The sequence below is a fragment of the Dipodomys spectabilis genome, unplaced genomic scaffold (assembly GCF_019054845.1).
Source record: "Dipodomys spectabilis isolate Male_0828 unplaced genomic scaffold, ASM1905484v1 ptg000069l, whole genome shotgun sequence".
Classification (NCBI taxonomy): domain Eukaryota; kingdom Metazoa; phylum Chordata; class Mammalia; order Rodentia; family Heteromyidae; genus Dipodomys; species Dipodomys spectabilis.
The window spans coordinates 10,215,908-10,355,121 of record NW_024870746.1 but is presented as its reverse complement, the minus strand read 5'-3'; the positions used below and the strand labels follow the sequence as shown (position 1 = coordinate 10,355,121).

General features: G+C 43.9%; 7 protein-coding genes across 15 annotated transcripts; 5 read left to right on the top strand and 2 right to left on the bottom strand.

Annotated features, from left to right (window-relative positions):
- Positions 1–931: 931 nt before the first annotated feature.
- On the bottom strand, positions 932–19,970 carry Anp32e (acidic nuclear phosphoprotein 32 family member E). 2 transcript variants are annotated; one of them, XM_042681800.1, is made up of 7 exons: positions 19,570–19,962; positions 15,044–15,193; positions 14,202–14,324; positions 12,085–12,250; positions 8,678–8,835; positions 4,310–4,364; positions 932–3,133 (listed from the first exon to the last, which is right to left on the bottom strand). In XM_042681800.1, exons 1-7 carry the CDS (start codon positions 19,621–19,623, stop codon positions 3,066–3,068), a joined length of 774 nt encoding a protein of 257 aa, XP_042537734.1. In that variant the 5' UTR covers positions 19,624–19,962; the 3' UTR covers positions 932–3,065. The 2 variants fall into 2 exon arrangements, with proteins under 2 accessions (XP_042537734.1, XP_042537735.1); XM_042681801.1 differs by lacking the exons at positions 932–3,133; positions 4,310–4,364; positions 12,085–12,250 and having other exon boundaries at positions 8,695–8,835; positions 19,570–19,970.
- A 23,948-nt stretch (positions 19,971–43,918) lies between these two features.
- On the top strand, positions 43,919–51,232 carry Ca14 (carbonic anhydrase 14). Its single transcript, XM_042681739.1, has 12 exons — positions 43,919–44,190; positions 44,407–44,522; positions 47,162–47,182; positions 48,066–48,245; positions 48,737–48,879; positions 49,091–49,186; positions 49,367–49,433; positions 49,552–49,709; positions 49,799–49,919; positions 50,138–50,158; positions 50,276–50,360; positions 51,147–51,232. The coding sequence occupies exons 1-12, from the start codon at positions 43,997–43,999 to the stop codon at positions 51,211–51,213; spliced, it is 1,269 nt and encodes a 422-aa protein (XP_042537673.1). The 5' UTR covers positions 43,919–43,996; the 3' UTR covers positions 51,214–51,232.
- Positions 51,178–55,854, bottom strand: Aph1a (aph-1 homolog A, gamma-secretase subunit). 2 transcript variants are annotated; one of them, XM_042681741.1, is made up of 7 exons: positions 55,497–55,849; positions 54,756–54,926; positions 54,543–54,616; positions 54,192–54,314; positions 53,911–54,038; positions 53,158–53,281; positions 51,178–51,265 (listed from the first exon to the last, which is right to left on the bottom strand). In XM_042681741.1, coding segments are annotated over exons 1-7 (735 nt in total). In that variant the 5' UTR covers positions 55,610–55,849; the 3' UTR covers positions 51,178–51,263. The 2 variants fall into 2 exon arrangements, with proteins under 2 accessions (XP_042537675.1, XP_042537674.1); XM_042681740.1 differs by lacking the exon at positions 51,178–51,265 and adding an exon at positions 52,456–52,819 and having other exon boundaries at positions 55,497–55,854.
- A 2,129-nt stretch (positions 55,855–57,983) lies between these two features.
- CUNH1orf54 (chromosome unknown C1orf54 homolog) lies at positions 57,984–67,517 on the top strand. 3 transcript variants are annotated; one of them, XM_042681881.1, is made up of 6 exons: positions 57,984–58,048; positions 59,251–59,334; positions 62,276–62,334; positions 62,900–63,013; positions 66,666–66,764; positions 67,445–67,517. In XM_042681881.1, the coding sequence occupies exons 1-5, from the start codon at positions 58,003–58,005 to the stop codon at positions 66,759–66,761; spliced, it is 399 nt and encodes a 132-aa protein (XP_042537815.1). In that variant the 5' UTR covers positions 57,984–58,002; the 3' UTR covers positions 66,762–66,764; positions 67,445–67,517. The 3 variants fall into 3 exon arrangements, with proteins under 3 accessions (XP_042537815.1, XP_042537814.1, XP_042537813.1); XM_042681880.1 differs by having other exon boundaries at positions 66,663–66,764; positions 67,452–67,517; XM_042681879.1 differs by having other exon boundaries at positions 66,663–66,764.
- Positions 67,518–69,402: 1,885 nt separating this feature from the next.
- Ciart (circadian associated repressor of transcription) lies at positions 69,403–74,606 on the top strand. 2 transcript variants are annotated; one of them, XM_042681875.1, is made up of 6 exons: positions 69,403–69,487; positions 70,027–70,446; positions 70,583–70,658; positions 71,078–71,156; positions 71,275–71,386; positions 73,970–74,606. In XM_042681875.1, the coding sequence occupies exons 2-6, from the start codon at positions 70,084–70,086 to the stop codon at positions 74,483–74,485; spliced, it is 1,146 nt and encodes a 381-aa protein (XP_042537809.1). In that variant the 5' UTR covers positions 69,403–69,487; positions 70,027–70,083; the 3' UTR covers positions 74,486–74,606. The 2 variants fall into 2 exon arrangements, with proteins under 2 accessions (XP_042537809.1, XP_042537808.1); XM_042681874.1 differs by having other exon boundaries at positions 73,958–74,606.
- Positions 74,607–80,019: 5,413 nt separating this feature from the next.
- Mrps21 (mitochondrial ribosomal protein S21) lies at positions 80,020–96,446 on the top strand. 2 transcript variants are annotated; one of them, XM_042681835.1, is made up of 3 exons: positions 80,020–80,115; positions 81,116–81,230; positions 96,158–96,446. In XM_042681835.1, the coding sequence occupies exons 2-3, from the start codon at positions 81,148–81,150 to the stop codon at positions 96,336–96,338; spliced, it is 264 nt and encodes an 87-aa protein (XP_042537769.1). In that variant the 5' UTR covers positions 80,020–80,115; positions 81,116–81,147; the 3' UTR covers positions 96,339–96,446. The 2 variants fall into 2 exon arrangements, with proteins under 2 accessions (XP_042537769.1, XP_042537768.1); XM_042681834.1 differs by having other exon boundaries at positions 80,020–80,119.
- A 7,326-nt stretch (positions 96,447–103,772) lies between these two features.
- On the top strand, positions 103,773–138,255 carry Prpf3 (pre-mRNA processing factor 3). 3 transcript variants are annotated; one of them, XM_042682081.1, is made up of 16 exons: positions 103,773–103,849; positions 107,304–107,504; positions 108,274–108,404; positions 110,677–110,823; positions 113,606–113,689; positions 113,849–114,069; positions 115,960–116,266; positions 116,838–117,004; positions 118,003–118,082; positions 122,754–122,897; positions 125,327–125,426; positions 125,599–125,712; positions 127,002–127,120; positions 127,336–127,419; positions 131,430–131,491; positions 137,896–138,255. In XM_042682081.1, the coding sequence occupies exons 2-16, from the start codon at positions 107,360–107,362 to the stop codon at positions 138,040–138,042; spliced, it is 2,052 nt and encodes a 683-aa protein (XP_042538015.1). In that variant the 5' UTR covers positions 103,773–103,849; positions 107,304–107,359; the 3' UTR covers positions 138,043–138,255. The 3 variants fall into 3 exon arrangements, with proteins under 3 accessions (XP_042538015.1, XP_042538016.1, XP_042538017.1); XM_042682082.1 differs by lacking the exon at positions 103,773–103,849 and adding an exon at positions 105,019–105,063; XM_042682083.1 differs by lacking the exons at positions 103,773–103,849; positions 107,304–107,504 and adding an exon at positions 109,638–109,733 and having other exon boundaries at positions 108,322–108,404.
- The last annotated feature ends 959 nt before the right edge of the window (positions 138,256–139,214 follow it).

Genomic DNA, 139,214 nt, shown 5'->3' with positions numbered 1-139,214 from the left:
AAGAGCTTTACATTTTTTAAGTATAAAATAAAAATCATATTAAGTAGTTACCTGTAAATTGAAAATACTTCAATATATGCCATCATCCAGAAAGCAAAATACTATAATCAAAATATCTTCTCTATGTAACCACATCATGAAAATACTTTTTTGATCAAGGTTAGCACTCTTGCCACTTAAGCCATAGTTCCACTCCAAAAAGCTCAAGAAGAGCAAGCATGAAAATACTTAGCTGGGAGGGCAGGGATGACAAGCGGAAACAAAGGAGGAGGCAACAATGCTTGATAAGAAATATACTCATTATCTTGCTCATGTAATTGTAACCGCTCTATACAGTATTTTCACAAAAAAAATAAAATACTTAGCTTGTGCCTTGAGGTTAAAAGAAATATTCCAGAACTGTCCACAAATTAAACATTTAAAAAATCATGTAAGGGGAAAAAAAAAACTAGAAAACAGAAAACAATGAATTATATGTATTTGTATATCCATTATCAAAAGATTCTTCAACAGATAGGTGCCAGTAGCTACACCTGGCTAATCCTAGCTACTTAGAAAACAGATCTGAAAAACGGGGTTCAAAGCCAGCCTAGGCTCCAGTGTTGGTAGCTGATGACTGGAATCAGGAAGTTGAGATCTGAGAATTGCATTTCACAACCAGCTAGGGCAGCAAAGTGACATTCATCGCCAATTAACCACCAAAAAACCAGAAGTAGCACTGTGGCTAGAAGTGGTAGACTGCTGGCCTTGAGCAAAAGAGCTCAAGAACAGCACTCAGGCCTGAGTTCAAGACCAGGGCAGATATACACACACAAAAAAGTTTTAAGAGTAAAACTAATAAATTTGAATAACTTTTTAATGTTTTTATTTTTAAAAGACCTTCAGAGCTACCAATGGTATTGCAGAAAAAGCAAATGTCATACACTGAAACTAATCATTATAACAAATCTTCAATTTATTTGAAGCAATTCAGTTTCAAAAACTTTTAAGTTACAGCAGTCACAAAAACCAGGGAATAGTCAGAAACAATGAAAGAATGATCAGGAGTACTGCATTTTTTTGAATTTTTTTTAACACTGTCATGGCTTTATTCAAAACACAGTTGCACAAAAGTATTCAAAATTTTAAGGAGAGATTCTTGAAGAACTTAACACATTATATACATACTGCCATACAAAGAGCATTAAAACAGGACCCAAAACTTCTACAAAATATAAACCCACCCTTACTTATTTGCATGAAAATACCACCCACAGAGCTAAGGAAGTCTTAAAAGTTATCTGGAGGCTCTAAATGTAGTCTTCAAACCAAAGAACTCTAATTTTGATTGCACAATAGATGATTGATAAGTCAATATATAGATTTCATTTTAAAATAAGCATTTTATAATTGGCAGAGTGAGAATGTTTTAGGAATGAACACAGGCATTTCAATTGATAAAATTAGGAGAGGAAAAAAATGTTCATCTTTTGGAGATTTCAATCTCTACCGCCAAATTTATCTCAAGTGTTTTATTTCAGTCAGTTGTGCAGCCTTTTTAGTTTGTCACAAACTTCATAAGTATTTTAAAACACTAAATTATATGTCTTAAAACAAAAAGGGAGTGACAGCAATACTATACTCAGTGATTTGTACCTCAGAGAGAACATCAAATTTGTCAAAGCTGTCTTGAACATGGAGCCTCCATGACCAAAGGGAGATAGACTTGTCTACTGTTTTAGTTAGTAGCCATATGAGGAAGAAACAATCACAAATATTTTTTCTATCTTTAATGGACAAACAATTTGAAAATAAATCTCAATTTTCCTACCAATTCAGTTTCAAATATTCTTCCAACTGCCTACTACACTCCAATGGGATACTTGCTTATGCTTTAAAACTATAGATAGGAAATTAAAGGTTCTACTCAAAAAAGCTGTAAATACTTTACAAGGTCAGTTTCCAACTCATTTTGGAAAACCAGTTTAAAAAATCCAGTCTCATCAACAGGCAATCACTCTGACTTTTGAGAAATGCTGATGCTACTTTCTAAAGCCTCCTCTACTTTTCTCTCTTTATTTTGATACAGTATTACATGTTATCAACCAACAAAGATTTAACAGTAAGCTGAGCTTGTTGCATAAAACTGTATTTTATCTAAGAAAATTCTCTAATTCTCCCACTTTTTTTTAAAACCCAGACAAGCCTGAAAAGGTACTTGAGGTATTAGACTAAAGGTTTTCTGGACAGCTGCAAGTTTCCCATCTTTCTTTTGGGATAAGAGAGGGAATGAAGCTAGAAGGGAAGCTAATCATAAAAAAAGACAGGTGTTTCTAAAACATAATAAAACCACTAGCATGTCATGATCTACAGCCTGAAGAAAGGACTCACCTGCAAGTCTCTGGACTTAGCATAAGCAATTTGTCCTTCCAAAACAAAATCTTCTCAGTCGCCATAAAAACTCATGGACTAATTACCCAAATCCATGAACTACACTAACTGCTACATGGACCTTTATTATTCTGATTCTACTTTCCAATTTATTCAAGAGACAAGATGGCCCCCAAATGCTTATATCCAGAATAAAATAAAAATCACTGCCTTCAAACTAAAAATCTGAATCACTGCTTAAAAAAAAGTCAACTTATCAATCAAGAGGCTATTTTCCTTTCATATGAGAGCTGACCATAATTTCAGTTAATTTATAAATAACTTTAAAACCTTATAAATGAAATGCACCAAACTATACCTGTGTAAAATTGATCATGTTTTAATTATGGGCTAAAAATGTCTAAGACAGTAAGCCTGAATTAGAAAAATTAAGATTCCAAATACATTGCTAGAGAATTGCACAATGGAGGGATGAGGGAGTTAATGAAAATTTTTCTCTACATACAACATGATCATTAGCAAACTAGTAAATCTTAATTGGAATGATAAGGCAAAAATAGTAAAACCACACTTCTCCTATAAAAAAGTTACAGATTATCTTCTGGTAGGGAGAGCTATCATACATGAAAAAGAAAGAAGATGTGATCACTCTGTTGCACACCCAGGAGATCTAGGAAATTGAATCTGAGAATGATCTAGTCATCTTCTTCTTCTCCATCATCCTCAGCATCTCGTTTTCTCTTCTCTCCACGAAGGCCTTCTTCTGAAAGAATGGAAGAAATGCAAATATTTAAAACAAATGAATGCTGCTGGGCACTGGTGGCTCACGCGTGTAATCATAGCTACTCAGGAGGCTGAGATCTGAGAATTACAGTTCAAAGCCAGCCCAGGCAGGAAAGTCCATGAGACTCTTATCTCCAATAAACCACCAGAAAACCAGAAGTGGCCCTATGGCACAAGAGGTAGAGCTCTAAGCCTGGAGCTGAAGAGCTGAGGGACAGCGCCCAGGCCCAGAGTTCAAGCCCCAGGAATAAAAAAAGCTTATTAAGTTACAAAGTCTTAGTGGAAAGTTAATAGCAGAAACAAAAAAATAGATTAAGTTTGCATCTGAGATCTTCAGTTTCAATGTAAACAATGTTTAAATGAACATATACAAGCGCACAGGAATCCATAAATAATGAATTTGCTATGCACTCTTGTGGCCAAATCATGAAGTACAGGTCAAGAAACAGCTTGCCAGAGCTAGATTTCTGAAAGGGCTAGGAAAAGAGCTCCAAAGAGCAAATCTAAAGGGTGTTAAATACTCTTGTAGATAAGGTTTCATTCCTTCAAAATAAAAGATCATTAAAAAATAATGAATTGAACATAGCTTACTGAGCTATCTCTTCACTCCTATTTTGTTTCTTTCTTTCTCTGGGGTTGTTTGTGCCTGCACCTAACCCAGACTGGCCTCCAGCTCATAACCACCCTGCCTCAGCTTCCCAAGGGCTGAGATTATAGGCATCAACCTCTACACACAGACTTCATTCCTTTTTTTTTTTTTCAGTGCTTGTCCTGAGCTTGAACTCAGGGTTTGGGCACCATCCCTACTTTAACTCAAGGCTGGTGCTTTATCACATGAGTCAAAGCTCTACTTTCAGCTTTTTGCTGGTTAATTGGAGATATAAGTCTCATGGACTTTTTTGCCCTGGCTCATTTTGAACCTTGATCCTCAGATCTCAACCTCCTAGGATTACAGGCATGAGCCACCAGTGCCCAGGTCGGTGCTGTTCTTAAGATATATGGTATCAGATGTTCAATTTTTTTTTTTAGTGGAATTAACTTAATGCCCTGAGAAATTACTCAAAGAGAAGTAATAGTTTGCATTATAGACTATTCCTTGAAAACCATTAAACATATTTGCATTTTAATTTCAAAATTTGTGGCTATTGTAGCTCACCTTCTTCCTCCTCTTCTTCCCCTTCTTCAACATAGTCATCATCATCTTCTTCATCCTTGAAATTCAAACATTCAGTTTAAAGAATAAATAAACCACGACACTGACTTTTCCATTTAACACATCTCAAAGAGCAAAGAGACCATACATACTCTGTGTCCTGATAACCACAACCTGTGCCTATCTAAGGTGTCTTTTACAAGAAAAAGACTAAGCCAGGTGCAGTGGCTCATACCTGTAATCCTAGTTATTCAGGAGGCTGAGATATGAGGGTTGCAGTACAGAAAGGAAAGTCCCTGAGATTCTTTTGTTGTTGGTGGTGGTGGTGGTGGGGCTTGAACTCTGGGCCTGGGCACTATCCCTCAGCTCTACAGCTTAAGGTAAGCACTCTATAACTTGAGCCATAGTGCCACTTGCAGTTTTCTGAGTGGTTTATTAAAGATGAGTCTCATGGACTTTCCTGCCCGGGCTGGCTTTGAACCGCAATCTCAGCCTCCTGAGTAGCTAGGATTACAGGTGTGAGCCACCGAAGCCTGGCTGTCTCTGAGATTCTTATCTCCAAGTAACCACCAGAAAACTGGAAGTGGCACTCTGGCTCAAGTAGTGGAGTGCTCACCTTGAGCTGAAAAGCTCAGGGACAGCTCAGGCCCAGAGTTTAAGCCTCACAACACAACAACAAAAAGAAAAGAAAAAAGAAACGAAGTAATGCTTTAGACCTCCACTGTTCAAATCAACCTTCTGCAACAATGTTCTCTATGTTTTATGTAACAGAGCGACTGCAGGCCATACATGGTTACTTACTCACAAGTAACCAGAGAAATATCAGGAATTGAGTTTTTTAGGGATTTTTATTTAATTAAATAGCAACAAAAAAGAGAGACTTTCTCACTACCTGGAAAATGACCTATGTAACTTGTGGACAGGGATGGGAGGGGGAAACTGGAGGAAAGTGAAGGAAGGGGTGACATTGTTTTAAAAAAGAAATATACTGTGCTGAGCGAGGTAAGCCAAGAGCAAAGAGACAAACAGCACATGGTGTCCCTGATAAGTGGATGTTAAATCCAACATGTAAGGTGATATGACAAAATTAACAAGACTTAAGAAACAAAGGACTTCCACCTATCTGGTCCAATCAATACTAAATAACCCATGCTGCTGATCACATATATGGTATATATGTGCACACCAGAGGGAAACCAGGAGGATGACACAGAACTAGAGGGAATCAGGGAAAAACATACAACAGCAGGACCCATCAGCTGCACTGGACATTGATCAAAATGAACTAAGCAACTCAATGGCAGCGATGGGAGGGAGGGAACAAGTGGGAAAGAGGGAGCAGCTGATGCTATGCAAAACAAAAGAAATGTACATATCACCCAATGTGGAAGAAATAACTGCATCGCAAAGCTCATAGAACTCATAATGTTATAGATCATGATAGGCAATTTACTCCATGAAAGTTAGAATGTGTTTGTGACTTTAACTAAGCATCACTATCCCACAATACTATGAAATTTGGGAAATTAAGTAATCATTTAATCACAATAAAAAATTGGGGGAAAAAAGGAATAGACTAATTACCTGATCCATAAAATGGTAATCCCTCCACATAATACTTCAATAGTAACAATGAAATTATATTAAAACACACACACATCAGGCACCAGTGGCTCACACCTGTAATCCTAGCTCCTCAGGAGGCTGAGATCTGAGGATCACAGTTCAAAGCCAGCAAGGGCAGGAAAGTCCATGAGATTCTTATCTCCAATAAACCACCAGAAAACTGGAAGTGGTGCTGTGGCTCAAGTGGTAGAGCACTAGCCTTGAGCTGAAGAGCTGAGGGACAGCACCAGGCCCAGAGAGTTCAAGCCCCATGACCAAAACAACAACAAAAAGATGAGACTTGGGTCTCATCTTCCCCATCTCATTATGTAGTTATAAATATTCCCCCCCCCCCCCACACACACACAAAAGAAGCAAATCAGATGAGGAAGGAAGCAGGGAAAACATGAGTATGTGCAGGAAGGAGGCTAGAGGGGGATGAATATGGTCAAAGTAGATTGTTTGCATATAATGAAAATAGAACAATGAAACCTGCAGAATTTTAGGAAAAGGGAAAGTGACAGAAGCCATTACATTGATTGGAATATACTATAAACAAATGTCACAATGAGATTTCCCCCTGTATAGTTAATGTATAATAATAAAAAACTTAAAAACAAAAATAAGAAATTTAAGCTGGACACCGGTGGCTCACGCCTGTAAGCCTAGCTACTCAGGAGGCTGAGATCTGAAGCTCACAATTCAAAGTCAGCCTGGGGAGAAAAAGTCCATGAGATTCTTAGCTCCAATTAACCACCAGAAAACCAAAGTGGCGCTGTGGCTCAAGTGGCAGAACACTAGTCACAAAGCTCAGGGACAGCACCCAGGCCCAGAGTTCAAGCCCCACGCCAGTACCCACCCCCCCCCCCCAGCAAAAAAAGAAATCTGAAACAATGAAGGGCTCATGCACTTCAGATAAAGTATACCCAGCCCATACTCCCTGCTCTGGCCCTCAGTCCACACAGAAAGACCTGCAAGTTCCTTCCACATCTAAATATTTACACAATAGAATATTGTGCTGCATTGAAAAATCATAGCAAAATGAACTTGAGATCCTTCTGCCTTTGCCTCCTAGGTTCTGGGATTACAGACATGAGCTGCCAGTGCCCAGCATGATCGCTTCTTTTATGGTTACTATTTTGATCATGGAAACTGTACAGATAAGCATATAATACACTGATTGCCTCAGAAGCTATATATGTAGGATGGTTTTCTTCTTTTCAAAATGGCCCTGGCCCACTTTCAAGTTTTTCTTTTTCTAGTTTTTATACCCTCTCCTTTGCAGGCAGTTACTATTTCAATTTTATTTTGCTATGAAACCAGAGTCTCCACTTCTTTTGCCCTGATTATTTTTTAAATTTTTTTAAAATTCACTTTTATTAGTTATACAGGGAGCAGGAAGTTCATTGTTACACCTCCACACATGTTCACACTAATTTCAATGCATCTCACTACTCTGGTTGTTTTTTTTTAATAGGGTCTTGCTTTTTGTTTTTTCATCTAGGCCAGTCCTATTTACTCTTCCCTGCATAGTTGGGATAATAGGAATGCACTACTACCACACTCAGTTTTTTCTGTTGAGATGAGGGTCATATAAATGTTTTGTCCAGGCTGGCCTGGATCCTCTGTCCTCCTACTAAGTAGCTAGTAATCTCGTCCTTCTAAGTAGCTAGTATCACAGTCATGAGCCACTAGTGCCTGGCCTAATCAGGTATAAAGGCTAAGAGGAAGGGTGATTGCTAAGAAAAAATATACAAAACTCCACACATAAAGTTTCACGGAAGTGAACATAAAACTAGTATGCTTTGCTTGCTGTGTAATGTTTATGTTTACTTCAACACAAGTCAAAATTAAGTTCATCAGGGAGCATGGGAAAAAATCATTTCAGACACAGTGAACAATGTATATACAACATAAGGCAAGTAATTTGATATTGAAAGAAATGAGGCTAGGGGGACTGGGAAGGTGGCTCAGTGGTAGAGCGCTTGCCTCACATGCATGAGGCCCTGGGTTCAATTCCTCAGCACCACATAAGCAGAAAAAGCTGGAAATGGCACTGTGGCTCAAGTGGTAGAGCACTAGCCTTGAACTGGACAGTGCCCAGGCCCAGAGTTCAGGCCCCACGACCAACAACAACAAAAAAAAAAAAAAGAAAGAAATGAGGCTAGGGAAGGAATCAAAGGCCATATTTAAGGAAGAATGTTGTATGTTTTAGTGACAACAGAGAAATGCTGAAGACCTCAAGAAAGCTAGTGATATGATCACATTTGCATCTGACTACACCTGAAGCACAGTGGAGGGGATTCCTAAGTGAAGACGCTGTATCAAGAGACCATTTAGAGAGCTATTGTAAGAGTATAAAGCAAGAGATAATTAGAGAGAAGAAATTAAGTTTTCTTAAGTATCTACAATGTGCCAAGGGCTAAATACCTCACAAACATTATCTTATTAAGTCCTTAATAACAATCCTTTAAGGTTGGCATAATCTCACTTCTATAAATGCAAAAGTATTTGTAATCTGTTTTCATCATACCATGCCATTGAAGGCAGGATAGATTTGAAAGCAATATACCTGGAAAAAAAATCAATAGGTATATATGATTAACTGGATACAGTATGGTAGGAAAAAAGATAGGCAAAAAAAAAAACCAAAAAACCCATGCATTTCCACAAGTTAACAAACAACTCAGATTTCTACACAATCACTTTTTTAGGACATAGTAGCCCTTCACCTAGGCAATTAATTTTCAGTGGAAGTATGTTCACCTGAATTTCTTCTTTCATTAAGTATGAAAGACCCACTTCCTCTTCTCCTTCTCCCAATTCTGAATCTGCTTCATCTTCATCTTCCTCTTCTTCTTCTTCCTCCTCCTCCTCCTCATATCCTTCAAGTAGACCAGTTTCATCTTCATCTTCATCTTCATCTTTTAAAATATTTTAAATTATTTTTTATTATTTTTTTTGTGCTTATAGTAGGGCTTGAACTCAGAGCCTAGGGACTATCCTTGAGCTTTTTTTTTTTTTTTTTTTTTTTTTTTTTTTGGTCGGCCGTGGGGCTTGAACTCTGGCCCTGGGCGCTGTCCCTCAGCTCTTCAGCTCAAGGCCAGCGCTCTACCACTTGAGCTACAGCGCCACTTCCGGTTTTTTTCTGGTGGTTTATTGGAGATAGGAGTCTCACGGTCTCTCCTGCCCGGGCTGGCTTTGAACCGCGATCCTCAGATCTCAGCCTCCTGAGTAGCTAGGATTACAGGCGTGAGCCACCAGCGCCCGGCTCCTTGAGCTTTTTTGCTCATTAATAGCACTCTATCACTAGAGCAACAGCTCCTCTTCCCTTTGTGGTAGTTAATTAGAAAGTGGTGCTGTGGCTCAAGTGGCAGAGTGATAGCCTTGAGCAAAGAAGTTCAGGGGTAAGCCAGGTGCTAGTGGCTCACGCCTGTAATCCTAGCTACTCAGGAGGCTGAGATCTGAGGCTCAAGGTTCAAAGCCAGCCCGGGCAGGAAAGTCTGTGAAACTCAACTCCAATTAACCACCAGAAAACCAGAAGTGGTGCTGTGGCTCAAGTGGTAGAAGGCTAGCCTTGAGTTGAAGAGCTGAGGGAAGCACCCAGGCCCAGGGTTCAAGCCCCACGACCGATCAAAAGAAGAAGAAGCTCAGAGGTAGTGCCCAGGCCCTGAGTTCCAGTCCCAGGACTAGCAAAAAACAAAAAATGATCCTCAGATCTCAGCCTCCTGAGTAGTAGATAGCATGAGTTACTGGTGCCCAGCAAAAATAGTTTTGAAAGATGAGCAAATCTCTAGGCAAATGTTTCTAGATAGCATATTGGCCTTTTAACCCTTTCCCAATCACTTTATTTTTTTTTATTTATTTGTTTTTTTTGGGTCCGGTCGCGGGGCCTGAACTCTGGGCCTGGGCGCTGTCCCTCAGCTCTTCAGCTCAAGGCTAGCGCTCTACCACTTGAGCCACAGCGCCACTTCCAGCTTTTTGCTTATGTGATGCTGAGGAATCGAACCCAGGGCCTCATGCATGCAAGGCAAGCACTCTACCACTGAGCCACCTTCCCAGCCCCTCCCAATCACTTTAAAGTCATGCCAATGGATGGAAAGTATTGTCAGTAACTTTTGACCATCATTGTGTCAAAAGTTGGTTGTTGATGGCTTTTGTTTTTGTTTTGTTTTACTTTTTGGTGCTAGTACTGGGGCTGGAATTCAGGGTCTGGGAACTGTCCCTTAGCTTTTTCACTCAAGGCTGGCACTCAAAAGACTTGAGCACAATTCCACTTCCTGGCTTTTTGGTGGCTAATTGAAAACAAGAGTCTCATAGACTTTTCTGCCCTGACTAGCTTCAAATTGCAATCCTCAGATCCTAGGCTCCTAAGGATTACAGATATGAGCCACTATACCCTGCTTTACACTTACTAAGATGGTACTCTATTGGTTAAGTCACGGTGCCAGCCCTTTTGCTTTGGTTATTTTTGAGATAGGATCTCACTTTATGCCTGGACTACAATACTATTTATGCTTCCCTGAGCCATTGGGATGACAGCTATGTGTCACTGAGCCCAGCCTGTTTCCTTTAACAGTGAAAAACTTTTTTAAACCAATAATAGAAAGCACTCTCCCATTACTTTTTTTTTTTTTTTTTTTGTTGGTCGTGGGGCTTGAACTCTGGGCCTGGGCGCTGTCCCTCAGCTCTTCAGCTCAAGGCGAGCATGCTACCACTTGAGCTACAGCGCCACTTCCGGTTTTCTGGTGGTTTATTGGAGATAGGAGTCTCACGGTCTCTCCTGCCCGGGCTGGCTTTGAACCGCGATCCTCAGATCTCAGCCTCCTGAGTAGCTAGGATTACAGGCGTGAGCCACCAGCGCCCGGCTCTCCCATTACTTTTAACATCTACTCTGCCATCTGATGTGAGTCTCCTTTTATCTGAAGAAAATATCTGTATTCCCTACCTAATTCAAGGATATTTTCATCACTTCAAAAAGAAGCCCCAGCCAGGCACCCAGTGGCTCATACTTGTAATCCCAGCTACTGCTCTACCATTTTTGAGCTACAGTGCCACCTCCAGTTTTCTGGTGGTTAATTGGGGATAAGAGTCTCATGGACGCCAGGCGCTGGTGGCTCACGCCTGTAATCCTAGCTACTCAGGAGGCTGAGATCTGAGGATCGAGGTTCAAAGCCAGCCCGGGCAAGAGAGACCATGAGACTCCTATCTCCAATAAAACCACCAGAAAACCGGAAGTGGCGCTGTAGCTCAAGTGGTAGAGCGCTCGCCTTGAGCTGAACAGCTGAGGGACAGCGCCCAGGCCCAGAGTTCAAGCCCCACAACCGACAAAAAAAAAAAAAAAAAGAGTCTCATGGACTTTCCTGCCCCAGCTGGCTTTGAACTGTGATCCTCAGAGCTCAGCCTCCTGAGTAGCTAGGAATTACAGGCATGAGCTACCAGTACCTAGCATCTATGAAGTCTTATTTCCAATTAACTAGCAAAAAGCTAGAAGTGAAGTTTTGGCTCACGTGGTAGAGCACAGGATCAGCACCTTGAGTTTAAGCTGTACTGGCATCAAAAAAACAAAAAGCAGGCTGGGAAGGGGCTCAGTGGTAGAATGCTTGCCTTGCATGCATGAGGCCCTGGGTTCGATTCTTCAGCACCACATAAGCAGAAAAAGCTGGAAGTGGCGCTGTGACTCAAGAGGTAGAAAGGTAGCCTTGAGCTGAAATGCTGAGACACAGTGCCCAGGCCCAGAACTCAAATCCCACAAGGACAACAACAACAACAAAAAAAAAAAAACCCTCCAGACTATCCAGGTTACAGTAGCACAGTTCTATAATCCTAGCTACTCAGAAAAGTTTAGATCTGAGGATCAAGGTTCAAAGCCATCCAGGGCACACAATTCTAAGACCCTCTTATCTCCAACTAACCACCAAACACAGGACTGGAGGTGTAGCTCAAGTAATAGAGCACCAACAGAGTGAACAAAGCTGAGCAAGAGCACAAAGCCCTAAGTTTCAGGATTGATACTGAAAAAAAAGGCTGTAGCCATGGATTTTTAATTTTTCTTGTCTTAGTAATATCTTACATGGGCTTTTTCTTACTGAAATCTCTAAGCCCAATCTAATTTTCATGACTAGCTTAGAGTCTATGATTCTGACACACTTAAGAGTACTAAGAATGATTACCCTCATCATCTTCCTCTTCCGAGTCTGGTGCTTCGTTATCCTCCTGATCAAATCCATCTAAGTATGTGATTTGCTGCAACAGCTCAAAAATACTTTCTCTGTAATCTTCCAGGTTTGTGATCTCACAGTTGAACAAGTCAAGACTTTTCAAATTTTTAAGATTTTGCTGGAAAAGTAAAGTTAAAATTTACAGTCAATACTTTAAATAGCACGTTCTTTTTTTTTTTTAATTTGTGGTCTAGAGGACATATATTTAAAACTGAAAGACAGTCCTGTATTTTTAGAATTTTATAAGGTAAATTTATCAAACACAACCAATTCTCTTAGTTAGACCTCTTTGGCATATAAATTCCAAATTTGTTTTGTTCAGTCTTACCTCTATCATCTACCTGTCTTAGTGTCTAATTTCATTGACTGACCCTGTATATAAATATTTGGAGGTGACAGTTCTTATTTTTTGAAATAAAGGTTTTCTTTTAGATGGGGGGGGGGGGGAGAGACTGGAATGAGCTGGGTACCTGGGACTTAAGACTGTAATCCTAACTACTCAGGAGGCTGAGATTTGAGGATTTCAAAGCCAGCCTAGGCAGGGAAGGCTTTCAGACTCTTACCTCTAGTAAACTACTTAGAAAAAAACAGGAAGTAGCACTGTGGCTCAAGTGACAGAGCACAAAGAGGCTCAGGAACAGAGCCCAGGCCCTGAGTTCAAGCCCCAAAGACTGGAGGGAGGAGGGGGTGAGAAGGCTGGAATGAAATCACATACCTATAATCCCAGCACCCTGGAGACAGGGTGAGGCAGGACAATCAAAGAATGCCTTAGCTGAGCACCTGTGACTTAAGCCTATAATCCTAACTACTCAGGAGGCTGAGATCTGAGGAGCAAGGTTCAAAGCCAGCCCAGAGGAAAGTCTGCAATACTCTCATCTCCAGTTAACCACTAAAAAGGTCAGAAGTGGAGCTGTGACTCAAGTGGTAGAACACTAATCTCGAGCACAAAAGGTCAGAAACAGCACCCAAGGGGCTGGGAAGGTGGCTCAGTGGTAGAGCGCTTGCCTTGCATGCATGAGGCCCGGGGTTTGATTCCTCAGCACCACATAAGCAAAAAGAAAAAGCCGGAAGTGGCACTGTGGCTCAAGTAGTAGAGCACTAGCCTTGAGCTGAAGAGCTGAGGGACAGCGCCCAGGCCCAGAGTTCAGGCCCCACGACCGGACCCCCCAAAAAAAAAAAAGAAAGAAAGAAAAGAAATAGCATCCAGGGCCTGAGGTTAAGTCCATGACCCGCTGCCCCGCCCCCCCCCCCCACACACACACAAAAAAAAAAAATCAAAGAGCAAACTCTTGAAACTGATAAAATTATTTTATCTTTGTTAAAATATCTTTTTCTTTTCTTTTCTTTTCTTTTTTTTTGTTGGTCATGAGGTCTGAACTCTGGGCCTGGGCGCTGTCCCTCAGCTCTTCAGCTCAAAGCTAGCACTCTACCACTTGAGCTACAGCACCACTTCTGGCCGTTTCTGTTTATGTGGTGCTGAGGAATCAAACCCAGGGCTTCAATGCATGTGAGGCAAGCACTCTACCACTAAGCCACCTTCCCAGCCCTCTTTTTGTTTTTTGATACCAGTACAGCTTGAACTCAGGACCTACTAGGTGCTTTTTTTTTTAAGACAGATTCTCACTATGCAAGTACAGGATGGCTCAAATTCATGATCCTCCAATTGAACCTTACAAATGCTGGGATTCCAACACTGGCTTGATATTGTATTCTAAGGGAAAAGAAAAGCAGTAACCATCTAGATTAGAAAATAAGAGATTCAGAAATTTCAAGAACTAGCACCAGTGGCTCACGCCTGTAACTCTAGCTATTCAGGAGGCTGAGATCTGAGGATTGAGGTTCAAAGCCAGCCCAGGCAAGAAAGTCTGTGAGACTCTTATCTCCAATAAACCACTAGAAAACTGGAAGTGGCACTGTGGCTCATGAGGTAGAGCACTTGTCTTGAGCTGAAGAGCGCAGGGACTGTGCCCAAGCCCAGAGTTCACTCCCACAACCGACCAAAAAAAACATTTTTTTCAAGAACTGAATAGAAATTAGAAAAACAGAAAACAAATCTCTGAAAAACTTACCAGAGCTTCCACAGTACTGAGGTCTTTGATTTTGTTTCCGCTCAGATTGAGGTAGGTAAGATTTGGACATTTCTCTGCCAGGACTTCCAAACCTCCAGAAATTATATTGTCACCAAGTTCCAACTATGTATTCAACATGGAGGGAGGAAAAAAAAAGAAGAATAAAGAAAAATAATGAAGGCTTAAGATGGCTCCAACATTTTACAAAGACACAAATTTGAAGAAAAACATGTGTATTCTCTCTGTTTCAAAAGACTGCCACTGTAAATCATCAATTTCCAAATTCCCATCTACATATGGCATGCAACACATTAGAACCCCTATACTGATGGACTTCTACGTTACATTTAGATTGCATGATACAGAGAAAAATATTTGGTAGATGTCAAATCCAAATTTTTGCCATATAACAAATGCATTAATAAATTTAAATTCCTAAAAGTATCATATCCCAGAACCAACAAAAGCAAAATAAATAAAAGCAGCATTAGAGCCAGCTGCACACCACTGTAATTCTAGCTACTCAGGAAGCTGAGAGCTAAGGATTGTTGCTGTTCAAAGAAAACTGAAGAAAATCAGTGAGACTCTTATCTTCAATAAACTACCAAAAAGCTGGAGGTGGTGCTGTGGCTCAAGTGATAGAGCATGGGCCTTAAACAAAAAGCTCAGGAACAGCACCCAGTCCCTGAACTCAAGCCTCAGAACCAATACAGATAAACAGATTCAGTATTAGACGAAAACTCCTATTTCAAACAGGCAAAATGGTTGTTTCAGTGGCTAAGAAGTAAATATAAGAGCCTTCACATTGAAATCTTGATACTTTCCGATTCATTTCAACTTACCTTTCGAAGTTTATTCAAGCTAGGGAGCCGGGCCAGTGAACTTAATTTCACATTAGCCATACTCAGAAACTCTAGTTCTTTAAAAGTGTCATTCAGGCCTTCAATTTCCCCATTGACACACAGGCAATTATCAAGGACTAACTCTGTTACCTGTAAAAGGAAAGAAACACTTTAATGATTAATTTGCAATCTGTTTAGTAATAGAACTGGGCTTTGACACTCTGAAACTGTGAATATTAAAATACCAAACTCATCTGGGCACTAGTGACTTGCACTGGTAATCCTAGCTATTCAGGAGGCTGAGATCTAATGATTGAAGTTCAAAACCAGTTCAAAGTCCATGAGACTCTAATTTCCAAATTAATCAGCAGAAAAATGGAAGTGACGCTGTGGCTCAAAGTTGTAGAACACTAGCTTTGAGCAAAAGAGCTCAAGGACAGTGCATAGACCCTGAGTTCAAGCCGCAAGACCAACAATAACAAACCCAAAGTTAGTGTGGTGGCTCACACCTACAATTCCAGCACCCTGAAGATACATTACAAGTTTTAGGCCAGACTGAACTACAAAATAAGTTCTAGACCAGTCTAGGCTATAGGATTAAAGCCTGTCTCAAAGAAACAAGACCCCTAAGCCAGGTTCAGTACAGTATTACACATTTGTAGTTTTAACTATTCAAGGAATGGAAAGAGAAGGATCACTTGAGACCTCAAGTTTGAGGCCAGCCTGAGCAACACAGCAAGACCACATCTCAAAAAACTGAACAAAATCTACTTATATATTCATCCCCCTTCAAAATTGAAACATAATCTAGTCCTCACTATAAGCAAACTGCCTCACATGTTCAACCTAATATGCTTTAAATCGCTGAGACATGAAAAATAAAACTGGCTGGGTATTGGTGGTTCACGCCACCTGTAATCCTAGCTACTCAGGAAGCTGAGATCCTCAGATCTCAGTTTGAAGTCAGCCTGGATAAGAAAGTCTATGAGACTCATCTCCAGTTAATTTCCTTAGGGGAAAGGGGGGGCACTAGTGTCTCATACCTGTAACCTGGGCAACTCTGAAGGCAGAGATCTGAGGATCACAGTTAAAAAATAACTCTGGGTGGGGCTGGGAAGGTGGCTGAGTGGTAGAGTGCTTGCATGAGGCCCTGGGTTTAATTCCTCAGCACCACATAAGCAGAAAAAGCTGGAAGTGGTGCTGTGGCTCAAGTGGTAGAGCACTAGCCTTGAGCTGAAGAGCTGAAGGACAGTGCCCAGGCCCAGAGGTCAGGCCCCACAACTGACCAAAAAATAAAATAATAATAATAATAATAATAATAACCCTGGGTAAGAAAGTTCATGAGACTCTAACTTCCAATAAACAGCAAGCAAGCAAGAAGGGAGGGAGGAAGGAAGGAAGGAAGAAAGGAGGAAGGAAGGAAGGAAGGAAGGAAGGAAGGAAGGAAGGAAGGAAGGAAGGAAGGAAGGAAGGAAGGAAGGAAGGAAAGTAGAGCTGGGCTAGTCTTGAGCAAAAAAACAGGGATAGCACAAAAATAAACAGGGAGGAATCTGGTGACTCAAGCCTGTAATCTTAAGCTACACAGGAGGCTGAGATCTGAGGATCAAGTTTCTTAGCCAGCCAGGCAGGGAAGTCCAGAGACTCTTATCTCCAATTAATCTCAGAAAAAGCCAGAAGTGGCTCTGTGGCTCCAAGGATAGAGCACTAGCCTTGAGCAAAAAGGCCACAAGGACAGTGCCCAGGCATAGAATTCCAGCCCCAGGATGGGCTAAATAAATAAGCGAGACTTTGAAAAAAGTCCCACGTGAATCAAGTTTGTGCACCGGTAACGAAGACATCTATGCAAGTAGAGGACACCAAAGCTACAGAGAAAAGATTTCTGTGGGCAATCCTAAAGTGTAGGGAGGGAGGAACTTTTATCATTATTTTAACTTTAAACCTCCTTATCTCTGGTTATAAATGCCACAACTCAGGAAAACTTTGTTACCATCCCGAAGAAAAGTCAGCAAGCTCCCTCCCAAATCAGCCCAGCTTCTCAGTGTTATCTGAGGCCAAACAATATCACCTAGAACAATACATCCTTGACAAAATGTTATTTCTTCTTGCCACTCTAGTAGCAATTTTGTGGGCTTTTCCCCACTCTTGGAGAAAGAAAGACTAAATTCCCTGTAAGGCCAGAGTGGCAGCAGACATTTAACTGGTGTGAGCTTGAATGGACTTAAGAGGGAGGCAAGAGACTCTGGTTCTTTATCCCAATACAAAAATGTTTACTTAGGTGCTAAAAAGTAGCAACAAGGGCCGCCATCTTCTCTATTTGAGTATGACTTGGATAGAATTGTTTCAGTGAACGGAGATAGATAGCATCATGATCTCCCTTTTAGAGATGCCGAAGCCAAGGTCCAGAAAGCAAGAGTGACTTGCCTTAGGTCACATAATTAGTGTGTGACAAAGCTGTGCCTTGACTCTTAAGTCTTTCTATTCCCAGTATTTTGAGCTCATTGGCAAGGCTATTAGATCTGCTGTCAGAAAACCAGTTCTTCCACTTGAGTAAATCACTTCATTACCCTGAAACTCCGTTTGCTAATTTGGATTCTAGAACAATACAACCCACCTTACAAGTTTGTCCAAAAGAGAAAAGTAAATAAACTCGACAAGTGCTTTGTAAACTGTCTACACAAATATGAGACCGTTATTACACCACATCGGAGGCAGAGGGAGCCTGAGAAACAGGCAAGGTCCTGCAATCCCTAAAACTGGCAAGGAAATGACTACCGTAAAGGAGTCAGGGGGCGGGGAGGGAGGGGAATCCATTTTTCCACCCAAAGACTTTTTTTTTTTTTAATTGAAATGTATGATTCTAAGAAATAGCTTTTAAAGCGTTTGAGGGTGTTTTCTCTCTCTCTCTCTCTCCCCCTACCCCCCAAAGCCCCAAGAAATAAGCAGGAGCCAACAAGTTCTCTCTTGGATAACCCTTGATGTCAAAGGCTATTTCTTCCCTCCCGCTCCCCGCCAATTTCAGAGAAAGATCCCTTTCCCTCACCCCACCCCCCAAAAAGTACAAAAAGATCTGGAGTTCCCATTCCGCACACTGGACGCAAGAGCCTGGCAGACCCTACGGATCCTTTGATCCTTTCCGCAGGTTGGTGCTCGCAGCCAGACTTGTAGATTGGATAGATAGATAGATAGATAGATAGATAGATAGATAGATAGATAGATAGATAGATAGATAGATAGATAGATAGATAGATAGATAGATAGATAGATAGATAGATCCGTCTTCTTGCAATCCTAAGGCTTGTTTCCGGAGTGGCCAACTAGCCAGACTCTAGTTCCCAGCCTCCTGACCACGAGCGCGAGGCCGGGCCGGCCGTGCGCCCCGGTCTGCAGACCTGCCGCCCCTACCCACCGCGATCCCACACCGGGCGGGGACTCCCCATGGGAAAGAGGGTGCCCCCGGCCCGGCCCGAGCCAGCGTTTCCCGCGGCCTCCGCCCCGGCTGGGTGAGGCCGAGGAAGAGCCCGCGAGGCTGACACGGAAACGCCTCCCACTGGACCCCCGAAAAGTTGACTGCGTCCCCGCCTCACGCGGCCCCTCCCAAGCCCGACTCTTTAACTAGGGAGACCGCCGCGAGAGCGCCGTCCTGCAGTTCCGCCGGGCCCACCTGGGGAGCGCAGACCCGCCACGACCCCCATCTCCCGACTCCACGGATCAAATCCCGAGTTGTGGCCGCCACACCACGCCACACGCCGAAAACCGAACATCGTTCCCGGCGGCGGCGGCGGCGGCGGCGGGGGGAAGTGGGGGAGGGAGGGAGCGGATGACGCCTCGTGTCCGCTTCCCCACCTCTCCGGTCACCGCGACCGGTCCCAGAACTCACCCCGCCGTGCGGGGACGCGCCGCTGACCCAGATTCCGCGGGTGGCGGCCGGCGCGCGCCGCTTCCCCGGGACAGTGGGCGCCGCCGCAGCGCGCGGCGCGGGGACTCGGCCGGCGACCCCAGCCCGGGCCCGGGGCGACGCCCGACATCCCCGAGCCTCGGGATCGGGGCGCCCACCCCCACCCCCCGGGAGCCCCGAGTTGGCAGCATCGCGGAAAAGTTGGAGTAACTTCTCAGGTGGCGATGGCCGCAGCAGCAGGGGCCGGTGGGCTGGGGGTCGCGCCCACGCCGGCGGCCCCCGAGCCGGAGCGAGCGCAGCGCAGCGCAGCGGCCGGGCGCCCCCACACCACCCTTTTCCCGCCCCCATCAGGCCGGGACGCACGGCTCCCCGAGAACCCAAGAGGCTAAGCCCCCGGGCACACACACAAAAACGCCCCTAGAAACTTAAGCCCTTCGCCATTTTAAGTAGAGGAGGTCTTAATGATTTAAAACTTAGAATTAAGCATTTCCTCCCACCTCCTCCACCCTAGGTGAGGATTAATTTATTAACCCTCCCCTCAAACGCTTACAGATAAGATACCCCCCAAAAAAAAACCCAACCCCCAGAATATAGGGCTGGTGGGGAAGGGGTGGGGGCTGAGTCATCTCACCTCCTCCGGGGCTCTGTTCCGTAACTCCAGACTAATCCTCTTCTTCATCTCCATGTCCTCCTGCTTTTCTGCTGCTACTCTCCTCCTTCACCCCCTTTTCCACTACCCCCAACCCTAAAAAAATTTATTTTTAAGATCTGGAAATGAATGAAAAGAAAAGCAAAATACAAACGCCCACAACCACCAAATAGGTGTAGAGGAGAAAGAAAAGAATAGCAAATGGAGTCCAAGGAGTTAGGACTCTTAACTCGGCTGCCCCCACCTCCTTGTCCACACACCCGCGCGCGCGCACACACGCACGCACGCACACACACACACCACACACACACACTCCCGCAGTTCCTTCCCCTTCAATGGCTGCTCCGAGACTGAGCCTCCATGACACGGCACTGCCAACCCCCTGGCCAATACTCCACCCACCTCCCGAATGTATTGGTGGATTTTTCGGTGTCACGCTATTCCATTGGGCTAGGTGGATGCCTGTCACTCTTTAGGGTAGACCTGGGCCAGAAACCTTGCATCTATTGGCCACGATCAAGCGCGCAGTTAACTCGGATAGGTTCGGGACAATGTACGTCCCAGGGAAATGATTTTGAATCCCTGTAGCCCCCCTCCTTTTCTTTGTGTGGTTGGCGCGCTTTCCCTAGGTACTTAGAGGGGCTTAGGTGCCTCCGTTGGATTTGTTTTGGGTTTGGTTTGTTTTCTCTTCTGGTTTTAGAGAAAGCAGGCATCCTGGTGTGCCCAACTTGTAAGACTGGTAATTTAGCACTGGGCAGCCAGTAGCTCTTGGATGTTTTAAAGCCGTGTCTGCCTTGCAGTCAAGGTGTAAGCTGCGTGCACATCCCGTTAAAGCCTGACTTTGTTGCTCTTCCTTGCTGGTGACCGGCTTTTCACCCAGATTGCCCCTCCGCGGTGCAGAACCACAGCCAGAATGAAGATGGTATTTTAACTTCCACTCTGAAAGCACTTTTGAAAGCAGTTGAGTGAAGCATTTAAGTTAGGATTTCAAAACCATCCTGGTGGACTTAATAGGGAAGAATTGTTGCTGGTAAGAAAATGGCTGAGACCGGGGGGGGGGGGGGGGGGGGGGGGGAGATGGGACACAATTCATGCCTAATGAAACTCAAGCAATTCTCAGAAACCGCCCAGCAATATCTCTCTGACTTCCCTTTGGTTAGTTTCCATAAATATGTGTGGATAAAATGTGCGCTTAAAATCCATGTGGTGTATATCAAAGAGATGAAACTGGGCACTACTGGCTCACGCCTGTAATCCTAGCTACCCCGAGGCTGAGATCTGAGGGTTGTGGTTCAAAGCAAGTTCCTGAGACTCACTCATCTCCAATTAGCCCCCTAAAAAACAGGAAGTGGAGCTGTGACTCAAAGTAGTGGAGCCTTATTCTTCACCCAAAAAGCTCAAGGACAGCACCCAGGCCCTGAGTTCAAGCCCCCTGACCAGTAAAAAGAAGAAGAAAATGGAAAAGAAAAAGAGTGAGATGAGAGTGGTATGTGTGGGTACCAGTCCTCACTGTCCCTGAGCTTTTTTATGCTCAAGGATGATGCTCTACCACTTGAGCCACAGTGTCACTTCTAGCTTTAGTAATTAATTAGATAAGTGTCTCCTGGACTTCCCTGCCTAGGCTGGCTTCAACTGCAATCCTCAGATCTCAGCCTCCTTAGTAGCTAGGATTACAGACTTGAGCCACCAGTGCCTGGTGAGAATTGTTTTTTAAATCTTATATTCAATGTCTTTTTCTTAGTACTTGCATAAACTCTATCTTCATTCTATTACACCATTCTTAGGATAATTACTCAAAGAAATTCCAGATGATCAGGAAAAGAAGTAAATGATTTAGATTCTAGTGTGGCCAAAACTGAGTGTTTGCCGTTTGTCTAGGTAGAGACTTTTGGCTTTCCAACAAACTTCATCACATCATAACTTCATCAAATCAAAAATGGCTTACATTTAATAATATAAATAATGACTGGCACCTTTAGGGAGTTGGGTGTGTATGTCTGTGTGTTTTCATTGCTAACAATGCTAAAGAAAGCCTGGATGATACAAAAACTGAACCAACATGAACCCAGGAGCAAGTTCAAAGAAAAGTTCAAAAGCTAAGGAACAGCTGGGCACTCAGGAGGCTGAGGCAGTAAGTTCAAGATTCTAATATAAGCTGAGTGCCGGTGGCTCACATGTGTAATTCTAGCTACTCAGGAGGCTGAGATCTGAGGATCACTGTTCAAAGCCAGCCTGGGCAGGAAAAGGCCATGAGACAATTATTTCCAATATACCACTAGAAAACCGGAAGTGGCATTGTGGCTTAAGAGGTAGAGAGCTAGCTGAAGAGCTGAAATATAGTACCCAGGTCCAGAGTTCAAGCCCCACAACTGACAGAAAAAGAAAAAGATTCACGTATACAGAGCAAGTTCAAGGCCAGCTTAGGCTACCTACTAAGGCATTGTCTCAAAAGAATAAAAATGAAGGAAACACATTTTAGTACTAGCCTGGGAATTCGTTCAGAGTTCTGATACTATCTGCCATTGCAAGAAGAAAAAAAAAAATCAAAGAGTTCAGAAAAGGAGATTTAGACCTGAATCACTGGCATGCAAGTAATAGTTGAGGCCAGGAAAAAGAAAAAAAAAACCAGAGGGAATGTGTACAGTGTACAGTAAGACTAATCAGGAAAAGGAGAGTTAAACATAGTTGATAGGAGAAAAAGAAGAAGGAAGAATTATTTACCAAACTACTCAAAAAGACTGAGTTGGTAAGGAGGAGAAGAAGAAACATATAGGACCAGAATCCATGACTCACACCTGTAATCCTAGCTACTCAAGAGTCTGAGACAAAGGAGGCTACAATGCTTGATAAGAAATGTACTCATTATCTTGCCCATGTAATTGTAACTCCTCTGTACAGTATTTTCTTTCTTTTTTTTTTTTTTTGGTCCGGTCGTGGGGCTTGAACTCTGGGCCTGGGCGCTGTCCCTCAGCTCTTCAGCTCAAGGCTAGCGCTCTACCACTTGATCCACAGCGCCACTTCTGGCTTTTTTCTTTTTGCTTATGTGGTGCTGAGGAATCGAACCCAGGGCCTCGAGCATGCAAGGCAAGCGCTCTACCACTGAACCACCTTCCCAGCCCCTGTACAGTATTTTCACAATAAAAAATAAATAAAAATTAAAAAAAAAAGTTTGAGATGAGGATTGTGGTTCAAAGCCAGCCTGGGCAGGAAAGTCCCTGTGAGACTCTAAACTCCAATTAAACACTCAGAAACTGGAAGTGGCACTATGGCTCAAGTAGTTGAACACTGGGCTTGAGCACAAGGAGGTTCAGGAGTAGCACCCATGCCCTGAGTTCAAGCCCCACAACCAACCAAAAAGAAAAAAAGAAAAGAAATATATCATAATAGCATAAACAGGGATCCACCAAAGTATGATTTCCTCTCCTTACTATTATTCCTCCCCACCATTATTTTATCTATCATCTAAATTACTTTATTATCTTAAAATTTATGTTTCTACTTTGAAATACTAGTTATTTTGAAGCAGGTTTTAGATTACCATGAAACCAAATAAAACCCATCTATGAGCTGACTTTGATCACCACTGGTCAGCCTCTAGTCTATATACACTCTGAGAGGGATTCAAAAAAAAGGTTTAAGAGACCTGTGCTGGTGTAATCCTAGCTACTCAGGAGGCTGAGATCTGAGGATCGAGGTTCAAAGTCAGCAATGGCAGGAAAGTCCACATAAGACTCTTATCTCCAATTAACCACTAAAAAAAAAACCCTGAAGTGGAGCTGTGGCTCAAGTGGTAGAGTATTAGCATTGAGCAAAACTGCACAAAATGTATGTATTCCTCTTTTCTTCTTTCTTCCCTGGGGCCTGACCCCAGGCCTCTTGGTCTCCATCTTGGGACAGAACCTCCTATGATTGCCCAGCGGTGGGAATCTGAGCTGAGTAGAGTCTGTACTCTTCTATAAGAATTCTGTATAACTCAATTGTGGAATCATTATTAAACAAACTGGAATACTGCCATCAAGGAAAAAAAAAAAATTTATGTTTCTAGAACAGGGCTTGATAGCTATTTGGAAGGCTGAAATACAATGGATTGAAGCTGGGTGCCAGTAGCTCCTGCCTATAATCCTAGCTATTGAAGAGGCTGAGGTCTGAGGATCTCAGTTCAAAGCCAGCCCGGGCAAGAAAGTCCTTGAGACTCTTATCTCCAATTAACCATCAGAAAACCAGAAGTATTGCTGTGGCTCAAGTGGTAGAGTGCTTGCCTTGAGCTGAAGGGCTCAGAGACATCACAGAGGCCCAGAGTTCAATCCCCATTGTCAAAAAAAAAAAAAAAAAAAACAAAAAGGATGAAGGCTAGAGACTAGCCCAAGCAAAGAGTTTGCTAGACTCCATCTCAGCCAGTAAAAACCTGGGGGGAAAAAGCTTGTCATTTCAGAAGTGTAAATAAGATTGTATGGGGAGGGGGAGGGGAGGAAAACAGGATTCTATCCTAAATTTAACTAAAACAAGAGAAGCTGAGGAAGTGGCTCAAGTGGAAGAACACCTTCCTAACAAGCAACAAGACTCTTGAGTTCAAACCCTAGAGCCTAATCTCTCAAATACATGTATGCATGTTATGTATATATGCATATTTTTACCTCTTTCCAGTTTTAACCAAGAAGCCAGTGTAAAGGAGGGTTAGTTCAGTAGTACCACACTTCTCTAGAATGTATGAGAGCCTAGGTTGAATCCCCAGACCCACTTTTTTAAAAAGTCAAGATAAATTAGTTTCTGAGGAAGGAAAGTCCCCATAGGACTGGTAACTATAAGAAAGATGTCTACAAAGTGAATGGATGAAAAATATTACCAGACTATAAGACGGTTGGTTCCTAGAATTAAAATGAAGGTGGAAGAGTAAAATATGTTCAGGAGAAAAGCCAATTCATGAACTAGAGCATGTTTTAAGATGAAATAATACTAGCCAAGTCTTAAATGGTAGACTAAAGAATGAGGTTAAATGATCAGAAGGTCAATGGAATGGATGAGTGGGGAGGGTGGTTCCGAAGACTCCTTTAATCCACTAACAAGAAGCAGACATCAGCATATTATCAAACTCAACATTTTTCAACATTCAGAAACTGAGCTCATCCTCAGCCTCTGGATATCTTGCTTGTCCCTGGAGATCCTTTTTTCCCCCTTCTCTACCCTGTTCTATAACCCAAAACCCATATGAGCTGTATCAAGTCACATAGCTTCCTGGGTTTGGCCTTGGTAGGAAATCTCAAGTCAAGAGGCGAGTGAGATTGGAATATGTATTTCCCCAGCTTCCTCTCTGCCAGATCATTACAAAATGGCTGAAGGTGTCTAGTGAAAACCACAGATCTTGTTGGTGGTACATTGGGATATACTACCCAGCTTTTCTTACAGAAATGAGGAACTTATTCTCTTAGCTGCCAGGCCTACAGCTGGAAGATGGTCTAGTGGACCACAGCCCTTTTGCGGAATTACTTTGACTTAACTTGAGATAATTCCCTTGCTCAAGGTTATACTTCCTTCTGGGGGAAGCCACATCAATGATGGATCCATACTGATGTACAAAGGCCCACCCTACCATTTTGCCCAAACTTAAACAAACTCTGAATCATCAGTCCAACTCCAGAGCACACTTTGGGTCAGCTGAGGTCTTTGTTGGAACTGTGTTACCATTCTCCCTCTGTGTACTCCTGTTCTTTCTTGTCCTCCCACAGGTATTGGTCCAATATAATTCAGAAATAAATGTCCTGAAAATAACTGCTACCTCAGAGTCTGCTTTCTGAAGAACCCAATATGTGATAGTACCTGTCTCCAAATACCCTCTGAGAAAACTCCAATTAATCTAAAAGGAGGGATCACTTGAAGAAGTCTTGAGCCGGGCACTGGTGGCTCAAACCTGTAATCCTAGCTACTCAGGAGACTGAAATCTGAGGATCACTGTTCAAAGCCAGCCCAGGCAGGAAAGTCTGTGAAATTCTTATCTCCAATAAGCCACCAGAAAACCTGAAGTGGCGCTGTGGCTCAAATGGCAGAGTGCTAGCCTTGAGCTGAAGAGCACAGGAACAGAACCAGACCCAGAGTTCAAGCTCCATGACTGACCAAACAAAAAAAAGAAGTCTTGAGACTCATGATGAGAATGAGAATCAAGCAACCAGTCTCCAGCTTCTTCAGCCCCAATCTTCTCCAGTTCTAACCACAGTTTGATCAAACCAACAGAAGAGATCCTGAGTGAGAACCACCCATATAAGCCCTTTCCAAAATCCTTCCCAAAAACAATGAGAGATAATAAAATGGTCATTACTCCTCAGTGTCTAAACTTGGGCTTGGAGTTTTTGTTTTGTTTTGTTTTTTGTTGTTGTTGTTGTTTTTGTCAGTCCTGGTGCTTGAACTCAGGGCCTGAGCATTGTCCCTCAGCTTCTTTTGTTCAAGGCTAGTACTCTACCACTTGAGCCACAGCACCACTTGGGGCTTTTTCTGTTTATGTGGTACTGAGGCATCGAACCCAGGGTTCCATGCATGCTAGGCAAGCATTCTACCACCAAGCCACATTCCCAGCCTCCTAAACTTAGAGTTCTGATGCAGTAGTGATCATTGAAACAACTCCCTAGATTACAATTTTATTTTTTATTTTATTTTTTAATATTTTGTTTGTTGTGGAGCTTGAACTCAGGGCCTTGGGTTCTGTCCCTAAGCTCTTTTGATTTGTTTGTTTTGTTTTTTTGGTCCATCATGGGGCTTGAACTCTGGGCTTGGGCACTGTCCCTGCGCTCTTCAGCTCAAGGCGAGCACTCTACCACTTGAGCCACAACACCACTTCGGTTTTCTGGTGTTGTACTGGAGATAAGAGTCTCGTGGACTTTTCTGCCCAGGCTGGCTTTGAACAGTGATCCTCAGATCTCAGCCTCCTCAGTAGCTAGGATTACAGGCGTGAGCCTCCGGCGCCCGGCTGACCTAAGCTCTTTTGTTCAAGGCTAGAGCTCTACCATTTTGAGCCACAGCACCACTTCCAGTTTTTGAGTGCCTAATTGGAGATAAGAATCTCACAAGGGGCTGGGAAGGTGGCTCAGTGGTAGAGTGCTTGCCTTGCATGCCTGAGGCCCTGGGTTCGATTCCTCAGCACCCCATAAGCAAAAAGAAAAAAGCCGGAAGTGGCGCTGTGGCTCAAGTGGTAGAGTGCTAGCCTTGAGCTGAAGACCTGAGGGACAGCGCCCAGGCCCAGAGTTCAGGCCTCACATCTGGACCCAAAAAAAAAAAGTCTCCCAAGAGCTGGGCGCAGGTGGCTCTCACCTCCTAGCTACTCAGGAGGCTGAGATCTGAGGATTGAGGTTCAAAGTCAGCCCTGGCAGGAAAGTTCCTGAGATTCTTATCTCCAGTAAACCACCAGAAAACAAAAGTGATGCTGTAGCTCAGGTGGTAGAGCGCTCACCTTGAGCTGAAGAGCGTAGGGATAGTGCCCAAGTCCAGAGTTCAAGCCCCACGACCCACCCAAAAAAAAAAAAAAAAAGGAATCTCACAGGGTCTTTTCTGCCCTGGCTGCCTTCAAAATGCAATACTCAGATATCAGCCTACGAAGTATCTAGGATTACAGGCATGAGCCACTGGTACCCAGCCACATTTTTATTTTCTAAGCAAGTCTTACTGTTGCATTTTTTCTGTACTATCACAGGTGATAGTCATTCTAACCTTTTTAATTGTGTTTATCCTATTCTATCTAACCAAAGTGATTTTCCTCCTCTGGATTCTTAGCTCTTACTAAATAATTCTGTTCATTCAGTCTGGTTCTTTCCAAACAGATTTGGATTTCTTGGACAAAGACCAAGGCAGTAACAGGGCTTCTTCTGGCATCTCTCTTAGAACTTGGCGCCGTGCTGTGCATATACTGGGTACTCCAGGCATGTGTAGTAATTGATTATGTCTCAAATAACTTTCAGTAGGAGTTTAAATTCATACTTTCAACAGGAAATAATTTGTGATGCTTTCTTGGGGAACAGGTGATGAAGTGGGCATTAAGGATAACTTCAGACTGCTCTACCTCTTAACTTTTAACTCCACTCTTTCAAAACTAGTTCATTTTCAGTCCCAAGAGAAAGCTAAACCAGTGCAACTAATTCATTTTCACCAGAGTTCAGAAATTGTTCTCACTCCCCAAAAACAGGATCATAATTGCTCCCCCCCCACACACTCCAGGAAAGATGATCAATACTCAGCAAACACCAAGAATTCTAGTTTCCTGTTGTGCTAATATTTCCAAAGCTTCTAAGCCAGACATCTGTGGCTCACGCCTGTAATCCTAGCTACTCAGGAGGCTGATATCTGAGGATCCCAGTTCACAGCCAGCCTGGGCAGAAAAGTCTTTGAGACTCTTATCTCCATCCTTGAGACTTTTATCTCCAATTAACTACAAGAAAACCAAAAGTGGTGGTGTGGCTCAAGAGGTAGAGTGCTTACCTTGAGCTGAAGAGCTCAGGGACAGCACCCAAGTCCAGAATTCAAGCCTCATGACCAGCATAATAAAATAAAAAATAAAACTTCCAGGCCAACACCTGTCAAGAAAAGATAGGATTTTATATCAGTATGGGTCCTCAGAGGGGATCCTGATATCCCCAGCAGGGGAGTGGCAATGTGGCTAAAAAGATAAAATGTTATCCTAGAGTGAAAGAGCTCAGGGACAGCACCCAGCGCAGAGTTCAAGCCCCATGACAGACAGATAAAAAAAAAAAAAAAAAAGTCTCACAGATATCCCCAGCTGTCCCAGACACCCCGGGCAACGAACAGCCATGCCAGTGAAGTCATTTTAGTTTCTTCAATTCTTTTTTTTTTTTTTTGGGGGGTCCGGTCGTGGGGCCTGAACTCTGGGCCTGGGCGCTGTCCCTCAGCTCTTCAGCTCAAGGCTAGCAATCTACCACTTGAGCCACAGCGCCACTTCTGGCTTTTTTCTTTTTGCTTATGTGGTGCTGAGGAATCGAACCCAGGGCCTCAGGCATGCAAGGCAAGCACTCAACCACTGAGCCACCTTCCCAGCTCCTAGTTTCTTCAATTCTTGTCAAACTTTCTCAGACTGTATTTCAGAATTCTGGAATAATTATAGCATGGTTGATCTTTTAAACTACTCATTTTTCTAAAGGTTTGTTACCAATAGATAAACACTAACAGTAATAGATAACTACAACAAAGGGTAAACCCAAGGCTCTGTCATCTGTAACTAGTGAAGATAATCTGAAATCTGGTTCCTCTGATAAAAGTTCAACCCTTTTCCCAAAGTGAATCCTCTTTAATATATGAATGTACAAAACATTATGTTCCCTAAAATATCATTCTTACTCCCTACAGATGCTCAAAGTGCAACAGATAGATATTTAATGGTACAATCCTTGTTGAGGTGCAAAAACTTTGAGATAAGTGACATTTTGTCCTGTTAAGCCTTAGTTGAAGATATTTGTCAGAATGTTTTTGAAAGGAAACTATAAAACGATTGAACTACTCTATATTTCCTAGTCTCATTATTTAATTTGGGTTCTTTTTCTCTATATAAACTGTCAGAAGGGAAGCTTACATATTGCTCTAGTAAACTTGATAATTGTCATATGAAAACCAAATTCTGCAGAATATCTGCAAAAATGGTTAATACCACCAGAGACCTGTAATCCTCACGAATCAGAGCAGTGAAATATGGAGAATCATGGTCTGTGAAACTTCATCTCCAATTAACCAGCAAAATGCTGGACTAAAGGCATAGCTCAAGCAGCAACCATAAACAAGAAAGCCTAGCTAGGCATGAGGCTATGGGCTCAAGTTTCAGCAAAGGTATAAAAAAAGCGAAACTTTCCTAGTTTGAAATCTCTCTGTGTTAAAAGACTATAAACTTTTTTTTGGGGGGGGGTCTGGTCGTGGGGCCTGAACTCTGGGCCTGGGCGCTGTCCCTCAGCTCTTCAGCTCAAGGCTAGCGCTCTACCTCTTGAGAGCCACAACGCCACTTCCAGCTTTTTTCTTTTTACTTATGTGGTGCTGAGGAATTGAACCCAGGGCCTCAGGCATGCAAGGCAAGCACTCTACCACTGAGCCACCTTCCTAGCCCCAAGACTATAAACCTTTTTGAGCTATTTTTATATTGTTATCATACAGATGATGTACAGAGAGATTACATAAATCAGGTAATGAGTACATTCCTTTTTTGACAATGTTACCCTTGCCTTCACTCTCCCAGTAAGGACCATAAACTATTTTTGTTGTTGTTGTTGTTGGTTGTGGGGCTTGAACTCTGGGCCTGGGGGCTATCCCTGAGCTCTTTTGATCAAGGCTAGTGCTCTACCACTTGAGCCACAGCAACACTTCTGTTTTTTTAGTGGTCAATTGGAGATGAGTCTCACGGACTTTCCGACCCAGGCTGGCTTCAAACTGTGATTCTCAGATCTCAGTATCCTGAGTAGCTAGGATTACAGGCATGAGCCACGGGACCCAGCTAGTACTCTAAACTTTTACCAGTAGCCAAAAACAAACAAAACTAGATGACTGTCTCCTAGAAATAAAACCATATTGAAATGTCAAATACAAATGTTTTCAACGATTTTGTTTGTTTTTTTTTTGTTTTTTTGGTTGTTTTTTTTTTTTTGGGTCCGGTTGTGGGGCCTGAACTCTGGGTCTGAGAACTGTCCCTCAGCTCTTCAGTTCAAGGCTAGCGATCTACCACTTGAGCCACAGTGCCACTTCCGGCTTTTTCTTTTTGCTTATGTGGTGCTGAGGAATCGAACCCAGGGCCTCAGGCATGCAAAGCAAACGCTCTACCACTGAGCCACCTTCCCAGCCCAAAGATTTTGTACTCTAATAATTATTGCATCAGGGGCTGAGAAGGTGGCTCAGTGGTAAAGTGCTTGCCTCACATGAATGACATGAGGCCCTGGGTTCGATTCCTCAGCACCACATAAGCAGAAAATGCTGGAAGTGGCACTGTGGCTCAAGTGGTAGAGTGCTAGCCTTGAACTGAAGAACTGAGCGACAGTGACCAGGATCAAGTTCCGGCCCCATGATCGACCAAAAAACAAAGCTACTTTTGCCAGGAGCTGGTGGCGCACATGTCCTTTTAAAAGAGCCTTCCTTCAATCAATCTTCTGTCTTACCTCAAGCTTCGCCCTTATCTTTATGGGCTCTTAATGCCTCAGAGTCTGGGGATCCCCAGTGTAAATCAGTTTGTCTCTTTAGAAAAAAAAAAATGGGGGCTGGGAAGGCGGCTCAGTGGTAAAGTGCTTGCCTTGCATTCATGAGGCCCTGGGTTCGATTCCCCAGCACCACATAAGCAGATAAAGGCCAGAAGTGGCGCTGTGGCTCAAGTGGTAAAGTGCTCGCCTTGAGCTGAAGAGCTGAGGGACAGCGCCCAGGCCCAGAGTTCAAGCCCCATGACTGACCAAAAAAAAGAGAAAGAAGAAAAAATGGGCCAGGCGCTGATGGCTCACACCTATAATCCTAGATATTCGGGAGGCTGAGATCTGAGGATCATGGTTCAAAGCCATCCCGGGCAGGAAAGTCTATGAGACTCCTTCCTATCTCCAATTAACCACCAGGAGATGGGAAGTGGCGCTGTGGCTCAAAGTGATAGAAGACTAGCCTTGAGCCAAAAGAGCTCAGGGACAGAGCCTAGGCCCTGAGTTCTAGACCCATGACTGATAAATAAGTAATTTTTTTTAAAGATTGTTGTTATTATAAAGGTATGTACAGGGGCTGGGAAGGTGGCTCAGTGGTAGAGTGGTTGCCTCATATGCATGAGGCCCTGGGTTCGATTCCTCAGCACCACACAAACAGAAAAAGCCAGAAGTGGTACTGTGGCTCAAGTAGTAGAGTGCTAGCCTTGAGCTGAAGAGCTGAGGGACAGCGCCCAGGCCCAGAGTTCAAGCCCCATGACCAACAAAAGAAAAAAATTGTTTTAAATGGGCTGGGAAGGTGTGTTAGTGGTAGAGTGCTTGCCTTGCATGCATGAGGCCCTGGGTTCGATTCCTCAGCACCACATAAGCAGAAAAAGCCAGACGTTGCACTGTGGCTCAAGTGGTAGAGCGCTAGCCTTGAGCTGAAGAGCTGAGGGACAGCACCCAGCCCAGAGTTCAAGCCCCATGACCAACAACAAAAAAATTAAATTAAATTATTTTTTTAGAAGGTATGTACAGAGGGGCTACAGGTAAAGAGTACATTTCTTTTTTTTTTTTTTGGGGTCCGGTTGTGGGGCCTGAACTCTGGGCCTGGGCGCTGTCCCTCAGCTCTTCAGCTCAAGGCTAGCACTCTACCACTTGAGCCACAGCGCCACTTTCCGGCTTTTTTCTTTTTTGCTTATATGGTGCTGAGGAATCGAACCCAGGGCCTCAGGCTTGCAAGGCAAGCGCTCTATCACTGAGCTACCTTCCCAGCCCAAGAGTACATTTCTTAAAAAAAAAAAAAAAAAAGAGGGAGGGGGGAACTGGGAAGTTGGCTCAGAGGTAGAGCGCTTAACCTCACATACATGAGGCCCTGGGTTCAATTCCTTAGCACCACATAAGTAGAAAAAAGCCAGAAGTGGCGCTGTGGCTCAAGTGGTAGAGTGCTAGCCTTGAGCTGAAGAGCTGAGGGACAGCCCCTAGGCCCAGAGTTCAGCCCCACAACTGACAAAAGAAAAAAAAAACTAACAAACAAAAAAGTACATTTCCTTTTTTTCTTTCTGTCTTTGGTCACGGGGCTTGAAATCAGAACTTAGGTGCTGTCTCTGAACTCTTTGCTCAAGGCTAGTGCTCTACTACTTAGAGCCACAGCACCATTTCCTGTTTTCTGGTTGTTAATTGGATATAAGAGTCTCACAGGGACTTTTCTTTGGGAGCTAGCTTTGAACCTGGAAGCTCAGAGTAGCTCCTGAGTAGCTAGGATTACAAGTATAGCCCTCAGCACTCAGCAAGAGTACATTTCTTTTTAAATAATGTCACCCACTCTTTCCAGTTTGTCCCTCCCACCCCCACCCACAAGTTGTAGAATTCATTTTCAACACAGTATCCAGTGAGTACCATTGCTGCATTTGTTAACCCCTTGTCTCAGTTTGTCTCTTAACCTCTTACAAGCTATTAGGTTTCATTTTCTTTTCCTATCAGTTAAAACAATTAGTCTATCAGGAGCTCTGATAGGAACTCCAAGAAAAGCATTTGTTTTGAACTCAAAGCCTTGAGCTTATTAGGCAAGCAATGTACCACTTGAGCCAGACCTTGAGCTTAACAACCTTCAAACCAATATCCATTCTTCTTATTCTGTGTTGAAAGATAAGGATATGAGTATGTCTCATATAGAAATTTAGCATACCAGATGGATTTGGTGTACTAAGTTTGGATACACACAAGTGAACTTACTCAGTGAACAACCCCTGAAGACAGAATTTTAGTATGCTCTTTTGCCATGGATTTTTACCCCCAAAGCTGAAGTTGTTTTTCCATTTATTTTTATCTCAGTTAAGCCAAATGCATCCACAAAAACATGAAAAGGAAAAAGAAAAAAATATACCTTACATTAAAACCAAAATGAGATAGCATTATGCACCTATTAAAACTGATAATATTAAGTGCTGAGAAGAATAAGAAGCCATTGGACCTCTCAGACATTTCTGATAGTAATGAAAAAACAGTACAACCACACTGAAAAAGTGTGGCAGTTCCTTAAATAGTCAAATGCACACTTACCATACAACCCAGCCTTAGGTATTCACTCCTACTCCTAGGTATTTCCTTGAGGACAATAAACACATGTCCACTCAAAAACCTGTACTAAAATGTTCTTAGTGGTTGTATTCATGATTTCCTGAAACTAGAAACAGAGGGTTGGGCTTGTGGCTCAGCTGGTAGAGCACTAGCCAATGAGCAAAAGCATTAGGTACCAAGTTTGAGTCCTAGTCTCAGACCAAAAAAAACAACCAAAAAACTAGAATAACTCACACGTTCTTCAACTATTGATAATCAAACAGTGGTGGTAAATCTATATACATGATAGAAAAAAAAAACAGATCCATAAAGTGGAGCAAATTTCTGATACGCAACAACATGAATGACTGCAAAGTGTAAAAAGTCAGATTCAAAGAGCTCTATACTAGATAATTGTATACATAAGACATACCGAGAGGGACAAAATTATAGGGCCAGAAAACAGATCAGTAGTTACCAAAGGGTGAGTGTGGGAAGAAAGGTAGACTACAAAGGGACACGAGGTACTTACGGTGGGGATGGGGTTGATGAAATTGTTCTGTATCTTGATTATGGTGGTGATTACACGTAAGTGCAAAACTCTTAGAACTGTACAATAAAAAATGATGGATTTTACTGTCTGAAATGTTAACTTCATAAACTTGACATTAAAAAAGAAAGTTTGAAAATGTCCATTAAAAAAGGTAAATAAATACTCAACCACTTGCAAGTCTAGGAAACAATTGGACAGGTGTATAAATATATATGAATGAGAATAGTCTAGTTGAAAACTGTCATAGGTAGGAACTGAAAACAAGGGGACTTGGGGATTGGCTCAGTGGTAGAGCACCTGACTAGCAAATTCCAGGCCCTTAGTTCAACCTTACAGCCACCACAAAAATGAATAAGCTGGGTGCTGGTGGCTCATGCCTGCCAGTAATCCTAACTACTTAGGATGTTAAGAATTGAGCATCGTGGTTCAAAGCCAATCCAGGCAGGAAAGTCCATGAGACTCTTATCTCAAAAAAACTACTCAGAAAAAGCTGGAAGTGACACAGTGGCTCAAGTGGTAGAGCACTAGCCTGAACACAAAGAGGCTCACGGACAGCATCCAGGCTCTGAGTTCAAACCCCAGAACTATCAACCAACCAATCAATCAATCAATAATTCTAAAAAGAGAGAATAACAGCCCAGATGCAGATTAGCGATATTTGTTAGACTGGGGCTGGAGCATAGCTCAATGATAAAGGAGAACGTGTTGAGCATGCACGAGGCTCTAGATTTAATCCAGAGCAACAACAAAAGAAATTAGGCTACCTCTAACAATACTTTGTAGCCATTAAATTGATTACATGGATGTAGATTGATTGACACTGAAAGATTTTCACATACTATGCATATAATATGATCCCATTTTATAAAGAATGTGTATATACTTCAAAATATATACATTCATAAGAAGCTTAATAGAAAGATAAAAGTACAGAAGAAAGCCAGGTGCTGGTGTTTCATGACTATAATCTTAGCTACTCAGGAGACTGAGAACTGAAAATCACACTTCAAAGCCAGCCTAGGTAGGAAAGTCCTGGAGTTATTTATCAACAATTAAAAAACAAAAACAGAAGTGGAACTGTGGTTCAGAAGGTAGAATGCTAGCTTTGAGCAAAGAAGCCCAGGGACAACATCCAGGCCCTGAGTTCAAGCCCCAGGAAGGGTGCCCCTGCGCGTGCACATGCACGCGTGCACGCGCACACACACACACACACACACATACACACATGTTTGGAAAATATCAGGAATCTGGCACTAGACTTGTAATCCTAGCTACTGAGGAGGCAGAGAGGAGGAAAATCACAATTGAAGCAACCCTGGGGAAAATGATGTCGAGGTCCGATCTCAACCAATAGCTGGGGCACAGTGGTTCTCGTGCCTGTCAACTCAGTTACAATAAATTGAAGATCATGGTATAGGTATACACGGCACAAAACAAGATTTTAACCTCAAAAATAACCAGAGCAAGCCAGGCGCCGGTGGCTCATGCCTGTAATCCTCGCTACTCAGGAAGTTGAGATCTGAGGATCACAGTTCAAAGCCAGCTCAGGCAAAAAAGTCCATGAGGCTCTTATCTTCAATAAACCACCAGAAAACTAGAAGTGGTGTTGTGGCTTAAGCAGTAGAGTGCTCGCCTTAAGCTGAAGAGCACAGGGACAGCCCCATGACCGCAAAAAAAAAAAAAAGAACAGAGCAACCTGGGCACCAGTGACTTAAACCTGTCATCCTAGCTTCTCAGAAAGCTGAGATCTGAGGTTCATCGTTCAAAGCCAGCCTGGGCAGGAAAATCTGTGAGAGTCTTATGTCCAGTTAACTACCAGAAAGCCAAAAGTAGCACTGTGACTCATAGTGGTAGAGTGCCAGCCTTGTGCAAAAGAGCTAAGAGACAGGGCTGGAAATGTGGCTTAGTGGTAGTGTTTGCCTAGCATGCATGAAGCCCTGGGTTTGATTGCTCAGTATCACATAAACAGAAAAGACAGAAGTGGCACTGTGGCTCAAATGGTAGAGCCCTAGCCTTGAGCACAGAGAGGCTCAAGGACAGGCCCTGAGTTCAAGCTCCAGGATGGACAACCGACCAAAAAAAGAAGAAGAAATCAGAATGATAAATGGTTATCTATAATCCAGAATTTTTATTTGTCAGTTGTGGGGCTTGAACTCTGGGCCTGGTGCTATCCCTCAGCTCTTCAGCTCAAGACTAGCACTCTACCACTTGAGCCATAGTGCCACTTCTCATTTTCTGGTCGTTTATTGGAGATAAGAGTCTCACAGACTTTCCTGCCCAGGCTGGCTTTGAACTGTGATCCTTAGATCTCAGCCTCCTCAGTAGCTGGGATTATAGGCGTGAGCCCAGACACCTGGCTTAATCCAGAAAATGTTGAAAGGTGTTATTTGTTTTTTACTTTTCTATTTTTTTTGAGACAGAGTCTTGATATGTAGCACAAGCCAGGCTCCAAGTCAACAGTCCTCTTGTCTCTGCCCCTTGAGTGCCAGAATTACAGGAATGCACCATCATGGCCAGACATTATAAATATACATTAGTACTTTTCCAGAATTTGCAAGATCCTGGCTTCAAACCCGGTACCAGCACCACTATAAAGAGGGACAAATATATACATATATATATTACATATATGTATATATATAGAGAGAGAGAAAGAGAGAGAGAGAGGAGAGAGAGAGACAGAGAGAGAGAGACAGGGAGAGAGAGAGCTATGTGGTGTAGCATCCTATAACCCTAGCACTTAGGAGGCTGAGAACGGTGATAAGTCAGCCTGAGTTATACAATTTATAACCAACCTGTAATAGTAATTTTTAAATGAAAGTGGAAGATATATAGAATAATAAAACAAGCATGTTGGATAATAGAAAAACAAGAAAATGAAGAATCCATGAGTTCATTAATTACTGCATTTCATTTTTGTAAATTTATCTTATAATAAGTTTAATTTTTTTTTAATTGCTGCTTTGGAACTCGAGGAGAAAAACATGAAATGAAAAAGTGCAGCAGGGAAGCTCACTGGACAAGGATGAAAGTGAACTATACAACTTGTGGGTGGCGATAGGAGGGAAGGACTGGAAGAAAATGAGGGAACAGAAGACACTGTACGAAAGGAAATGTACTCATTACCTGACTCATGTAATTGTATTCCCTTTGTACATCACCTCTATAATAACAATAAAGTAAATTAATTTTTTTGAAATTGCTGCTTTGGAAACACAAACAGTGCATGTTTTCTCTCATATTTGGAAGCTAGATGTAAATTGTACTGGGACATGTTAAATTACACAGGACTCTAGACATTCATACACAGTGAGACCAAAGGAGGATAATCTTAGGAGAGGAACATGAAGGCACAAAGCCTATGGTACATCTGATCGTATAAAATAATATTTATCTAAATGAACTCTGGGAAATGGAAACAAAAGATTTTCTTCCAGGGTGCCGGTGGCTCACGCCTGTAATCCTAGCTACTCAGGAGGCTGAGATCTGAGGATCACGGTTCCAGCCCAGGCAGGAAAATCTGTGACACTCTAATCTCCAATAAACCACTAAGAAAACTGGAAGTGGCACTGTGTGGCTCAAGTGGTAGAGCGCTAGCCTTGAGCTGAAGAGCTGAGGGACAGTGCAAAAAAAGTATTTTCTTCTTTGTTACTGTTTCTGTTCTCTTTTCTTTTTGTCTCTTTTTGTTCTCTTTTCTTTTTTCTCTTTTCTTAATTTATTTGTCTTTGGGAGGGTAAGGGGGCACAGAAATGGAGGGACAAAGAATAAACAATGAACAGATGCAGCCATGGCACTCACTAGATACTATGTTGAAAATGAATTGTACAATTTGTGGGTAGGGATGAGAGGGAAAAACTGAGAGAGGGATACAGGATGACTCATTGTAACAATAGGATGTACACGACACTATGTTGAAAACGAACTTTACAGCTTTTGGGGAGGATGTGGGGGGAGAGGAAAGGGATTGTAGAGGAAAATCAAAGGAGGGGGTAACAATGTTCGATAGGAAATGGACTCATTACCTTGCTCATGTAACTGTAACCTCTCTGTACAGTATCTTTACAATAAAAAATATATATTAAAAAAAGAAAAACGGAGAGAGCAAGGGAAAGGGTGATATTGTCCAAAAAGAAATGTACTCTTTACCTGATTTACATAACTGTAACCCCTCTGTACATCACCTTTATAATAATAATAAAAATTTTAAATTGCGGCTTTGGTGGCTGGAAGTATGGCTCAGTAGTAGAACACTTATGTAGCAAGCACAAGGCACTGAGTTCAAACTCTGCTACTGCCAAAAAATAAAAATAAAGATAATTGCTTGGTTCTTTTATTTGCCCATGACTTAGACACCTTGGGAACATCCTGTAATGACTTGAAATATTTTTGGTTTTGTTTAAGAATCCTAAGATGTTTTGAGCAAGTGGCCAAAAAAGAGCCCAGTGGTTTTTTTGTTGTTTTGTTTTTTTATTTTTTATTTTGTCTGTAGTGGGGCTTGAACTCTGGGCCTGGGCACTGTCCCTGAGCTCTTCAGTTCAAGGTGAGCACTCTACCACTTGAGCCACAGTGCCACTTCCTGTTTTCTGGTGGTTATTTGGAGATAAGAGTCTCACAGTTTTTCTTTTTTTTGTTTTTTTGTTTTTTTGGGTCCAGTCGTGGGGCCTGACTCTGGGCCTGGGCGCTGTCCCTCAGCTCTTTAGCTCAAGGCTAGCGCTCTACCACTAGAGTCACAGCGCTTTTTTTTCCAGCTTTTTTCTTTTTTTTTTTTGCTTATGTGGTGCTGAGGAATCGAACCCAGGGCCTCATGCATGCAAGGCAAGCGCTCTACCACTGAGCCACCTTCCCAGCCCCTCTCACGGTTTTTCTTGCTCAGGCTGGCTTTGAACGGCAATCCTCAGATCTTAGCCTCCTAAGTAGCTAGGATTATAGGCATGAGCCACCAGCAGCCAGTTCCCAGTTGTTACTGTTTTTTAAATAATATTCGTGAGTAACTTTAGTCAAGTCACTTTGCCTTTCAAGACTCAGATCCTTCTAAGAAATAAATAAATAGAGCCAAGTTCTGATGGTGCATATTTGTAACCCTAGCTACTCAGGAAGCTGAGACCTCAGGGTCAAAACCAGCCCTGTCAGGAAAGTCTGTGAGTCCCTTATCTCCAATAAACAACAGATAAAGCTGGAAATGGTGCTGTGGCTCAAGTGGTAGAATGCTAGCCTCGAGCACAAATTGGCTCAGGGACAGTGCATAGCACCTGAGTTCAAGCCCCAGGACTGAGATAGATAGATAGGGCTGACGTGTAGCTCAGAGATGGAGTACTTCCTTAGTATGTTCAACCCAGGGTTCCATCCCAGCACACAGGAAAGAAAAGAGAGGGGGTGGGGAGACATGGGAAAAGAAAAGAAAAGGAAGAAGGTTGAGACAGAAAGAAGATGAGAGAAAGAAGTTGTTTTAAGAAGGTGTAATAGGGCTGGGAGTTCGGCTTAGTGGTAGAGTGCTTGGCTAGCATGCATGAAGCCCTGGGTTCTATTCTCCAGTACCACGTACACAGAAAAAGCTGAAAGTGGCACTGTGTCTCAAGTGGCAGAGTGCTAGCATTGAGCAAAAAGAAGCTCTCAGACAGTGCCCAGGCCCAGAGGTCAAGCCCTAGGACTGGCAAAAAAAAAAAAAAAAAAAGAAGGTGGAATAGGCAGAATGATAGAGAGATGCGTTTGTTACATTGAATGCATGTACAGAAATAAAACCTCGTTCTTGTACAACTACTCCATGCTAAGTAAAACTTAAAAATGTTTCTCACATTGAAGGGAAGTGACAGGAATAACGTGTTTGTTTGTTTTTTTCTGGGGTTGGTGGTATACAACCTTCATCTGAGTTAGACAAATGATAGAAAAGAAAAATGAAGTCGAAAATACAGGTGGAATGAGGAGCAATCACAATTTCAGAACACCAAGATAACCTTTGCCCTCCCTCGACCAGAAAAAGTAATTCACGAAGGATATGAAGAAGGATCTTTTGGTGTCATTCTCAGAAACAATGAAATATGGGTCTGCCTTCCTTGAATTGACACCTGTTAGCTTTTGGTCTATGAAAGAACACAGTTAAATCGCCACGATTATGTTGCCAGCCTGTGAGAAAGATTGCTGATAGGTAATATAGGTCTCACCACTAGTAATTCCTCATTTCTACCTTGGTTCTCCTAACGCTGCTGCACCTCTTTTATATCTTGTCACCATTCTATTCTAGAATAGAATGCCTCCCTTAGAGATTTATTTCTAGGTCATGCCATGGGCAGCACCTGTCACTACGTGATATGGTAATATGTGTTTGTAAACTAGAGACTTCTCTTCAAAGTCATTTCCTACAGGGCATAAGGGCAATGCCTGGGGGCCCTTATAGTCTAAAATTCTATGAAATACCAGAGGCAGAAGCAATGGTTTCAATGACTAGACACATTCACTTAATCTAAAAGTTTTTGTGTTTTTTTTTGGTCCGGTTGTGGGGCCTGAACTCTGGGCCTGGGTGCTGTCCCTCAGCTCAGCTCAAGATTAGCGCTCTACCACTTGAGCCACAGCGCCACTTCTTGTTTGTTTGTTTTTTTGCTTATGTGGTGCTGAGGAATCGAACCCAGGGCCCCATGCATGTAAGGCAAGCGCTCTACCACTGAGCCACCTTCCCAGCCCAATCTGAAAGTATTTATGCACTGTTCAACGCATGGAATAAATGAGTGACGCAGAACCACACCTTTTCTTTTCTTTTCTTTTTCTCTTTCTTTCTTTCTTTTTTGCTAGCACTCTACCACAGTGCCACTTCCAGTTTTAGAATGCAGAATCACTCCTTTTTAATTCAATAAGTTGCAATATTTCAAAACACAAACTTTTATTGGTGCATGTGTGCTGGTCCTGGGGCTTGAACTCAGGACTTTGAGAATTGTCCCTTAGCTCTTCACTCAACAGTGATGCTCTACCACTTGAGCTGCCCCACTTCCAGTTTTTTGGTGGTTAATTGGAGATGAGTCTCTTGGACTTTTCTGCTTGAGCTGACTTTGAACTATGATCCTCAGATCTCAGCTTTCTGAGTTGCTAAGATTACAGGCATGAGCCATCAGCACTCAGCTCAAACCACAGACCTGTACCTGTCCTCTATCTACAAGATTCTCATATTGCATCTACTGCACACTCGGAACTAAAAAAACTGAAGAAAAAAAAAGGGATTGGAAGTGCAATTCAGCTGAGAGAATACTAGCCAATGAGTGAAAGCAGAAGGTACTGATCCAAAGAAATCTGACCTACCTACTCCCCCAATGTCCCTCCCCCTAATTACTTTGACTTTAATTCCTGCACACTTTTGTGATTAAGAGATTTCAATACTAAAATGTTAGAAGAAAAACATGCAATATTGAATGTGATTATGAAATTAGACTATCTCTGGGTCTAGCTTAGCTCTGTTAATCAGGTTTTCTAGAAAGTCTAATTCTATCTAATTCTGTTTCCTCACTGATTATTTCTTCCCAGCAATTAGTTGCCAACCACCTGTACTGCTTACATAGTAAGTTCCTCTATAACCATTCTTGCTTCTTTTTTTGTAAACTATTGTTGTCATTTTATTTTGCCTTTCTCTTTTACTGAACTGCTATATGTCCTACCATACAAACCCCAGAGAGAGGTAGTGGGTTTGTGTAATGCTTTAAACTTGTGAGCTTAAATATCTGTACTAGTCAGGGCTGGGGATGTGGCTTAGTGGTAGAGTGTTTGCCTAGCATGCATAAAGCCCTGGGTTCTATTTCTCAGTACCACATAAACAGAAAACGCTGGAAGTGGCGCTGTGACTCATGGTATCCTTGAGCACAGAGAGGCTCAGGGACAGTGCCCAGGCCTGAGTTTCAAGCTCCAAGATAGTCAAAAAAAAAATCTGAATCAATAGATATAATGTAAAGATCTAAGTCTTTTAAGAAAAGTAAAGAACAACAACAAAAACCCCCATCAACGATAGCACTCTGCGTTGTGACGTTCACCTTCCACTGTAAGTTGGAAGGACAGGAGATGGCGCCAGAGGCAGTGGAATGTTTTGATTCTTGTAGGTGAGGAAAGAGCAAGAGGGAGAAAGGCAAAACTAAAACAAAGATGCCAGAGTTTCAATAGAAATGGGAGAGGGAAAGGTGGATGTGATCACTTACAAATAAACATATTAGGGCACCCTTGCCTCTACTCCAAATCAGCAAGACTGAAAAGCCAAAAGTGAAATGTGCACAGTAAAGCCAAAGATCAGAATAGAGTCAATCCTGCAGCACAATGCTAGCCTCTTCTCCATCTCTTCTAGAAACCCCTTTGTCCATTAGGGAGCTCTAGAACCCCCAGAGACTGCTCACCCCAGAGTGGGAAGTATTGACTTTATGAAAGCAGTGTTCAACTGTGTAGGCAAAATCCCAAGCCTACCAACAGTGAGTATTTCCCAGGAGGAACCACACACAAAATATTTTAAATTAAATTTTTAATTCACAGACAAGCCAGCAGGTGGCGCCTGGAATGACACACTAACCTGCCTTGGAAAGCTAAAACTCAGACACTCCAGGGGAACTCTGTCCTGACAGAGGTCATTCCGTCCAGATCTCTTCTTTCCTGCCATGGAAAGGGGGTCTCTGCTTGCCTTTTTTTTTGTTGTTCTCCCCTTCCCTCTCTGTGTTAACCACTGTGATTCCAAAGATGTCTTGTTAGTTTACCCTATATACCTTTCATTCTTCCTAGATGGGATGGATGGGGCTTTGGGAGGAGCCTCACAAACAGAAAACTTCTCTCTAGGTGAAAAAATAATTTGGAGGGTGATGAGAGTGAAAAAGGAAATGGCGTCTGCCAAACAGGCTTGCTCTGCAGAACTATCACAGGGAACAGAAAGGCTCGGGCAGCTCCTGTCTCTGCAGGAGCTGATGACCCAGCACATGCATTATTCTGTTCATTTCGCTTTTAGCCCGCTCCCTTATTTAGCTTCTGCTCTTTGTTTAGGACTATTTATTGCTACCTGGGAGGAGCAAGGAGGGCAGAGGGAAGAAAGCAAATGGGCTCATCCTCCCTCCCAGCTGGTGATGGCACTGAAGGGTATGGAGGAGAAAAAGGTCTCAGGTTTCAATGTCCAGCTTGACATTATCTGTGTTTTTCACATTCTCTAATGAGGGATTTAGGATGTACATTCCAATCGGGATTTCCAGTCCCGTGGGAGAGAACACACATAAGCCCACATTCCTGAGACTCCAAGACTCTCTGCTCCACTGGCCCAGCTCCATGGTGGCAGGTTTCATGCAGTCTCCCTGGTCCTGCTTTGACCTTTTGTTGGGCAACAGGGAATGGCCTGAGCCCTTCTTCCACAAGGGATTCTCTCTAATCATTCTCTCTTTCTTTAGAGTCTACCTTTTTTTTTTTTCTTTCCTTTTTCTTTTTTTCTGATTGAAGGTAGTGATTGTTTCCATCGTCTGCCCATCTTTCCTGCCGGGGCCTCTCTGCAAAGGGTCAGTGTCCTCTTCAATGACAAAAGCCGCCCTAGATCTGAGCTCCCAAGGGAGGGAGGTGGCTGGATCTGGCAGTTAGAGCCGCTGTCTCTCCATGGTGCTGTGGGAGCCCCTCCCCCGCTGGGCATACAAATGGGCTTTATACAGCAAACAAAACCACCCCCCCCCCCCTTCACTTCTTCCAGGCCACACAGGCACGTGGACTTGGTCCTCACCGTGGGAAGGGGGTGGCTCAGGAGACAGACAGAGCTCAAGACAAATTCTGCCTCTGCCTCATTTCTCTGACTCCACAACCCAGGTTTTACACCCTGATTTCCCAACTATTCCACTTGCACCCTGAGTCTCCAGCTCCTTCTGATCTTCTTATCTCTTCATTCTGGACTCTTCCAATTTCCAGGCAGCTCAGGGGCTGCCAGGGTGTGGAAACAGGTTCCCCACCAGCTGTCCACACCACCCAGGGAGGAGAAGCCAAGCAGGCAAATGAGAACACAGTGTCCTCGTGAAGGGGGTGGGGGGGATTGGGCCCTAAAGCCCCCCTTCCTTGCCCCTGCCTGTTGCAGGAGACACCCATCTGAGCACTAGTGAATAACAGAAGGAAGAGCTCACCCCAGCTGGGCTCCTGAGTCAGGGCCAGGGCTCCAGTGAGACTCGCGCGCTCTGGCTCTGCACGGGGGCCATCCTGCATGCCTAATCGGCTATTTAAGGAGCTGCACGCCAGCAATCCAGGCACCTTCCCCTCCCCACTTACATTCGGCCAGAGCCACCTTAAAAGCAGGAGGCAATTGCGAAGTTGCTGGCCAGCAAGTGGAGTGGAGACTGCAGAGGGAGATAAAGAGAGAGGCGGCAAGAGATTTATCCTGGGACCCAGAAATCCTTGGTACCTAGAAATCCTTGGTACTCCATTGGGAACCAAGTCCCATTGGAAGTCTGCAGAAAGAAGAGATTAAAAAGACATACTTAACTCCAGGAAGCCCTCTCTCCCTCTCTCCCTCTCCCTCTCTCTCCCTCTCTCCCTCTCTCCTTCTCTCTCTCTCTCTCTCTCTCTCTCTCTCTCTCTCTCTCCCCCCCCATCACTCTCCTCCACTTTCCCTAGTCCTCTAGTCCCCAAAGTCCTGGAGCCCTGGTTCACCGCACCCTGTCCTCTTGGATATACCATGTTGTTCTTCACCCTCCTGTTAGAGGTGATTTGGACCCTGGCTGCAGATGGGGGTAGGTACAACTGGATGTTTGTGTGTTGCTCTGAGCTAATGTCCACATGTCACCATTGTGCTGAGTTGGGGGAAAAGGGAGGAGTGGAAAGAAAGCCTAGCTCAAGTGTTGGGAGGGGGGAGGGCGGGAGTATAAAAATCACTCCTTTCTTTATCTTTCCAATCCAGCTGATATTGGGGATGGAAGAGAACTGTGAGAGAAGGCAGTGAATCACACCCAAGTTCAGGAATTTCTTTACAGGCTACAGATTCTCTCCTGAGCTCCTCTTTCCCCAACGTGCTAGTCCCAGGCAGCCTTCCTAGCCTTCTTTATTTGTGAACTCTGCTGTTGAGAGACAAAGAGAATTGGGGGAGGGGGGGGAAGCATGCCTACGTGACCTGCCCAACTCAGTCCCCCGGTCTCCAAATGATCATCTGATCACTTCACTGCTGGCTAGCTGGCTGTCCGCTGCTTGAGTTTGCACTAGTAGGAATAATAGCCAACGTTTGTTTGGTATTTTATAGTTTACAAAAGACTATGAGGGTCTCCCAGGTGATACGGAGAGACTGGGGGGAGAGAATGGGCCAACTTGTGTGCCCTAGGAGTATCTCCAGGGACCTCATTTTTGTGCTTTTCATGCCTAGTACAGTATCCAGCACACAGTAGGTGTGTAATTAAGGTTTCTTGGAAGAATAAGGTGGGGAGGCTATCTAGAAAACAAAATGAGATCCGGGCACCAGTGGCTTATGCCTGTAATCTTAGCTACTTGGGAGGCTGAGATCTGAGGATCGTGGTTCAAAACCAAGCCAGACAAGGAAGTCCATGAGACCCTTATTTCGAATTAACCACCAAAAAGCCAGTGTCTAAAGTGGTAGAGTGCTAGCCTTGAGCATAAAAGCTCAGGGTCAGCATCCAGGGTTCAAGCCCCAGGACTGGCAAGATAAAAAGAAAACAAAATGAGAATGTAAGAGAAGAAAGAAAAAAAGTAGTAAGGAAAGAGGAGAAAAGGATATAGACTCAGCATGGAGGACTTGTTGGCAGTAAAAGGACACCTTCAAAGAACCAGGAAATTCTAGTTATTGGGGTGTCCTTCAGGCCATCTCCTGCCCTCCCTTGGGCTGCTTTACAGTTACCTGAATTAGGGAATGGATGGTGGAATAGTCTTAAGAATGAGACCCAAAGCTGGGAGGTGCCTCATGCCTGTAATCCTAGCTACTCAGAAGGCTGAGATCTGAGGGTCGCAGTTCAAAGCCAGCCCGGGCAGGAAAGTCTGTGAGACTTTTATCTCCAATAAACTACTAGAAAACTGGAAGTGGCACTGTGGCTCAAGTGGTAGAACGCTAGCCTTGAGCTGAAGAGCTAAGGGACAGTGCCCAGGCCCAAAGCTCAAGCCCTACAACCAACAACAACAAAAAGAATGAGATCCAAGACATCTTGCAAGTCTGAAAAAATGAAGGGTAATTGTAGAGAGAGAAAAAAAGAAATTTGGATTTTTTTTCCTCCAGTTTCTAGCAGTTTAATATTGCAACGAAAGACCTCCCTTTTAAGCTTAAAGCACTTTGGCCCTGGGTAGGGGCTGGACCAATAGACACCCCCCACCCCCCAGCCCCCAGCCTTTCCTCAAGAGACGGGACTGCATTGCGAGCCTGGCATGTGACCCAGCTGGCAGCTCTCCTTTCTACACACAATGCTTCACTTTCATCCTGTCCCTGCCAGTCTGGCTGCCTGAGCCCACCCACCACCCTCAACCTAGTGTAGACCCTGCCCTGACTCCCGCCCTTCCTTAGCCCTCTAGAATGTGGGTAGCAGAGGCTCCTGGTGGTAGGGAGCTTCCTCTACAGCTATGGAAGCAGAAAGGAGGGATTTAATTTATAGTTCAGAGCCTTCATTCATGTAATGCTTCAAGGCGAAAGAATAATTCCTCCCTTTTTTTAGTCCCTGTCCTGGAAGTCCTCTTGTCCTCACCCTCGCCCCACCCCACTTCAATCTTTTAAGTGTTAGATTGATTTGGCCCAGGCTGTAGAAAAGTAAGGGCTGTATCAGCTGCACTGGACATTGACCAAAATGAACTAAGCAACTCAATGGCAGTGATGGGAGGGAGGGAACAAGTGGGAAAGAGGGAACAGCTGATGCTATGCAAAACAAAAGAAATGTACATATCACCCAATGTGGAAGAAATAACTGCATCGCTAAGCTCATAGAACTCCTAAATGTTATAGACCATGATAGACAATTTGCCCCATGAAAGTTAGAATGTGTGTGTGACTTTAACTAAGCATCACTATCCCACAATACTGTGAAATTTGGGGAATTATGTAACCACTTAATCGCAATAAAAAATTTGCAAAAAAAAAAAAAGTAAGGGCTGGACTGACTGCACTCTTGGATCCAGGTTAATTTTAGTCTCCAAGCTTTATCTCTTTTCATTCCTCCTCCCCTTTTACTCAGCAAGCACAAGCACAGCCTAGCTGGTCATTTTAAATGCTTACACACACACACACACACACACACCGACCTTTCCACTGAGGTGTCCAGTTTCAGGGCTTCCTTTGGGAAGTATAGGAGCAGTGGGAGGAGGAATGAAGGAGGGAGGGGGAGAGTGGAGGCCAGGGCTCTGCCTTTAGGCTGTTGGCTATAACCCAAACCATTCTGCCTTGCAGGTCACCACTGGACATATGAAGGTGAGAGCCGAACTCTGGGCCACTCACCTGCTAGGAAGACTTGTCCCTGAGGAAAGGAAGATTTCCTTGAGCTTCACCACTAGCCCTTTTCTTCCCTTTCTCTCTGCACCCTGCCCTGGGTTTCTCTCTGCACCCTGCCCTGGGTTTTACATAGATGACTCCCAGACCTTGTTCTAATCATTAAATCCCACCTCCTCCTGATTCAGCAGAAAGGCCAGTCGAGTCCCTAGTAAAGCATGTGGGAGTTGGATTGGAAAGGACCTGAGCATAGCTGCTGTTTTGGCATTCTTTATCCTAGCCAGTCCTGTCCCCAACCTACCTCTGAAACTGGACTGAGCATAAAGTCAGGGGTGACGAGGCTGGCAGGATAGTCTGTGAGCCTGGGGAAAGTGGATCTCGATGCCTTTGAACTTCTGCTTAATGGCTTTGCTGAAATGCAAAGTCTACTTTGAGAGCAAGAACTGAATGACAAAAAGTCAAGATATTTGGACCACCTGATAGGGGGCCCAGAGGAGATTCCATCTCTCTAGGATTATTTATTTCCCCTCATTTTATTACTCCTCCTCTCTAATCCTACCTCTCTGGGTACTCAAGCTTTCTATCCATCTCCTCTTCCCCTCATTCAGCTTTCTTGTCCTCACACTGTAGGTAAGTAAAGAGCCATCGCTTCCTCGATGATCAGGGTAGTTGAGAAGCCATTCCTGCCTCTGGGAACTACAGCATGAAGTTTAGCAGGGAGGGACTCCTGCCTCACTCAGCCTTTCCTAACTGGGTGAAGTGCATTTCTACCTTCACACATTAGTGGGTTGTGGGGGGCGGGGGGAGCAGGGTGTTGAAGGCTGGGGCTGGAGGGCAGACGGATGTCTGTGGTGACCTCCACCAGGCCCACATGGTCAGGACCACTGGCCAGTCTCTTACCCGGAGTGTGGAAGCAACGCCCAGTCCCCCATTGACATCCAGACAGATAGTGTGACATTTGACCCCACGTTACCTACTCTGCAACCCTATGGATATGACCAGCCTGGCACTGAGCCTTTGGACCTGCACAATAATGGCCACACAGGTAAAAGCCCTGGCACCAAGGAGGTGGAGGGTCCATTTGAAATCTTAGAGGAGTCACAGAAAACCTTCTCACAACTTGTGAATTCTCACAAAGTTCTACCCATTGGAGATAGAAGGATGGTGATCAAGTTCCCATAGCCAGGGTGGGAACGGAATGTCTTTTGTCATCACTGAAAAGAGGGGATTGATAGTAGAGAAACACTGGCCTATGGGAAGAACTGGGTGATTTTTTGGGGGGCGGTCCGGTCATGGGGCCTAGAACTCTGGGCCTAGGTGCTGTCCCTCAGCTCTTCAGCTCAAGGCTGAGCCACAGCACCACTTCCAGCTTTTTTCTTTTTGCTTATGTGGTGCTGAGGAATCGAACCCAGGGCCTCATGCATGCAAGGCAAGCGCTCTACCACTGAACCACCTTCCCAGCCCTAGAACTGGGTGATTTTGAGGTGGGAATGGCCCACATTCCTCCACCAATCAGGTTTTGTTCTTTCCTTGTAGTTCAGCTCTCTCTGCCCCCTACTTTGTATTTGGGTGGACTGCCCCGAAAATATGTAGCTGCACAGCTCCACCTGCACTGGGGTCAGAAAGGATTGCCAGGGGGATCAGAACACCAGATCAACAGTGAAGCCACAGCTGCAGAGGTACCGGAAATGAACTTGAACTAGGAGACGTAGAGGACGCAGGGATGGCTGGTCCTGAGGGAAGGATACACACACTGGGGAAAGGCACCTTAGAGGATGAGGCTAAAATCTGGGGGACAGATTTAGGACATGCCACGGGTTGAGATGATGAATAGGGCCTTAGAGGAAGTGAGGAAACATTCAATGACTCAGTTCCTTCTCCCTCCTCCAGCTCCACATCGTGCATTATGACTCTGATTCCTTTGGCAGCTTGAGTGAGGCTGCCCAGAAGCCTCAAGGCCTGGCTGTCCTAGGTATCCTAATTGAGGTCAGTGGTCCCCAACCCCTTCCATGTCTTTCTGTCTGCTGCTTCTGCATCTCTTAGGTCTATTCTGTTGCTGGCCTCTCATTCAAGGCAGACAGCCAAACAACCCTAAGCATTTACACACAAATGTCTTACATGAAACATGGACTCATTCCTCACTCCCTGCCTTTCCTTCTCTTCCAGATGGGTGAGACTGAGAATCCAGCTTATGAACACATTCTGAGTCACTTGCATGAAATTAGACATAAAGGTGAGCTCTAAAAATCTACACAAGGAAACTTCAAAACCTGACCCAAAAAGCCCTGGGAAGAAGCAATGAGCAAGGGTTTCACTTCAGAGGAAGATGAGTCCTAGTCTGTTCTCTCCAGATCAGAAGACGTCCGTGCCTCCCTTCAGGCTGGGAGAGCTGCTCCCCCCACAGCTAGAGCAGTTCTTCCGTTACAATGGCTCGCTCACAACTCCCCCCTGCTACCAGAGTGTCCTCTGGACAGTCTTCCATCGAAGGGCCCAGATCTCAGTGGAGCAGGTGAGTCGTAGAGAGGTAAAGGAAGAGACATTGTTGTAACTTCAGGGTCTTTGCCATGCCTCCAAAGTGACTTTTCTTGTCTTCCCCAGCTGGAAAGGCTTCAGGAGACATTATTCTCCACAGAGGAAGAGTCCTCTGAGCCCCTCGTGCAGAACTACCGAGCTCCTCAGCCTCTTAATCAACGAACAGTTTTTGCTTCGTTCACCCAAGGTGACCAGGCAGGGCCCAGAAGGGATGGAAAACCAAAGAACTCAAAAGCAGGGACTATGGGGGCCCTGGGAAGGTAAAAGCTAAGAGGGTAGGGGTTCTGGGAACCATACTCCCAGCCATGGGTACCCAGCTGATTTTCCAAAAGTATAGAATCGGTGTGCTGCTCCCAAAGGGACATGATCCGAAGCTTCACTGACCCAATTGCTTTATTCCTACAGTGGAATCCTTGTATACCACAGGTAAGAAAGCCCCACCCAGGAACTGGGTGAGGAGCAGGGCTGATCCTCATCAAGTTGGGGAGGGCTCAGTTATCTATCAGTCTCAGGATGATACCATCCATCTTTGTATCCCTCCAGGTGAAATGGTGAGCCTAGGTGTGGGAATCTTGGTTGGCTGTCTCTGCCTTCTGCTGGCTGTTTATTTCATTGCTCGAAAGATTCGGTGAGATCCTACTTTCTATTCATGCAGTAATTGTCTATGAAAAAGCATTCTCTATGTCAAAAAAGTTTGTTTGAATGTAAAAAAAGAACAATGAAATCTGCTGAAATTGTGGACAGGACAAAGGAGAGTAAAATTTTAAAGTGCAATACTCTGTAAATTTTTAAAATAGCCGGGTCTGGTGGCTCAGCTGGTGGCCTAGCTACAAAGGAGGCTAAGAAGTGAGGATCACGGTTTGAATCCAGCCCAGGCTGGAAAATCTGTGAAACTATCTCCAATAAACTATTCAGAAAAAGCCAGAAGTAGCACTGTGGCTCAAGTGGTTGAGTGCTAACCTTGAGCACAAAGAGGCTGTCATGCCCAGGTTCTGAGTTCAAGCCCAGAATTTCTAAAAAAGAAAAAAAAAGAGCTGGACACTGATGTCTCACACTTGTAATCCTAGCTACTGAGGAGGGTGAGAGCTGAGGATCACGGTTCAAAGCCAACCCAGGCAAGAATGTCCGTGAAACTCTTTATCTCCAATAAACTACCAGAAAACCAGAAGTGGCGCTATGGCTCAAATGGTAGAGTGCTAGCCTTGAGCTGAAGAGCTGAGGGACAGCGCCCCGGTCCAAAGTTCAAGTCCCAAAAATGACAAAAAAAAAAAGAAAAGAAAAGAAAGGAAAAGCTATCCTAATGGATATGAATGCTAAGACTTTTGAAATATTCGATTATTTTCCTAAAAAGGACAAATTCTCATATTCCATCTTTAATCTTTCTCTCTGAGGACACTAATCACTCCCATTTCAGGAAGAAGAGGTTGGGAAACAGGAAGAGTGTGGTCTTCACCTCGGCACGAGCTGCCGCGGAAGCATAGACTCCCTCTCAGACACCGTGGATGCCTTCTCTGCACCACTATCAGGGAGCTTCTACAATGGGGTGCAGAGACTGGTCAGAAAACACTGCTAGGAGTAGTAGGCAGATACCCATCCCTCTTTTGGACATTGCCCCACAGTGAGGTAAGGACCTCAGTTCTTCAAGGAAGAAAAGCCAAGTCGTGAGCCTCTCAGTGCACAGGGGAGGAGGTCAAGAGATCCCTGTGTATTCACATAGAAGGTAAATTGTACTTAGTTATGAGAAGTGAGGATATGTCCCAAAGGTCCTTCACCCCTCACTTTTATGCCCTTTCCCCAGTTATTATAGGATCTCTCTTTAGAGAAAAGGCTGCTATTGGGAGAGAGAGAGAGTGTGTGTGTGTGTGTGTGTGTGTGTGTGTGTGTGTGTGTGTGTGTGTGTGTGTGCGCTCAATATATCTGGATATTTGGAAATTAAAGTCTCTGACCTCAATTCTAGCCTAGCCTATCATTTGGGCTTTTAAAGGTGTAGGTGTTCCCACCCAGGAGGATTACTTCATGGGATCGAGATGGACAAAGGATAGGAAAATAAGCCTGAGTGATTAATTCCTTTTATGCCACCATTGGAAGGGAGGATTTACTTCTGGTTAAATACTTATCCCAAAGTTTCTACACATTAAACCACCAGCCCAGATTTCTGCTATTACACCACAACTGTGCTTAGAGACCCGTGGTTGCCATGTTAGGAAGGAGGCTGGACAAGTGATGTAGGAGGCCATAAATTTCCATTAGTATGTGATTCCCTTGCCTTAAAAGCCAAGTTCCCCCACAATTATAAAGTCCTTTTTATTAGTCAAAATCACAATCACCTTGATTAAAAGGATGGGACACTCCACCCTCAGCAGAAAATGATACAGTTTATATAGAAAACCTCCCCATCCCTCCCATACCCCAATTTAAAAACTAGAAAAAAATCTGCCCCTCTGCCCTGCAATGAATGTCATGGTAGACTGACTCCTCCAGCGGTACTGCGGCTCTGGAGGGGGTCAGCTCCTCACAGCCCCCTCCACTTCACCTTGGGGAGAGGAGGGATGCTGGTGGTCAACGAGGTTAAAACCATTAGTTCCAGTAATACCAGTTCCCAAACATGCACTTCCTTCCTTTCCCTACCCCAGGCTGGGGACCAACGGTGAAAAGGATAGAAATGAGCCCAGCCATGAGGAAGAATTTGAGGGAAAATAGAGTCCAAAGAGGTTAGGAGAGTTCCCTCCCCACACTTGAAAAGAAAAGAAAAGAAAAGGCAGTTTGGGGTCTTTATCACACTGAAAAAAATGGTTCCTTTCAGACCTGAGAAAATGACCAAGATATCTAGTCTGGGGAAAGAGTACTGGAAAACTCAGAGCTCATCTAACCCTTGAGCCTCCATTAATTTCAGCTCCAAGGCAATAGCTAAACTAGGTCCCTTTTCTTGGCAACCTGCACTGTCCAGAACTAGAGATGAAGCAATACAGAGCGAGGAGATCAGGAGGGCACCCCAGGCCCAGGGGTCCCCCCCCAGGTTCCCTCAGTCCTCGGGTGGGATGCGCAGGGCAGAATACACCATCACCCGACTGTCCTCCTGCCGTCGGCCTGCAGAGGGGAAGGTGGGTGAGTCATGGGCAGGGTGAGAGTAGACCACTGACACATAGGGAGTCCTGGACAACAAAGGGGTTCCCAGGTGGTCGGGATAAGTCCAGACTCAAACCCACCAGTCACTGACTGGCTGAACCCAGACTGGTGTTGGTAAAGCTTAGAGACCGAAGGTCACAAATGGACAAAGCAAAACAAAACCCGGAAAGTGGTAGGACAGATCAACAAGGAGGTGGAGGAGATGGGAAATGGACCTGGGCTAGGGCTGGGTTCAGTCATGGGCAGTGGACAAGCAGGTGGGATCTGTCAGGCGATCAGTCCAGGTAGTCAGTCCTTACACGAAAGGCTGCGCTGAATACTTCGGAGGGACCCTCCAGCTGTGATGAAGGCCCAGAGCCCCATGGAAACAGTGACTGCATAGATGGGCAGCAGGCTAGCCTCATACCAAGGGTTCAGGAATGTCTGGGAATGAGGGTAGAAAACAGGTTAGCTTCTCCCCCCACCTAATCCCCGTATTCTTTTTGTGCCTCTGATCCAAACCTGCCCCAGGTACCTCAAATTTCTATCCTTCCCTTCAGAACACTAATGTCTTGAGGAAAAGGAGATTTTTTTTTTTTTTTTTTTTTTTTTGGTGGGTCCTGGGGCCTGAACTCTGGGCCTGGGCGCTGTCCCTCAGCTCTTCAGTTCAAGGATAGCATTCTACCACCTGAGCCACAGCGCCACTTCCGGCTTTTTCTGCTTATGTGGTGCTGAGGAATGGAACCCGCGGCCTCATGCATGTGAGGCAAGCACTCTACCACTGAGCCACCTTCCCATACCAAGGGGATTTTTTTTTTTTAAATTTTCAGTTCCCTCAGTGGTTTTTCTCACTTCCATTCACCTAAGGCCCTCTGGGTTACAGCCTGATTAGTCCATTCCTCCCCAGAGCATCCCTAGAGCTGGCATAACTGATGTAGAACTAACAAACTTTTAAAGGACTCACCTCCTGCCTCTACTCCAAGTTAAAAAGGTTAAGAAGCGTGGACACACCACCACATCCCACTCACCATTAAATGTTTGCTCCCTAACACAGGCCTTTATCTCCAACTCACCAGTCCTGATGTCAGTAGGTGACTCCCAACCACCAGGCCCAAAGCCCAGTACCGTCTCCTCTCACAGGCATCAAAGAACACAACTCCCCAAAACATATGGAGCAGGATAATGGCTGCTGTCAGAAAGGCTGCAAGGAAGGAGATGGGGATGAGATATGTCCCTGATCTTCTCCCAGCCTCCTGAGATGTTGAGCCAAAGACATCTCCCAAGGAAAGTCAATAAATCAGATTAGGGCCAGGGATGGATAGGGCATGAAGGCAACATTGGAAGTGAGCCTTACCTGAAGTCAGGAAGTAATAGGGAGAATCTCCATGGATCCCAACCACACCTGGCCCAAGTGCATCAGCCAAAATATTGATAACAGAGAAGACACCACTGATGATACCGAAGGACAGACCAGAAACTGGGGGGGAGGGAGGGTCTCATCAATGTCAGAGATCAATACAAATTCATTACCAGCGACCCCTACCCCTCCCCAGCAAATTTTCTCCCACATCTACTCTCCCTCCAGACCACTTCTCCTTGGAAGAAAAAGCAGCCACTTAGAATACATGAATATTTTGAGATTTCCCAAAGGGAGGGTGAGGGTGACCAAATCCCTCCTCAGGTCCCTCTCCCTTCCTTGGCTTACCATAGGCCATTTGGCGGATGGAGATGGGTGATCTTCCATCCTCACTCAGCGAAGCTAACCCCTCATCTGCCTTCCTGAGGTGGGGTAGGGGAAACATAAGGGAGGGTAGGGATGCTCCTGTCCCCCTAGAATCCTCCCTTGGTGTCTTTCTTTCCAAACCACCACCCTGGGGCTGCCAACTTCCCATAGTCCAAACCATCCCATGGTCCTTACTTAAGCAGCTTGTAGTAGGCAAAGCGGAACACCTCCTGTAGAAGAACAGACACAGCAGCACCAAAAATCAGGAGGCCATACTGGAGCCGAGCATCTGACCGGTCTGTCACATGGACCAAGATGAACCACACCACAGAGGCCAGGAGCAAGGAGACCAGCCAGAAAAATGCCCTGAGAAAAAGACAAGGGCAATGAGACAGGCAAGGGTGGTGCCAGCCAGAGTCATCAAAGGAGGAGTCGGGTCAAGACTGCAGCATCAAAAGTAGAAGTTAGATTTCCGGATTGTCAGAGAAACAGGGACCAGGACAGAGAGTATCTCTAACAAGGTTTTCATCTTTAGGAATCTGAATGCGGTGGGAAGGGAAGGGATAGGGATCTATCAGCGTGACACGCAAAGGCGAGGGATCCATTCCTGAATCCTCCAGGGCTTCCGACTCGGGTGACCGAGGTCAGCCCAGCCCACTCACAAGGCCCTCGGCCTCGGGCCTCCACAGACGTCGCGGGGAGCACTAGGGGAGGAATCCGTGCGCTTCCTGGAAGGCGTAAACCAACTGCAGGAAAGGGCAAATCACTCGGCCCCGGATCCCGATCCTGGCCAGCCTTCACCGATTTATCTCCCCCGGCTCAGGCTCCCACGTTCGTCCCAGTGACTCCAGCCCTTTCCGTATCTCTCGCTCGCTCGCTCGCTCGCTCGCTCTGTTCGTCGTCGCTCCCCCACCTCGGCACGAACCTCCTACTCACCCCGCGACCAGGATGATTACACGAAGCGGATCCCCAGCCACAGTGATCAAGAAAAGCGCGAAAGCTGGGCCAAACGCGACGAAAGTGCACCCGAAAAACACCGCAGCCCCCATGGCTGGGCAGCTGGGGGCGGGATGGAGCCCCCGTCAGGAGAGACGAGTGGGAGGAGCGCGCCAGCTGGGGAGCCGCGTGGGGCCGAGACGCAGCCCCAGGAGGGGCGCGGCGCAATGTCACCCCCGGACCCCGGGGAAGGGGAAGGGGGGGCGCTGAAACCCCAGATGAAGGTCCGCCGGACTTCTACGGAAGCCGAGGAGGAGACAATTCCCGGCCGCAGCCCCATGGCCACCTCCCATCTAATCCCCACCCCCGGAAGGCCAATGGAGACTCCGTGGGGGCGGGGCTACATCGGAGGGGGCGGGGATACACGACCTGCCGGGAGTTGTAGTCTCCAGGTCTTCTGAGCCCTGGACTGGGTCCTGGGAGGGGCTCCAGCTCGTTAAAGGGAGTGGGCTGATACTGCGCCTAGTTAGACCACTGATTCCAGAGATGCTATCGTTATTATATGGGGAAGGGTGGTAGCAAGCCTACCTCTCCTGGAAAACGGCTACAGAAAGGGGAAGATCCTGTTGAATCTAAGGGACAAATAAAAAGAGATTACAGGATAGGGGGTGCAGGGAGATAGGGACGGGTATTGTTCTTACTTGAATAAGAGGAAATGAGCTAGAGCTGCTACCTAAGGGATGAAAGTTAAAGAGGCTTAAAAGAAGAAACTCTTTTTATAGGCTAGTATAGGAAACATGGAATACAAGAGTGTCTCCAGTGAAGCCTTTATCTGTACTCTGGAATAATTGAATTAGAGAGAAGCAACAGGAACCTGGAGAGAAATGTTAGGAAGATATTTAGAAAAAATTCAGGAATTAAAAAGCAATTCGAGCGATGGGAAAATGACACATATTGTTCCCCTCCTCCCAGTTCTTTTTATGTCATACTTCCTTTATTTATTTTCTGAAAAATGAACTGCAGTAGTGTCTTTTCCTCTGACTGAGCAGATTTTATATTAGAATAACAGGAAGTTAAAGTAGTAGAGGAGGGTATGGTTACTTCATTTGAATGTGGAGAAGTTGGTCCATATCGAGATGCCTAGGACAGAAAAGTGAGAGAATCTGGAAGAGTAAGTAAAATCAAAATTAAAAAAAAAAAAAAGACAAACTAGAAATTGTTTGAATAGAACTAGACTTCCTGAAAGTGGTTTATGATCCAATGAGTGTATGTACATTCATATAGGTATTTTCTACCTTTTTACAGGAAATTCTGGAAAGGATCTGATAAATCAATTTTCACCAAGCAGATCTTTCCCCAGACAGTGCTGGCCAGTGCTCAAAACTCTAGTGTGATCTGCTTCTTAGCTCAGCAGGCAGAGTCAAGGGAAGTAGAGAAAAGACAACTCATGTTTCTCTCCTTTTAGCTGTTAGCAGAGAAGCTAACAGCTGCAGAGAGCAGGATGTAAACTTTGTTCATGAGTGGCTCTGCAGAGACTTGCATAGTGCTTTGCTCACTGTACATGTTGAGCAGGCTTTTATTTGTTCTACATATGTGTGTGTGTTCTTTTCATGTTCTCTTGCCTGTGAGCTGAATGGCTTAGCTGACGGTCCTAGCACACTGAGCCTAGCACGTATGTTACTATTTTTAAGTTGAGTTGAATTGAATGAAAAAAAAAAAAAAAACAACTGTAAGCCTAAAGGAAAAGCCAAATCGTTGAAAATGGGAGATGGGGATTGGCACCTGTCACTGGGGAAGATACTATTAGCTTCCTCTTTACTTCTTTCCTGGGTCCAGGAAGTTGAGAAGAAGGTGTGTTAAGGACAGCACTGACCACAAAGGAAGTAACTAGCCTTGGCAGATTTTTACCAGCAGCAACACAGTAGGTGCTTTGCAGGTCACACAGTGATGGGCCTCCTGTCTTGATCCTCTGCCAGGATGGGCAGAGAAGGGGGGCTTTTCGGTCAAGAACAAATGCTCACCCCTTCCTCTGAAGATTTCCACCAGGATGAAAGAGACTATGTGTAAGCCTTAGAAAGCCATGCAACCCTGGATGGTGATGGTAAGTTAAGGATAGTAAGAGGAAGAAAGAGCTTTTTTGTATTTTTTTTTTCCCAGGACTGAGAAAGAACAAGAAAAGCTGGGGAAAGACTAGGCTTCTTGGTTGACTTGGGTAGCAGCTTTAGGAGCCCTGAATATATCTAATCTAGAGTTGGGAGAGCTGTCCAAGAACAAGTTTACATCAGAACTGACTTTTGCCTCTCTCAATCCAGGCAGTTCTGGCAAAGGAGAACCAGTAGTAACCCAATGTTCTTGTCAGCAAGTAGGCGGAGAATTCTGGTCCCAAGAGAAAATAAGGGCTGAAGCTCCCTCCCAGATTTAGAGAGGCAGAAGAGGCGGGGTAAGTTTGGTGGGAAACTGAGTAATTTCCTCTTTTTACTTTCACAGCGATAATTCCAAGTCCAGAATGGATGTCCTCTTTGTAGCCATCCTTGCGGTGCCACTTATCTTGGGTAAGTCTACATCTTTCCCGGAGCTTTGGAGCCAGATTTCCTACCATAAGTGGATGGCAAAGAACAAAATGTTAAGGAGACTCATTGGGAAGTGCATTCCAGTGTATGTAGTAGAAAGTAGAGCTTTCTCATCTGTGCCAGAGCTCAGATTGGGGGCAGAACAGAGATATCAAAGAGAAAGCCAGGAAACTGGAATTAAAACAGAGTCCTCCTGTCAAAGAAGCGAAGACTCAGGGAAGATGGAGCCCCAAAGGGAAGACCTGGACTCAATTTTCTGTTACAGGAAAGTTGAAAAAGAGAGAGATCAGCATGAGAATGACAGAAAAGATGGACTTTTGGAAGTTGGGACAATCTGAAACCAGTGAGGGAAGACAGGGTATCTCCTGTCCCAGAGAGTCGGAGGGAAAAAATTTATTAGTAAAGACAGAGTTGTGTGTTGGACTATAGCATAGTGGAAAAACTGGTTGTCTTCAGGGACAGGGTCCCAAGAGTAGCTTGGCTCCTTCCCTCCTTTGTTTTCCAGTCTGCCAGGTGTCTCCCATTGTTTTCCTTTCCTCTAGATTCTTATGTCATTAACTAGGGGTTGGAGGGAGAACATTCAAGAAGCTCAGAGAAGTGCTTAGCAGGAAACCTGAAATTCCAGATTCAATCGTCAAAGCTACAATATTTTTAGTTTTGGCAGGGAAGAAAAATTAATGGTGATATTTCATGTAGTTCAGCTGACTCATTTTAAGAAAATGGATGTTAAGAGGCTTGTTCACTGCTGGTTACCAATGAAGCTAGGAGGACTAAATTCCAAATCTAAAAGCCTGAGAATGTGAGTTATTTAGGAAAGACACTGATAAGAGAGGCTCCCTTACAAATACAATCAATTCTGAAGCACACTGAATAAAAAGTTCTTACTTTCCATTTCTGTCTTATTCCTACATTTTTTTTAAGGTTTAGCTCTCCCTCTGGGTTTTTATTGTATATAAAGGGACTTGTTTTCTGTCCAAGGAGTTTCTGGATTGAAAGATCACAAAGTAGCTGACCTAATTCTAAATAGGGAGCCCAGGATATTGGGACCTACGGAGGCTGAGAGATAATATGACCCTTGGAGGCAAGGCAGAAAGAAGGAAAACTAGTAGAGCTAGAATCAACTCCACACGTCCTTGTTTTCCAGCCTATCCCTTGATTTATAGTCCTTGCTCCCTTCCCCATAGGACAAGAATATGAAGATGAAGAAGGACTGGAAGAGATTGAGTATTATCAGGTGATCTATTATTACACAGTCACTCCTAATTATGGTGAGTATGTGAAAAGCTCTGAGCCTTAGTGGGTGGAGACTTTGGAAATATTTAGTTCTGAGATTACCCTTCATTTTAAACTTTCAAGAGTCACCCTATAGCCTGGCGCCAGTGGCTCACGCCTGTAATCTTAGCTACTGAGGAGGCTGAGAATCCAAGGATCTCAGTTCAAAGCAAGCCCAGGCAAGAAAATCCATGAAATTCTTATCTCCAGTAAATCACTAGAAAATCGGAAGTGGTGCTGTGGCTCAAGTGGTAGAGAGCTAGCCTTGAGCTGAAGAGCTGAGATACCATGCCCAGTCCCAGAGTTCAAGTCCAACAAAGGACAAAATAAAAGTTTTTTTAAAAAGTCATGATATTATTACTCAAGCTAGTGATTTTTTTATTTTTAAGTTCTGGAGTTTGGGGCTGGGAAGGTGGTTCAGTGGTAGGGTGCTTGCTTTGCATGCATAATGCCCTGGGTTCAATTCCTCAGCACCACATAAGCAGGGAAAGCCGGAAGTGGTGCTGTGGCTCAAGTGGTAGAGCGCTAGCCTTGAGCTGAAGAGCTGAGGGACAGCACCCAGGCCCAGAGTTCAGGCCCCACAATCGACAAAAATAAATAAATAAAAAAGGTCTGGAGTTTGAACCCAGGGCCTTGCATGTACTTAGCAAATGCTCTGTCACTTGTGCCATGTACCCAGACCTGTATTTTTTTTTTTTTGAGGTACTAAGGAACAAACTCAGGGCTTCAAGCTTACTAGGCAGGTGCTGTACCACTTGAGCCACAGTTCCACTCACTTTCTGTCTTTGGTCCTGGGGCCTGAATTCAGGGCCTAGAAGCTGTCCTTGAGCTTTTTTGCTCATGGCTAGCACTCTACTACTTGAGCCACAGCTCCAGTCCTAGCTTTTTAGGTGGTTAATTGAAGACAAGAATCTCATGGACTTTCTTCACCTGGCTAGCTAGCTTCAAACTACAATCCTCCGAGTTCAGCCTCCTGAGTAGCTGAGATTGTAGGCATGCACCTCTAGTGCCTGGCTGCTTGGATTATTTTTAAGATAGGGTCTTGCTTCTTTTTTTTGGGGGGGGGGAGGAGTCCGGTTGTGGGGCCTGAACTCTGGGCCTGGGCGCTGTTCCTCAGCTCTTCAGCTCAAGGCTAGTGCTCTACCACTTGAGCCACAGTGCTACTTCCAGGTTTTTTCTTTTTGCTTATGTGGTGCTGAGGAATCGAACCCAGGGCCTCAGGCATGCAAGGCAAGTGCTCTACCACTGAGCCACCTTCCCAGCCCCAGGGTCTTGCTTTATGCTTGTTTTCCTTGTATCATTGGGGGTGACAGGTATGTGCCATTGTACCCAACTCTTGTTTGAGGTATGCCCTGACTGGCCTTAAACCCCTTTTCACTTCTCAAGTAGGTAGGATTCTAGGCTTGAACTATCTTATTCAACTTATATTTTGTTATGTTTATATTTTGTTTATTAAGTTTGCCCCATTTAGACTCAAACTCAAGATCCTCCTGCTTCCACTTCCTGAATAGCTAGAATTACAGGTATATGCCACTATACCTGGCTAACCTAGTTTTTCTGTTTTCTTTGGTCAGTCATGAGGCTTGAACTCAGCCTGGGTGATGTCCCTGAGCCTCTTTGTGCTCAAAACTAGTGCTTTCCCACTTGAGCCACAGCACCACTTCTGCTTTTTGAGTGGTTAATTGGAGATAAGAATCTCAAGGGGACTTTTCTGCTTGAGCTGGCTTTGAGCCGCAATCCTCAGCTCTCAGCCTTCTGAGTACCTAGGATTATAGGTGTGTGCCACCAGCACCCAGCAAACCTAGTAACTTTTTAATTCTATGGAAAATGGGCTGGGAATGTGGCTTGTTAGTAGAATGCTTGCCTAGCATGCATGAAGCCTTGGGTTTGATTCCTCAGTACTACATACACAGAAATAGCCAGAAGGGGGCTGGGAAGGTGGCTCAGTGGTAGAGGGCTTGCCTTGCATGCATGAGGCCCTGGGTTCAATTCTTCAGCACCACATAAGCAAAAAGAAAAAAACCAGAAGTGGCTCTGTGGCTCAAGTGGTAGAGCACTAGCCTTGAGCTGAAGAGCTGAGGGACAGCACCCAGGCCCAGAGTTCAGGCCCCACGACCGGACCCCCCCAAAAAAAAAAAAAAGAAAAGAAAAAGAAATAGTACGGTGCTAGCCTTGAGCAAAAGAAGTTCAGGGACAGTGTCCAGCCACAGGACTGGAAAGAAAGAGAGAGAGAAAGAAAGAAAAACAGAGAGAGAGAGAAAGGAAAGAAAGAAAAACTTTAAAAAATGGTTACTAATTTTGGAAAATTTCCGGTTTGTAAATTATTTTATGTACCAGGTTAAAAATATAAATATAATGGGCTGGGAAGGTGACTCAATGGTAGAGCGCTTGCCTTGCAAGCATGAGTCCCTCAGCACCACAAAAACAGAAGAGGCTGGAAGTGGCGCTGTGGCTCAAGTGGTAGAACGTTAGCCTGGAGCTGAAGAGTACCCAGGCCCAGAGTTCAGGCCCCACAACCAACAACAACAACTATATATATATATATATGTTTTTTTTGTTGTTGTTGTTTTGTTTTTTGGGTCCGGTCGTGGGGCTTGAACTCTGGGCCTGGACGCTGTCCCTCAGCTCTTCAGCTCAAGGCTAGCACTCTACCCCTTGAGCCACAGGGCCACTTCCGGCTTTTTTGTTTTTGCTTATGTGGTGCTGAGGAGTTGAACTCAGGGCCTCAGGCATGCAAGGCAAGTGCTCTACCACTGAGCCACCTTCCCAGCCCCTATATATATGTTTTTATATAAATACATACATACACATTCACAAAATTAATTAGAAGTGGATTATACCAATAAATTTTACACCTTGAGTAATTGGATCATTCTGAGCAATTTCTTCACATTCCCTTTATCTTTTGTTACAACTGATTATTTTTTTCCTCCCCAGATGACTTTGGTGCAAATTTTACCATTGACTACTCTATGTTTGAGTCGGAGGACAAGTTGGTGAGTGACCTCTAAATTTAAGAGGGTCAGAATAAGTAATATCAAAAAGAAAGAAAGGAAGAAAGAAAGGAAGAAAGAAAGGAAGAAAGAAAGGAAGAAAGAAAGAAAGAAAGAAAGAAAGAAAGAAAGAAAGAAAGAAAGAAAGAAAGAAAGAAAGGAAGGAAGGAAGGAAGAAAGGAAAGGAAGGAAGAAAGGAAGGAAGGAAGGAAGGAAAATGTTGAACTGTAACTGATTAACAAAAAATAAAAGTGAGTAAGTGGGAAAATACCTAGGAAATGAGTCCCAAAATAGACTTGTTAGCCATGCCTGGGAAGGAGAAGGAAGCCAGAACCAATAGGTGCACTAATATACTAAGAAAGAGGGGCAGGCAAGGGACTTGTCAGAAGTAAGCACAGAGCAGGGCAAATCCCTAAGTTTAAGTCTTTGCAGGAATGAGTGGGGGAATAGGCTGTTAGTGAGGGCAGAGATAGTGAAGGGGAGAACTCTCAACAGAGAGTCTGTGGAAATGTTGGCATGTTGGATAGTGATGATAATTGTGTGTTTCCCAATTCTCTTCTGAGGGCAGGATAGGTTGGATAAAGAGGTAACAACACAAACAGCAGAGACGACCATTAGTCTTGAAACAGAACAAGCCAACTACCAGAAGCCTGTCACCACAAAACCAATAACAACAGAACCAGTGAGTTGAATGGAGATGAGCACGGAACCCCCAAAAGATCCTAGGGCTGGTAACATAGAGTAGACAGAGAACTGAAATACCAGGCTTTGGTGGAGAGAAGAGCCAAAGTTAATACCACAATGCAGGTGTTCATCTGAACTTGGCCTTCACATCTCTTACAGAACTCTCTTACCCTGTATATAAAACAATGGGAAGATTCGTAGTTAAGTTTCAGTTCAGTAAAATTCAATGTGTATGTAATTTATGCTTAAGGCTTCTAAGGATGCTGATGCTGGTGCAAAAGAAATCTAGGAGGTTGTTACTGCCAAGGAGTTTTAAAAAATATTTACATTTATGAAGTACTTAGAACAAAATGAAAAGGTATGTTACCATGTTAAACTACATATAAGTTTGGGTACATATGATACAGACAAGTATCTTAGCCAGTGTTGGACAGACAGTGTAGAATAACCTCAAAGGTTTTAGGAAGTGATTTGTTTATTAATTAATTAATGTATTTATTTAGTGCTTGTACTGGAACTTGAATTCAGCATCTGGGTGCTGTCCCTGAGCTTGAGCCATACCTTGAGCCATACCTCACTTGAGCCACACCTCTACTTCTGATTCTTTTTTTTTTTTTGTCAGTCATGGGGCTTGAACTCTGGGCCTGGTTGCTGTCCCTCAGCTCTGGCTCTTTTTTTCTTTCTTTCTTTCTTTTTGAGTAGTTAATTGGAGATGGGAGTCTCATGGACTTTTCCTGTCCAAGCTGGTTTTGAACTGTAATCCTCAGATCTCAGCCTCCTGAGTAGCTAGAATTACACTCATGAACCACCACAGTCCAATGTGATTGTGGTTTAGATACTACTTGAAGAATAAGTTATCTTTTGGTTGGTAAAAAGCTATGAAAGCAATTAGGAGATAATTACAAATTAAAGATAGGTAGAAGGGAGTGAGTAGAACAAGAATAATGTGTTTAATGAATAGGGCAAGATTGAAGAAAAAAGTCTATAGAGGGGAGCAGTAGAAATTAAAATAGAACTTTTGGCTACATCATGATTTCTAGGCCAACTAGAACTACATAGTAAGAGCTGGGCACTGGTGGCTCACACCTGTAATCCTAGCTACTCAGCAGGCTGAGATCTGAGGATCATGGTTCAAAGCTAGCTCAGGTAGGAAAGGCCATGAGACGCTTATCTCTAATTAACTACCAGAAAACAGGAAGTGGTGCTTAGGCTCAAGTGGTAGAGGGCTCGCCTTGAGCTGAAGAGCTCAGGAACAGCGCCCAGGCCCAGAGTTCAAGCCCCACAACAACAACAACAACAACCACAACAAAAAGTGTAAGACTCTATAAGCAAACTTAGTAATATCACATGTGGTAAGATGGGCTAAATTATAGTCTGAAATATCAGAGTAAAGTTTGGATTTATAAGCAATAGGGAACTTAATTACATCTTTCAGCATAGTAAAGCCACAATGAAGTGCATTTGAGGAAAACAAAAAACCTCTTTATCTGTTTGGATGTAAGATGCAATTTAGTAGCTGAATGCTGATGGTTCATGCCTATAATGTAGCTACTCTAGAGGCTCATGAGTCGAAACCAGACCAGGCAGAAATGTTCATGAGACTCTTATCTCCAATTAACCACCAGAAAACTGGAAGTGGTGCTGTGGTTCAAGTGGTAGAGTGCTGGCCTTGAGCTGAAGTGCTGAGGGACAGCACCCAGGCCCAGAGTTCAAGCCTCACAACTGACCAAAAAAAAAATCAGGAAGTTGTAGAGCCCTAGCCTTGAACAAAAAAGCTCAGCCCTGAATTCAAACCCCAGGATGGGCACAGACACACATAAAATGCAATGTAGTAGAGAGAGATTCACGAGACTTTTATTGTTCCAGGAATAATCTGTTAAAGTCTCAGACTAAGGAAATAACATTATGAATTGAGAGGAGTAAAATAAGAACTAATTTTTGCTTTGATTCAGTGACAATTCATATGAGGAATAGGAGAGAGTTAATATAACTTATAGGTTTTAAACATGTTTGGGAAGATGGCTGACAAACTATAGGAGACCAGAGTGGTTTAGAAGAGAAGTTATAAATTTGGCATTGACCAAGATGAATTTGTGTTGACAGCCCTATAAGGATATCCTAAAGTCAGCAGAACTAGGTCAGGTAGAGTTCCAAGTGCAAAGGCACAGTTACGAAAGAAATGAGCTCAACAGAAGCAGTACACACAGATCAAAAGGTCATTAAAACCTCAGCCTGTCATTCATAAGAGGAGGAAGGGTCAACCAAGGAAATTAAGGAGGATTGATAGGAAAGGGAGGCAGTTTGTACTATAGGAACTAGAAGAGAAACTTGAGATAAAAAATCAAAAGCTCCAAAGTATCAAAGGATTAGTTTTAATAAAATGATTAGAGAAGGTTAGATTTTGTGGAATTAAAAGACAAGCCAGTTGAGGTAGCACATGCCTATAATGTCAAGCACTTGAAAGGTGGAGACTGGAGTATTTCAGGTTCAAAATCTCATTATACTATTTCATAAAAACAGGGGCTAATAGGTGGAAATTGCCCAATGAAATCCCCTTGTATAACTAATATGTGCTAAAAGGGAGGTGGGGACTGGAAATTAGTTCAATGGCAAAGTGCTTACTTAGCATGTATATGGCCCTGTGTTCCATTTGGTGCCACAAAACAAAACAAAATACAGAGAACATGAGTACACTGAGGGAATAGAGACAAGTGGAGACAAACCATCTGAAAAACTTAATATGAAAAAAGAATAGAGCCAGGCACCAGTGGCTCACACCTGTAATTCTAGCTACTCAAGAAGCTGAGATCTGAGGATCGTAGTTCCAAGCCAGCAGGAAAGTCCATGAGACTCTTTTTTTTTTGGGGGTGGGGGGTCCGGTCGTGGGGCCTGAACTCTGGGCCTGGGCGCTGTCCCTCAGCTCTTCAGCTCAAGGCTAACGCTCTACCACTTGAGCCACAGCGCCACTTCCAGCTTTTTTTCATTTTCTTTTTGCTTATGTGGTGCTGAGGAGTCAAACCCAGGGCCTCATGCATGCAAGGTAAGCGCTCTACCACTGAGCCACCTTCCCAGCCCCCATGAGACTCTTATCTCCAATAAACCACCAGAAAACCAGAAGTGCTGCTCAAGGAATAGAGCATTCACCTTGAGCTGAAGAGCTCAGGGACGGTGCCCAGGCCCAGAGTTCAAGCCCCATGTCTGACAAAAATAAAAAAGAATAGCAATGGCTGAACAACAGGACTAAAGAGCATCTGGCATATAGTTGGAACACAGATGGGAGGAGCCAGCAGGAATGGAAAGCTTAAGTCTGACAATAGGGACAGATTTATATTTTTATAGTATGTAGGTGATTTCCGATAGATTGTAGGGAACAGGACCTTGTGGCCAGGAACCATGACTTGTTCTTACTCATATGCATCATATAGCACCTAGCATATTGTCACACTCATTTTAAAAAATTAGACATGATTTAGTTAAGGGTATTGAATTGACATCTCTATAGTGATGGGAAGGAGGGCTGGATCTTTCTTCTGGAACTAGAGTAAAGAAAGACAGGCTTAATGTAAAGAGGTGGCTATCCTTTTGGAGGGGGAGTGGGAACCGATAGGGTAACAATGGATTATTTTGGGGGGATGTCTGTATTTTAGCAGAGTCCAGACTTGAATGATGCTGTATCTAGTCTGCAGAGTCCTGTTTCCTTTCTCCTGGCCTGGGCCCTCCTACAGGGGGGGATGTATTTCATGTAGAAGGTAAGATACAGCCACTAGCCTTGGGGGAGTCTGAAGTAATTCTTACCAGTTATCTTTGGCTAGCATTTCCAGCCTGGTTACTTCTCAGCTGCTTAATAAGAAGAATCACATTTAGGGGGGTAAAAAACCACCTTTTTATTATCTAGTCGTAAAGAAGTTTGGGAACTGTGAGGAAACTCAGTAGTTTTTCTGAACTAAGAAGACTTCAGGACCTCCTAAAGCAGAGCAAGTGGAATAGAGTTGCTGCTCCAGGCTTCCAGTATGCCTTGAGAAATCAGAGGTGGTTCTATTCTGGCTGGGTTTGAAGGCATGGCAGGCGTCAGAAAGCAAAATAGGCAGGTCATGTAACATGGTGGAGTAAGGAGTCAAAGTTCAGAGTCAGAAGTGGGTGTAGGTTCCTTATCTCATGAGAGAGACTGTAGGGGAAAGGAGTCAAGAGGAAGCTGTAATATATGGAATGAAAGTTGGGAGTCTACTTAACTATAAAACAAAAGACATTTAGCTAGAGGAGAAAGGAGGAATGGAGGAGACAGATCTTTCTCAAGAATTAAAACATGGGAAGGTGGAATTAAAACATAATCTACAGAATATGAAATCTGTGAAGTATTTGCATAGAATTGGGAACCACAGAAGAGCTTCATGGATTCCTGATCTGTTTCCATTATTTCTCCCCTCCCCCCTCCCCAGGTGAGAAAAAGCTGCTTTGACTCTTTGGATGAAGCTTTAGCAAGAAGTTGGAAAAGAATTTTTTTTTTTTTGTCAGTCATGGGGCCTGAACTCTGGGCCTGGGAGCTGTCTCTCAGCATTTCAGCTCAAGGCTAGTGCTCTACCACTAGAGCCACAGTGCTACTTCTGGATTTTTCTGCTTCTGTGGTGCTGAGGAATCAAACCTAGGGCCTCATGCAAGCAAGGCAACCACTCTACCACTGAGCCACCTTCCCAGCCCCCAGAAAATAAATTTTTAAAAAAATGAAATAACTTCATTATCTATTTCTTCATGAGTGTCTACGCTAAAGTCACAACACTGAAGAGATCTGCAGGACTTGGGAGCAGGAAGGGGAAATTAGAAAGGGAATTAGGCAATAATAGATGAGAGGAAATTATGGGCTGGGGATAAACCTAGAATTTTGTACCGATTTGTAGAACACCCACAGAAAACAAGCCTATTCTAGTCATTCAACTCTCTTTCATTCTATTTTATTTACTTCTTTATATGGTATTGAGATATTACATTGGGGAAAACTAGAGATTTATAGACCCTTCTTTTTATAAAATAAATACATCACTAAACATGGAAAACGTTAGGTATTAGAAAATACTTAAAATGATTCACGTATATTCTCATTTACTACTCATATCCTCGTCCAACAACGCACCTTTTGCATACAGTCATTATGATAAGCACATACTTTAAATTTTTTTTAATTCTTAAGTATACGGTAGACCCTAATCAGAATTAGGCTGCCCCCTAGTGGCCTGTTCCGTGTCATCTGGTCAACCGGTCGACACTCCCCGAGGATCCTGCATTCTTTTCTCCCCGTCGTTCTCTTCACTGCCACCGACAACGATCAGTTAACATCTCCGATACTGTTTGAGACTTCCCAAATTTTAGTCTCGCCTTCTTCTTCCTTCAAACTCCTTGGAATCTTCTACAGGAGCAAATAAGGAACTGAAGCTGGACAAAGCCGTAACTTAGTTGATCAAGGGACCTTACCCTCCTCTGACTCCCTGTGCTCAGAGTCTGAGAATTCAGGGTCTGAAAAGCCCCGGCCGAAGGGTCAAGAACAACCGAGTTCGGCTTTGACCTCTAGCGTCTTGGCGGGCTGGCATCAGCGCTGGTAACGTGCGTGGCAGGTTATGTAAGACCAGGGCTGGAGGAGCCGCCCCAGCGGGAGCCCGGGAGAGGACGTGGTGTTCTCGGCCGCCGTCCCCACCCTTCTCACCCGGCAGGGCAAGAGGCACCCAACTTGGACGAGAGGAAGGGAGGGTGAAACAGAGACCGGGGAGTCACGAGGGCTGGGCCGCCGAGAGCAGGAGCGGGACACACCGTGTCTCACGTCCATGCTCTCTCACACGTTGCAGACACAAGTCGCTGACGGTTTCCACGTGTGGCGCTCGTGAGCGGAGGCGCGCGGTGGCGGGGCGGGGGGGGGGGGGGGGGGGGGAGGGAGGCAGAAACCCCGAGGGGCGGAACCGGAGATCCCACGTCCGGAGGCACGCGCCTCCAGTCGTGCGGCCTTTCTCTCCAGCCTTACGCCTCCCAAGCATCACCAGTCTATTTAAGGCCATGGGTTCCGCCCTGTTCCTCCTTTCTCTCCTTTTTTTTTTCCCTTCACTCTTTTTGCAATCCTCCTCTCCCGCCCCCCCGCCCCCCCTTCCCCAACATCACCGGGTCCTCTCCCGGAGCCGCATGTAGGGGCGGAGCACGGAATGCTTTCCTTCCAGCCAATCACCACCTTGCTGCTTTTCTATTGGCCGAGCCCCTGTGCGCTGCAGCAAATGGCTTGTGAATTTCTGTATGGAGAGTCAAGTGTTACCGGCTAAGCAACCAATGAAAGCGCGAGATCTGTACACGCAGGAGGAGGCACGTGCGGGACCGCACGTGTCTGGGAGGGGGTAGGGGCGGGACCCACGGAGAGTGAGGCGGAGGTGGGTAGACTAGACTGAAGAGTCTGACTGAGAAGCCGCCGGAGACAGAGCCTGACCTGAGCTGATCGATACAGGTAAGGAGAACCGGGGGACAAATAGACATTGGGGAGGACTGCACCCAGAGAGAGTGGGTTTGGAAGAGTACACCCAGATTTTAGTTTTAGGAGGGATTGCATCACCTGGCCGGGCGTGAATCGGAGGTACCAGAGCGGAGATCTTGATCCTGAGAGATTGGAAAAGGGGCAGCCAGGCCAGTAAGGGTAGGGGCGGTTCCCGTAGGAATACTAGGTAGGTTCCGGTGTAGAGGTTTGCCACTAGCTGGTGGTATGATCTGGGCAACAGCCGAGGGAAACTGGGCAAATGGGAAGGTGTCAATTCAGGTATTTACTCTGAACCAAAGGAAAGAACATCAGACGCTTTTTTCATGCCAAGAGCTTCTCTGCAGAAGCTAGAGAGTCAGTACCAGGTGTGCGTGTGTGTGTGTGTGTGTGTGTGTGTGTGTGTGTGTGTGTGTGTGTTTTATGGGTAGAGGTGGGTGCAATATACCCTGTCTCCCAGTCCATTGTCAAATCCTAACACTTTGATTTCAACCTCCCCTCGCTTTGCTCTTCAGTTGCAGGTTTGGATCTTTGGGTACTACAGGAGCTGCTCTCCAGCCCCTTCTGGACCTATGGATTCCCCATCTAGCGTTTCTTCTTATTCCTCCTCCTCTCTCTCTCCTTTTTCCACCTCCCCAGTGAACAGTGACTTTGGCTTCCCCTCCGATAGTGAGAGGGAGGACAAGGGAGCCCTGGGGCCCCGGCCAGACACTTTTGGGCAGAGGGGAGGTTCCCAGCCCAGTCCGGGACCTATCCGATTCAGGCATCGAACCAAGATTTTCAGTAGCCAACATACGGCATCTCACCTGGAACAGCAAGGCTTGGCTTCTCCTATGTCAGGATCTGGGGTCAAAAGATCAAGACCTGGTGAATTGGAGACCAGTCAGAATACCCAAAGTTGTACCACAGAGGGAGACCTTCTCTTTGCTCAGAAGGTAAGACAAAGCAGTAAAAGGAGACACTTGGCTGCAGTGCTTAAACACCTAATTGGGTGATCAAAACCTAAGAATCATTACTCCTGGTGTAGGCAATTCTTGTTGTTGTCAGAACCTTTGTGCTGTTTCTCTACAGTGTAAAGAGCTCCAAGGATTCATTCGCCCTCTTACGGACCTACTGAATGGGCTGAAGATGGGCCGCTATGAAAGAGGTAATTATTTGATTAATTGTATTTTTCCGGGCTCCTACCCAAGGGCCTCTACCCTTGTCTCTGTATGTCTGTTTTTGCCAGTTTTCCATCTTTGTAGATATATTTCTGTCTTTTTCAAATCTCTTTATTCCTTTCCCCTCTCTCTCCCTCTCTCTGTCTCTCGAACTAAGGGTTTGAAGTCAAGGCCTTATACTTACTAAGCTAGCACCTTATCACTTGAGCGCACCTTCAGCCTGCATGAAGTAGATGGGGGTAGGGGGAGATGATTTTAAGTCTTGAGAGCTAGGATTTTTCTTTTTGTTGCCTCAGTATCTTCTTTAGGTGAATCAGTTTCAGTACTCTCTGTCCTTCCTTAACTGACCATTTTGGATTGCAAACCTTACCCCCCCCCCCTTTTTTTTTTTCTCTTCCTCACCCAGGATTGAGCAGTTTCCAGCAGAGTGTGGCAATGGACAGGATCCAGCGTATTGTGGGTGTTTTGCAGAAGCCTCAGATGGGGTAAGTCTCCCTAGTTCTTTACTCAGTACCTCATTAAAAGGAAAGCTGTAAAATCTTGGTTTTGTTTCTTTTCTTTTCTTCCACACTGAATGACTTTCTTAAAATGTTCTTTTCATAGGGAGCGTTATCTAGGAACCCTGCTACAGGTAGAAGGGATGTTAAAGACTTGGTTTCCTCATATAGCTGTCCAGAAGTCATCACTGAGAAGCAGCAGGCACCAGAAGACTAAGGTAACAATTTGAAAACTAGAGGCAGTGGTAAAAGAATAATCCAGTACTGGGATAGCATACAGAAAGGTGCTTCTCCCTCCATTTTCTCTGGATGTTTTTCACAAGTTTGTTTGAGGAAAGGAAGGACATGCCCACGTTTCCTGAATTGTCTTGATTTCTAGATTTGTTTTTGTTTTGTCTGCATGTTTGTTATTGTTGTTGTTGTTCTGTTTGGATGCCTGGGCACACATCCACAAAGTTTAATACTATCCTTCGTGTAGCTTATCTGCTTTCTGCCTAGAGAAGGCTTTTTATCTGTCCAAATGATTCCTGAAGGAAGATGCCTCAGCTTTTTTTCTGTTGCCCCTAAAACTTTTCCTCTGTCCATCTTTTCACTCCTGTTCAAGTATCTCTACTGGGTTTCAAGGAATGGTCATAAGAGATACATCACTAGGAGTGAGGGAGAGGATATCCATGAGACATGTACAGGGAGGAGCATCAGATAGATTCTTTTTTTTTGGTCCGGTCGTGGGGCCTGAACTCTGGGCCTGGGTGCTGTCCCTCAGCTCTTCAGCTCAAGGCTAGTGCTCTACCACTTGAGCCACAGTGCCACTTCCAGCTTTTTTCTTTTTTTGCTTATGTGGTGCTGAGGAATCGTACCCAGGGCCTCAGGCATGCAAGGCAAGCGCTCTACCACTGAGCCACCTTCCTAGCCCTGGATAGATTCTTATACCTGATTTTTAGGTGACCTGTTTTCTGTGCCTTCAAATAATAGGGTATTGACATAGAATTAAGTAAATGGGGAAAGGAGGGAGCTTCTGGAACATAATAACCTATCCTTTGGTCAACCATACTTATTAAGGCTGTGAATGTAACTGGTTAAATAATAAGCAGCAATGGGCTGGGAAGGTAACTCAGTGGTAGAGTGCTTGCCTTGCATGCATGAGGCCGTGGGTTCGATTCCTCAGTACCACATAAGCAGAAAACCTGGAAGTGGAGCTGTGGCTCAAGCAGTAGAGCACTAGCCTGTAGCTGAAGAGCTGAGGGACAATGCCCAGGCCCAGAGTTCAGGCATCATGACTGGCAAAAAAAAAAAAAAAGCAGCAAGATCTTGCCTATGTGTTAGTTTATACTTGTGTTAGTTTATACTTGATACTAAAGGCTGGTAGAACACTTATATGAGACCCTGGGTTCATTCCCAGCATGGCAAGAAAAAAAATTAAAACCAGTATTTAAGAGGCCAAGGCAGTAGGATCACATTTTGAGGTTAGCCTGAACTGCATAGCAAGTTCCAAGCCAGTTTGAAGTACATAGTGAGGCCCTAGCTTAAAAAAAAATAGAAAGTAAGAACTTAAATTATAGCCAGGCATCATGGTGGTATACTCCTGTAGTCCATGCGCTCAGGAGGCTGAGGCAGGAGATTCTCAAATTTAAGGCTAGCTTGGGCTACATAATAAGACCCTGTCTCAAAAACAACTAATTTGTTTTAACTTTTCTTTGGTCTTTTCTTTTTTGGTACTGGGGATCAAGCCCAGGACATTATATTTGCTGGGCAAGCACTTTGCCACTGAGCTATATCCCAGCCAGAAAACTAAGAATTTAAAATACAGAAATTGAGAAATGATTATTTCAATTCAAAATAGACTTCTCTGGGTAGGGTTGTTGCTCATTGTGAGAATATGTACCCAGTATATATAAGACTCTTGAGATTGATTCCTTAGCACCATTAATTTTTAAAAACTACAAAAAAGGATTTTAAGGAAATTCAAAATTAATTACCTCATAAACAGAACCTATAGAGTTTTCTTTTCTTTTTTTCTGCTTCTTCTTTTCCCCCTCGCCCCCCCTCCCCCCCTCCCAGTCCTGGGGCTTGACCTCTGGGCCTGGATTCTGTCCCTGAGCTTTTGTGCTCAAGGCTAGGACTCTACCACTTGAGCCACACCTCCACTTCTGAATTTTCTGGGTAGTTAGTGGAGATAAGAGTCTCACAGACTTAGCCGGGTGCCAGTGGCTCATGCCTCTAATCCTAGCTACTCAGGAGGCTGAGATCTAAGGATTGCGGTTCAAAGCCAGCCCCGACAGGAAAGTCCAAGAGACTCTTATCTCCAATAAATGACCAGAAAACCAGAAGTGCTCCTGTGGCTCAAATGGTAGAGCACTCCCCTTGAGCTGAAGAGCGCAGGGACGTACCCAGCCCAGGGTCCAAGCCCCATGACAAAAAAAAAAAAAATCTCATGGACTTCCTTGCCCTGGCTGGCTTTGAACTATGATTCTCAGATCTCAGCGTCCTTAATAACCAGGATAACAAGCAGAACCCATCAGCACCCAGCAGGGTTTTATTTCTTAATATTCAGTGCCTAATATGGTACATGGCACATAGTAGGCCCTCAACTGCTTGTTGAATACGTGATATTACTAGACTAAAAGTTTTTACTTAATTATACTCTGGTAAGAACATATCTGTTACACAAAACAAGGTATATTTGCATTGCAAACTGAATTCCCAAGGAAAGCAAGGGTTTGAGAAGTTAGGTGGAGCCAATATGAAAGTTTTTAAATAAGTTTTTATTTTCATTTTCCCCCCTGATCTAGCATTTTCCCAGCCATCACAGAGATTCAGCTGCTTCTTCTCCTGTACCTCCCGTGGAGAAGATGGGTCAGACACAGCTAGGACATTTCATTTTGAAACCAAAGCAGCCTTGGCAGGTTACGGAATGGCCAGCTATGAACCTCACCTGGATTCACACCACTCCAATTTGTAATCCCCCTCTTAGTTCCCCAGGTACCATCTCCTTTAGCCATGGTCCCTTAGACAGTGGAACCAGCATTGGTGTCATCCTTTTCCTCCCACATGGAATGCAGCCATTCACCTACTCGGCTCCAACCACTCCAGTTCCATCTACTACAGTGCCTCCTGTTGTTCCTGGTGATCTTAAGAAACTATCTGGAGAGGGGCCTCGTTGTCACAGCTTGCCAGTAACTCTGTCATCAGATTGGAACTTCACCCTCTCACCTCCTGGTCCACCCACCATAGCCAGGGAGATGGCTATGGGACACCTAGAGGACCAGATGAGAAGCTCTCTGCCAATTGCTCCCAAGGCTCATCTCCTCAACCCCTAACCCAGGCTATATACCTGTCCCATGTGATTATGTAAATATGTATTTTTTACTTTTAATGTATTTGTGTTGAGGGAAGAGAAATTCTTTCTGATTAAAGAGCTGTATTTTTTTTTTTACTCAACCACTTTGTGATTGGAAACTTTTTGTCTCAAATATCCATCTTTATTTCTCTGAGCTGCAGAAAAGATGGAGTGGGAGCTGGGAAGGTGGCTCAGTGGTAGAGGGCTTGCCTTGCATGCATGAGGCCCTGGGTTCGATTCCTCAGCACCACATAAGCAAAAAGAAAAAAAAAAGCCGGAAGTGGAGCTGTGGCTGAAGTGGTAGAGTGCTAGCCTTGAGCTGAAGAGCTGAGGGACAGCGCCCAGGCCCAGATTTCAGGCCCCACGACTGGACCCCCCAAAAAAAAAGAAAAAGAAAAAAGAAAAGAAAAGATGGGGTGGGAATGTTTGTGAACATGAGTTCCACCAAGTTATCAAGTTTTGATGGAACACTATGGGTCCTATGGGAGAAGTAAAGAGACTCTTGCTGTTTTTCTAGTGAAGACCTTTGGGATGGTTACAAGATTGAATTGAATTGTTGGTTTTTTTGTTTGTTTATTTTCAGATTCAGGCTAGTACCTTTCCTTTTTTCTCTTCTCTTTTCTTTTCTTTTTTTTTTTTGTCAGTTGTGAGGCTTAAATTCTGGGCCTGGGCGCTGTCCCAGTGCTCTTCAGCTCAAGGCTAGCACTTTACCACTTGAGCCACAGCACCACTTCTGGTTTTCTGGTGGTCTATTGGAGATAAGAGTTTCACAGACTTTCCTGCCCAGACTGGCTTTGAACTGCAATCCCCAAATCTCAGCCTCCTGAGTAGCTAGGATTACAGGCATGAGCCACCAGTGCCCGGCTTAGCACCTTTCCTTTTGTGTCTTTCCCATGTAATCTAGCTGGCCCAGACTAACAGGTTCTTCTGCTCAGATATAGCTCTTTGCTTTGATGAGTGCTGTTGATGTTTATGGGTAAATGAGTGTGTAACCTGCTGCTGCTAGAGGAAGGGCACAAAAGCTGAAACAGCCGGTTTTGAAGAGGGTAGTGGGGTACCCTAACTAGAATTGTCAGTTGGGTGGATGGGGATCCTTTCAGACAATGGATCACATCCTTATTCAAAGGTGCATCAGCTAGATGGACACTAGACTAAGGAAAGCAGCCCAGCATTCTGAGGATGCAAAAATGAAGTCCATGAATGTATCTGTTTCTACCCTTCTCTGTGTATTACTCTCTTTTTTTATTTGTCCTAGTTTCTACCAAAACCATTTCCTCTCCCATCCTAAGCCTTTGCAGTGTTATCAGACTATTCTGTCATCTTAGTCATTGCTTACTGGCTCCTTAGTGTATTTCTCACAGCTCGTCAGACATCTTTCTCCCAGTTCTCAGGTCCTCTGTTGTCAGTGAATAATTGCCTCCTTGTACTTCAGAAAATATGACCTCCTTTCTGAAGAAAACTTTTTATTTGTGCTTTTTTTGTATTGGGGCTTGAATTTAGAGCATCATCTCTTACTTAGCTTTTTCTCACAGGCCTGGTGTTCTACCACTTGAGCAATAACTCCAGTCTAGCACTTTGCTGGGTATTTTAGAGTGAATTTTTCTTTCTGGGCTGGCTTTGAATGGTGATCCTCCAGGTCTCAGGCTCCTAAGTGAGCCACTGACACTGGGCCTCTCTCTACTTGTGCTTTTGATTGTTGTTCACTTGTGAAACTTGTACCATCTATCCCCATTTTATCTTGCATTTTATCTTCTATTTTTTCTCTATAATAATTCCTTTACAAGTGCAATCAGGGGCTGGGAATATGGCTTAGTAATAGAATGCTTGCCTAGCATACATGAAGCCCTAGATTTGATTCCTCAGTACCATATAAGCAGAAAAGGCCGGAAGTGGTGCTGTGGCTCAAGTGGTAGAGTGCTAACCTTGAGCAAAAGAAAGCTCAGGGACAGTGCCCAGGCCCGGAATCCAAGCCCCAGGTCTGGGGGAGGGAGGGAACAGGTGTCACCTTCTGGACAACATCTCCTGAACCTGATTATCTTTTCTCTTTGCTCCATAATTTTTTTTTAACGCTCAGTAATGGGGATCAAACCCTATGTCTCATGTATGCTAGTCCAATGCTCTTCCACCTAGTGACATCCCAGCCTGCCCCGCCCTATCATTCCTGACAGAGTAGTCTTTCTGGTTCCTTTCTACCACTTGGCCCTTAACCTCATTGCAGCCTAACTTCCATTGCTTTCACTTGGTTACACTTTCCAAAGTCACTAGTAGCCCTCAGAATCAGTATTGCAATGTAGCTTTCTCCCCAATCAACACCTAACTCAGCTGTCCTTTACAAAGTCTATGAACTTCATGTTTTCTGTATCATTTGACACTTGATGCTGCTGACTGAAACTGTCCTCCCTTGGATCCCATGACAGCACTCTATCCTAATTCTCCTCTTACCTAACTGGCAACCATTTCTAGGCCTCTTAATAGTCTCACGCTGCCTACTCCAGAGTGTAGGTGTTCCCCCAGGCACAGGCCTTGGTCTTTCTCTATGATTGTATTCTTCCACATAAAGGTTTCATTTTCTACTGTGGCTTTAATTACACCTTCAACTTAGATGACTGCTAAACTTTCATCTCCTGTCTCACCTTTCACCTGAGAGGATACTGAATGGGTACATCTCTGCTGGGAATATTTATTTATATATCGCTGACACAAGCTGACACAAAACTTACTGAGCCAGGTGCTGGTGTCTCATGCCTGTAATCCTAGATACTCAGGAGGCTGAGATCTGAGGATTGCAGTTCAAAGCCAGCCCAGGCAGGAAAGTCTGTGAGGCTCTTATCTCTAATTAACCACTTAAAAAGCAGAAATGAAGCTGTAGCTCAAAGTGGTAGAGTGCTATCCTTGAGCACAAAAGTTAGGGACAGCACCTAGGCCCTGATTTCAAGCCCCACAACTGACAAAAAACATGTCAGTGAAAAGCAAGATACACTTTTTTGTATCTAAAACTCAGATCAACTCTTATTGGTAAGTGAGTAAACTTACATGATGTGTATAACATGTGGCCCACAACTCTTAGTTTCCAGTCTTGAGCTTTTTCCAGGGATAGCCAATACAATTTTCCTTTCTACTTGTCTTCTATTTTCACAGTCTCTCTCTCTTCTTTTTTTTTTTTTTGTCGGTCATGGGTCTTTAATTCTGGGCCTGGGTGCGGTCCCTGAGCAATTCAGCTCAAGGGGAGTACTCTACCACTTGAACCATAGGACCACTTCTGGTTTTCAGGTGGTTAATTGAAGATAAGTCTCATGGACTTTCCCGACTTTCCTGCCACGATCTTCAGATCTCAACCTCCTGAGTAGGTAGAATTACAGGTGCAAGCCACCAGTGCCCGGCTGGAGTGTTTCTTTTTTAAAAAAAAAAAATTAGTTTTTTATTGTGAAAATACTGTACAGAGGGGTTACAATCACATGAGCAAGGTAATGAGTACATTTCTTATCAAGCATTGTTGCTTCCTTCTTTGTTTTTCCCCTATGGAGTGTTTCTTAATATCCATCTCTTCCTATATATTCTGTGTGTGTAAGTTTAGACTATTGTTTTTTTTTTTTTTTTTTTGTCGGTCGTGGGGCCTGCTCGGGCTGGCTTTGAACCATAATCCTCAGATCTCACCCTACTGAGTAGCTAGGATTACAGGTGTGGGCCACCAGCACCCAGCTTATGTGTTTTATGTATACAATACTATTTGATATAGTAAAAAGCCAAAGACTAAGTCTGTACAGTATGTTTAACAGAAACAATAGGAGGGGAGGGACCTGAATTAGTCACTGAATGAAGGGTAGGGTTAGATAACAGAAGAAAATGCTGTGCATTTAAACAATGTGAACCAATTTTTTTTCTTTTTTCTTTTTTCTTTTTGCCAGTCATGGTGCCTGAACTCTGGGCCTGGGCGCTGTCCCTCAGCTTTTCAGCTCAAGGCTAGCGCTCTACCACTTGAGCCACAGCGCCACTTCCAGCTTTTTTCTTTTTGCTTATGTGGTGCTGAGGAATCGAACCCAGGGCTTTGAGCATGCAAGGCGAGTGCTCTACCACTGAGCCACCTTCCCAGCCCTCTGTGAGACTCTTATCTCCAAATATCTCCAATAAACCACTAGAAAACCAGAAATGGCACTGTGGCTCATGTGGTAGAGTGCTCACCTTGAGCTGAAGAACGCAGGGACAGCACCCAAGCCTAGAGCTCAAGCCCCACGACCGACAAAAAAAAAAAAAAAAGAAACCTGGCAAAGATCAGATAGTATATATTTTAGACTTTGACTGTCTATCTTTGTTTCTACTACACAATTCTGCTATTGTAGTCCAAAATATCCATATTTAATAAACTGAGCATGACCTTGTTCCAGTATTTTTATTTACAAAAGCAGGGGGAAAAGAAAACAGGGATGGACCTGCAGGTAGTAGTTTTCAGACCCCAGTTTAAGTGCTTATTCAAGGTCATATAACTGATGACTATCAGAATTGGGTCCACTTCCTGCTTCTAATCCAGTGCCTTTCCACCACATTAAGTTGCTGTCCATACAATTTCTTTTGCATTTATTACATGCTACCCTGTCTTACTATTTATATTTTATGTCTACATACTGTCTTCTAGTGGTGTAAGAGGCGGCAGATTAGTGCCAACAGTACCTGGCACAGAATAGGCATTCAAATTTCTTGATAAGCATAATGATGTCTCACAGCTAGCTCTATTTTTGGCTCTTTGGATCTGGCTTACAATGAGGCAACCTTAATTTTTTTGTGTGTGTTCCTGTTACCATAACTTGATGAGGATGCACCTGTGTTTTCTAGAGGAGGTACATTTCCTTGTAGCTATGAGATCTGAACTTACCTGGAGGATAATGGTAAATAGATGTGTATAGGTCACATACCAATAAATAAAGTTTGTCTAAACAGTGTGGAAGAATTTTTGTTGTTGTTGTTAAAGATATGTCTATCAGTTCTTACTAGAAGGCAAATGGCCAAGCTGACATAAAAATCCTGCAGCTATTTCCCATGACTTTTAGTGATTTCACCCTATTTAGTGAAATGGCTAGGAGAATGATGTCATAGAAAATTCGTTCATTTCAAATGCTTAGTTTTTAGGCAGATGAGGGAGGTGGGCCTGTTTTTCACTTGTGGGGGTTTGGGGGGGAAGGCAGACCAGTGACCTTCACTAAGAGAAAACAGGAAGTGTGCTGCGGAAGCCTGGCACGTTTCATTGTCCTTCCAGAAAAAGAAATTCAATCTCGATGGGGATTTAGGAGCTAATGGGATTTAGGGGTTATGGAACCAGACTAAGCTCCCAGGCGCGGGGACTGCCACTCCAAAGGAAAATGGAGAACTTGAATGAACGAGCACGTTGCTTGTTCAGGGGACCAGCCGCCGACCCGAACCCGGCCAGAGCGTTGCCATGGTTACTACGCAGTTTGTGGCTGGTTGGGGTTTTGTGGTAGCGCGGCGCAGGGGATTCCGTAGTTTCCGCTTCCGGTTGCGAGCCCGCTCGGGTCGGCTGCGTCCGCGGAGGCCTCAGGGTGCTGCTGTCAGGCAGGGCCGGTGCTCGGGCTGGGAAGGCCAGGCCGGCGCTGCGAGTGGGTGGGTAAGTTTGCGTGCTGTTGTCCCTCCACGCAAGACCGACAGATCCCTTTTCCGTCTCGCAGCCCAAAGCTTCCTGGGGCGGTGAACGGTGTCTGGGGACACCCTGCTGCTCCAGCCTCCGGCCGGCCGCTCGAGTAGCGGTGACACCTGCCACCGCCTCGCTTCTTCCATAAGTAGGGTTTGTGCTAACAGAACGAGAGAACCTCTCTCTCTCTCTCTCTGTCATGAGGCTTGAACTCTGGGCCTGGGCGCTGTCCCTCTGGGCCTGGGCGCTGTCCCTCAGCTCTTCAGTTCAAGGCTAGCACTCTACCACTTGAGCCACAGCGCCACTTACCGTTTTCTGGTGGTTTAGTGGAGATAAGACTTTCACAGCAACCGGGCGCTGGTGGCTCACGCCTGTAATCCTAGCTACTCAGGAGGCTGAGATCTGAGGATCACAGTTCAAAGCCAGCCCGGGCAAGAAAGTCCGTGAGACTCCTATCTCCAATAAACCACCAGAAAACCGGAAGTGGTGCTGTAGCTCAAGTGGTAGAGCGCTAGCCTTGAGCTGAAGAGCTGGGGGACAGCGCCCAGGCCCAGAGTTCAAGCCCCACGACCGACAAAAAAAAAAAAAAAAAAGGAGTTTCACAGCCTTTCCTGCCCAGGCTGGCTTTGAACCATAATCCTCAGATCTCAGCCTCCTGAGTAGCTAGGATTACAGGCGTGAGCCACCGGCGCTCTGTCTCTCTCTGTCTCTCTCTCTCTCCCTCTCTCTCCTTTTCTTTCCTTTTTTTTTTCGTGGCAGTACTGGGGCTTGCGTTCAAGGCCACGATCTTGCTAGGCCGGTGCTCCAGCATTGAGCCAGGTCTCCAGTCCCAAGGGAATCAGGAGATGCTTTGTGTGAACTTTCTAAAAGATGACAAAGCATACGTTTCATTTCCAGATGTCCAGTAAAATGAACAGTAGTTTGTGTTTCCTTACCCGGTCTCAGTGCTTTGTTCTCTATGTCATCACGTAGGTCTTGCAGCGTGAAGACTTAAATCCAAGGTGATGGCAAAACATCTGAAATTCATTGCCAGGACTGTGATGGTACAGGAAGGAAACGTGGAAGCTGCATACAGGACGCTTAACAGGTAACCAACTGGTAAAGAATCGGAAGCATGGGCTGGGAAGGTGGCTCAGTGGTAGAGTGCTTGCCTTGCATGCATGAGGCCCTAGGTTCGATTCCTCAGCACCACATAAGCAGAAAAAGCCAGAACTGGTGCTATGGCTCAAGTGGTAGGGTGCTAGCCTTGAGCTGAAGAGCTGAGGGACAGCACCCAGGCCTAGAGTTCAGGCCCCACGACCAAAAAAAAAAAAAAAGAATCATGCCCAGATCCAGCTCTCAGATTTATCTTGGTTTATTTCCTTCTTTCCCTGTAATAGATTGGTTTCAAACCACTGTTAAGTCTCTTGAATCTTGTCAGCCCCTTAGTTTCTTTTTCTTTTTCTTTTTCTTGTGTTGGTCTTAGAGCTTGAACTAAGGACCTGGGAACTGTCCCTGAGCTTCCTTTGGCTAAAGACTAGTGCTCTACCACTTGAGCCAGAGCCCCACTTCAGGCTTTTAAGAAGTTTATTGGAGATAAGAGTCTTACAGACTTCCTGCCTGAGCTGGCTTTGAATCCTGATCCTCAGATCTCAGCCTCCTGAGCAGCTAGGATTACAGGTGTGAGCCATCGGTGCTCAACTAATAATGTCATTTTTTAGATTAAAAACTACAGGCTTACACCTGTAATCCTAGCTGCTCAGGAGGCTGAGATATAGTTTGAAGCCAGCCTCGGTAAGAAACACTGTGAGACTTTTATCTCCCAATAAACTACCAAAAAGCCAGAAGTGGAACTCTGAGTCAAGTGGTAGCGTACTAGCATTGAATGAAAAAACTCAGGGACAATACCCAAGCCCTGAGTTCAAGCCCCAGGACCTACACAAAGAAAATAATTTTTTCCCCCAAAACGTAGCTTTATAACACTTATGCAGGGAGCATTCATCATCCTTTTAATGAAAACCTTGACTTTTATTCAAGACTTACAATATAGCCCAGTAGTGTAATCAAGATGTAAAGTCCTGGGCTGGGAAGGTGGCTCAGTGGTAGAGCACTTGCCTTACATGCATGAGGCCCTGGGTTCGATTCCTCAGCACCACATAAGCAAAAAGAAAAAAGCCGGAAGTGGTGCTGTGGCTCAAGTGGTAGAGCGCTAGCCTTGAGCTGAAGAGCTGAGGGACAGCGCCTAGGCCCAGAGTTCGGGCCCCACAACCGGACCCAAAAAAAAAAATGTAAAGACCTAGAGAAACAGAAATATAGTATATGGTAAGTGGTTGAGGAAGGGTTTGCTGTGGAACAAAAGCTGATGGAAAAAGATGAATTCTGATTGGGATTTTGGAGAAACAAGCAGATGGGAAGTAATTACAGATTACAGGGTACCTCACTGCATAAGTGAAAATACATAAATGGAAGCAAACTGGCTAATGTGGAGCTACAGTATGGAAAGGTTTTTGAATGCCAGGCTGTGAGGTATAGGGATAGCCCTAATTATGTCTTACCGCTCTTAATTTCTCAAGCTCCATATTCCTTAGCCTTCTTCCCTTACCAAGAATAAGGATTCTGGCCAGGCGCTGGTGGCTCACATCTGTAATCCTCGCTAATCAGGAGGATGAGATCTGAGGATCTTGGTTCAAAGCCAGCCTGGGCAGGAAAGACCATGAGACTCTTATCTCCAATAAACCACTCAGAAAACCAGAAGTGGTACTGTGGCTCAAGTGGTAGAGCGCTAGCCTTGAGCTGAAGAGCTCAGGGACAGCGCCCAGGCCCAGAGTTCAAGCCCATGACCGACAAAAAAAAAAAGAATAAGGATTCTGATGCTTGGTTTTGGGCATGCCTCTTTAGTCAGTCATTGTCTCACTTTAGTGTGGAGCAGGAATTGAAGACACAAACTGTTGAGTTATCAAAGAATTGTATGTAGGAAGGAGATTTTAAGGGATTATATGAGGGGCTAGGAAAGTGGCTCAGTGGTAGAGTGCTTGCCTGGCATACATGAGGCCCTGGGTTTAATTCCTCAGCACCATATAAGCAGGAAAAAGCCAGAAGTGGCACTGTGGCTCAAGTGGTAGAGAGCTCAAGGACAGCGCCCAGGCCCAGAATTTAGGCCCCATGACTGACCTACCCCCCCCCAAAAAAAAAAAAAAAGATTATGTGAGCTGGCCCTCAGGTCTTCAATGATGTTGTATCTATTTCACAAAAAAGGAAAGCCTACTAATTAAACTGTTTTGTGGGTCACACAAATTGAGTGATGTGGAGGAACACAAAGCACACCTTTTTTGGGGGAGGGGTTGTAGTTTGCTGCATATTGAACCCAGGTCTTTACAAGTGCTGTATCACTAAACTACATCTCCAGCCTTTCAAAATACATCTTGTTTTATTTTGTTTTAAGACAGTCTTTTTTTTTTTTTTTCAAATTTTTTATTGTGATTAAGTGGTTACATAATTTCCCAAATTTCACAGTATTGTGGGGTAGTGATGCTCAGTTAAAGTCACAAACACATTCTAACTTTCCTGAAGCAAATTGTCTATCGCGGTCTATAACAATTATGAGTTCTATGAGCTTTGTGATACAGTTATTTCTTCCACATTGGGTGGTATGTACATTTCTTCTGTTTTGCATAGCATCAGCTCTGTTTCCTCTTTCCCATTTGTTCCCTCCCTCCCATCGCTGCCATTGAGTTGCTTAGTTCATTTTGGTCAATGTCCAGTGCAGCTGATGGGTCCCACTGTTATATGTTTTTCCCTGATTCCCTCTAGTTCTGTGAAGACAGAGTCTTCTTAGTTGCCCAGGTTGGCCTAGTAATCCTAACTCCATCTCCATGCATGCTGGGATTATAGTGTATACCAACAAGTCTAGCAAGCACACATCTTGCTTTCTTGCTCTCCCTGCCCCCCCCCCCATCCCCTTCTGGTTCTGGGGTTTGAACTCAGGACCTGGGCACTGTCCCTGAATTTCTTTTTTTTTGGGGGGGGGAGTCCGGTCGTGGGGCCTGAACTCTGGGCCTGGGCGCTGTCCCTCAGCTCTTTAGCTCAAGGCTAGCGCTCTACCACTTGAGCTACAGTGCCACTTCCATGTTGTATGGATTGTTAATTGGAGAGACTGAGATTTTAGCTATTTTTCTTGACTATCAGATTGTGCCTAAGATAGCTTAAGACAAAAACAATGATAAAATAATTAATAAACTTTATTCTGACATGCAAATCAGTTTACTATTAATATCAGAATTAATTTTCTTTTTTTCTTTTAAAGTCTGCTGTAAGGTTTTGTGCATTTTTCAGCTCTGGAACCATCAGTGACATATTGTAAAGCAGGCAGACATCTGAAGGAAGTTAAAAGTCCAGAAAAATATTGTCGTTCAGTTGCTTTGTAGTTCAGAGGCAATAGGGCTCCAGTATCAGACAAACGATTCAGAATTCTGTGAAGACATGGGAAAATTCAGACACACCAGGCAGATCCCAGTTTGTGCAAGGAAGTGATCCTCACCCAGGAAAACCAGGTTGTTGGAGTTCTCAGCATTACATTCCTCTACAGAGTCCTCTGAGCAGGGGCTAGGCGTTTTCACTCCTATGTGAACTGTACACTCAGATCCTGGAGGTCAACAGAGCCCAAGCTATAGCTTTTGCCTTCTCGTCCTGTTCTCTTCTGGGTCCTTTCTTCAGGTAACATTTATGTAGTTGGCCAGGTTGTAAAATTCTACCTGCTCAATCCACTTCTGGGTTTGCCTGGAATAAATTTTCATTCTTTTTTTTTTCTGAGACTGGGACTGAAACTCATTATCTGCTGTTTTTGCTCATTGACTGGCACTGTACCACCTGAGCCTCATCTCCAACCCCTGAATTTTCTTACAGATTATGAATCTTTGCAGGCAAGTCCTCACTTGTTTAGCCTATTGCTGACCTCCTTTAAAATACTAGTATTTATAACTGGGCACAGGTGGATCATGCCTGTAATCCTAGCTACTCAGGAGGCTGAGAACTCTGAGGATCATGGTTCAAAGCCAACCTAACCAGGAAAGTCTGTGAAACTCTTCCACTTAAACTACCAAAAAGCCAGAAGTGGAACTGTGGCTCAAGTGGTAGAGCAAAAAAGTGGTCTTGAGCAAAAAAGCTTAGGGATAGTACCCTGCCCCTGAGTTCAAGCTCCAGGAACCACAAATAAATAACAGCGTTCATTCCTTCTTTATGCATTTTGCATAATGGGATGAATCCACATTTCTGCTTTCAAGAATTAAAGAACCAAAGAAGTAAAGCATTTCTAATATCCTGTCTGAAGGAGTATATTGTCCCTTCATTGTTGCCATTTCTAAAGTAAGTGTAAGGCCAACTCTCCCTCCTGAGTGGCTTCTTTTTTTTTTTTTTGTGGGGGGGGAGGGGGTCCAGTCGTAGGGCCTGAACTCTGGGCCTGGGCACTGTCCCTCAGCTCTTCAGCTCAAGGCTAGCGCTCTGCCACTTGAGCCACAGCGCCACTTCCGGCTTTTTTTTTTTCTTTTTGCTTATGTGGTGCTGAGGAATCGAACCCAGGGCCTCAGGCATGCAAGGCAAGCGCTCTACCACTGAGCCACCTTCCCAGCCCCTTCTTTTTTTTTTTGAGTCCGGTCATGGGGCCTGAACTCTGGACCTCGGTGCTATCCCTCAGCTCTTCAGCTCAAGCCTAGCACTCTACCACTTGAGCCATGGCACCACTTCCAGCTTTTTTTTTCTTTTTGCTTATGTGGTGCTGAGGAATCGAACCCAGGGCCTCATGCATGCAAGGCAAGCACTCTGCCACTGAGCCACCTTCCCAGCCCCTGAGTGGCTTCTTTTACTTGAGATTGTTCTGATTAATGTAGAGTCAGACCTATAACTCTGCCAGTTCTAAGTTTCCTATTTAGCCACTATCTTTTTTGCTCAATTAATACTAAGTTCTTGCTTTTCTGGTGTATTTTTTTTCCTTTATTATTTTTCATTTTTATCTAAAACCCTGATCCTTAGGTGCAAGTAGGTACTGGGTTAGGGACAGATAAATTAATGGCAAAAATTAGAAGCATATGTGAGTAACTTCTGCCACCTTGTACTATCTCAAACCTTCTTCTGAAGAATCTTTTCAAATCTACTTGTACTCTCCTCCCTCCTTTTTTTTCAGTACTAGGGCTTAAACTCATGCTTGTTCTGTTTTCTTGCTTACAGCTTGCACTCTTACCACTTGAACCATGCCTCCAGCCTGGCATTTTGCTGGTTGGTTTGAAGGTGGAATCTCACTGACTTTTTGCCCAGGCTGGCCTCAAATCTTGGTCCACCAGGTCTTAGCTTCCTGAGTAGCTAGGATTACAGGTGTAAGCCACAGGGCACCCAACCATGGCTCCTTTTTTTTTTTAAACAGCTATTTCACACTTCTTTAAATTTTTTCTTTTTATTAATGATTGGCAGTTTACACCTACTTTTATCCTGGGTGGAAGTGTTAATTTTAGTCAGAAGCTGCAGGAGTCTAGTTCATGTGATACCTTGCAGTTTCCAACCTGGCTACCTATTAGAACCACCTGGGCAAACTAGAAAAGAAAAATTGTTTGTTTTATGCTGGTTCTGAGTGTGAACTCAGGGCCTGGGCATTGTTGCTAAATTTTGAGCCACAGCTCAATTTCCAACTTTTTTTGGTGGTTGACTGGAGATAAGAGTATCACACACTTTCCTGCCCAGGTTAGTTTTGAACCACCATCCTCAGATGCTGCTCAGCCTACTGAGTAGCCAGGGTTGCAGGCATGAACCACTGCCACCCAGCTGCTGCTTTTTTTTAACCAGTCTTGGGGCTTGAACTCAGGGCCTGGGCACTGTGCCTGATCTTTTGCTCACTTGAGCAACAGCACCTCTTCTGTTTTTTTCTGTTTATGTGGTACTGAAGAATCCAACCCAGGGCTTTATGCATGCAAAGGAAGTACTCTACCACTAAGCCATATGTTCATTCATTGCCACTGCATTATGGGTCAGTAACCCCACCCTCATAAAATTGGTGCACTGGGAGAGAGTATGAACCTCAGTGATAGAAAGAATAGCTTGTGCCAAGGCCCAGGGCTTCATCCCTAGCACCACAAAAAAGAAGTGGACAGATGGAAATGGTGGGTTGTCCAGACGGATGTTTGAAATGTATCTAATGCTTGGTACCCTTTTCAGTACCCTAGTTAAGAAGTATAAAGTACGTTTTCTCACTTTAGGGATAAAATACCAGGGACCAGGGGAGTTGTAGGTTCTGGGGGAGAAAGGTTACATTAAGAAAAGAAGCTGGGGGGGTGGGAATGTGGCTTAGTGGTAGAGTGCTTGCCTAGCATGCATGAAGCCCTGGGTTCATTTCCTCAGTACCACATACACAGAAAAAGTACTCTTTTCCTGGCTTACGTAACTGTAACTCCTCATTTGTAACAACAAAAAATTAATTTTTTTTTAAATGAAAAAGAGGGGCTGGGAAGGTGGCTCAGTGGTAGAGTGCTTGCCTTGCATGCATGAGGCCCTCGGTTCAATTCCTCAGCACCACATAAGCAGAAAGAGCCGGAAGTGGTGCTGGGGCTCAAGTGGTAGAGTGCTAGTCTACAGCTGAAGAGCTGAGGGACAGCGCCCAGGCCTAGAGTTCAGGCCCCATGACCGACAAAAAAAAAAAAGGAAAAGAGGCTGAGCATTGATAGCTGTTCAAGAAGATAAGATCTGAGAATTGAGGATCAGAGCCAGCTTGAACAAGGATCTTATTTCCAATTAACCAGCAAAAAAAAAAAAAGACTAGAGGCTTGGCTCAAGTGGTATAACACCAGCCTTGAACAAAAAAGCTACATGTGCACAAAATCCTGAGTTCAAACCCCATACCCAATGAGAGGAAGAAGATTAGAATGGAAATGGAGAAGGTGAGGTGAAAGAACTTTTATGAGATAGAAGAGAGATGATTAGAAAAATAAACTTAGGGGCTGGGAAGGTGGCTCCATGGTAGAGTGACTGCCTTGCATGCATGAGGCACTGGGTTCGATTTCTCAGCACTACATAAGCAGAAAAAGCCAGAAGAAAGAAAGACAAAAAGAAAGAGAAAGAGAAAAAAAGAATGAAAGAAACTTAGAAATTCAGGTTCAGAGACTCAAAGCCTGAGGTTTAATCTCTTAGGCTTCCTTTATGAATTTGGAAAACTGGAACTTTGTTCCTGGGATTGCCTTGGAAACAAGTGCAAGAGTATATTGGATAAAAAAAAAATAATAATAAGGGGCTGGGAAGGTGGCTCAGTGGTAGAGTGCTTGCCTTGCATGCATGAGGCCCTGGGTTCGATTCCTCAGCACCACGTAAGAAAAAAGCCGGAAGTGGCGCTGTGGTAGAGCATTAGCCTTAAGCTGAAGAGCTGAGGGACAGTGCCCAAGCCCAGAGTTCAGGCCCCACGACCGGACCCAAAAAACAAAAATAATAATAATAATAAAAAATAAAAACTAGCTTACAGTGAGTGTTAATCTTTAGGAAGGATACTTTTTTTTTTGTCCGTCATGGGGGCTGAACTCTGGGCCCGGGCGCTGTCCCTCAGCTCTTCAGCTCAAGGCAAGCGCTCTACCACTTGAGACACAGCGCCACTTCCAGTTTTCTGGTGGTTTATTAGAGATAAAGAGTCTCAGGGACGCCGGGCGCTGGTGGCTCACGCCTGTAATCCTAGCTACTCAGGAGGCTGAGATCTGAGGATCGCGGTTCAAAGCCAGCCCGGGCAGGAGAGACCGTGAGACTCCTATCTCCAATAAACCACCAGAAAACCGGAAGTGGCGCTGTAGCTCAAGTGGTAGAGCGCTCGCCTTGAGCTGAAGAGCTGAGGGACAGCGCCCAGGCCCAGAGTTCAAGCCCCACGACCGACAAAAAAAAAAAAAAAAAAGAGTCTCAGGGACTTTCCTGCTGAGGCTGGCTTTGAACTGTGAAGCTCAGATCTCAGCCTCTTGAGTAGCTAGGATTACAGGCGTGAGCCACCAGTGCCCTGCTGATAAAAATATTTTTAAGAGAAGAGAAGAAGAAAGCTGCAATGTGTTCCTTTTTTAAATCCTGGAGTGTTGGGTAAATTGTACTTTAAATTGTATTTTAGCCTCAATGGGAAACAGTGAACAAACGATGCTCCTAGAATACTCTTCTAGGCAAAGACTTATAATATGCACATGTGAGTGACCAATTCTTTTGTTTTTTGGTCGGTCGTGGGGCTTGAACTCGGCTTGGGCGCTGTCCCTCAGCTCTTCAGCTCAAGGCGAGCGCTCTACCACTTGAGCTACAGCGCCACTTCCGGTTTTCTGGTGGTTTATTGGAGATAGGAGTCTCAGGGTCTCTCCTGCCCGGGCTGGCTTTGAACCGCGATCCTCAGATCTCAGCCTCCTGAGTAGCTAGGATTACAGGCGTGAGCCACCAGCGCCCGGCACGAGTGACCAATTCTTTAGTGTCTTAGTCTTCTTTCTTCCTGCCTGATAAATAAATAGTATTTTCTGACCAATATACTTTACCACTTTAGTGTCATCTCTGGCCAACTTTCCTATGTGCCCTGCTGGTATCCCAAGCTTCTCTTTACCTCTTTCAGCTTTCTAATAGTAATTTAAAAATAAGTTGCTCGTTCTGTGCCCTAATTACAACAGGTTAGGAGAGTTAGTGAGAAGAGACAGGAGGTTAAACCTTTACCATGTTTGGCGCATAGAGGGAGTCTTATAAAGGAAACAGCCTGTGACTGCCCAGTGAGATGCCACAAAATGCCTGTTATATAACCAGGGGCCCTCATTGGTGCCCTGAGATGAGGAGATAGAGAGTGTGGGTTGTTAGGAAGTCCTGTGTTGATTGGCTGGCACCCAAACAAGGAAAGGCAGGCAAGTACCCTGGAAGCATGCCTGGTTGACCCCCTTTACTCCTGGTGGGCCAGCTTCTGGGCCCATTGAGTCCTTGTGCACACGTTGGTCCTGACGTAGGCTGGCTACAATGACATGTGAGTCTGCCACCCCCGGCTTTCCCCTCAGGCAGCTTGGCAACCTTTTACATAATCAGTTGAATTTCACTAAAACTGGCAGCTGGTTTCTCCTTCATGTTAGGTTGCCAGGCACCAGAACTCCAGGCTGATCTGTTTACACTATGTTCCTGGTCTGCTAGTCCTTGAACTACCTTTGGAAGCAGACGCATTGTTATAAACACCCTCACTGTTTACTTTTTCTCTTCCCCTCACAGGTGGGGATTGAACCCAGGACTTTGTACATACTGCACTAATGCTCTACCACTGAACTGTATAGCCCCCCCCCCCTTCTTGAGTTCTACAAAAACTCTTCTGCATCCATTTTTGAAATGAAGTCAAATGGATAACTTTACTCCAGGGACTCGTTTGAAGTTACTGTATGATTTTTAGGGTGACTAGATGGTCCAGGGAAATAGAATCCCTCATCTGGCATCTTGATATTTATCAGTCTGTATGTTTGGTAGTTAGAACCACCCAGGGACAGTATTTTCCAACCCTGTCATTTTGGTCTTTCCTACCTCTTCCTCTGTCCTTAAGTTCTTTTTATTTTTTTTCTTGCCTTTTTTGTTTCACAGCATAGGAATTTACTTAGTAAAATGACCAACTCTGTTTTAAACACTCTTTCAAAACGAATAAAGTATTGGAGTATTTAAATTCAGTTGCTGTATTTTTAATTTTAGACTTCGCTCTTGTGATTCCTTTCATTCTAATTTTTTTTTTTTTCAGTCATGGCTCTTGAACTCTGGGCCTGGGCAGTGTCCCTCAGCTCAAGGCTAGCGCTCTACCACTTGAGCCACAGTGCCACTTCTGGTTTTCTCAGTGGTTTATTGGAGATAAGAGTCTCACAGACTTTCCTGCCTGAGCTGGCTTTGAACCAGGACCCTCAGATCTTAGCCTGCTGAGTAGCTAGGATTAAAGGCGTGAGCCACTGGCGCCAGGTTTCCTTTCATTCTAATTTTAAATTATCATTCCAATAGGCTCTTCATAGGTGATAAATTTATTTATTTATTATTTTGGTGTCTGTCCTGGGCCTTGAACTCAGGGTCTGGGCACTGTCCTTGATCTTTTTTGCTCAAGACTAGTGCTCTATCACTTGAGCCACAGCTCTGCTTCCAACTTGTTGGTGATTAATTGGAGACAAGAGTTTCACCGGCTTTCCAGCCTGGGCCAGCTGGAGCTTATACTAGTGGTGCTCAAATTTGTCTGCACATTGGAATAAGTTGGAAAAAGGGAGGGAAGGAAGGAAAGAAAAAAGAAAGAAAGAAGGAAGGAAGGAAGGAAAGAAAGAAAAAGAAAGAAAGGGAGAGAAAAGAAAGATAAAAGGAAGGAAAGAGAAACTTGCTATGTCCCTTTTTCTTCCTTTGTACCCTGTGATTTAAGGTCTATGGTGTGATCTAGAAATTTTCAAGATTCCCCAGGTGATTGTAATGTACAGATAAGTCTGGGAATCATAGGCTTATAGTGGTCTGTGTGATCTGATTTATGTTTTAGGACAATAATTGATGTAGAAAAAGAATAGAAATAGGGCAACCTACTTACTCTTCAGATTTCAAATAACTTGTGCATTAGGAAGCCTTCATGATACTATCTCATTCTCAAATTCAAGTTAAATGCCTCAGCTGTGTGCTTTTATAGCAATGTTTCTCTTTATATCTCTCTTACAGTATTATAATTTTTGCAGAATAAATGTGGCAATGAAACATATTGTTTTCTGTAGAGTTAGAGATGATTAGAAATAGTAGACTATAGTTAAAATTGGGGCTACAGAGATAAGGGTATCAGCAGTGTCTGGGTCTCTTGTTCTCAATCATGGCTCTACATTAGTCATCTGGAAAATTTAAAAACAGTACCAGTGCATGGCCTGACTCTAGACAAAGCTAAGAGCTAGGCCATCAGTACCTTCTAAAAACTCTAGATGACTTCATTGTACATCAGAGTTGAAGTCCTCTGGCATGATTTCTAAAGAAATCATGGAACCAGAATGGAGGAGGTTTACAGTTAGAATCAGGAAAGATAACATTAATAGTCAGGTGAAGGGAAAAGGTTTCATGGCCTGAGATACTATATATATATATATATATATATATTTTTTTTTTTTTTTATGTTGTGGGGCTTGAACTCTGGGCCTGGGCACTGTCCCTCAGCTCTTCAGCTCAAGGCTAGCGCTATACCACTTGAGCCACAGCGCCACTTCCCATTTTCTGATCATTTATTGGAGATAAGAGTCTCATGGACTTTCCTGCGCAGGCTGTCTTTGAACTGCGATCCTCAGCTCTCAGCCTCCTGAGTAGCTAAGATTAAAGGTGTGAGCCACCAGCACCCAGCAGATATTGCTGTATTTCTAACGCAACTTGTACTGATTTGCTTCTCCTACTTTTGGGAATTGATAGCAATTCTCTTGTTTCCCATCTCCTAGCCACTAAACAAATACAAATATAACTTCCTAGTATTGTACAAATTATTCTTTAGGTGGGCCTCAGGCATATCTGGTCATTTACAGGAGACTAGTACTACCACTTAAGCCATGCCTTTAGTTGGGGGGTGAGGAAGGGAGAAAGCAGTTGGGGATTTAACCCATGACCTTGTATATGTTGGGCATTCTACAGCTGAACTACAACCTCCAGCTCCAGCTTCTCATTTTTTTATATTAAACAGTAAGAGACTGGGAAAGGAGCTTACCAGACAGTGTTTCCCATGCCTATTCACACTTGTAATTTACCTAAAGCCCAGTTCTTTGCAAGTTCATGACCAATCTGTTGTTACCTTGGACTTTGTAGTACAACAAAAGCAGTGAATGGAGTTTCCCACTGTGCAGAAATAGCTGGTGGTTTTTCTTGTTTTTATTTCCTTCATCCATTTTCCTCCAGTTATAATGACTAGGTCTCCAGCTCCTTATCTCCAGTTGTGTTTGACTTACTTTTTGCATGGAAAGAAGAGATAAGGTAAGCGTGAACTTGTAAACAGTGCCTGGAATAGAGGGCAACCTAGAAGGCACCTTGACTTCCTCAGGAACAAATGATAAGTAGTGAATCTGGACCAAAATAATGACAAATTGTAGATTGGAGTCAATATCTTAGCTTAATTAGAACAAAGAGATGAGTTTGAATTGGGGAAGTTATTAATACAGTGTGAAAAGCTGCATTGCAAGGAATTGGATAGGCAGGAAAGAAGCAGGTTCTAGATCTATTTCATAGACATTGAGGGTAATATTAATAGAACATAGTGCCTGGTGCTGGTGGCTCAGCTGAGTGCTGGTGGCTCATGCCTGGCTACGCAGGAAGCTGAAATCTGAGGATCTTGGTTCAAAGCCAGCCTGGGCAAGGAAAGTCCAAGAGACTTTTATCTCCACTTAACCACAAGAAAACCGGAAGTGGCGCTGTGGCTCAAGTAGTAGAGCACTCACCTTGAGCTGAAGAGCTCAAGGACAGAGCCCAGGCCCAGAGTTTAAGCCCCACAACTGAAAAAATAAAATAAAATAGAGCATAGCTTTTGGCTTAAGGGATTTCAGCTTAATGAGTGACACATTTATTAAATAGCTAGTAGAATAACAATGAAATAATTGCTGAATAAGAGTATAATAAATTATTATTTTTAAGAGGAGAAGGGTAAGCTGGGTGCTGTAGTTCATGCCTGTAATCCTAGCAATTCAGAAGGTTGAGATCTGAGGGTTGCAGTTTGAAGCCAAGCCAAGCAGGGAACTCTATGAGGCTCTTATCTCTAACCACCGGAAGTGGAGTGGTGACTTAGGAGACAGAGCACTAGCCTTGAGCAGAGAAGCTCAGGCACAATGTTCAGGCCGTGAGTTCAAGTTTCCAGACTGGCACCAAAAGAGAGAAAAGAGAGAAGAGCTGAAGGGTGTGACTCAGTGGTCGAGTGCCTGCTTAGTATATGTGAAACCCTGGATTCAATTCCAAGCCCTTCCTTTACCCTACCACAAATGAGAAGAAGAAAAACTTTTGAAGTAACTAGGCTTCCCATCAAAATTGAGAAAAATTCTAGTAGTGGGGAAGGTAGGAGTTGGGGTGGTATTTTAGCCTGAGGCTACCACATTAGTGTTAACCTCATTCAGAGTACCTAGGGGTAGTAGTTTACACCTGTAATCCTAGCTACTCAGAAAGCTGAGATTTGAGGAACATGGTTCAAAGCCAGTCTGGGCAGTAAAGTCCATGAGACTCTTTTTTTTTTTTTTTTTTTAGTCGGTCTTGGGGCTTGAACTCTGGGCTTGGGCGCTGTCCCTCAGCTCTTCAGCTCAAGACGAGTGCTCTACCACTTCAGCCACAGTACCACTTCTGGTTTTCTAGTGGTTTATTGGAGATAAGAGTCTCACCTTGCCCAGGCTGGCTTTGAACTGTGATCCTCAGATCTCAGCCTCCTGAGTAGCTAGGATTACAGGCGTGAGCCACCGATGCCTGGCCCATGAGACTCTTTATGTCCAATAAACTACTCAGAAAAAGCCAGAAGTAGTACTATAGCTCAAGTGGTAGAGCGCTAGTCTTGAGCATAAAGAGGCTCAGAGATAGCACATAGGCCCTGAGTTCAAACCTCAGGACCAGCACAGGGGGAAAAAGATTGATAGATACATGCCTATAAGTCCTGATACTCTGGAAGGTGAAGCAAGAGGATCATAAGTTCAGGTCTAACCTGAGCAACTTAGTGGGACCCTGTCTTAAAATAAATTAAAAGGGGGGCTGGGAAGGTGGCTTGGTGGTAAAGCGCTTGCCTTGCATGCCTGAGGCCCTGCGTTCAATTCCTCAGCACCACATAAGCAAAAAGAAAAAAAAGCCGGAAGTAGCACTGTGGCTCAAGTGGTAGAGCGCTAGCCTTGAGCTGAAGAGCTGAGGGACAGCACCTAGGCCCAGAGTTCAGGCCCCACGACCGGACCCAAAAATAAATAAATAAATAAATAAAATTAAAAGGGGACCAGGTGCCAGTGGCTTATGCTCAGTAATCCTAGCTACTGAGGAGACTGAGATCTGAGGATTGAGGTTTAGCCCAGGTAGGAATGTCTATGAGACTTATCTCCAGTTAACCACCGAAAAGCCAGAAGTAGAGCTGTAGAGCTGTGGCTCAGGTGTGAGAGTGCAGAGATTATAGGCAAGACATGCAACATCACACCTGACTTGGAATCAGCTCTAATGAGTTTTTGGTGGTCGTTCTTTTTTTTTTTAATCGTTCATGGAGGTTGAACTCGTCTTGGGTGCTGTCCCTGCGCTCTTCAGCTCAAGGCACGCACTCTACCATTTGAGCTACAGCACCACTTCCAGTTTTCTAGTGCTTTATTGGAGATGAGTCTCACAGACTTTTCCTGCCAGTGCTGGCTTTGAACCGTGATCCTCAGATCTTAGCCGCCTGAGTAGCTAGAATTACAGGCATGAGCTATCGGCACCCAGCTGGTGGTGGTTCTTGTTGGGTTTTTGTTTTTTTGTCAGTCATGGGGCTTGAACTCAGGACCTGGGTGCTATCCCTGAGTTTTTTTACTCAAGTTAGCACTCTACTACTCTGAGCCACAGCTCCACTTCTGGTTTTCTCATAGCTTATTGGAGATTAGAGTCTCATAGACCTCCCTGCCCAGGCTGGCTTTGAACCACAGTCCTCAGATCTCAGTCTCCTGAGTGGCTAGGATTAAAGGGATGAGCCACCAAAGCCCAACACTTTTTTTTTTTTTTTATTACAAATGACTAGTCCCATTAGATGTTTCTGAAATGCCTCCTTGATTGAATATTACTGCCATAGGAAGTTACTGTTTTTGTGAAACTGTGTCATATCCCTCAGGTTTGTTACAGTAGAGAAAGTTTGAGAATACAGGCTTGGCTGAAACCTCTTCAAGAGCAAGATCCATATAATTGCTTAATTTCTCCACAAATTCTTATAAGACATATAAATACACAGTTAATATTGTATTGGCACCATTGCACACGGTGATTATTTTACAAACACCAATTGTTTTGGACAATTGAGTTTCTGTTTGTGAAGCTGAAATAGTAATGAGTCAAGCTTTTAACTTCATATGGCCTGTCTTTACACAGAATCCTCACAATGGATGGGCTCATAGAGGACATCAAGCGACGACGATATTATGAGAAGCCTTGTCGCCGCCGACAACGGGAAAGCTATGAGACCTGCCGGAGGATTTACAACATGGAAATGGCTCGAAAAATCAACTTCTTGATGCGAAAGAATAGGGCAGATCCATGGCAGGGGTGCTGAGCCTGTGGGTAGGAAGCCTACATCTTCTTGGTGCCTCCATCCCTTTTCTTTCTCCAGCCTCACTTTTTGTTACCTTTCTCTACAATAAACTCAATCATGTGTATGCAAGAAGGCCTGGGTGTATAGAAACAATCCCATTAAGCAACAATGGACCCTCATTTTTATTAAGAAAAATAGTCCAGAAGTAGTCCTCCAGTAGAAAGGGGGTTGCTAAGGGGAGTATGAGGGTGGAAGTTACTGTTCAGTGGATACAGAGCTTGAGTTGATGAAGATAAAAAAGTCTGAAGATAAACCGGAAGTGGCGCTGTAGCTCAAGTGGTAGAGCACTCGACTTGAGCTGAAGGGTTGAGGGACAGCGCTCAGGCCCAGAGTTCAGGCCCATGACACACACAAAAAAAAAAGTCTGAAGATGGACGACAGTGATGGCTACAGAAAAATGTGAATGTATGTAATGACACTTATCTGTACACTTACTTAAATCAGTAAATTTTATGACTATTACAACTTAAAAACATTTTAAGCCTAGAAGACAAGAGGAAAATTTCCAAAATATATGTAGCTATACAACTATATATGTGTGTAAGTGTGTTTATGTTTATTTCTCCTAAAATACCAAACCACTAGACTAGAGTGCCTGGATCCTTGTTCAGAGGAATCTTTAAGATGAATCTAACACTGTTCACTCCTGCTTTTGGTCTTTCCTTTAATTCTCCTAACGGAGACAAAGGGAAAGCTAACAGAGAAGAAATAATAAGTAAATGGTTGTAAAGCAATAGATGCACGATAGGAGTTAAGATGAAGAAGGACACCAAGACCAGAAATACCCTGGAGCCCTAGAGCTGTGGTTCTCAGGGTCCTCAGATCAGCATCAGTATCACAGAAGAACTTACCTTAGGTCTTCTGAATTGGAAATTAGGATTGAGGTCCAGTGATCTATTTTACCAAGCCTGCTAGAGTTTGAGAGCTGGTGCCGAGAGCTAAAGGGAAACTGCCACCACATTACCCCTTTCCAGCAGACAACATCTGAGTAAGTTGGTTCAAACACTGAGGAAACCAGGTGCTCTGCTTTCTCCCCTGATATCTGCTTCCACTGCTCTTGGTCCCCAGACAGCAGTGCTGCCAGGATTAGGAGAATTGGTACCATCTCAGCAGGACAACCCAGAGAGGAAGTGAGGATGACCAGCCCACCTATCATTAAGGGTGCAGCCATCTCAGCATATTAATGGAAATAAACAGCAGTTGGCCAGACCTTGCATTTAAAGTTATGTTCAAGCTCACATCTCTAATCCTAGCTACTTAGGAGGCTGAGATCTGAGGATAGTGATCAAAGCCAACCTAAGCAGAAAAGTCTGTCTGTGAGATTCATTTCCAATTAACCACAAGAAAACCAGAAGTGGAACTGGGCACCAGTGGCTCACGCCTATAATCCTAGCTATTCAGGAGGCTGAGGCTTGGGGATCAAGGTTCAAAGCCAGGCTGGGCAGGAAAGTCTGAGACTATCTCCAATAAACTCAGAAAACCAGAAGTGGCTCAACTGATAGAGGCTAACCTTGAGCTGAAATGCTGAGGGACAGCATTCAGTCCCAGAGTTCAAGCCCCATGACCAACAAAAAAAGAAAAGAAAACCAGAAGTGGCACTGTGGCTCAAAGTGGTAGAGTGCTAGCCTTGAGTAGAAAAGTTTAAGGACAGGGCCCAGGCCCTGAGTTCAAGGCCCACGACTAACAAAGTAAAGTAGTGTTCAAACATTGCCCTCTTGTGGAGTAACAGTGGTTTCAGATTTTTAGCTTCCTTTTTTTTTTTTCTTTAGATACTTTTGCTAAGTAATCATAGCCCACGTTCCTTATTGGCCCTGAGAACCTCCTGCCTTAGCCTACTGAATTCTGCAATTACAGATGTTTACCACCACATCTGGCACCTTTTATTTATTTTTGTCGAGCATGGGGCTTGAACTCGGCCTGGGCGCTGTTCCTCAGCTCTTCAGCTCAAGGGTAGCACTCTACCACTTGAGCCACAGGGCCACTTCCAGTTTTCTGAGTGGTTTATTGGAGATAAAGAGTCTCCTGGGGGCTGGGAAGGTGGCTCAGTGGTAGAGCGCTTGCCTTGCATGCATGAGGCCCTGGGTTTGATTCCTCAGCACCACATAAGCAAAAAGAAAAAAGCTGGAAGTGGCACTGTGGCTCAAGTGATAGAGCACTAGCCTTGAGCTGAGGAACTGAAGGACAGCGCCCAGGCCCAGAGTTCATGCCCCATGACCAGACCCCCCCCCCCAAAAAAAAAAAAAAAATCTCATGGGCAGGGCGTCAGTGGCTCACGCCTGTAATCCTAGCTACCCAGGAGGCTGAGATCTGAGGATCACAGTTCAAAGCCAGCCTGAGCAGGAAAGTCCATGAGACTCTTTTCTCCAATAAACCACTGGAAAACTGGAAGTGGTGAGCTCTTCAGCTCAAGGTGAGTGTTCTACCACTTGAGCTACAGCATCACTTCTGGTTTTTCTGGTGGTTGAGATAAGAGTCTCACGGACTTTCCTGCTCAGGCTGGCTTTGAACTGTGATCCTCAGATCTCAGGCTCCTGAGTAGCTAGGATTACAGCATGAGCCACCACTTTGTTACATTTTTACAAACTAATATTAACTTCTGAATCACCTTTTAAGGTTGGAACTTAGCCCAGTGGAAGCATAATTGCTCCTTATGTGCACACCCCAATTGAAATCTCCAGCACTGCCCCACCCAAAAAAAATGTTTAAAAAGCAATAGAGGAGCTGGAAAATATAGTTCAAAGTTGGGAGAACTAAACCAGGCAAAAAGAAGTTATAAACCAGTGGTGTGGCAGAGTGACATGTGACTCATCCCCAACAACACAGGGAAGGACAAGTAAGTTTGCAGCCCAGGCCCTTGAGTATAAACGGAGACTAACTAAAAAACGAAGGGGCTAGTAGTGTGGCTTAGGTGATAACAGCTCTAGCCTATTAAGTTCCATGTCTTAGGTTCAAATCTAGTTTTCCCAGACCAAAAAAACTACTGAATCACTTTTCAGTCTTTGCTCTTTAGTGCCTCACTTTTGGATGATTTTCTATCAAGTGTCCTTTGCCGCAGTAGCATGTTTGTAGAAGCAGAACCAGGCCTCTTACTTGACAATATTTCCTGGGTCTGAAGTTGCTTCTGAGCTCTCTTAAAAATACTTAGCCCGGCCGGGTGCTGGTGGCTCACGCCTGTAATCCTAGCTACTCAGGAGGCTGAGATCTGAGGATCGCGGTTCAAAGCCAGCCCAGGCAGGAGAGACCGTGAGACTCCTATCTCCAATAAAACCACCAGGGAACCGGAAGTGGCGCTGTAGCTCAAGTGGTAGAGCGCTCGCCTTGAGCTGAAGAGCTAAGGGACAACGCCCAGGCCCAGAGTTCAAGCCCCATGACCAACAAAAAAAAAAAAAAAAAAAATACTTAGCCCGGCGCCAGTGGCTCACACTTACAATCCCAGCTGCTCAGGAGGCTGAGATCTGAGGATTGCAGTTCAAAGCCAGCCCAGTCAGGAAAATCTGAGACTCTTATATCCAACTAATCACCAGAAAACCGGAAGTGGCACAGTGGCTCAAGTGGTAGAGCACTAACCTTGAGCTGCAGAGCTGAGGGACACCACCTGGACCCAGAGTTCAAGTCTCATGGCTGGAAAAACAAAAACAAAAACTTAAGGGTTACCCAGTTGGCAGTGGCCCATTCCTATAATCCTAAATACTCAAGGTTGAGAGTTGATGATCATGGTTAGAAGCTTGCTGGGCAGGGAAGCATAAGACATCTCAAATTAACCACCAAAAAGCTGGAAATGGGGTCTGGGAAGATGGCTCAGTGGTAGAGTGCTTGCCTTGAGGCGTTGGGTTCGATTCCTCAACAGCACATAAGCAGAAAAAGCCGGAAGTGGCGCTGTGGCTTAAGTGGTAGAGCACAAGCCATGAGCTGAAGAGCTGAGGGACAGCACCCAGGCCCAGAGTTCAGGCCCCACGACTGACTAAATAAATAAATAAATTAATTAATTAATTCTGGAAATGGAGCTGTGGCTCAAGTGGTAGCATGCCAGCTTTGAGGAAAAAACTCAGGGATAGCAACCAGGCTCTGAGTTCAAGCCCTAGGACTAGCACACACACACACACACACACACACACATACACACACACACAGAATACTGATTTGGTTGTTATACTCTCCATCCTGATAATTGTTCATGCAGTGAACAAGGATGGGTCTTAGCAGATAGTTAAGATGCAGAAGACACTACATGGTGGTTTAATGAGGATGGGCTCCCTCCACTGGGTTCAGAGCAAGAGTGGCTTGCATTTGTTCAGTTACCAGGTGGGTAGATAAATACATCCTATTCTTATCCTGGGAACAAGTAAAATATCTAGCAGTTCATTGATGTGCCTCTGATATCCCTGTTCCCATCATAATTTAAAGATCTTATACTTCTGTGAACAGATACCCTTTCAATACCAAGACTACATTAACTTTGACATCATACATTTCAAAAGTACAAGTATGAAATAAGAGTATATGTTAACTGAAAATACAAAGGACTAACACTATATACTAAAAGTAAAGGAAATAGGGAACTATGTATTAAACATAGGTGATTGACAAGAAAGGAAAATGTTGGCACTTCTATGTCAGTTTACATATGTAATTTTTTGCTTTGTCAAAAAGATCTAGATTCAGTGCTGGGAAGGTAGCTCAGTGGTAGAGTGCTTGTTTTGCATGCATGAGGCCCTGGGTTCGATTCCTTAGCACCACATAAGCAGAAAAAGCTAGAAGTGGCCCTGTGGCTCAAGTGGTAGAGTGCTGGCCTTGAGCTGAAGAGCTCAGGGACAGCACCCATGCCAAGAGTTCAAGCCCCACAACCAACAGGAAAAAAAATCTTGATTCAGTCATGATATTAGCAAGTCATTTAATGCTGCTTGTTACACAGAGAGAAATGAGGCTAATGGTATCTACAGGTCTGTAGTGATTGATAAATTATTAAATAATTGTGTCAAGCATTTAGCATTGAATCTGGCACACAGAACCAACATCAGTATTTAATAATTGCTAAATCAATCTTTGTGCATCAGCTTTACTAGTAGCTGGGACTACAGATGTGTATCACCCTGTATTCTCATTTTATAATGAGAAATTTTATAATGGGGAAACAATCAGTAAAATTAATTATTTGAGCTAGGCAGTAGTGAGTCATATCTGTACCCTATCTACTCAGGAGGTGAGATCCAGAGAATTGAGGTTTGAAACCAGCCCTGGCAGAAAAGTCCATCAGACTCCATCTCCAAAATAGCAAGCACTGCTAGGTGCCAATAGCTTATGCCTGTAATCCTAGGTACTCAAGGTGTTGAGATTTAGGGATCGTAGTTTGAAGCCAGCCCCAGAAGAGACTCGAAACTCCAATAAACTACTGAGAAAAAATCTGGAAGTGGTACTGTAACATTAGTGGTAGAACACTAGCCTTGAGCACAAAGAGGTTCAGGTACAGTGCCCAGGCCCTGAGTTCAAGCCCCAGGACTGGCAAAAAAAGGAAGGGGGCTGAAGGTGTGGCTAAAATGGTAGAGTACCAGCCAAGTAAGCAAACTAAGCAAGCTTATGACTGTGAGTTCAAACTCCAGTACTGGCCCCATGACCAGACTCTACCCCCCCCACACCCCCCCCCCCCCAACCCCGGAAAAAAAAAAAAGCACTGAACAAAACATGTATAACATTCCTACAGATTTGGAACTCATTAACTTCTTCAACTGATTTTTTTTTTTTTTTGGTCTGTCATGGGGCTTGAACTCTGGGCTTGGGCGCTGTCCTTGTGCTCTTCAGCTTAAGGTGAGTGCTCTATAGCTTGAGCCACAGTGCCACTTCCTGATTCTCTATTTTTTGGAAGTACTGGGGTTTAAACCTCTGGCCACCCTAGAATACAATTCTCCAATTTAGGCTTTCCGCCATATCTGGGATGACAAGCGTGACCCACTGCCCTCAGCCATTGGTTGAAATGGGACCTCTCGAACTTTTTGCTTGGCCTCAAACTTTGCTTCGCCCAATGTCTGCCTGCCAGGTGGCTTAGATCCACTGGCACTCTGTTTAAAGGCTTTGTCTGAATATTTTCTTTTTTTTTTTTTTTTTTTTGGTCCGGTTGTGGGGCCTGAACTCTGGGCCTGGGCGCTGTCCCTCAGCTCTTCAGCTCAAGGCTAGCACTCTACCACTTGAGCCACAGCGCCACTTCTGGCTTTTTTCTTATGTGGTGCTGAGGAATCGAACGCAGGGCCTCATGCATGCAAGGCAAGCGCTCTACCACTGAGCCACCTTCCCAGCCCTGTCTGAATATTTTCTAAAACGTTGATATTAAGTGCTATTGGTAGCAACCTGAGGCATGAATAAGTTGAGCAACATGTTATCAAGTTCTGCCAACTTGTTAACTCAAACCTTGTAGCTCTCTGAGTGAAGAGCAATACAATCAAAGCGCTACAAGCTAAAAGCCTTCAAGTGTTTGTCATATTAAATAAACAGCAGCAGTCAGTCAGGACTGCAAGACTTAATGCGCTAAGGAAGAATAGTAATCTGCGTGCTCCCCAGAGGTAAGGGAGTAGGGTATACCTTGTGGTGCATGTTATTCTGGCAAATGCAAAACCAACACATATTCTTCTATGTGTTTTGTCCTTTTTCTCTGGATGATCTCTGGCACCATTGTTATGGAGAAAGGTGAAGGAGAGATGGCTAATGCTAGTGATCACTGCGAAGTTTGTTTTCTACAGAAAGGCCGTGTTTGAGCAGGAGTGAGGAAGCTCAGTTTTTACTTGTAGCATAGTTTTAGCCCACTTCCTTTTGTGTGTGTGTAGGCTGAGGGACTTGAACTCAGGGCTTGAGCGCTGTTTGTTTGTTCTTTTGTTCAAGGCTAACCCTCGACCACTTTGAGCCACTGCGCCACTTCTGCTTTTTGAGTGGCTAATTGGAAATAAAAGAGTCTCCCGAGGACTTTTCTGCCCCGGCTCGCTTCGAACCCGGAAACTCAGATCTCAGCTTCCAGAGTAGCTAAGATTGAAGGCCTGGTGCCCAGTTTACCCTCAGGCATCCCTGGGGTTTGATCTCGGGGCCTCCAGCTTTCTAGGCAGGAGTTCTACCACCTAAGCCCTACCTCTAGCCCTGCGCACTTTTTCTTGCCACAGCCCAATCTCTGATGCAGGCGACCATGACTTTCAACTAACCTAGTTATTAGATTTGGATGGGAAAACCTCCAGCCCGCGACCGGTGGGAAGGCGGACGGGGAGGGGGGGTGGGGGTGGAGGAATGATTTAGGATATCATACGCATGCGCCAGGCCACAGGGAACGAGGTAACTGCGGCTGCGCGAATGGGCGGCCCGGCCTCCCCTGATCACGTGTTGGGGGACCGCGGCGTGGCGCGACGGTGGCGGTAGCGACGGCCGGCCGTAGGGCGGTCTGAAGGTTTCCGGTTCCGGTGTAACGTTCGGGCTCCGTCTCAGGGGCTGAAGTTTGTGAGGTGAGTAGTGTCCCCGGGCCCAGCAGGGTTATCCTTCGGTCCAAGCCACGGAGGCCCGGGCTCAATCCAAAGGGGGCCCCCAGGCGGGAGGGTTCCGCGGGGAGGAGGCCGAGAGAAGTGCGGGGTTCTGCGAGAGGAGTTAGAATGAGGCGAAGGGCGGGGGCGGGAAGGGGACAGGGTGGGGCATTCGGGGAAGGCTTAAGGGGGTGTAAGGGGCAACTGGAAAGAGTAGGGAATCGGGTGGGAGCTCCAGAGTAAGGAATTGCTGAGCGAAGACTCCATCCTGCTACCTGCTCATTCAGAGGAGAGCTTTCTGCCCTTCGCACCCCAGCTCCCCACCGCCAGACAGTTTCTGTCGAGAAATTGACAAGTGGCCAAGCTAGTTACTGTTTGCAACTTTTTTTGGTCCATTGACTGTTTAGTTTGCACAGCTTTTTGTAGAAGGTTGTGTCCAACGGAGTACATGCGGTGTGACAGTACTTAGGCACACTTTCCAGCTTGGCCAATCATGGTACTTGTGGTATTGTTTTCAGCTTCAAAATGCTTCCACTTTTTCTAGCCTGTGATTCAGTTCTAGTGGAAATGAAGCCTCATTAGTAAGGCGAGGGTTCTTGTCTGTTTTGTTCTACGGCTGTGCAGCGCCTAGTAAGCACTCTTCTTGTTACTTAGAAGTTACTTAAATATTGAATTACAATGTAGATAATAAGGCAGATGTCCTTATTTACTAAGATGAGTAAACGGAGGCTCTGAGGAATTAAGTCACCTAAGGGCTTGTAAATGGTGTGGCTCATTGTCCTGATGAGTGAGCTTATTTTTGTACATTCTAGTGCTGAGTGGTCTACAACTCCCATTGTGGTGCTTACATATGCTTCTTTTTAACAATGTATATTATATTGAGTATGCGGTAATTGATAGACTTTACTGCCATTACATGATGGTAAAACAGCCACCATAGACCATCCATGTCACTTGTCACTAAGGCACAGAATCTTTCCATCATAATTTCATGACTTTAATCTGCCAGCTTTATTTACCAAATTATTAAATCAACTACTGGACAATAGATCTTCTAGGAAATTACTTGCCAAGAAGGTAGATGTTAATCAGACTGTCTTTTAGAAGAAAAAAAATGTCTTAACACATTTTGAACAATTGATACCCAGATCTACTATGATGCCTGGCAATATTAAGAAGAGGTTAGCTGGGAAATTGAGGTCAGTACAGTTTATTGACTATCATAAAGCCATATGTAGAAAACAAAAAAAATAGTTTTCTCAGCCCATAAAACGATTTAACATTTAGGGAGGAATGAAATGTAAATATGAATAATGTTGAAACTTTATAGTAATTTGAATTAAATGATAAAATGTTTTCTCTGCTGAGCTAAAAAAATAGAAGAATAAAAGAGAAAAAAAGGAAAGAGTGAGATCCAAAACGTAGAGTGTGTGTGTGTGTGTGTGAGAGAGAGAGAGAGAGAGAGAGAGCGAGCAAGCACACATGAGTGAGCATGGGTCCCACAGCTCCACTTCTGGATTTTTTGTAGCTTCCTGTAGGTAAGAATCTTATAGATTTTCTTGCCTGGGTTGGCTTGAACCATGATCCTCAGATCTCAGCCTCCTGAATTTGCTAGGATTATAGGTGTGAGCCACTAGCAACTAGTTGTGGGGTTATGTTTGTTTTTGTTTTTGTTTTAGTTTAGTGTTTACTCTTGGTTGAGTCAGCTGAGAGACTCAGTAAAATATGTAGCATAACCTGTGTGTAGAATTCCCACTGCCATGAATAAACCTATAGAGAAATTTAACAGAACATTCTTAAGGTTGTAAGATTTAGTACAAGATGACTGGTTTAGGTAAAGACTCCTTAATTTATGTCCCTTAGGAGAAGGGAAACCAAAAGGTCAAGCCTGGATTAGTGTTAATACCTGCCTAGAAGAAGAAGGAATAGGCCGGGCGCCAGTGCTCACGCCTGTAATCCTAGCTACTCAGGAAGCTGAGATCTGAAGATCTCAGGTCAAAGCCAGCCCAGGCAGGAAAGTGCATGAGACTCTTATCTCCAATAAACCACCAGAAAACTTGAAGTGGCACTGTAGCTCAAGTGGTAAAGTGCTAGCCTTGAGCTGAAGAGCTGAGGGACAGTGCCCAGGCCCAGAGTTCAAGCCCACAACGGGAGGGGGGGGGGGGGGGGAAGGAATAGAAAAACTGATCTCTGGGGCTGGGAAGGTGGCTCAGTGGTAAAGTGCTTGCCTTGCATGCATGAGGCTCTGGGTTCGATTCCCCAGCACCACATAAGGAAAAAGAAAAAAAGCTGGAAGTGGTGCTGTGGCTCAACTGGTAGAGCGCTAGCCTTGAGCTGAAGTGCTGAGGGACAGCGCCCAGGCCCAGAGTTCAGGCCCCATGACCGGACCCTCCCCAAAAAAAACCAAAAAAACGGATCTCTGACAGGGCTTATTTAGTTAATTTGTGTAGTGCTGGGGATGGAACCTAGGATCTTGTTCATACTAGGCAGACACACTACTATTGAGCTCATTCCCCAGTCCTTAAGATCTATTTTAAAGCTAGAACTCATTTCTCATACTAGGTTTTCCCCAGATTTTGGTTATTCCTCAGATGTCATTGATACTTACAGAGTTAGCATTAAAAGTCAGGTGAAGAACTAAAGCTTAGTGGTAGAGTGCTTGCCTAGCATGCATGAAGCCCTGGGTTCAATTCCTCAGTACCACATAAACAGAAAAAGCCAGAAGTGGCTCTGTTGCTCAAGTTGTAGAGTGCTAGCCTTGAGCAAAAGAATCTCAGAGGCAGTTTCCAGACCCTGAGTTCAAGCCCCAGGGGTGGGGAGTGGGGTCAAATGAAGCTGGGCATGGTGGTGAATATCTGTAACTAACTATAAAAATCAGAGCATAGAAAAAAAAAATCAGAGCATAGGCAGGAGGGACAAGAGTTGGCATACAAGCTGGGCGCTGGTGGCTCACACCTGTAACCTAGCTACTCAGGAGGCTGAGATCTGAGAATCCCACTTCAAAGCCAGCCTGGGCAGGAAAAGCCGTGAAACTCTATCTCCACTAAAACCACCAGAAAACCGGAAGTAGTGCTGTGGTTCAAGTGGTAGAGTGCTAGCCTTGAGCTGAAGAGCTGAGGGACAGTGTCCAGACCCAGAGTTCAAGCCCCATGACTGACCAAAAAGAAAAAAGAGTTGGAGTACATCCTGGGTTACATAGTGAGACCCTGTCTTAAAAAATAAATAAATAAAAGGACTTGTTTTCCTCTTCTTTGAAGCAGTTCTTAGGGAAAGTATTTTTCTTCAAATTAAGTAGAAAAGGTTGCCTTAGGATTGACATTAACAATAGAGTTGGGAAGGTATTCTTGAATTCCTGATATATTAACTATGGCCCTAGATCCCCTTAGTTGTTTTGTTTTTGGTTTTTTGTTTTCTGTTTTCTAACTTAACTCTTTCCTAGTTTCTTTTAAGGTGTGTTGAATCCCATTTGAGTTACTGTTTGCCTTTTCCTGAAAAATGGCACTGTCTAAGAGGGAGCTGGATGAGCTGAAACCATGGATAGAAAAGACAGTGAAGAGAGTGCTGGGTTTCTCAGAGCCCACTGTGGTAACAGCAGCGTTGAACTGTGTGGGGAAGGGCATGGACAAGAAGAAGGCAGCTGGTATGTACCTCTCTGACTCTTTTGACGTAGTATATAGGATAACCCTTAAACATTACTTTGAACTTGTCCAAATCCTTCCTACTAGGAGCATCTAAAGAAAAGTCAAGCCACACTTTATTTTGTATCTTTTATTATAATGAAAATAGATTAAATAACTAGATTTTTCTCTTACTTTGTATCGTTCTAGTTTTCTTATTCTTTGTCAAATTTGTGGCATATTTTGCATCTCAGACTGAGTCCCTTTTGCCATCATACTGAGTCACCTGAGTTAGATTTAATACTGAAGTCAAATGTGGATATTCAGATTCTGACTGATGTTTCATTATATGGAAGTCTTTATGAAATACATTAAAAAGGTCCTACAACTTGCTATTTGAGAAAGTCTAGAGTGATTATTTATCGTGAATTTTTATGCCTATGTATACTTTTTGTTTGTTTTTGTGTGGTTTTGTTTGGTGCTGAGAATGGAACTTTATACCTTGCACATGTTAGGCAAGTGCTTTACTACTGAGCTATACTCTAAGCCCGTATCTTAAAGTTAGATGCTCATATTACGTAGATTTCTATAGCAATAACACGTCCTTCTCCATAGAAATTGTAATTCTGTTGTTACACATACCACATGGTTATTCAGTATAGCACATTTTAAGAACATTAACATTATTTCTGTCCTTCCTATGGTTAAAATTCCAGTGTTAGTGACTTACATGTCTAATATATATTATTACCTTTTCAATTTTACCACCTCTTTTTTTTTTTCTTCTCTCAGACCATCTGAAACCTTTCCTTGATGATTCTACTCTCCGATTTGTGGACAAATTGTTTGAGGCTGTAGAGGAAGGCCGAAGTTCTAGGCATTCCAAGTCCAGCAGTGACAGGAGCAGAAAACGAGAGCTAAAGGTAGGTTACTGTTTACCATCTAATGAGCTCAGGAATATTTGATACAATTGCTGACCTTCTTTGGCTCACACTTCAATATTCATTAGTAGCATACCTAATGTTAAAAAGAGGTCCTTAGATTTTAAAGTAGAAAAGGTAGTTATATTATCACTGTTTTGTAACAATGAACTACCTAAGTTCATTTGAAATATTCCTAAGAAATAATTGACAGCTTTGTCATTTTTTCATATATAGTTAGGAGTTTTGGTTCTCATGTTTTCCCAGGTCTCTCTTTATCTTCCATTACTACTATCTATAAATTCATTGCTCTAAAATTCGATATCTTTGATTTATTTTAAGCCTAATAAGGTGCTTCAGAATGTGACTCCACTGCTACTTGACTGTAGTGCTTATTGATGCTCCTTCATAGAGATTTTTCTGCAGTGTACTTATAGATAAGATATCTAAAACTAACTATATTTTTCATATGTTGAGAGCCTACCATTTGTTATATAGTATATTATGGGTCATCTGGTCCCATTAGTGGGGTACCTAAAAGAATCAGTATCCCCTTTACTACATTCTATGGTTGCTGATTGGTCATGGCCTTTTTAAATATTAGTACAGTAGCTTATCTTTCTGATCTCATTTCCCTAAATTAGCCAGCTTCTCTTAAAATTTTCTCTTCTCTCTCTTAAGAAAAAAAAAGAAATGTTTCTGTACTCCTATCAAACCCTCCAAAAGTCTTTTCCTATGTTGGCTATCCCATTGCTTTTCCTAAGACACAAAGAGTGGATAATAAATGTCTGCTTGGTCCCCTGGCCTGGCTGTAGAACCAAGAACAATAGAAATTTCTATGCCTTCTGGTTTTAAGCGATAGTCCCTTGCCTTAAGAGAATTTGCAGTATACAAAGTTAGGAATGCAATAAAATAGTCACAAATTACAAAAATAGCAGTTTTATGTAAGTTTTAGGGTTAATTATAGTTTCAGATTTATATTGAATTTTGTTATATTTAGTCCACAGTATATACAGACTGATACATACAGTGAGAATTATGTTACAGTAGAGTATGCCACTGTGAAAGTGCTGATGCCATGCTCTAAATGAAGTGACTACATTGGGTGGGATAAATAAAAGTAGTTTCTTAAAGAAGGAGTCTAGATAGCCATGGGATATGGGTCCCGTTTTTGGTCCATTCAAGTCCCCACTCCACACAATATATTATGGGAGAGTCCTTTTTCTTGAACTGTAGGAGTTCCAGGAAGCGCTCGCCCCTGGCCGAGGATATGTCCTTGCAAAACACGAGCCCTCCTAGTGAAGAGGGGATGTCACCCAAAGCCTACCACCGGTGTGTACATTTGCTTTTTCCCATTGTCCCTTCCAGTTGGCCACTCTTGGTCCTATTAAATTCATCTTGCAAATTAGTCAACATATTTGAGTTCCCATTATATGATAAGAACAAACTGTTATTGGGGAATACTAAAAAAGAAAGAGAAAGCCCCTGTCCTGGAAAAGTTTAGACTCAAGTTGAAGCTGGGCACCATGGCTCATGCCTGTAATCCTAGCCACTCAGGAGGCTGAGATCTGAGGATCACAGTTTGAAGCCAGCCCAAGCAGGAAAGCCCATGAGACTCTTATTTTCAGTTAACCAAAGAATGCCAGTAATGGAGCTATGGCTCAAGTGGTAGAGTGCTAGCCTTGAGCAGGAAAGCTTAGGGACAGCACCCATGCCTTGAGTTCACGCCCCAGGACTAGCACTAAATAAATAAATAAAAATAAACTCTAGTTGGAATAACATTACTACCATTGAAAGACCTAACACTTAGCAAACAGAGTATCAACAGTGTAATTTAGCCTAATATGAACCAAGCTTTTAAGTGCTAAGAGGATATGAAGCAAAAGTTTGATCAGAGTGGGATGAGTTTATAATGAGGAAAAGTGCCTGGAGGAGGTGAGTTTTAGGCAGGATGGAACAGGGGTTGTGGAAAAGTTAAGAAAGAACATTACAAATGTGGGCAGTAGCTTTGCAAAGATGTTGAGATAGGATGTTCTTGTAGGAACACCTATAAGAACATGGGGTTTGCTTGACTGGAGTAGGAGGATGATGAAGTTGAGTGAAATGGTCCACTTGGTGGAGAGTCTAGAAAACCCTGCCTCCTACAAGTAGTTATTTGCAAGATTGCATCATACTCCCCTAGGAAAAGCCTTAAAGTGCTGGTAGGTGTTAGGATGATTCTTTCTTCTCCCCATGGGGAGGGATACAACTCTTCTTTCATCTTGGGCTCCCTTAGGAGGTGTTTGGTGATGACTCTGAGATCTCCAAGGAATCATCAGGAGTAAAGAAACGACGAATACCCCGTTTTGAGGAGGTAGAAGAAGAGCCAGAGGTGATTCCTGGGCCTCCATCAGAAAGCCCTGGCATGTTGACTAAACTCCAGGTTAGTTAATAGACATTGGAAGCAAAGTGCATTGAAGCAAAGGATTTATGGGTCCATACTTCTGTGATCTGGACTTGAATTAGTGTTTATTTGGGGAGATTTTATTTCCTGCTTTATATTTTAAGCATTCTTTGGTTTAACTAAGATTATTCTAGTTTTGGATTATTGAAACTCCGTTTACTAATAAGCACTTACTATTAACTGTGTATATACATTGGTTACCCAGTTACCTACATCATTTGTCATTGGAAAAATTAAGTGATCAGCACGCAACTTGATAAGAGACATGAAGAATCTTCAAATGTGCAAAATAGGTGTAATCCACTTACAAGTAATTTCAAGTGGAGATGGGAAATTAGCAGGAAACTGTAAGACTTTTTTTTTTGGTCTGGTCTTGGGGCCTGAACTCTGGGCCTGGGCGCTGTCCCTCAGCTCTTCAAGTCAAAGCTAGCCCTCTACCACTTGAGCCACAGCGCCACTTCCAGCTTTTTTTTTTCTGCTTATGTGGTGCTGAGGAATGGAACCCAGGGCTTCATGCATGCAAGGCAAGCGCTCTACACTGAGCCAACTTCCCAACCCCTCTGTTAGACTCTTATCTCCAATAAGCCACTCAGAAAATGAAGTAGCACTTTGGCTCAAGTGGTAGAGTGCTCACCTTGAGCTGAAGAGCTGAAGGACAGCACCCAAGCCCAGGGTTCAAGCCCCATAACTGACCAAAAAAAAAAAAAAAAAAAATTCGAGAATAGTTGGGCACTGCTGATGTGCATGTATAATCCTAGCTACTCAGGAGACTAGGACTGGGATCTGAGGATTGCAGTTTAATGCCATTCTAGGGGAAAAAGTCCTAGAGATTCTTGTCTCCAATTAACCACCAAAAACCAGCACCAAAAAGGAAAAGAAACTGATTTATTTTAGATGCCAGTCCTAGAGTTTGAACTTAAGGCCTGGGTGCTAGGTGCTGTCCCAGAGCATTTTTTTTTTTTTTTTTTTTGCTTAAAAAAAAAATATATAGGGGGGCTGGGAAGGTGGCTCAGTGGTAGAGCGCTTGCCTTGCATGCCTGAGGCCCTGAGTTCGATTCCTCAGCACCACATAAGCAAAAAGAAAAAAGCCGGAAGTGGCGCTGTGGCTCAAGTGGTAGAGCTCTAGCCTTGAGCTGAAGAGCTGAGGGACAGCGCCCAGGCCCAGAGTTCAGGCCCCATGACCGGACCAAAAAAAAAAAAATATATATATATAGGGGCTGGGAAGGTGGCTCAGTGGTAGAGCCCTTGCCTTGCATGTCTGAGGCCCTGGGTTCCATTCCTCAGCACCACATAAGCAAAAAGAAAAAAGCCAGAAGTGGCGCTGTGGCTCAAGTGGTAGAACGCTAGCCTTGAGCTGAAGAGCTGAGGGACAGCACCCAGGCCCAGAGTTCAGGCCCCACGACCGGACCCCCCCAAAAAAAAAAAAAAAAATATATATATATATATATACACACACACATACATACACACACACATATATATGCTGGTTCTGGAACTTGAATTCAGGGCCTGGGTACTAATCCCTTTTCCTGAGCATTTTTGCTCAAGGATAGTGCTTTCCCATTTGAGCCACAGCTCCACTTCTGGCCTTTTGTTAGTTAATTGGAAATAAAGGTCTCATGGGCTTTCCTTCCTGGCTGGCTTTGAACCATGATCTTCAGATCTCAGCCTTCTCAGTAGCTAGAATTACAGGTGTTACTCACCAGTGTGCTCAACATGATTTTTTTTTTTTTTTGGTTGGTTGTGGGGCTTGAATTCTGGGCTTGGGTGCTGTCCCTCAGCTCTTCAGCTCAAGGTGAGCACTCTACCACTTGAGCCACAGCACCACTTCGGTTTTCTGGTTGTTTATTGGTTTATTGGAGATACGACTTTCCTGCCTGTGCTGGCTTTGAACTGTGATCCTCAGATCTCAGCCTGCTGAGTAGCTAGGATTACATGCATGAGCCACCGGTGCCCAGCTCAACATGTTTTTTTAAAATTTAATATAATTGAGATGTTGTTAGGCTTATATGCACCACTTAAATGTTCACAATAGGAAGATAGATTAATGCAGGAAGTAAGTCTGCTTAAGGAACATTAGGTGCACATAGAAACGTGTCAAAATGAACTCTTTTTGTATTGATGCTAATCAAAATAGAACCACGACACACACACAAGAAAATAGATACTTAAGGAGAAATTAGATGAATAAGTATGACTTCTCTATCAGGAAAACAAAAATGAATTTTCCTAGTAACCTTTTATATTCTTGTGAGTTTGAGATATTACACAGGTAGTAAGTAGCACAGATAAGATGAATACTTAGGGGGCTGGGAAGGTAGCTCAGTGGTACAGTGCTTATCTTACATGCACACCCTGGGTTCAATTCCTCAGCACCACATAAACAGAAAAAGCCGGAAGTGGCGCTGTGGCTTAAGTGGTAGAGTGCTAGCCTTGAGCTGAAGAGTTGAGGGACAGTGCCCAGACCCAGAGTTCAAGCCCCACCACCGACCAAAGAGGAAAACAAACAAACAAACAAAAATACTTAAGTTTATCTGAGTCATAATCTTGCTCTAAGAAGAAAGAGTTGTAATATTGCAGTTTGACAATGAAAACTTACCTTTACTCAATTTTCTAGCCTATGGTCGGTAGGTACAATATGGTAGGGACATTTGAGAAACATTTTTGGTTTCTAGACCCAAATGCATTTTGGTTATAGGAACCTGTATGGGAGAAATAATATGGAGAAATTTAACTTTCAATTTTTCCCTCTGGAGAGCAGATCAAACAGATGATGGAGGCTGCAACACGACAAATTGAGGAGAGGAAAAAACAGTTGAGCTTCATTAGCCCTCCGACACCTCAGGTATTATGTCCTTGTTACTCTGAAAATAATAGTCTTTAGCACAAAATTTTGTACCATCCATTCAAATGAGAGTTCAGAGGGTCATACCCCATAGTCATCTACCATATGAGAGTGTGCGTTTCTCAGCCCCTCTGATTTCTTTTGTTCTCTGTCCCATAGCCAAAGACAACTTCTTCCTCCCAGCCAGAGCGACTTCCAATTGGCAATACTATTCAACCATCCCAGGCTGCCACTTTTATGAATGATGCCATTGAAAAGGCAAGGAAAGCTGCTGAACTACAAGCCCGAATCCAAGCTCAGCTGGCACTGAAGCCAGGACTAATCGGCAATGCCAACATGGTGGGCCTTGCTAATCTCCATGCCATGGGCATTGCTCCACCGTGAGTACTTCCTGGAATCCCTTGTCGCTTCTCAGGCTTGAGAAGCAGTAAATAGCCCTAAATACTATTAAGCCTCATTTTCCATTGAACTTAAAATAATTTCTTAAGGTTTCATATTTTGTACATATGATCTGCAAATACCAATTGACTATTTTTTGGCTTTGTTATAAGGTGTATTATCTTTTTGTAATTGGTATAATTGAAATAAAAATTATTCATCTAGTATTGGGACTTGGAATAGAATCAGACTGTGAGTTTCTAACTCAGAGCTTTTGCCATAAAGCAACATTGAGTGAGACCAAATCTATGAGTTTTCTACAACTAGGCAAAGATATTAAGTTTGAGTTTTAGTATTTCATTGGTCTGGAATATAACCAATGACTCCAGAATTTTGTGTGGGCTAGAGATATATATAGCTCAGTAAGAGAGCACTTACCTATCTTGCATTAAGCCCTGGATTTGAGTCACATACATATACACACACAAAATTCAGAAGAAACGTAAGATTACAAAGTCTTTTCAATATAATTTAAAAATTAATTTCATTTGGTGCCCTATATTCAAATGTTCTGTTTGTTTGTTTTCTTCTCCTTTTATTATTTTGAACTCAGGGCTTTTCTGTACCACTTGAGCCATTCCTCAAACCCTGTTATTTTATTTTTTTTGTCGGTCATGGGGCCTGAACTCTGGGCCTGGGCGCTGTTCCTAAGCTCTTCAGCTCAAGGCTAGTGCTCTACCACTTGAGCCACAGCACCACTTCCGGCCTTTTCTGCTCATGTGATACTGAGGAATCGAACCCAGGGCCTTATGCATGCAAGACAAGCACTCTAACCACTTAGCCACCTTCCTAGCCCAAACCCTATTATTTTTTCAGACTGAATCTCACACTTTTTGCCTTAACTGGACTCAAACTAAGACTATGATCCTCATACCTGTGGCCTTCTTTGTGGTTGCAACAGTAGGTGTTTGCCCAACTTATTTATCGATAGAGGACTTGATAAGTAGCCTGTGTTTTGTCTACTGAAATTAAACTACAGTCCTCTCCAGGCACCGGTGGCTTGCACCTGTAATCCTAGCTACTCAGTAGGCTGAGATGTGAGGATCACAGTTCAAAGCCAGCCTGGGCAGGAAAGTAAGTGAGACTCTTATCTCCAATAAACCACCAGAAAACCGAAAGTGACACTGTGGCTCAAGTGGTAGAATGCCAGCCTTGAGCTGAAGAGCTGAGGCATGGTGCCCAAGCCCAGAATTCAAGTCCCACAACAGACAAAAAAAATTTTAAAATAAGCTACAGTCAGTCCTTTTACCTCTGTTTCCCTTGTAGCCAGGATTGTGGGCATAAGCTCATGATTAAGTGGTTGATTTCTATTTATTTTTATTTTTCATTATTATTATTATTATTATTATTGCCAGTCCTGGGGCTTGAACTCAGGACCTGGGCCCTATCCCTGAGCTGCTTTTGCTCAAGGCTAGTTCTCTAAAACTTGAGCCATAGCACCACTTCTGACTTTTTCTTTTGATGTGGTACAGAGGAATAGAACCCGTAGCTTCATGCAGGCTAGGCAAACATTCTACCACTAGGCCACATTCCCAGCCCAATTTTTTAAAATTCTTTGTGGATTTAGTTTTGTAGCACTTAGGTCACACTCACTGCCTGGTACATGATGGCAACTTTTCTATCACTATATCTCAAGCTTCAGTTTAATGTTTTTACCCTTAATCTTATATTAAAAAAAGAAATTATTATTTTAATGTTTTTAATCAAGATTTTATACTTCACAGATGAGGTTTTACTACCTAAAATTATGTTTTGTTTTATATGCTGTTTGTTTTTGTTGTTTTTGACTTTAATATTCTATGGGATTTACTTTTTTGTTGGCTGTTTTTCAGGAAGGTAGAGTTAAAAGATCAAACTAAACCTACACCACTGATCCTAGATGAGCAAGGTCGAACTGTAGATGCCACAGGCAAGGAGATTGAACTAACTCATCGCATGCCTACTCTGAAAGCCAATATTCGTGCTGTGAAGAGGGAACAATTCAAGCAACAGCTAAAAGAAAAGCCATCAGAAGACATGGAGTCCAATACCTTTTTTGACCCCCGAGTCTCAATTGCCCCCTCACAGCGCCAGAGACGTACTTTTAAATTTCATGACAAGGGCAAATTTGAAAAGATTGCTCAACGATTACGAACAAAGGTATCTGACTTAGCATATATTTGAGAATTTTAAGTAGGAAGCTGACAGAAAAATATGGCTAATTCAAGGTTCCCTGTTTTGAGGAATTAATTTAATTAATTTAAAGCAATGGCTAAATTTTTTAACTATTTTTGTAATATGATTTTCAGCTCTTTCTAATTACTATCTACCTAGCTGGAAATAAATGAAGTTTAAAATGTTCATGTAAAACTTACAGTGGAGAGAAACAATTCAGAAGCCTTGAGTGAGAGAGAAGTCTGTCTAGTGTTAAAATTCACTGCAGCCAATCCATCATCTGGAAAGTTCACTTGACTGTATTCTGTTAGTTTTGTCTGTAATTCCATTTCTGCATATCTAATCTAGGCACGCATTACAGGGTAAAGGAGAGGAGTGGATTTGATATATGTGTATGTACCAAGTAAGGGATAAAATAAAACAATGGCTCTTTTTCTAAACTTTGAGAAATTATGAATGGTATGTTAGCTAAGAAATTTCAACAAGGGCACTTCAAAGTTTAGGATTATACCACTTTTCTGTGGCAGCAACTTGTCTTGGTTTATCTTGCTTTTAGGCTCAACTGGAGAAGCTACAGGCAGAGATTTCACAGGCTGCTCGAAAAACAGGCATTCATACTTCAACTAGGCTTGCCCTCATTGCTCCTAAAAAGGAACTAAAGGAAGGAGATATCCCTGAAATTGAGTGGTGGGACTCTTACATAATCCCCAATGGCTTTGACCTGTGAGTTTGTTGTTATCTTTTTGTGTGTGTGCCAATCCTAGTGTTTGAACTCAGGGCCTGAGCTCTGCCCTGAGCTTTTGTGCTCAAGGCTATTATTTTACCACTTGAGCCATAGCCATTTGTAGTTTTTTTGTGGTTAATTGGAGCTAAGAATCTAAGACTTTTCCTGCCTGATCTGGCTTCGAACCAAGGTCCTCAGATTTCAGCCTCCTGAGTAGTTAGGATTTTAAGCATGCGGCACTGGCACCTGGCTCAATACTTTTCTGTGTGTGTGCTGGTCTTACGGCTTGAACTCAAGGCCTGGGCACTGTCCCTGAGCCTTTGTACTCAAAGCAACCACTCTATCACTTGAACCACAGTTCTACTTCTAGCTTTTTGCTACTTAATTGGAGATAAGAGTCTGACAGACTTTCCAGCCCAGGCTGGCTTTGAACCTTGATCCTCAGATCTCAGCTTGAGTAACAGTCTGTGCCACCAATGCCTACCTTGCTAATAACTTTTTTTGTGTATGTGTGTGGGTCCTGCATCTCGAACTCAGGGCCTACGTGCTGTCCCTGAGCTTCTTGGCTCAAGGCTAGCACTCTTTAACCACTTTAACCAAAGCTCCCCTTCTTGGTAGTTTACTGAAGATAAAGGTTTCACAGACTTTCCAGCCCAGGCTGGCTTAGAACTCTGATCCTCAGATCTCACTGAGCCTCCAGAGTAGCTAGGATTACAGGCATGAGCCATTTTTCCAAGGATTTGTTGTTACTAATGAGAGACTATGGTATCTTTCAGGAGTGTTAGCATAGAAAAAAGATTGAAGATGACTTGTGTAGTGAATGGAGCTAGTCTTAATAGGACCTTGTTTTCCTAAAAATTAAATAGAACCTAAATACATGTTAAAGATAAGTACTAAAAGCTCTGTATAGAGAATGAATTTTCTCATGTCCCAAGGCTCCTTTCTCAGCATCATCTCTATCCATATATCTTGTTTTTTCTTCTTCCTCCAATTTTAGTACAGAGGAAAATCCCAAGAGAGAAGATTATTTTGGAATCACAAATCTTGTTGAACATCCCGCCCAACTCAATCCTCCAGGTAATACATAAATTGCTCAATGAAGACACTAGAGCAGAATTAGCAATAAATCTTCACACAGTAATGGACGTGTCTATCTGTGCTGTGCAGTGCTATGAGCATGATCCACGTGTGATCAAGCACTTGAAAACTGAATCGTACTAGTGAAGTTTAGACCTTGAGTTTTTCATTTTATTCAATCTTAATTAGTTTAAATGATACATTGACTAGTGACTATTGAATATGCAACATTGAAAGTACTGAGGCTTCAATTAAAATACTAAGGCCTCACTTTTAGACAGCTTCACTTATGTGTGGCTTTTGCCAACTCCAACTCCAGTCTTGTACAGTACCACTTAATTCCTGCCCAAATGTAGGTTTTGTTTTTAGTATTTCTTTGTGGGTTTTTGTTTGTTTGTTTGTCTTGCTCAGCTTTGGGGCTTGAACTCTAGGCTTGGCGGCTGTCCCTCAGCTCTTCAGCTCAAGGCAAGTGCTCTACCACTTGAGCCATAGTTCCACTTCTGGTATTCTAGTGGTTTATGGGAAATAAGAGTCTCATGGACTTTCCTGCTCAGGTTGGCGTTGAACTGTGATCCTTAGATCTCAGCCTCCTGAGTAGCTAGGATTACAGGCTTGAGCCATCGGTGCCTGTCTTGTGGCTTTTTTAAATTAGCTGTTTGTCTTGAGATATGATGCATTGAGAATTGAGAATACTTAAAGCATTGAGAATTTTCCCTACATATATAGATAATAACTGATAACACTGTCTAAGTGTTGTATGGATCATAGCCGGTTGCTAGTGAGTCATACCTAGCTACCCAGGAGGCTGAGATCCAGAAGATTAAGCTTCAAAGCCAACCTAGGCAGAAAAGTTTGTGACGCTATCTATAGAAATAACCGGAAAACAAAAACAAAAACTGGACTTTGCTTTTGCTGGCTTCAAACCATGATCCTCAGATCTCAGCCTCTTGAATAGCTAGGATTATAGACACAAGCTATCAGTGCCCAGCAATACTTGAGGTGTTTTTTTTTTTGTGGGGGGGGGGGGGGGGCGGGTTTCTTTTGGTTGTGGGGCTTGAACTCTTGGCCTGGGCACTGTCCTTCAGCTCTTCAGATCAAGGCTAGTGCTCTACTACTTGAGCCACAGCACCACTTCTGGCTTTTTCTGATTATGTAGTGCTGAGGAATCAAACCCAGGGCTTCATGCATGCAAGGTAAGCATCCTACCACTGAGCCACCTTCCCAGCCCATACTTAAGGTGTTTTTGTTGTTGTTGTTGGGTTTTTTGTTTGTTTGTTTGTTTTTCTTTTTGTCAGTCGTGGGGCTTAACTCTGGGCCTGAGCGCTGTCCCTCAGCTCTTCAGCTCAAGGCTAGCGCTCTACCGCTTGAGCTACAGCGCCACTTCCGGTTTTCTGGTGGTTTATTGGAGATAAGAGTTTCACAGCCTTTCTTGCTCGGGCTGGCTTTGAACCGTGATCCTCAGATCTCAGCCTCCTGAGTAGCTAGGATTACAGGCATGAGCCACCAGCACCTGGCTTGTTGTTTTTAGGGGGTGCCAGTCCCAGGGTTTGCACTCAGGACTTGGGCAATATCCTTGAGCTTTTTTTCTCCCCCTCAAGGATAACATTTTATCACTGAGTCACAGCTACACTTCTACCTTTTTTGGTGATAAATTGGAGAGAAGAGTCTCACAGAAGCCCATGCAAATAGCTCATGTCTATAATCCTAGCTACTCAGGAAGCTGAGATCTGAGGATCATGGTTCAAAGCCAGTCCAGGCAAGAAAATTTATAAGACTCTTATTGCCAGTTAACCACCAGAAAACCATAAGTGGCTCAAAGTGGTAGACTGTTAGCCTTGAGCAAAAAAGCTCTAGGACAGCCCCCAAGCCCTGAGTTCAAGTGAGACCTACCAAAAAAAAAAATCTCACAGACTTTCTTACCCAAGTTGGCTCTGAACTGCGATCATCAGATCTAAGTGACCTGAGTAACTAGGATTACAAGTGTGAGCTACTGGTGCCTAGCAACTTGAGCATTTTTAACCTAAAAACTTGAAATACATGCCAGGCACTGACATCATTGGTATGAATCATTAGAAGAATGTGGGGTTTGTCTGCTTTTAACTATTGATTGAACCTTCTTGAGAGTCTGGAGGATTTTTTTCATTTCCTGTGACTAAATGTAGGCTAACAAAAGGGCTCAAATAGTAAAGGGTTTTCTTTTTTTGGGGGGGGTCCGGTCGTGGGGCCTAAACTCTGGGTCTGGGCGCTGTCTCTCAGCTCTTCAGCTCAAGGCTAGCGCTCTACCACTTGAGCCACAGCGCCACTTCTGGCTTTTTTCTTTTTGCTTATGTGGTGCTGAGGAATCGAACCCAGGGCTTCATGCATGCAAGGCAAGCGCTCTACCACTGAGCCACCTTCCCAGCCCTGGTAAAGGGTTTTCTAACAAGTGCAAGGCCCTGAATTCAAACTCCAGTACCACCTAAGAAAAAAAAAATCAAGGGGCTGGGAAGGTGGCTCAGTGGTAGAACGCATGCCTTGCATGCATGAGGCCCTGGGTTCAATTCCTCAGCACCACATAAGAAAAAAGAAAAAAGCCGGAAGTGGCGCTATGGCTCAAGTGGTAGAGCACTAGCCTTGAGCTGAAAAGCTGAGGGACAGCGTCCAGGCCCAGAGTTTAGGCCCCATGACTGGACCCAAAAAAAAAAAAAGTAGGCCAGTGCTTTTCAAAATCATATTCCATGGGAACATCAAAATGTAAGGGATGACATAGTAGAACTTCAGATACCTTCACCTACCCCAATCCTTACCCAAAGTAACTAGAGCAGTAGTAATCATGTTTTTTATATTTGCGCATTGTTTTTGATGAGTTCTACTACTTAATCAACTGAGAAAAGTACTTACGAAAGATAAAAACTTTATGCTTCTTTTAATGTTTAAGCAAGGACTTAGTATAACAAGTCCAAGTGGGGAGAAATGGAGAAGAGAGAAACATTTACTATTACCCATGCAGAAAGTGAGAGTTAAAGACTCGAGACTAGGGCTGGGAAGGTGGCTCAGTGGTAGAGCGCTTGCCTTGCATGCATGAGGTCCTGGGTTCGATTCCTCAGCACCACATAAGCAAAAAAAAAAAGCCAGAAGTGGCGCTGTGGCTCAAGTGGTAGAGTGCTAGCCTTGAGCTGAAGATTCAAGACTATACCAGGTGCAAGTGACTGACACCTAAAATCCTAGCTACTCTAGAGGCTGAGATCTGGGAATCTTGCTCAAAGCCAAAGAGGCAGGAAAGTCATTGAGATTTTTTTTTTTTTCCTTAGTTGTGGGGCCTGAACTCTGGGCCTGGGCACTGTCCCTCAGCTCTTTAGATCAAGGCTAGTGTTCTACCACTTGAGCCACAGCACCACTTCCAGCTTTTTGCTTTTTTCTGCTTATGTGGTGCTAAGGAATCAAACCCAGGGCCTCCTGCATGCAAGGCAAGCGCTCTACCACTGAGCCACCTTCCTAGCCCCTATCGGTGAGAGTCTTATCTCCAATTAACCACCAAAAAAGCCAGAAGAGGAGTGTGGCTCTAGTGGTGGTGTGCTAGCCTTGAGCAAAAAAGCTCCAGGACAATACCTGGGCCCTGAGTTGAATCCCAGGACTGGCAAATGTTTTTTTAAAAATCAATTTTATCTTTTTATTTTTATTTTTTTGGTTGTGGGACTTGAACTCTGGTCCTGGGCTCTGTCCTTCAGCTCTTCAACTCAGGGCAAGACTCTACCACTTGATTCACAGTGTCACTTAGGGTTTTCTGAGTGGTTTATTGGAGATAAGAGTCTCACAGACTTTCCTGCCTGGGCTGGCTTTGAACCTTGATCCTCAGATCTCAGCCTCCTGAGGATTACAGGCATTAGCCTCCAGTGCCTGGCTAATATTGTTTGTTTATTTTTTTGCCAGTGTTGGGGCTTATACTCTGGGCCTAGACACTGTTCCTGAACTTCTTTTGCTAAAGGCTAGTGCTCTACCACTTGAACCACAGTACCACTTCCAGCTTTTTCTCCTTGAACCTCGGCACTACTTCCAGCTTTTTCTGAGTAGTTTATTGGAGATAACAGTCTCACAGACTTTTCCTGTCCCAGCTGGCTTCAAACTGATCCTCAGATCTCAGCCTCCAGAGTAACTAGGATTATAGGCATGAGCCACAGCTTTAAAATAACAGTTAAAAGGGCTGAGAAGGTGTTTTAATGGTAGAGTGTTTGCCGTGCATGAATGAGGCCCTGGGTTCAATTCCTCAGTACCACATTACCAGAAAAAGCCAGATGTGGGGCTGGGAAGGTGGCTCAGTGGTAGAGCACTTGCCTTGCATGCATAAGGCCCTGGGTTCGATTCCTCAGCACCACATAAACAAAAAGAAAAAAGCTGGAAGTGGCGCTGTGGCTCAAGTGGTAGAGCACTAGCTTTGAGCTGAAGAGCTGAGGGACAGAGTTCAGGCCCTACGACCGGATCCAAAAAAAAAGAAAAAGCCAGAAGTAGAGCTGTGGCTCAAGTGGTAGAGTCCTAGCCTTGAGCTGAAGAGCTGAGGGACCAGAGTACAGGCCCCAGGACCGACAAAAAAATAAAAATAAGTAACTAAAACAACAGTTATTTTTTTAATGCTGCTGATATCCACCTAAGCCCCTCTAATATTCTACTGGTTTGGTACACTCATTTCTCTGACAGTAGACAATGATACACCAGTTACTCTGGGAGTATATCTTACCAAGAAGGAACAGAAGAAACTTCGGAGACAAACAAGGAGGGAAGCACAGAAGGAACTACAGGAGAAAGTAAGGCTAGGCCTGATGCCTCCTCCAGAGCCCAAAGGTACACTTTTTAGTTGGTACTGCTGTTATAAGTTTATCTGTCAAGTTTATCTTTTTAGTTTTAGAAGGATTTTAACAGCCATCTGAGTGTTTTCTGTTTCTCAGTTATTTGCATGATTTATTATAGATGTCACTTAAGGCTTATTTTTCAGAATTATTAGTTGTACAGTCTGGGAATGTGGCTTAGTGATAGAGGGCTTGCCTAGCATTCATGAAGCCCTGGGTTCAATTCCTCAGTACCATAAACAGAAAAAGCCAGAAGTGGTGCTGTGGCTCAAGTGGTAGAGTGCTAGCCTTGAGCAAAAGAAGCTCAGGGACAGTGCCTGAGAGTTCAAGCCCTAGGACTGGGGGGAAAAAAAAGAATTATCAGTTGTATAGTGCTCTGATTTTCCTGGAGTGGTGCTAGTCTTGAAATTCATGAAAATAGAAATTGCAGTATTTGCGGAGTTGTTATTCTTAACATTTCAAATTTTAAAATGAAAAATAGTTGACATGGAAGCTCACACAAGAGGATATCAAGTTCAAGACCATCTGGGTTTTATAGCAAGAAGGCCTGGGAAGGTGGATCAGTGGTAGAGTGCTTGCCTTGCATGCAATGAGGCCCTGGATTCGATTCCTCAGCACCATTTAGCAGAAAAAGCCAAAAGTGGTGCTGTGGCTCAAGTGGTAGGGTGCTAGCCTTGAGCTGAAGAGCTGAGGGACAGTGTCCAGGCCCAGAGTTCAGGCCTCACGACCAGCAAAACACACACACAGACACACACACACACACACACACACACAGAGACACACAGACACACACGGGCTGGGAATATGGCTTTGTGCTAGAGTACACACACACACACACACACACACACACACACACACACACGGGTTGGGAATATGGCTTTGTGCTAGAGTGCACACACACACACGGGCTGGGAATATGGCTTTGTGCTAGAGTGCACACACACACACACACACGCGGGCTGGGAATATGGCTTTGTGCTAGAGTGCACACACACACACACACACACGTGGGCTGGGAATATGGCTTTATGCTAGAGTACACACACACACACACACACACGGACACACACACACGGGCTGGGAATATGGCTTTGTGCTAGAGTGCTTGCCTAGCATGCATGAGCCCTGGGTTTGATTCCTCAGTAGCATATCAACAGGAAAAGCTGGAAGTGGCGCTGTGGCTCTCAGGTGGTTAGAGTGCTAACCTTGAACAAAAGAAACTCAGGCAGTGCCCAGCCCTAGGACTGTAAAAAAAAGTAAAAATAAAAACACAGAAAGAGCTAGGCACTGATGGCTCACACCTGTAATCCAGCTACTAAAGAGGCTTAGGTCTGAGAATCATGATTTGAAGCCAGCCTGGGCAAGAAAGTCAATGAAACTCTGATCTTGAGTTAACTTCCAAAAAGCCAGAAGTATGGCTGTGACTCAAGTGGTAGAGCACTAGCATTGAGCAGAAAAGTTCAGGGATAGCTCCCAAGCCTTGAGTTCAAGCCCCAGGACCAGTAATAATTAAAAAACAACAACAAAACACCAAGAAACTTAAACTCAGGGCCTAGGCATTGTCCCTAGGCTTTTTTTACACTTGCACACACACAAATGAAAATGAAGCAACATACAGAGCGGCTATGATGAAACACCTATAATCTAGCACTTGGTGTACGAAGGCAGGAACAGTGAAAATATGAGACCTAAGTTGGCTGTATCAGAAGACCTTGTCTCACTAACAGAAAAAAATAGTACATCAAAAACTTACCCGGGGGGGCTGGGAAGATGGCTCAGTGGTAGAGCGCTTGCCTTGCGTGCATGAGGCCCTGGGTTCTATTCCTCAGCACCACATAAGCAGAAAAGGCCGGAAGTGGGGCTGACGCTCAAGTGGTAGAGTGTTAGCCTTCAGCTGAAGAGCTGAGGGACAGCGCCCAGCCCAGCTTTCAGGCCCCACAACCGAGCAAAAAAAAAAAAAAAAAAAGAAAGAAATGTACTTACGGGGCTGGGAAGGTGGCTCAGTGATAGAGTGCTTGCCTTGCATGCATGAGGCCCTGGGTTCAATTCCTCAGCACCACATAAGCAGAAAAAGCCAGAAGTGGCGCTGTGGCTCAAGTAGTAGAACACTAGCCTTGATCTGAAGAGCTGAAGGACAGTGCTCAGGCCCAAAGTTCAGGCCCCACAACTGACCAAAAAAAAAAAAAAGTACTCACTACCTTATGTATGTAACTGTAGCCCCTCTGTACATCATCTTGACAATAAAATTAAATTTTTAAAAAATGAGTCCATTGGAGTGGTATTTGCAAGGTAGGAGTCATTAGAGGAAGTAAGTTTTCAGCAGAGCTTTGAAATAGGTAAACAATAGCAAATGGTAGACAAAACAGGTCTTCTCAGCCAGAGGAATAACTTAGAAGATTGATCTCTGTCCTCTCTCCACTGCAGTGAGAATTTCTAATTTGATGCGAGTATTAGGAACAGAAGCTGTTCAAGACCCTACGAAGGTAGAAGCCCATGTTAGAGCTCAGATGGCAAAAAGACAGAAGTAAGTGCCATGGGGTTGGGTGGAAACCCCGGGCAAGTGCATTTTCCAAAGTGTTTTGGGGGGTGCATATTTGGAGGGGGGGGAGAGTCCTCTGTTGCTCTCTCTTTCCCTTAGCCCTGCCTCTGATCTTCAATGCCTTTCTCACTTGTGGATGTCCTTCCTGTCACGACAGAGCGCATGAAGAGGCCAACGCTGCCCGGAAACTTACAGCAGAACAGAGAAAGGTCAAGAAAATTAAAAAGCTTAAAGAAGACATTTCACAGGGGGTACATATATCTGTATATAGGTAGGTGTCCACAGTAGGCCAACTTTCCCCTTAGAAAAACAAATACTTTCCAAGTGCTTGAGACAGATTCATTATAGCCTAAAAGCATAACCAACAGTAGTCCCTGTTGTCAAGAAATAACATTCCTTAATCAGTGGGGAGTAAGTCTATATTATAGTGGTGAGAGTTGGGTTTTTTTTGTTCATTTGTTTTTTTTGTTGTTTTTTTTTTGCCAGTCCAACTCAGAGCCTGGGCACTGTCCCTAAGCTTCTTTTGCTCAAGGCTAGCACTCTACCACTTGAACTGTTTGTTCAGAAAAATAAACTAATGAATGTACTCACTCAAGTCACATTGTTAACAATTATCCTTTGTGAAGTAATTTATACAGAAAGCATTAAAAATGTTTTCACCAGTAATCATAGCCTTATCTGATGAATTGCAGTGTTCCTTTTATCCTCACTCCAAAATACATTTTTACATTGAAAATAGTTTTCTACTTTTGTACTGATTGAATATTTTTGTTTTATTCTTTTAGTTGATGTGTATCTTTTATGTTTTAAATGTGCTTATTTCTTTTTTCTTTTTTTTTTTTGGGGGGTCCGGTAATGGGGCCTGAACTCTGGGCCTGGGCACTGTCCCTCAGCTCTTCAGCTCAAGGCTAGCACTCTACCACTTGAGCCACAGCACCACTTCCGGCTTTTTTCTTTTTGCTTATGTGGTGCTGAGGAATCGAACCCAGGGCCTCGAGCATGCAAGGCAAGCGCTCTACCACTGGGCCACCTTCCCAGCCCTAAATGTGCTTACTTCTAATACTAGTTCATTATCATAGAAGTGGCACATTAGTCCAAAACTAATGAGTAATTATTAAGTCTTAAGTTTGTAACATGAGAGAAATCCACTTACTGAAAAAGTATCCTTCCTTTTCTCTGATCTCTTAGGGTCAATCTGTAATTAATTAGTGTTGATAGTTTTTCAGGTCTCCATCTAGAAAACTTTTATGCATACATGGCATCTACATTACAGGTACCTAGAGGCCACAGGATTTATATTACACTATCAGGAACAGTCTGAGGAACAATGAGTTTATAAATATTTTTGGGTGATATAAATGCCTCTCCTTTATTCCTGCTATTTGTTGTAAAGTATACAGTTACACTCTTTAAAGACAATAAGAAAGTAAAAATATTTGCTCCAGAAGCCTTTGCTTTTAGAGAAAGAATCATTTTGGATTCATCTTGTTAATTTGCTATTCCATTTAGGCAGCTACTGATGCTAAAACTGAAGACATAACTAAACTTTCCCTCCTCCAGAGTTCGAAATTTGAGCAACCCAGCCAAGAAGTTCAAGATTGAGGCCAATGCTGGGCAACTGTACCTGACAGGGGTGGTGGTACTGCACAAGGATGTCAACGTGGTAGTAGTGGAAGGGGGTGAGTCTGAAAAAAATTGAGAGAGTATTTTAAAGCCATACTTGGATGTAATATACTGGGCCTCTTATTTCTGTGTTTATTGGAGTGAACGGCTACATGGTAGCTCCTGGGATGGCTCCAACTACCACATTAATGTCTGAGCATTAGATGAGCTCAGAGGTTCCTTCCACCTGATCATCTTAACAGCTCTGGCAAAAATTCTTCTCTGTTTCCAGGCCCCAAGGCTCAGAAGAAATTTAAACGCCTCATGCTGCATCGGATAAAGTGGGATGAACAGACATCTAACACGAAGGGAGATGGTGAATGGGGGTTAGAGGGGATTAGGTGGCAGAGCTGTGGGAGGTAGAGGTGGAACATCTGCCCGCCCATTGTCTTCACTTCCTGTAACATTCTTGTTAATACTAAATAATGTTCAGCAACTTTTGAATGACACATTGATATAAACCTGCTAGGCATTCATACACAATTTTGTGTTTCATGTGCGTATTTATTGAGCATATGCGTAAATTCAAAAATTATTCTTCCTGTCCTTGAAGGCTTTTCTGACAGCTAGTTTCTCTGTCTTGGATGTGGATATTGGTTATATGTGTTACTTTGCACAAATTTAGTAAGCTATGCATTTGTGTTTCCTTCTATTATTCTGATTTTTAAAAAAAAGTTCTTTGGGCTGGGAAGGTGGCTCAGTGATAGAGCGCTTGCCTTGCATGCCTGAGGCCCTGGGTTCAATTCCTCAGCACCACATAAGCAAAAAAGCCGGAAGTGGCGCTGTGGCTCAAGTGGTAGAGCGCTAGCCTTGAGCTGAAGAGCTGAGGGACAGCGCCCAGGCCCAGAGTTCAGGCCCCACGACCGGACCCAAAAAAAAAAAAAAAAGTTCTTTAAAGTATTAAGATATAAAAACATATTTTAGACCAAAACCTTTATTTGATTAGGAAAAGATACTGTGACAAAAGTACTTGCCTATTACACACGAAGTCCTGGTTCTAATCCCTAGTGCTGCAAAAAAGAAAAGAAAGAATACTTTTCATTATATTTCCCACCTTTATCTTTTTGTTATTGTTTTTGTTTACTTGCTTGCAGTGCTGGGAATTAATCCCAGGATTTCCTGCTTACTAGGCAATGCTCTGCCCCTTAGTTATATAGCCCAGCCCTCCATAGTTCCACTATCAGTTTTTTTTTGTTTGTTTGTTTTTTTGTCGGTCGTGGGGCTTGAACTCTGGGCCTGGGCGCTGTCCCTCAGCTCTTCAGCTCAAGGCCAGCTCTCTACCACTTGAGCTACAGCGCCACTTCCGGTTTTCTGGTGGTTTATTGGAGATAGGAGTCTCACGGTCTTTCCTGCCCGGGCTGGCTTTGAACCGCGATCCTCAGATCTCAGCCTCCTGAGTAGCTAGGATTACAGGCGTGAGCCACCAGCGCCCGGCCCACTATCAGTTTTTGAGTGGTTAATTGGAGATAGTTTCTCACAGTACTTTTCTGCCTGGGCTGGCTTTGAATCATTATCCTCAGATCCTTAGCTCTCAGCGTCCTGGTTAGGTAGAATTAAAGGCATAACCACCAGTGCCGAACATCCTCCATGATTTTATCTTTTTGTTTTGTTTTCTGGCTTGGGGTTTGAGCTTAGGGTCTTAGATGTGCTCTCAGGTAATGCTTTAGCACTTGAGTAATGCCTCCAGCCCTGTTTTTTTCCTTTCTTTGTGCTGGTCATGGTGCTTGAACTCACGGTGCACTGTCCCTTAGATTTTTTACTCAAGGCCATTGATCTACCTACCACTTAAGCCATAGTTCAACTTCCAGCTTTTTCCTGGTTAATTGGAGATAAGAGTCTCCTGGAATTTCCTCCCTAGGTTGGTTTTGAGCTGTAATTCTCAGATCCCCAGCCTACTGAGTAGTTAGGATTATAGATGTGAGCCATTAGTGCCCAGTATCCTTAATCTTATTTGTGTGTGTGTGTGTACACACGTACTTGTACTTATTTGTGCCTGTGTTTGATATTCTCTAGATCATCATATTTCCATCAATATTCATTCTTCCCATCTTTTGTTGTTGTTTTTTGTTTTGTTTTGTTTTTTGGGTTTTTTGGGTGGTAGGGCTTGAACTCTAGGCCTGGGCGCTGTCCCTCAGCTCTTCAGCTCAAGGCCAGCACTCTGCCACTTGGGTCACAGCACCACTTAGGGTTTTCTGGTAGTTTATTGGAGATAGAGTCTCATGGGCTTTCCTGCCTGGTCTGGCTTTGAACTGTGATCTTCACATCTCAGCCTCCTGAGTAGCTAGGATTACAGGTGTGAGCCACCAGCACCCGTGTCCATTTTTTTTGTTGTTGATGTTGTTTGGTTGGTTTGTATTTTCTCAGTTCTGGGAAATTGAAAACAGAGTTTTGTACTTGGTAGGCAAGTGCTCTACCACATGAGCCTCATCTTTGGTCCTTTTGCTTTTAGTTTTTCAGTTAGGGTCTCATTTCTTGTCTTTTCTTGGACTTAGATTGCCCTACCTCCCAGTAACTGGGCTTGCCACCACAACTGGTCTGCATTTTCCCCATCTTTGATGGCATGAATTAGCTTTTTGTTGTTGTTGTTGTTGTTGGTCATAGGGCTTGAACTCTGGGCCTGGGTGCTGTCCCTCAGCTCTTCAGCTCAAGGCTAGCTCTCTAGCACTTGGGCTACAGCACCACTTCCGGTTTTCTGGTGGTTTATTGAAGATAAAAGGCCTTTCCTGCCTGGACTGGCTTTGAACTCTGATCCTCAGATCTCAGCCTTCTGAGTAGCTAGGATTAGAGGCATGAGCCACTGGCACCTGGCTATAAATTAGCATTTAATATCTTCAGAGAAACTTTTTGGAGATTTTTTTTTTCAAGATGACTTCTTGGTGTTTTTCCCAGGCTGGGCGTCAGCTCATTGATTTCAACAATCCTCTCACATTAGTTTGCCCTGGAGTTACTATTACAAGCACATAGCACTATACTCCACTAAGCCTTACATTTCTTTTTTTTTTTTTTTTTTTTCCTTTTGGTCAGTCATGGGGCTTGAACTCTGGGCCTTGGCACTGTCCCTCAGCGCTTTAGCTCAAGAAGAACACTCTACCACTTGAGCCGTAGCACCACTTCGGTTTTCTGAGTGGTTTATTGGAGATAAATCTCAGGGACTTTTCTGCCCCAGGCTGACTTTGAACCATAATCCTCAGATCTCAGCCTTCTGAGCTAGGATTACAGGCGTGAGCCACCAGCACTGGCTTCAGCCTTACACTTCTTTATGTTTTTTATTTTGAAAATACTGTACAGAGGATTACAATTACGGGAGCAAGGTAATAAGTACATTTCTTATCAAGCATTGTAGCTTCCTCCTTTGTTTTTCTCCTACCATCCCTTCCCTCCCACCTCCTCAACTATGTTCTCCCCTCCCCCCACTCCCAGCCTTACATTTCTTTTTTTTTTTTTTTTTTGGGTCTGGTCATGGGGCCTAAACTCTGGGCCTGGGCGCTGTCCCTCAGCTCTTCAGCCCAAGGCTAGCACTCTACCACTTGAGCCACAGCGCCACTTCCAGCTTTTTTCTTATGTGGTGCTAAGGAATCGAACCCAGGGCCTCGAGCATGCAAGGCAAGCGCTCTACCACTGAGCCACATTCCCAGCCCCCAGCCTTACATTTCTTGACTTTACCTAACTGTGGCCCTCTTGTACTTACTGTCCTTGAAGTACTTAAGGTACTTTTTTACTGTAACTGACACATACTTTTTTTGTTTGGCAAATGTTAAAGACATTTATACTTGGTTTATTCACCCTCCACCATTATCCTTGAGATTATTTTTATCATGTTAGCATCTGTAGCCTGGCTCACAAAATATCTCTCACAAAATTTTTTTTTTGCTGGTTGTGGAGCTTGAACTCTGTGCCTGGGCACTATTCTGAGCTCTTCAGCTCAAGGCCAACACTCTACCACTTGAGCCATAGCACCCATTTCCAGCTTTTTCTGTGTATGTGGTGCTGAGGAATTGAGCCCAGGGCCTCATGCAAGAGGCAAGCACTCTACCACTGAGCCAACCTCCCAGCCCCTCTCACAAAATTTTTATTATTGACTGCTTGTCTTTTAGTTCCTTATTCTAAGTATATAGCCCAGCTATACTGAACATAGTAGATAGACATAGTAGATACTCAGTAAATGTTGAATTAAAATCCTTGCCTATTTGGAGCTTCCAGTCTAATATAGAAAATAAAGATTAGCAGAAAAGAATATTTGTAATTCTAACATATGGGAAAAGGTGGCAATATTTGTAACTATTTGAGTGGACTTGAATACTGATTTAGCTGTATTGTCTTTTCCAGATGATGAAGAGTCTGATGAGGAAGCTGTGAAGAAAATTAACAAATGTGTATTAGTTTGGGAGGTAAGTGACAATCTTCAACTATTCACCACCTATAATCTTAACTACTTAAGAGGCTGAGATTGAGGGTCTCAGTTTGAAGCCAACCCTAGACAGCCAGATTTGAGAGCCTTTATTTAACTAGCAAAAAGCCAGAAGTGGATGTGTGGCTCAAGTGGTAGAGTGCCGGCCCTGAATGAGAAAGCTAAATGAAAGTGAGAGGCCCTGAGTTCAAGGCCCAGTACTGGCACAGACAGACTGACAGAAAGACAGAAAAATAGAATATTGTGAAAGGGTAAGGCTAGGGACATAGCTCAGTGGTAGAGTACATGCCTACCTGGGTTTGATCCTGAAAGAAAAATAAGTAGGAAAGCCAGGTGCTAGTGGCTCACGCCTGTGATCCTAGCTACTTAAGAGGCTGAGATCTGAAGATCATGGTACAAAGCTAGCCTGGGCAAGAAAGTCTGTGAGACACTTAACTCCAATAAACTACTGAGAAAAAGCAGAAGTGGAGCTATGGCTCAAGTGGTAGAGCCCTACCCTTGAGCACAAAGAGGCTCAGGGACAGCACCAGGCCCTGAGTTCAAGCCCCAGGACCAGCAAAAAACAAAACAAAACAAAAAAAAAAGTGAGAGGCTAGGAGACAGTCCTGCTTTTATTAGTTACAATCTGAGTAAAACACTTAGGTCAAATAGTGTTGTCATATCTGTAAGATAAGGATATTATTTTCTTCCCTGTTGTCAGGTTTTTATTTTTTGAGAAATAATGATAGTGCTTTATAAAAAAAATGTGACTAAATTGATCTTCAGTAGATCTTTTTTGCACTTGTCCATTTCTTTCATCCTTGAGATCTTAACATATCAATATTGTTTTTATTCATTTAGATAGAATACATAAGTATCTTCTGGAGTTTTTGTTTTGTTTTTTTGTGCTGGTCCTAGGGCTTGAACTCAGGGTCTGGGTATTGTCCTGAGTTTTTTTGTTTTGTTTTGTTTTTGTCAGTTGTGGGGCTTGAACTTGGAGTCTGGGCTATCCCTGGGCTCTTTTGTCCAAGACTAGGGCTCTACCATTTTTTATTTATTTATTTATTTATTTTTGGGTCCGGTCATGGGGCCTGAACTCTGGGCCTGGGCGCTGTCCCTCAGCTCAAGGCTAGCACTCTACCACTTGAGCCACAGCGCCACTTCCGGCTTTTTTCTTTTTGCTTATATGGTGCCGAGGAATCGAACCCAGGGCCTCATGCATGCAAGGCAAGCACTCTATCACTGAGCCATCTTCCTAGCCCCTGGCTCTACCATTTTGAGCAATAGCTTCACTTAGAGCTTTTGGTGATTAATTGGAGAGATAAGAGTTTCATGAACTTTCCTGTTGGGACTGGCTTTATACTGCCATCCTCAGATCTCAGTAACTAGGTTAACAGGTATGAGCCACCAGCACTTGACTTCTCTGAACTTTTTTGCTCAAGGCTTGTACTCTACCACTTGAGCCACAGTTCCACTTCTCTAGTGGTGATCCCTGTCTGGGTTGGCTCCAGACCAAGATCCTTGGGTCTCAGCCTCCTGAGTAGGTAGAATTACAGGTGTGAGTCCCCAGCACATAGCTTTTTCTGTATTTATTATTGTTATTATAAAGGTGATGTACAGCTGGTCACCGGTGGCTCACACCTGTAATCCTAGCTACTCAGGAGGCTGAGATCTGAGCATCTCAGTTCAAAGCCAGCCTGGGCAGGAAAGTCCCTGACACTCTTATCTCCAATAAACCACTAGAAAACTGGAAGTGGCGCTGTGGCTCAAGCGGTAGAGCGCTTGTCTTGAGCTGAAGAGCACAGGGACTGCGCCCAAGCCCAGAGTTCAAGCCCCATGACCCACCAAAAAAAAAAAACCATACTCAAAAACCAGAAGTGGTGCTGTGGCTCAAGTGGTAGAGCACCAGCCTTGAGCTGAAGAGCTCACAGACAGTGCCTAGGCACAGAGTTCAAGCCTCATAGCCGACAAAAAAAAAAAAAGGTGATGTACAGATTGGTTACAGTTACATAAGGTAATCAGTACCTTTTTTTTAAATTTGCTTTTAAAGGAGGCTTTTTTTTTTTCTATCTTTTCTTTTTTCTTTTTCTTTTTTTTGGCAGTCATGGAGCTTGAACTCAGGGCCTGGCCACTCTCCCTGAGCTCTACCACTTTGAGCCACCTCCACTTCCAGTTTTCTGGTGGTTAATTAGAGATAAGAGTCTTACTGATTTTATTTCCTGGGCTTTGAATGGCGATCCTCAGATCTCAGCCTCCTGAGCCACCAATACCTGGCTTCAAAGGTGGGATTTGTACATTTCTTTTTGGACAATGTTACCTCTTCACTGGATCTCTCCCAGTTTTTCTGTCCCATATCCACCCTCTTCTGTTTTGTAAATGTGTTTGTTACTATTGCTATTAACTCATTTATTTTGAATGTTGCTCTATTATTGCAAAAGCACTACAGGTTATGAAGATTAAGCAAAGCTTTATAAAATTTCAGGTAAGCCACACCAGTGGTTAATTGGAGATGAGTCTCAGACTTTCCTGCCCAGGCTGCCTTCCATCGATTCTCAGATCTCAGCCTCTTAGCTAGGATTAGAGGTGTAGCCACTGGCGCCTAGCCAGTTGCAAACTATTTTAACCTCTTACCCTCTTTGTTAATACAACCCTCTCTTACTCCATGACAGTCCGTTTTTCTTTACTTGTTCACCATTTCATTTTTTTTCCTTCTTTTTTTGGCCAGGCCTGGGGTTTGAACTCAGAGTTTGGGCTCTGTCCCTGAGCTTTACTGTGCTTAGGGCTAGCACTCTACCACTTAAGCCACAGCACCACTTCCAGCTTTTTCTGTTATGTGATACTGAGGAATCGAACCCATGACTTCATACATGCTAGGCAAGCACTCTACCATTAAGCCATATTCCCAGCCCTTTATTTTTTATAGGTAATTGGAGATAAGAGTCTTAGAGACTTTACTGCCTGAGCTAGCATCAACTGTGATCCTCAAGTCTCAGCCTCCTGAGTAGCTAGGATTGCAGGTGTGAGACTAGTGCCCAGCTTCCATATCTCCAGGGCTCAGCGTCTTTCACTAAGGTTCTTTATGATGTTTTCATCTATACTTTGTAGTACAGAATTATTTACTGTCTTTTTCCTTTCCCTTCCTTCTCCAAAGTAGTCCCCTAATTAGATCTATGTTTTATATTTATCATATATATGAATGTACATACTCATGGATATGAATATCTTTTAGGAAAATCTTTTTTTTTTAGGAAATTGCTAACAATAATTTATCACATTCATGTCTTATCCCAGATCTCTTGATTTATACATATAAATTTCACATAATAAATCCTATTTCTCTGTCTCATAAATCCCTACTTATGTATTATTTATTTCTCATTTTCTGTTTTGAGAGCCCTCAGTTATCTCATAGCCAAATGTTGATGGTTCATGCCTGTAATCCTAGCTACTCAGGGGGCTTAAGGATCACAGTTCAAAGCCAGCCTAGGTAGGAAATAGTCTCAAGACTTTTATCTCTAGTTAACCATCAAAAATCAGGAAGGATAGCTATGGCTTAGTAGAATGCCACCCTTGAGTAAAAAACTTTTAGAGATAGCACCCAGGCTCTTGAGTTCAAATCCAGGACTAGCACCCTCCCCCAAAAAATTATCTCAGGAAACAAACCATTTTCTCCTCCTTTATAGAGTCTTCCTATTGAATGTTCATTAAGATAGTACTTCTCTTCTCTTTTTTTTTTTTTTTTTGGTCGGTCATGGGGCTTGAACTCTGGGCCTGGGCGCTGTCCTTCAGCTCTTCAGCTCAAGGTGAGCACTCTTAACACTTGAACCACAGTGCCACTTCCTGCATAACTAGGATTACAGGCGTGAGCCACTGATGCCTGGCATTAGAAATATTTAATAGGAAAGCAGAGATGAATTTGGGCAATGCACTGAGGGCATCAACAGGTTTTCTCTCTTTCCTTCCTCCCTTCCTTTCTTTCTCTCTTTCTCTTTCTCTTTCTTTCTTTCCCTTCCTTCCTTCCTTCCTTCCTTCCTTCCTTCCTTCCTTCCTTCCTTCCTTCCTTCCTTCCTTCCTTCCTTCCTTCCTTCCTTTCTTTCTTTCTTCCTTCCTTCCTTCCTTCTCTCCCTCCTTCCTTCCTTTCTTTGCTTTCTTTACTTTTTTTTTGTTGGTCGTGGGGCTTGAACTCTATGCGTAGGTGCTGTCCCTCAGCCCTCAACTCAAGGCAAATGCTCTACCACTTGAGCCACAGCACCACTTGGTTTTCTGGTGCTTAATTGGAGATAAGAATCTCACACCTTTCCTGCCCAGGCTGGCTTTGAACTGTGACTCTCAGATCTCAGTCTCCTGAGTAGCTAAGATTACAGGCATGAGCCACCAGCACCCAGAACTTTTTTTTTTTTTTGTCAGTTGTGGGGCCTGAACTCTGAGCCTGGGCACTGTCCTCAGCTCTTCAGCTGTAGACTAGTGCTCTACCACTTGAGCCTCAGCCCCACTTCCCGCTTTTTCTGCTTATGTGGTGCTGAGGAATCGAACCGAAGGCCTCATGCATGCAAGGCAAGCACTCTACCACTGAGCCATCTTCCCTGCCCCCCCCCCCCCCCCCCCGCCTTTTTTTTTTTTGGTTGGTTGTGGGGCTTAAACTCAGGGCCTGGACATTGTCCCTGAACTTATTTGTTCAAGGCTAGTACTCTACCACTTGGAGCCACACCTGGCTGGTTAAGTGGAGATAAGAATCTCAGATGTTCCTGCCCCGGCTGGCTTTGAACCACATTCCAAAGATCTCAGTCTCCCAAGTAACTAGGCACTTGACTAGACATGAGCCACTAGTATCTGTCAAGGTAGTACTTTTTTTAAAGTCAGGGGCTTGAGCTCTGGGCCTGGGCGCTATCCTCAGCTCTTCAGCTCAAGGAGAATTCTCTACCACTTGGGCCACAGCACCACTTCTGGTTTTCTGAGTGGTTTATTGGCAATAAGAGTATCATGGATTTTCCTGACGGGGCTGGCTTTAAACCTCGCACCTCAGATCTCAGCCTCCTAAGCAGCTAGGATTATATGCATAAGCTACCAGTGCCTAGCTGGGAAGCACTTTTCAAAGCACCTCACTACAATAACTAATGCTAAGAACTCAATGTTCTTCAAAATGTTAATAAATTTTGTAACTTTTTTTGGCTCCAAACTAGGACTTGCTCATTAAGGGACAGTCAACCACCTGAGCCATACCTCCAACCCCACATGTAACCTGTTTTGTATTTGTGCAAGTCCTGGGGCTTGAACTCTGTCCCTGAACTTTTTTGCTAAATCTAGTGCTCCACCACTTGAGCTACAGCTCTGATTTCTGGCTTTTTGTGGTTCATTATAGATAAGAGCCTCACAGACTAAGACTGGCTTCCAGCTGTGATCATCGTATCTCAACCTCCTGAGTAGCATGAGTCATTGGTGTCTCACTACATGTAACCTTTTTTGGAAGGGGGAAAAAACGTGAAATTCTGTCTGGGTATATTAGTGCACATCTGTAATCTTAGCACTCTGAGGCACTCTCTACCTGTTCTCAACAGAGACCAGCCTAGTTTACATAGCAAGATTTGGATTTTTGGGTTTTTTTTTTTAAAGGACTGGGGAGCTGGGCGCTGGTGAATCACACCTATATCCTAGCTACTCAGGAGGCTGAGATCTGAAGATCGTGGTCAAAGCTAGCCCAGGCAAGAAAGTATTTTTGGGGGGTGGGGGAAGGGAAGGGTCGGTTGTGGGACTTGAATTCTAGGACTGGGCACTGTCCCTGAGCTCTTCAGCTCAAGGCTAGTACTCTTGTTTTTTTTTTTTTTTGGGTCCGGTCGTGGGCCTTGAACTCTGGGCCTGGGCGCTGTCCCTCAGCTCTTCAGCTCAAGGCTAGCGCTCTACCACTTGAGCCACAGCACCACTTCCGGCTTTTTCCTTTTTGCTTATGTGGTGCCGAGGAATCGAACCCAGGGCCTCATGCATGCAAGGCAAGCACTCTACCTCTGAGCCACCTTCCTAGCCCTCAAGGCTAGTACTCTTATCACTTGAGCCACAGTGCCATTGCTGGGTTTTTCTTTTTATATCCTACTGAGGAATCGAACTCAGGGCTTCATGCATGCTAGGCAAGCACCCTACCACTAAGCCTCATTCTTAGCCCCCTTAAGACTATTATCTCCAGTGAACCACTGAAAGCTGGAAGTGGCACTGTGGCTCAAAGTGATAGAGTGTTAGCCTTGAGCAGAAGAGCTCATGGACAGCGCCCAGGCCCTGAGTTCAAGCTCCATGATTGACAAAAAAAATAAAAATAAAAAGGACTGGGGGCATAGCTCATGTTGTAGAGTGCTTGTCTAGGAAAGGGATACTTAGTTCAGTCAGTCCTCAGTATTTTGAAAATACTTTTTTTTCCAGGGTACAGCTAAAGACCGGAGCTTTGGAGAGATGAAGTTTAAACAGTGCCCCACAGAGAACATGGCTCGAGAGCATTTCAAAAAGCATGGGGCTGAACACTACTGGGACCTCGCACTTAGTGAATCTGTGTTGGAGTCCACTGATTGAGACCACTGCAAGCCCTGCCTCTCCCCCTTGCCTTTGTCTCTTCAGTCCTACCCCGTACGCTACTTCCCACCTGCCCCACTTGTGTGTGTGATCGCAGAACTGTGCCAAGCAGACACTGGGGCAAATGGAGAATACTTGGCTCCTTTTGCCCAGTCAGCCTGGTGTTACTCTTCATTCCCCGTATGTGCATATGATTAAAGAGTTATTTTTAAATTTGGCATGACATTTTTCACACATTCACAGATATTAGACTTAAGTTTCCAGATTATCTTTTTCTAGACTCCTAGAGGTTTTTGAAATCTAATGGAAATGTGTGACATCTTCCTAAAGCAAGATGTTAAATAATCTGTGCAAGATTATAGCCAGTAAGTGGTGGTAATTAGGTTGGTTTGAAGCCTAAACTAAGCCACTAAGTATATACATTATTATTTGTAAAATGAGATGTAAGAAGCTCAGATGAACCAGGCAATGATGGTTCACACCTGTAATCCTAGCTACTCAGGAGGCTGAGATCTGAAGATTGTGGTTTGAAGTCAGCCTAGGCAGCCCATGAGATTCTTCTCCGATTAATCAACAAAAAGCCAGGAATGGAACTGTTGTCTCAAGTGGTAGAGCAATAGTCTTGAGCACAAAAGCTCAGGAACATTGCCTAGGCTTTGAGTTCAAGTCCTAGGACCAACACAAAAAAAGTTCAGATGTATTCTGTTTTATAAATGGACTGTTCTTAACACTGGAATGCATTGTGAACTTTAGTAGTTTCTTCCATTATCTATTTCACATCTTTTAAATGTCTAGTTATTTCACTATAGAGAGTTTGGGAAAGAGTTATTTTTTTCTTGGAGTACTGTGATTAAACTCTGAGCCCTGATTGTGTTATGCTGGGCAAGTGTTATACTACTGAGCTACATCCCCAGCTGTTTTTTTTTTTTTTTTTCTGACAGTACTGGGGTTTGAACTCAAGGCTCAGCTTTATTCACTTGTGTGCTCAGCTAGTTCTCTATGTGGCTGTGGCTGTGGCTGTGTGTGTGTGTGTGTGTGAGAGAGAGAGAGAGCAAGAGAGATGGTATTGGGGCCTGGGTGTTATTCCTTCAAGCCACACCTCCACTTCCAGCTTTTTGCTGGCTAACTGGAGATAAGTCTGGAATTTAGCTGCCTGCCTGGCTTCACACTGA

What these genes read in the sequence shown, in the direction of transcription:
- Ca14 (XM_042681739.1), top strand. Translation starts at nt 43,997, where the DNA reads ATGCCTAATCGGCTATTTAAGGAGCTGCACGCCAGCAATCCAGGCACC. An exon ending in CTGGGACCCAGAAATCCTTG is followed by an intron (nt 44,191 to 44,406) that starts GTACCTAGAAAT and finishes CACTTTCCCTAG; the next exon opens with TCCTCTAGTCCCCAAAGTCC. An exon ending in GCACAATAATGGCCACACAG is followed by an intron (nt 48,246 to 48,736) that starts GTAAAAGCCCTG and finishes CTTTCCTTGTAG; the next exon opens with TTCAGCTCTCTCTGCCCCCT.
- Ciart (XM_042681874.1), top strand. Translation starts at nt 70,084, where the DNA reads ATGGATTCCCCATCTAGCGTTTCTTCTTATTCCTCCTCCTCTCTCTCT. An exon ending in ACCTTCTCTTTGCTCAGAAG is followed by an intron (nt 70,447 to 70,582) that starts GTAAGACAAAGC and finishes GTTTCTCTACAG; the next exon opens with TGTAAAGAGCTCCAAGGATT. An exon ending in GATGGGCCGCTATGAAAGAG is followed by an intron (nt 70,659 to 71,077) that starts GTAATTATTTGA and finishes TTCCTCACCCAG; the next exon opens with GATTGAGCAGTTTCCAGCAG.
- Anp32e (XM_042681800.1), bottom strand. Translation starts at nt 19,623, where the DNA reads ATGGAGATGAAGAAGAGGATTAGTCTGGAGTTACGGAACAGAGCCCCG. An exon ending in GCTTGAATAAACTTCGAAAG is followed by an intron (nt 14,325 to 15,043) that starts GTAAGTTGAAAT and finishes TTGAATACATAG; the next exon opens with TTGGAACTTGGTGACAATAT. An exon ending in TCAGTACTGTGGAAGCTCTG is followed by an intron (nt 12,251 to 14,201) that starts GTAAGTTTTTCA and finishes TTACTTTTCCAG; the next exon opens with CAAAATCTTAAAAATTTGAA.
- CUNH1orf54 (XM_042681880.1), top strand. Translation starts at nt 58,003, where the DNA reads ATGGATGTCCTCTTTGTAGCCATCCTTGCGGTGCCACTTATCTTGG. An exon ending in CACAGTCACTCCTAATTATG is followed by an intron (nt 59,335 to 62,275) that starts GTGAGTATGTGA and finishes TTTCCTCCCCAG; the next exon opens with ATGACTTTGGTGCAAATTTT. An exon ending in TTGAGTCGGAGGACAAGTTG is followed by an intron (nt 62,335 to 62,899) that starts GTGAGTGACCTC and finishes TTCTGAGGGCAG; the next exon opens with GATAGGTTGGATAAAGAGGT.
- Aph1a (XM_042681740.1), bottom strand. Translation starts at nt 55,609, where the DNA reads ATGGGGGCTGCGGTGTTTTTCGGGTGCACTTTCGTCGCGTTTGGCCCA. An exon ending in CATCCGCCAAATGGCCTATG is followed by an intron (nt 54,315 to 54,542) that starts GTAAGCCAAGGA and finishes CCTCCCCCCCAG; the next exon opens with TTTCTGGTCTGTCCTTCGGT. An exon ending in TATTCAGCGCAGCCTTTCGT is followed by an intron (nt 52,820 to 53,157) that starts GTAAGGACTGAC and finishes TCCCCTCTGCAG; the next exon opens with GCCGACGGCAGGAGGACAGT.
- Prpf3 (XM_042682081.1), top strand. Translation starts at nt 107,360, where the DNA reads ATGGCACTGTCTAAGAGGGAGCTGGATGAGCTGAAACCATGGATAGAA. An exon ending in GGACAAGAAGAAGGCAGCTG is followed by an intron (nt 107,505 to 108,273) that starts GTATGTACCTCT and finishes TTCTTCTCTCAG; the next exon opens with ACCATCTGAAACCTTTCCTT. An exon ending in GCCTCCTCCAGAGCCCAAAG is followed by an intron (nt 122,898 to 125,326) that starts GTACACTTTTTA and finishes TCTCCACTGCAG; the next exon opens with TGAGAATTTCTAATTTGATG.
- Mrps21 (XM_042681835.1), top strand. Translation starts at nt 81,148, where the DNA reads ATGGCAAAACATCTGAAATTCATTGCCAGGACTGTGATGGTACAGGAA. An exon ending in GCATACAGGACGCTTAACAG is followed by an intron (nt 81,231 to 96,157) that starts GTAACCAACTGG and finishes GTCTTTACACAG; the next exon opens with AATCCTCACAATGGATGGGC.